This window comes from Calliphora vicina, chromosome 3 (assembly GCF_958450345.1).
Source record: "Calliphora vicina chromosome 3, idCalVici1.1, whole genome shotgun sequence".
NCBI classification, from domain to species: Eukaryota; Metazoa; Arthropoda; class Insecta; order Diptera; family Calliphoridae; genus Calliphora; species Calliphora vicina.
This window is the reverse complement of record NC_088782.1, coordinates 116,608,363-116,752,541: the sequence shown is the minus strand read 5'-3', so window position 1 is coordinate 116,752,541 and position 144,179 is coordinate 116,608,363. Positions and strand designations below refer to the sequence as shown.

Sequence of the window (144,179 nt, the reverse complement as noted above, 5' to 3'; positions counted from 1 at the left end):
TATAGGAAAAAATTGCTGTGGAACAGACAAGTTTTTCTATAGGAAAAAATTGCTGTGGAACAGACAAGTTTTTCTATAGAAAAAAATTGCTGTGGAACAGACAAGTTTTTCTATAGAAAAAAATTGCTGTGAAACAGACAAGTTTTTCTATAGAAAAAAATTGCTGTGGAACAGACAAGTTTTTCTATAGAAAAAAGTTGCTGTGGAACAGACAAGTTTTTCTATAGAAAAAAGTTGCTGTGGAACAGACAAGTTTTTCTATAGAAAAAAGTTGCTGTGGAACAGATAAGTTTTTCTATAGAAAAAAGTTGCTGTGGAACAGACAAGTTTTTCTATAGAAAAAAGTTGCTGTGGAACAGACAAGTTTTTCTATAGAAAAAAGTTGCTGTGGAACAGACAAGTTTTTCTATAGAAAAAAGTTGCTGTGGAACAGACAAGTTTTTCTATAGAAAAAAGTTGCTGTGGAACAGACAAGTTTTTCTATAGAAAAAAGTTGCTGTGGAACAGACAAGTTTTTCTATAGAAAAAAGTTGCTGTGGAACAGACAAGTTTTTCTATAGAAAAAAGTTGCTGTGGAACAGACAAGTTTTTCTATAGAAAAAAGTTGCTGTGGAACAGACAAGTTTTTCTATAGAAAAAAGTTGCTGTGGAACAGACAAGTTTTTCTATAGAAAAAAGTTGCTGTGGAACAGACAAGTTTTTCTATAGAAAAAAGTTGCTGTGGAACAGACAAGTTTTTCTATAGAAAAAAGTTGCTGTGGAACAGACAAGTTTTTCTATAGAAAAAGTTGCTGTGGAACAGACATAGAAAAAGTTGCTCTGGAACAGACAAGTTTTTCTATAGAAAATAATAGCTCTTTTCTAGTTAAGTTTTCTCTTGAAAACGTTACTCTAGGCTACCCAATTATCTTAACTTAATTAAAAGGCCCGTATTTTGAACGTCATCTTTCCAGTCCCTTCCTCTTGGTATTTAAAAAAACTAAAATTTCAAACTGTGTTTTCTTGTTATGTGTGTGTGTATCTATTACTTTTTTGTTTCTTTTCCTGTACTTTGTATTATGTTTTTGTATATATTACTGCATACTTTTAGGCTGCGTGTCTAGCAATTGCTGTCGTCAACACTGACATACAACACAGCTTGATGTCTGAACTTCAACTACAAAATACTGGCAAAGTAGTACTTTGGATTTTAAGTACTAGAAAATTTGTACAATCTTAAAACAAAATACTTGAACAAAAAAAAACACAAATAATAATAATTTTACTTTTTTCTTGTCTTTAACCCTGCTCAACTAGTGAAATTTGTTAAACATTGTGTATATGTGTATATCTATGTATTTGAGGGGATGTGTTTGAAAGTCTGTGAAGTTTTATTACTGGAGTTTGAGTAGAAATTGTACATGTTTTTATAATTTTCCGGGAACTTTATTTAAAAAACTTTGTGTTTTATTAAAAAAAATTAGTTTTTTTTTGTTATTTCTAACGGCAGCATTTAGAATTTTCTAGGAAATTTCTCATAAAGTAAAAGTTTTGGGAAAGGGCTATACATATCTCACACTCTCTCAATTTTCCACACAAAATTTCTTTAAAAACTTTACTTGTTTTTAGTTGTTTTTACTGCAATGCAACTAGCAGTAAAACTTGTTGTTGCTTGCAACTCACTCTCAGCCATTTATATGCAAATCTCACATATATGCTCATTTGAATATCTCTTTTAAAAATCATGTACTCTTTCATTCCTTTAACTGTTTCTCTCGTCAATCTTTCTTCCTTGCTCTATGACTCCTTGTTTTTTATTGAGCATTTGTCAATGTAGTTTTTATTATTGTTGGAATTTGTTGCAGTTGTTGTTATTTAACTTGTTTGTTGTTGTTTTCTTTTGAAACCTGTGTAATTTATGTCTTGTTTTGATTGAAATATTACGCTATAACTTAAGGACTGGTTTAAGAGTGTTGTTTTAGCTACTTTCAAGGTAGTGAATGAAGCATTAAAAGTAGTAGCGTCAAGGCTTTACAAACTAATTTAAATCATGATATTTTATAAGAAATGATTGTGTAGACCAGAGCAAATTTTTTATGGAAAAGTTGTCCAGACCATTTTCTATAGAAAAGTTTTTTCGACTAGAGCAACTTTTTCTATAAAAAACTTGTCTGGTCCAGAGCAACTTTTTCTATAAAAAACTTGTCTGGTCCAGAGCAACTTTTTCTATAAAAAACTTGTCTGGTCCAGAGCAACTTTTTCTATAAAAAACTTGTCTGGTCCAGAGCAAATTTTTTTATAGAAAACTTATCTGGTCCAAGGCAACTTTTTCTATAGAAAACTTATCTGTCAATTTTTTCTATAGAAAACTTGTCTGGTCCAGAGCAACTTTTTCTATAGAAAACTTGCCTGGTCCAGAGCAACCTTTTCTATAGAAAACTTGCCTGGTCCAGAGCAACCTTTTCTATAGAAAACTTGCCTGGTCCAGAGCAACTTTTTCTATAAAAAACTTATCTGGTCCAGAGCAACTTTTTCTATAGAAAACTTGTCTGGTCCAGAGCAACTTTTTCTATAGAAAACTTGTCTGGTCCAGAGCAACTTTTTCTATAGAAAACTTGTCTGTTCCAGAGCAACTTTTTCTGTAGAAAACTTGTCTGTTCCAGAGCAACTTTTTCTATAGAAAACTTGTCTGGTCCAGCGCAACTTTTTCTATAGAAAACTTGTCTGGTCCAGAGCAACTTTTTCTATAAAAAACATGTCTGGTCCAGAGCAACTTTTTCTATAAATAACTTGTCTCGTCCAGAGTAACTTTTTCTATAAAAAACTTGTCTGGTCCAGAGCAATTTTTTCTAGACAAAACTTGTGCAAACCATATAATTTTTTTAGAGATTCAGCCATTCGGCTTTCTTTTAAAATTCCTTCTGTTTCTTTAAAATTTATTCATTATTATTTGCATTACAAAGTTTCATATTTATTTATGTATATCTTACAATTACTTTTCAGCATTTTTTGTTATCATTATTATACTAAATTTAAATATTTTTTTTATCTGATTTAGCCATACACCTGTTTAATTCAAGTTGAATGTTACAATAAAAATACAAAAAAGAAATTATAATTGAAAAGCGTCTCATAAGTTGTAATACAAAACTGAAGAAAAAGCAAAAAGTAATTCAATTCCTGTATATGAATTAAATGAATAAAACTTTTATAAATTGTATATTATTATCAAGTCATTTATAAACAAGAATACGAAACATTTACGTATTTTGTTTTTTGCTTTTGACTTTCTACGATATAACAACAAGGACTAAGTTACTAGTCATCATTATAATAAATGGTGGAAGGCGAAAAGGAAATGTAGACATAATGGTGGCTGTTTTCAACTATTTACCAAACACTATATATAGCCTGTTTTAAGGCAACCTTTCAATATACTGAATTCAAAAGACTTTTAAAAGACACCACCTACTTGATATTTCTATATATTTTTTGTAAAAAAATCTCAAAATATATTGCCACCTCCCTCTGTGGTTTTCTTATTGATTTTCCTGTGAGCATTAATCTGGTGTTTTCCTTAAAATATCACTGATTATGATCTCTATCATAATTTTCCTAACAAAATATTTCTTATTTTATTTTTATGATTATAAATTGTCTGTGATTTATGTGACCGGATGGTCGCTGCGCAACAGCGATGCTACAAATTGTAAATGATGAATTTGCTGGGTTACAGAAAACGACAAAAAAAAACCAACATAAAAAACAATTCAACTTATTGAACTGCAATTGAGATTAAAATACAAAACAGATTGGCTGACATTTTACAGTATTTTGTTGCATAAACAAGTTGTTACATTTTGTGTCACAGCGAGACAAAAAAGCAAAAAGAAAAAAATTAAACAACTGACAAAAAATAATGATGCAGCAATTGACGACGTCTAGTCTAGAAACGTGTAAAAGTATAAAAAAAAGATAAACAACTCAAAGGGAAAGATGACCAAGATGAAATACTAAAGATTCTAAATGGGCAACACTTTCTATAGAAAACCTGAGTCTGGTACAAAACAACATTATTTATAGAAAAGTTTTCTGCTCCAGAGCAAGTTTTTCTATAAAAAACTTGACTGGACCAGGGCAACTTTTTCTATAAAAAACTTGACTGGACCAGAGCAACTTTTTCTATAAAACACTTGTCTGGTCCAGAGCAACTTTTTCTATAGAAAACTTGCCTGGTCCAGAGCATCTTTTTCTATAGAAAACTTATCTGGTCCAGAGAAACTTTTTCTATAGAAAACTTATCTGGCAACTTTTTCTATAGAAAACTTGTCTGGTCCAGAGCAACTTTTTCTATAGAAAACTTGCCTGGTCCAGAGCAACTTTTTCTATAGAAAACTTGCCTGGTACAGAGCAACTTTTTCTATAGAAAACTTATCTGGTCCAAGGCAACTTTTTCTATAGAAAACTTATCTGGCAACTTTTTCTATAGAAAACTTGTCTGGTCCAGAGCAATTTTTCTATAGAAAACTTGCCTGCTCCAGAGCAACTTTTTCTATAGAAAACTTGCCTGGTCCAGAGCAACTTTTTCTATAGAAAACTTGCCTGGTCCAGAGCAACTTTTTCTATAGAAAACTTGCCTGGTCCAGAGCAACTTTTTCTATAGAAAACTTGCCTGGTCCAGAGCAACTTTTTCTATAGAAAACTTGCCTGGTCCAGAGCAACTTTTTCTATAGAAAACTTGCCTGGTCCAGAGCAACTTTTTCTATAGAAAACTTGCCTGGTCCAGAGCAACTTTTTCTATAGAAAACTTGCCTGGTCCAGAGCAACTTTTTCTATAGAAAACTTGCCTGGTCCAGAGCAACTTTTTCTATAGAAAACTTGCCTGGTCCAGAGCAACTTTTTCTATAGAAAACTTGCCTGGTCCAGAGCAACTTTTTCTATAGAAAACTTGCCTGGTCCAGAGCAACTTTTTCTATAGAAAACTTGCCTGGTCCAGAGCAACTTTTTCTATAGAAAACTTGCCTGGTCCAGAGCAACTTTTTCTATAGAAAACTTGCCTGGTCCAGAGCAACTTTTTCTATAGAAAACTTGCCTGGTCCAGAGCAACTTTTTCTATAGAAAACTTGCCTGGTCCAGAGCAACTTTTTCTATAGAAAACTTGCCTGGTCCAGAGCAACTTTTTCTATAGAAAACTTGCCTGGTCCAGAGCAACTTTTCCTATAGAAAACTTGCCTGGTCTAGAGCAACTTTTTCTATAGAAAACTTGCCTGGTCCAGAGCAACTTTTTCTATAGAAAACTTATCTGGTATAGAGAAACTTTTTCTATAGAAAACTTATCTGGTCCAGAGCAACTTTTTCTATAGAAAACTTGTCTGGTCCAGAGCAACTTTTTCTATAGAAAACTTGTCTGGTCCAGAGCAACTTTTTCTATAGAAAACTTGTCGGGTCCAGAGCAACTTTTTCTATAGAAAACTTGTCTGGTCCAGAGCAACTTTTTCTATAGAAAACTTGTCTGGTCCAGAGCAACTTTTTCTATAGAAAACTTGTCTGGTCCAGAGCAACTTTTTCTATAGAAAACTTGTCTGGTCCAGAGCAACTTTTTCTATAGAAAACTTGTCTGGTCCAGAGCAACTTTTTCTATAGAAAACTTGTCTGGTCCAGAGCAACTTTTTCTATAGAAAACTTGTCTGGTCCAGAGCAACTTTTTCTATAGAAAACTTGTCGGGTCCAGAGCAACTTTTTCTATAGAAAACTTGTCTGGTCCAAAGCAACTTTTTCTATAGAAAAACTGGTCTGGTCCAGAGCAACCTTTTCTATAGAAAAACTGGTCTGGTCCAGAGCAACTTTTTCTATAAAAAACTTGTCTGGACTTTTTCTATAGAAAACTTATCTGGTCCAGAGCAACTTTTTCTATAGAAAACTTGTCTGTTCCAGAGCAACTGTTTCTATAGAAACCCTGTACTGTGGCTTCGCTTACCTTCCCCCTTATCAATTTTATATACACTGTATAAATTTCTTTTACTAACTAAAAACCAATGAACACCAAATAAACGCTAGCCACCAAATGCAGACAGATACGAAAATTAAAGTTATCTTGCCATATCCTGCACCAAAACTACAACTCTACCAAAAAAAAAAGAGTAGACACAATTACAAAGTAAACTTTTTCCTTGTCATTTATACAATATTTAAACTGAGATTATAAAGAAATGGAAAGAGATAAGTCTAACAGCCACATTGACTACAGTTTTTGGATGATGCGGTTTATTTCTATATTATCCTTTAAACATTTCATACATTCGTTATCAAAAAAAAAACTATAACTTTTTGACTTCATTTAGCAAATTCTCCAACTCAAGCACACACACACAGCTCAAATTTTAACATGGACAACAACATCCTGTTGTGTAAATGTTTATATTGCAGCAACATACAACTGCTGCTTTAGACATACAGCTACTGCAATATTCCTGTCTTGAGTTTTTTCCTTCGTTTTTTTTTTAGAAAATGTTCTTTTGCTTTTATTTCTCATGCACATCCTTCATAATAATTTGTCAAAACTGAAAATCTTTTGTAAGTTTTACAGCTTCTTTTTCTTAAAGTAAGATATTTTTTTTGTTTGCTATGACTGCGTTTAGTTTACAAAATATTAATTTTCAGTAAAAAACCAAAATTTCTTTTTTATATTTTTCTACAATAAATAAAAGTTTTCGTCAATTTATCAATATTAAACGGATTGCAGTTTTTCTTGTTTCTGTTGTTTCTCTTTCACTCCACCAAGTTTATGTCACTGTCTAGCTACAATATGATTATTTACTTTTTATATTGAAATTATTACTATGATTCATAAAAAATCAAATTAATAATTTAATAAATTGAAATGTAATCAATAGATTATAGAGAGTATGTTGACTTTTTATATTATGGCCGGGGTTAGGGACTTTATCTAAGAAGAAATTATTTCAAGTTCAGTTCTAGTTCAGTTCTAGTTCAGTTCTAGTTCAGTTCTAGTTCAGTTCTAGTTCAGTTCTAGTTCAGTTCTAGTTCAGTTCTAGTTCAGTTCTAGTTCAGTTCTAGTTCAGTTCTAGTTCAGTTCTAGTTCAGTTCTAGTTCAGTTCTAGTTCAGTTCTAGTTCAGTTCTAGTTCAGTTCTAGTTCAGTTCTAGTTCAGTTCTAGTTCAGTTCTAGTTCAGTTCTAGTTCAGTTCTAGTTCAGTTCTAGTTCAGTTCTAGTTCAGTTCTAGTTCAGTTCTAGTTCAGTTCTAGTTCAGTTCTAGTTCAGTTCTAGTTCAGTTCTAGTTCAGTTCTAGTTCAGTTCTAGTTCAGTTCTAGTTCAGTTCTAGTTCAGTTCTAGTTCAGTTCTAGTTCAGTTCTAGTTCAGTTCTAGTTCAGTTCTAGTTCAGTTCTAGTTCAGTTCTAGTTCAGTTCTAGTTCAGTTCTAGTTCAGTTCTAGTTCAGTTCTAGTTCAGTTCTAGTTCAGTTCTAGTTCAGTTCTAGTTCAGTTCTAGTTCAGTTCTAGTTCAGTTCTAGTTCAGTTCTAGTTCAGTTCTAGTTCAGTTCTAGTTCAGTTCTAGTTCAGTTCTAGTTCAGTTCTAGTTCAGTTCTAGTTCAGTTCTAGTTCAGTTCTAGTTCAGTTCTAGTTCAGTTCTAGTTCAGTTCTAGTTCAGTTCTAGTTCAGTTCTAGTTCAGTTCTAGTTCAGTTCTAGTTCAGTTCTAGTTCAGTTCTAGTTCAGTTCTAGTTCAGTTCTAGTTCAGTTCTAGTTCAGTTCTAGTTCAGTTCTAGTTCAGTTCTAGTTCAGTTCTAGTTCAGTTCTAGTTCAGTTCTAGTTCAGTTCTAGTTCAGTTCTAGTTCAGTTCTAGTTCAGTTCTAGTTCAGTTCTAGTTCAGTTCTAGTTCAGTTCTAGTTCAGTTCTAGTTCAGTTCTAGTTCAGTTCTAGTTCAGTTCTAGTTCAGTTCTAGTTCAGTTCTAGTTCAGTTCTAGTTCAGTTCTAGTTCAGTTCTAGTTCAGTTCTAGTTCAGTTCTAGTTCAGTTCTAGTTCAGTTCTAGTTCAGTTCTAGTTCAGTTCTAGTTCAGTTCTAGTTCAGTTCTAGTTCAGTTCTAGTTCAGTTCTAGTTCAGTTCTAGTTCAGTTCTAGTTCAGTTCTAGTTCAGTTCTAGTTCAGTTCTAGTTCAGTTCTAGTTCAGTTCTAGTTCAGTTCTAGTTCAGTTCTAGTTCAGTTCTAGTTCAGTTCTAGTTCAGTTCTAGTTCAGTTCTAGTTCAGTTCTAGTTCAGTTCTAGTTCAGTTCTAGTTCAGTTCTAGTTCAGTTCTAGTTCAGTTCTAGTTCAGTTCTAGTTCAGTTCTAGTTCAGTTCTAGTTCAGTTCTAGTTCAGTTCTAGTTCAGTTCTAGTTCAGTTCTAGTTCAGTTCTAGTTCAGTTCTAGTTCAGTTCTAGTTCAGTTCTAGTTCAGTTCTAGTTCAGTTCTAGTTCAGCTCTAATTCAGAACACACATCTCTCAAAAGTTTTTCCTATAATTTTCAATGTAGGAAAGTTCAAATCGAATGGTCACAAACACTAGTGCCGCTTTCCTCCCTCCCATAACCTATTTTCCTAGTTTCAACACAATGCTATGCATGAGTAGGGGTTATCCCCTGAAAATTTAATAAAGAATAGTAAATTTCCAGAAAACTTTATCAACTTTTTTTGTAGAAAATCTGGCCATTGGAAGATTATCTTTTCTATAGAAATTTGTCTGCTGCAAAGCAATGCTTCTATTGTTTTTCTCTCTTAATATTTCTAAACATTCCTTTTCGCAGATTTAAATATCTAAAATAATTTCACTGGCCCTTCATTATACAACATAATTTTTTTGTTGTCTCTTTTCTTAAATATTTATTACGGTTGTACCTGTAAGTGTTATCGCCTTAAGGCCATGTCTGACACCTTCCTTTTATATTCAAACACACACAGGGTTTTTCTCCTACTCTTATTGTTAATGCTACCGTACTTAGTAAAAATATCATTCCCAGACACAAGTTCTTTTCATATTTTTTTTGCTCTCAGTAATTTTTTGTTTTTCTTATTTTGTTATATTATAAATTGTTACTGTAATCATGTACATAGAATAAAAGTTTTCCATATAAAATAAAAAAAAAACAGACAACAACATTACAATATTTGTTTTTTGTTAAAATACTTTAATTAAATTCAAAGATTTTAAGGCGATTAAAATGAAGTATTAAACTTGTTGGTGAAAAAAAAAATAAATAAACCAACCAACCAACATGAACACGAATCTCGTTTAAATACATTAATATGGCTTTAACCGACAACGAGGAAAAAAAGCGGCTTAGAATTAAGAGAGGTATTTACAGGGCTGTGAAAATGTAAAATATCTTTTTACTTGGTATATAAATGTATAGACACATACACATTTATAAGTCTGGTTAGTAAAATAATGATTAAAAGTTTGAAAAGGTGAGCAGGGAAAGAAATTATGATTAAAAGATTTGTGGTAAAGATTTTGTGTAAAAAAATTATTATATTTTTTGTCTTAGATTAAATTTTAAGTTATTTGTACGTCTATGTCAGGGGTATTATGAAGTGCTTTCATTTTAATTAAATTAACCTTAAAACTTCACTTTTGTTAAATAATCGTTAGACTCTTAACAGCTTTTTCTCTATATAAATAATAGACAAAAGCATCAAGACAATCACTCATATTTAGAATAACATAATCAAATCCATACAGTGACAAACAAAAGTCTACACAAACATACAAATTTCTCAGTTTCTAAACATTCACAGCAAATCTGATGATGATTTTATTTATTATATAGAATCACCACTGCTTACATAATTTGATCACTGATTTTTAGTATAAAGATCAGTGATCTTTAATATATAAACATCAGTGATCTTTAGTATAAAGAACACAGATTTCTAGTGTAAAGAACACTGATCTTTAGTATAAATATCACTGTAGTTTAGCATAAATATCACTGGTGTTTAGTATAATGAGTACAGATCTTTAGTATTAAGATCATTGATCTTTAGTATTAAGATCACTGATCTTTAGTATTAAGATCACTGATCTTTAGTACTAAGATCACTGATCTTTATTATTAAGATCACTGGTCTTTAGTATTAAGATCACTGATCTATAGTATTAAGATCACTGATCTTTAGTATTAAGATCACTGATCTTTAGTATTAAGATCACTGATCTTTAGTATTAAGATCACTGATCTTTAGTATTAAGATCACAGATCTTTAGTATTAAGATCACTGATCTTTAGTATTAAGATCACTGATCTTTAGTATAAAGATCACTGATCTTTAGTATAAAGATCACTGATCTTTAGTATAAAGGTCACTGATCTTTAGTATAAAGGTCACTGATCTTTAGTATAAAGATCACTGATCTTTAGTATAAAGATCACTGATCTTTACTATATAGATCACTGATCTTTAATATAAAGATCACTGATCTTTAATATAAAGATCACTGATCTTTAATATAAAGATCACTGATCTTTAATATGAAGATCACTGATCTTTAATATGAAGATCACTGATCTTTAGTATATAGATCACTGATCTTTAGTATATAGATCACTGATCTTTAGTATATAGATCACTGATCTTTAGTATATAGATCACTGATCTTTAGTATATAGATCACTGATCTTTAGTATATAGATCACTGATCTTTAGTATATAGATCACTGATCTTTAGTATATAGATCACTGATCTTTAGTATATAGATCACTGATCTTTAGTATATAGATCACTGATCTTTAGTATATAGATCACTGATCTTTAGTATATAGATCACTGATCTTTAGTATATAGATCACTGATCTTTAGTATAAAGATCACTGATCTTTAGTATATAGATCACTGATCTTTAGTATATAGATCACTGATCTTTAGTATAAAGATCACTGATCTTTAGTATATAGATCACTGATCTTTAGTATATAGATCACTGATCTTTAGTATATAGATCACTGATCTTTAGTATATAGATCACTGATTTTTAGTAAAAAGATCACCCATCATTAGTATAAATATAATTGAGCACTGATCTTTAGCATAAAGATCACTGATCTTTAGTATAAAGATCACTGATCTTTAGTATAAAGATCACTGATCTTTAGTATAAAGATCACTGATCTTTAGTATAAAGATCACTGATCTTTAGTATAAAGATCACTGATCTTTAGTATAAAGATCACTGATCTTTAGTATAAAGATCACTGATCTTTGTACTAAAGATCAGTGATCTTTAGTATAAAGATCACTGATTTGAATTCTAGAAGCTAATTGACCCCAAATTGTATCTCCTAATACTCAACACAACCAGATACCAGCTACAAAGAGACAGTCCGTAGTTATTTTATATCAAGTTAATTTTTATCTTCAAAATGCTATGAATTTTAGCAGCATCTGACAACTTTTCCCTACCACTGTTGTCTATACAAATACAAATTTATCGATAATACCCCAAAGTATTAAAAACACGTATTTTCTAGTAGACAAAGGATAAAGAAATTGCAAATGAAAAGCAAAAAAAAATATATATCCAACAAAAACACTATAGATTCTTCTACAACAAGAGGTGTATGGCAGGGAGATGTGAGTGAAAATGAAAGATAGAAGAATGAAGAAAATTATTATTATTATTTCATCAGAAGAGTGTAACCATAACAATGAATGTATGAACGAACGTACGAATGAATGGATGAATGTCATAAGAACAATTATGCTATTGACACCAGAACAATAAAACGATGATAAACATACCCAGGAGACACATATATAACACACAAACATAGATACATAATACTAACACAGCAATACCGCACACATACATAGCACATATATAAACTTATACTATAGTAAACTGCAGTTTTACGCGATTAAAAGGAAACCTTGACTCTCATCTCAATACACTTTCATATACATGCTGCTATACTTGTATGATTATGTGGAAAGACATTATTGTGATTCTAATTTATAATGAGGAAAGTAATGAAAATGTATAAAATAATAATGAATGCAAGTGGGGTAAATACATATACACAAATATTTTTAAAACACTTAAACAAAAAATTATTGGTAAATTCAAACAAAAAGATGAAGCTGGCGAAACTTTACTAAGAACTTAAGGAATTTTCCCGAATTAGTGGAATATTGCCAACGTCCAGCCAATTCCCAAAAAAGGCGACCCCAACAAATCGTTCAACTGTGGATAATGGCGTTACTTTCTGAACAGTAGTGTCAATCAATACACCGCATGGGAGAGAGTAAGTTAGTTGCACTCATCATTTTGAAAGCATTTGACCCGGTGAGGCATGATGGACTAGATTCGAAATTGATCTCATTAAGTTTCGGGGTAAAATTTTTTAGTTTTATTTCTACTTTCCATCGTGGACGTACTATAATGGGGTTTGATCCAAGCTCTGGAGTCCTCCCTCTTTTTAATTTTCATGAATGATTTGTTAACAATGCCTTCAAATCCAATTTATTCTTTTGCGGATGACAATAATATCTGACACTCATATTCATTTGACCATAGACCAACTCTTTCTGAGATTAAACTCTCAAGAATGAATACGAATGACTCGATAATTCGTGATATTATAACAGTCTTCAGATAGGATGAATTGAACCGAGTTAATTTCAACGCACTCAAAACTCAGTGCTGCCTATTGACACACAAGCGTCTTGAGATTTCTCCAGAATCAATTATTCGTATGGGTAACGTAACTGTAGATAACCCTTTTATACCGACAAGGGATGATTGAGCCGCGTATTTTGTCCTAACTATAGTACGAAGTGATCTCAATCTACACTGATGGTTTATAGATAGAAGCAGGCACAGGCTCGGGAATTTTCTCAGATCAACTGCAATATTGGTTATCTCTTCGACTGTCCTATACCTATACGCTTTTCCAGATAGAGGTCTATGCCATCGATTCAACCGCGAAAAGAATCCGGGAACTGAATCTCGAATATTCGACAATATATATCTACTTGGACGGACTTGAATCAATAAAGGCTCTCAACTCCAACGTGATCAGGTCGAAATGTCTTCTCAATTGTATCAAATCACTGGCACAACTGACAAAACATCACGTCGAGTTGATATGGGTTTCAGGACACGAGGGCATCCGGGGAAATGAAGTATCTGATGAATGCTCAACCTACGGGTCGTAACTCTTGCACAAAGGGATATTGACACTCCCTTGGTGACCGTATCGAATTTGGTAGATGAATGGGCTTTAAGAGAGCAGGAACTCAGGTGGTCGAATATCCTTACTTGTACAATATCCAGAATGCTCTGTCTCACTTTCAGTCACAAGGAGTCCTTGCCCTGTCCTTTGTCTCTTGGTAGGAATTCGATTAGGATTCTTAAGATTTTAGAAGATGTTTAGATGAAGAGGAGGTTGCATGAGTACAACACCTTCTTTGTGACTGCCCGGTCTTACAAGAGCGTATGGATTTGATAGCGTTCTTTTTCATGATCTGGACTGTCTCAGAGATGTGTCAGTAGTATTATTATAAGTAGCGGTCGGTTTTGACGGAAACCACAAGAATCACATAGCCATCGAAAGGAAAACTATTATCCTTTCATATATGATTCTCAGCATAAGGGGAAAGGTTTATCTAAATGGGCCACAAGACCTCCGACTGAACTAGCTAAATTGCGAGCAACCCACGTAACCTACTATAGAAATTTCTAGAAAATTCACTATAAATAGCAAATTTCCAGAAATTCACTATAAATAGCAAATTTCCAGAAATTTACTATAAATAGCAAAATCTAGATAATTTACTATAAATAGCAAAATCTACTATAAAAAACAAATTCATAGAAAATTTACTATAAAAAGCAAATTCCTAGAAAATTTACTATAAATAGCTAAATCTAGAAAATCTACTATAAATAGCTAAATCTAGAAAATTTACTATAAATAGCAAAATCTACTATAAAAAGCAAATTCCTAGAAAATTTACTATAAAAAGCAAATTCCTAGAAAATTTACTATAAATAGCAAAATCTAGAAAATCTACTATAAATAGCTAAATCTAGAAAATTTACCATAAATAGCAAAATCTACTAAATTTTCCAGAAATTTACTATAAATAGCAAATTTCCAGAAAATTGATTATAAATAGCAAAATCTAGAAAATTTACTATAAATAGCAAAATCTAGAAAATTTACTATAAATAGCAAAATCTAGAATATTTACTATAAATAGCAAAATCTACTATAAAAAGCAAATTCCTAGAAAATTTACTATAAAAAGCAAATTCCTAGAAAATTTACTATAAAATTTGCTTTACTATAAAATGCAAATTCCCAGAAAATTTACTATAAAAAGCAAATTCCCAGAAAATTTACTATTAAAAGCAAATTCCCAGAAAATTTACTATTAAAAGCAAATTCCCAGAAAATTTACTATAAATAGCAAATTTCAGAAAATTTACTATAAATAGCAAATTTCAGAAAATTTACTATAAATAGCAAATTTCAGAAAATTTACTATAAATAGCAAATTTCAGAAAATTTACTATAAATAGCAAATTTCAGAAAATTTACTATAAATAGCAAATTTCAGAAAATTTACTATAAATAGCAAATTTCAGAAAACTTACTATAAATAGCAAATTTCAGAAAATTTACTATAAATAGCAAATTTCAGAAAATTTACTATAAATAGCAAATTTCAGAAAATTTACTATAAATAGCAAATTTCAGAAAATTTTCTATAAATAGCAAATTTCAGCAAATTTACTATAAATAGCAAATTTCAGAAAATTTACAATAAATAGCAAATTTCAGAAAATTTACTATAAATAGCAAATTTCCAGAAAATTGATTATAAATATCAAAATCTAGAAAATTTTCTATAAATAGCAAAATCTACTATGAAAAGCAAATTCCTAGAAAATTTACTACAAAAAGCAAATTCCTAGAAAAAATTCTATAAAAAGCAAATTCCTAGAAAATTTACTATAATTTCCAGAAATTTACTATAAATAGCAAATTTCAGAAAATTTACTATAAATAGCAAATTTCTGAAAACTTACTATAAATAGCAAATTTCAGAAAATTTACTATAAATAGCAAATTTCAGAAAATTTACTATAAATAGCAAATTTCCAGAAATTTGATTATAAAAAGCAAAATCTAGAAAATTTACTATAAATAGCAAATTTCCAAAAATTTACTATAAATAGCAAATTTCCAAAAATTTACTATAAATAGCAAATTTCCAGAAAATTGATTATAAATATCAAGATCTAGAAAATTTACTATAAATAGCAAAATCTAGAAAATTCCTAGAAAATTTACTATAAAAAGCAAATTCCTAGAAAAAATACTATAAAAAGCAAATTCCTAGACAAGTTACTATAAATACCAAAATCTACTATAAAAAGCAAATTCCTAGAAAATTTACTATAATTTCCAGAAATTTACTATAAATAGAAAATTTACTATAAATAGAAAATTTACTATAAATAGCAAATTTCAGAAAGTTTACTATAAATAGCAAATTTCAGAAAATTTACTATAAATAGCAAATTTCAGAAAATTTACTATAAATAGCAAATTTCCAGAAAATTGATTATAAATAGCAAAATCTAGAAAATTTACTATAAATAGCAAAATCTAGAAAATTTACTATAAATAGCAAAATCTACTAAAAAAAGCAAATTTCCAGAAAATTTACTATAAATAGAAAATTTCTAAAAAATTTACTATAAACAGCAAATTTGTAGAAAATTTTCTAAAATAGCAATTTCCAGAAAATTTACTATAGATAATGATAAGAATTTCTCCCAGTGCATGACAAAATGCACAGTATGCTTTTCCACTACCCTATTATGTTCTCTCACACTCCCGTTAAAATATTGATAAATATTAGATATAAGACTGACAATCATATTTGTTCTACCCCATCCCAGGCACCCGTATATAGAGTTGTCTGTGTGTGTGTCTGCATATAGCTGAGCAAGGGTGCCAGGACATCACATCAGACTACTCCTCGTATGTATTAAATACAGTATTCATGTCCATGCATGTGCTTGTATGCGTGTATTAGTCACTTATTGTAGGATTTGGATTAATTCGTTGTATTGCAAACTACAACAGCAATAATAAAAATATTTGATATGTTGCACAAAAATATGAAAAACAAATCCCCAAGGATTTAATGAAACTATCATATATATGGATTTTATATGTATCTTAGTATGTGTATAGTTTTTAAGCTGTCATATGTTACGATTATTAGTTAAATGAAAATAGTGGAGAATTATGAGAAAAGCATAGAGTGGAAAGGAATTAATAAGAAATAGTTGTTAAACAATTTGAAATTATTGTGGATTCTAAACGAATAAATAGGCAGGAGAACAGTTTTAAAGAGAAAATAAATATTTTGGGAAACTTATCCGAAATGCTTTTAGTTTATAAAGCTAGAATTCTAGTTAGTTAACAGAAATTTAAACATGAATTTAAATATTATCTGCATTTCATATCACTTATCACTTTTTTCTGTTTCTGCTGTTGTTTTGCAAAATGCTTTTCATATCACTTATCACTTTTTTCAGTTTCTGCTGTTGTTTTGCAAAATCCTAATAATACGTTATCTATCGTTTGCTATTTGTTTTTTTTTTATTTATTATCAAGGATTAAAATGACATCTGTTAATAACGTAATATTGAACAGTTTATCCTTTTTTTAGTGGCAAGCTTTTTGTATTGGCAGACAACTTAAATACAAATTATTAAAAAAACCGAGTTTAAAATTGAATTCTAGCTAAAAAACAAATCAATATTATACGCAATTACAATTTATCCTTGGTTTATGCTATAAAAAAAAGTGGAAAGGATACTTGTTGGCGCGTTAATACGTACCACAAATACCATCAATACACATTAATTTGTCAATAGCTTGGGGCCATCGAAAAATATTTTGTGTGCCAGTTGTTTATGAACAACCTGCAATTGTGCTTATCTCTGGATTACACTGCAAAGCAGACAAATTGTATTTGTAAGGCAGTACAAATAGACAATTTAGCAGTATTAAATGGAAATTGTGTTCAATAGCAAAAGTCAAACAAGTTGTTTTTAAGGAAAATGCTATAGTAAATTTACTAAGCTAGATATAGTAAATTTATGAAAATTTACTAGTCATATTAAATTTATAAAAATTTACTAGCCATAGTAAATTTTGATCAATTTACTAGCCATAGTAAATTTATGAAAAATTTATTTATGACAATTTACTATGCCATAGTAAATTTATGACAATTTACTATGCCATAGTAAATTTATGACAATTTACTATGCCATAGTAAATTTATGACAATTTACTATGCCATAGTAAATTTATGACAATTTACTATGCCATAGTAAATTTATGACAATTTACTATGCCATAGTAAATTTATGACAATTTACTATGCCATAGTAAATTTATGAAAATTTACTAGACATAGTAAATTTTTTAAAATTTACTAGACATAGTAAATTTTTTAAAATTTACTAGCCATAGTAAATTTTTGAAAATTTACTAGCCATAGTAAATTTATGAAAATTTACTAGCCATAGTGAATTTATAATTTGCTATATTTTCAAGCAGTATTGTTTTAGTTTACCATATTGTACAATAAATACTAGGTTACCATTTAGCAAATCTTAAACATTTTGTTGGCTATAGCTAACAGTTCTTAGTTGGCAACTGAAAACTTCCCTGGCCATTATTTAAACATATGCAACAGAGTACAAAGAGCCAAAAGATTGTTGAAAAATTAAATAGAACATCAAAGAAATATTATAAATAAATACATTCTACTAGTATAATTTTATATAGAGAATATAAGAAATGAGTGCAAGTGGTTAAAGCATTAAGCAAAGAAGTCCTTAAATTACTATTAAAATATCAAAAAATTAATCTATCCTCTAATAAAATTTCCTTTTGAAAAGAATTTCGATATCAACAAAACAGCTCTTTTAAATTACAACTTTTTTATTACTCTAAATCTTCAATTTGTGATTTCACTAAAAATTTATAACTATTGACTGTTGTGGAAATTTCTGAGTAACATTACTTTTACTAATATACCCAATTGCCTTAATTCATCTGTCAATCTAAACCTCCACTTCAAATTCAATTAAGTTAATATAAAAATATAAAATTCATGGCTACAAAACATGATATGTAGCTTGAAATACGCACGTATGTAAATCAAAGCTGCCATTAACAACAGATACTCGTACAGGTAAAGCTGTCATTTGAATGATTTTTATGCGACATGTTTTCTGCAAAACAACTATAATTAAATTTGATTTCATAAATGTTTGATTAGTACAAGTCACTGAAATAAGGATTTTATATATAGGGGTGGGGGTGACAAGGGGCCGATTGCTTACGAAGAATTTAAGTTTTTTTTTTAAAAATAAATGAGCAATCTTGGTTAACAATTAAATTATGTTTTAGTTTCTAGTTCAGTTCTAGTTCAGTTCTAGTTCAGTTCTAGTTCAGTTCTAGTTCAGTTCTAGTTCAGTTCTAGTTCAGTTCTAGTTCAGTTCTAGTTCAGTTCTACTTCAGTTCTAGTTCAGTTCTAGTTCAGTTCTAGTTCAGTTCTAGTTCAGTTCTAGTTCAGTTCTAGTTCAGTTCTAGTTCAGTTCTAGTTCAGTTCTAGTTCAGTTCTAGTTCAGTTCTAGTTCAGTTCTAGTTCAGTTCTAGTTCAGTTCTAGTTCAGTTCTAGTTCAGTTCTAGTTCAGTTCTAGTTCAGTTCTAGTTCAGTTCTAGTTCAGTTCTAGTTCAGTTCTAGTTCAGTTCTAGTTCAGTTCTAGTTCAGTTCTAGTTCAGTTCTAGTTCAGTTCTAGTTCAGTTCTAGTTCAGTTCTAGTTCAGTTCTAGTTCAGTTCTAGTTCAGTTCTAGTTCAGTTCTAGTTCAGTTCTAGTTCAGTTCTAGTTCAGTTCTAGTTCAGTTCTAGTTCAGTTCTAGTTCAGTTCTAGTTCAGTTCTAGTTCAGTTCTAGTTCAGTTCTAGTTCAGTTCTAGTTCAGTTCTAGTTCAGTTCTAGTTCAGTTCTAGTTCAGTTCTAGTTCAGTTCTAGTTCAGTTCTAGTTCAGTTCTAGTTCAGTTCTAGTTCAGTTCTAGTTCAGTTCTAGTTCAGTTCTAGTTCAGTTCTAGTTCAGTTCTAGTTCAGTTCTAGTTCAGTTCTAGTTCAGTTCTAGTTCAGTTCTAGTTCAGTTCTAGTTCAGTTCTAGTTCAGTTCTAGTTCAGTTCTAGTTCAGTTCTAGTTCAGTTCTAGTTCAGTTCTAGTTCAGTTCTAGTTCAGTTCTAGTTCAGTTCTAGTTCAGTTCTAGTTCAGTTCTAGTTCAGTTCTAGTTCAGTTCTAGTTCAGTTCTAGTTCAGTTCTAGTTCAGTTCTAGTTCAGTTCTAGTTCAGTTCTAGTTCAGTTCTAGTTCAGTTCTAGTTCAGTTCTAGTTCAGTTCTAGTTCAGTTCTAGTTCAGTTCTAGTTCAGTTCTAGTTCAGTTCTAGTTCAGTTCTAGTTCAGTTCTAGTTCAGTTCTAGTTCAGTTCTAGTTCAGTTCTAGTTCAGTTCTAGTTCAGTTCTAGTTCAGTTCTAGTTCAGTTCTAGTTCAGTTCTAGTTCAGTTCTAGTTCAGTTCTAGTTCAGTTCTAGTTCAGTTCTAGTTCAGTTCTAGTTCAGTTCTAGTTCAGTTCTAGTTCAGTTCTAGTTCAGTTCTAGTTCAGTTCTAGTTCAGTTCTAGTTCAGTTCTAGTTCAGTTCTAGTTCAGTTCTAGTTCAGTTCTAGTTCAGTTCTAGTTCAGTTCTAGTTCAGTTCTAGTTCAGTTCTAGTTCAGTTCTAGTTCAGTTCTAGTTCAGTTCTAGTTCAGTTCTAGTTCAGTTCTAGTTCAGTTCTAGTTCAGTTCTAGTTCAGTTCTAGTTCAGTTCTAGTTCAGTTCTAGTTCAGTTCTAGTTCAGTTCTAGTTCAGTTCTAGTTCAGTTCTAGTTCAGTTCTAGTTCAGTTCTAGTTCAGTTCTAGTTCAGTTCTAGTTCAGTTCTAGTTCAGTTCTAGTTCAGTTCTAGTTCAGTTCTAGTTCAGTTCTAGTTCAGTTCTAGTTCAGTTCTAGTTCAGTTCTAGTTCAGTTCTAGTTCAGTTCTAGTTCAGTTCTAGTTCAGTTCTAGTTCAGTTCTAGTTCAGTTCTAGTTCAGTTCTAGTTCAGTTCTAGTTCAGTTCTAGTTCAGTTCTAGTTCAGTTCTAGTTCAGTTCTAGTTCAGTTCTAGTTCAGTTCTAGTTCAGTTCTAGTTCAGTTCTAGTTCAGTTCTAGTTCAGTTCTAGTTCAGTTCTAGTTCAGTTCTAGTTCAGTTCTAGTTCAGTTCTAGTTCAGTTCTAGTTCAGTTCTAGTTCAGTTCTAGTTCAGTTCTAGTTCAGTTCTAGTTCAGTTCTAGTTCAGTTCTAGTTCAGTTCTAGTTCAGTTCTAGTTCAGTTCTAGTTCAGTTCTAGTTCAGTTCTAGTTCAGTTCTAGTTCAGTTCTAGTTCAGTTCTAGTTCAGTTCTAGTTCAGTTCTAGTTCAGTTCTAGTTCAGTTCTAGTTCAGTTCTAGTTCAGTTCTAGTTCAGTTCTAGTTCAGTTCTAGTTCAGTTCTAGTTCAGTTCTAGTTCAGTTCTAGTTCAGTTCTAGTTCAGTTCTAGTTCAGTTCTAGTTCAGTTCTAGTTCAGTTCTAGTTCAGTTCTAGTTCAGTTCTAGTTCAGTTCTAGTTCAGTTCTAGTTCAGTTCTAGTTCAGTTCTAGTTCAGTTCTAGTTCAGTTCTAGTTCAGTTCTAGTTCAGTTCTAGTTCAGTTCTAGTTCAGTTCTAGTTCAGTTCTAGTTCAGTTCTAGTTCAGTTCTAGTTCAGTTCTAGTTCAGTTCTAGTTCAGTTCTAGTTCAGTTCTAGTTCAGTTCTAGTTCAGTTCTAGTTCAGTTCTAGTTCAGTTCTAGTTCAGTTCTAGTTCAGTTCTAGTTCAGTTCTAGTTCAGTTCTAGTTCAGTTCTAGTTCAGTTCTAGTTCAGTTCTAGTTCAGTTCTAGTTCAGTTCTAGTTCAGTTCTAGTTCAGTTCTAGTTCAGTTCTAGTTCAGTTCTAGTTCAGTTCTAGTTCAGTTCTAGTTCAGTTCTAGTTCAGTTCTAGTTCAGTTCTAGTTCAGTTCTAGTTCAGTTCTAGTTCAGTTCTAGTTCAGTTCTAGTTCAGTTCTAGTTCAGTTCTAGTTCAGTTCTAGTTCAGTTCTAGTTCAGTTCTAGTTCAGTTCTAGTTCAGTTCTAGTTCAGTTCTAGTTCAGTTCTAGTTCAGTTCTAGTTCAGTTCTAGTTCAGTTCTAGTTCAGTTCTAGTTCAGTTCTAGTTCAGTTCTAGTTCAGTTCTAGTTCAGTTCTAGTTCAGTTCTAGTTCAGTTCTAGTTCAGTTCTAGTTCAGTTCTAGTTCAGTTCTAGTTCAGTTCTAGTTCAGTTCTAGTTCAGTTCTAGTTCAGTTCTAGTTCAGTTCTAGTTCAGTTCTAGTTCAGTTCTAGTTCAGTTCTAGTTCAGTTCTAGTTCAGTTCTAGTTCAGTTCTAGTTCAGTTCTAGTTCAGTTCTAGTTCAGTTCTAGTTCAGTTCTAGTTCAGTTCTAGTTCAGTTCTAGTTCAGTTCTAGTTCAGTTCTAGTTCAGTTCTAGTTCAGTTCTAGTTCAGTTCTAGTTCAGTTCTAGTTCAGTTCTAGTTCAGTTCTAGTTCAGTTCTAGTTCAGTTCTAGTTCAGTTCTAGTTCAGTTCTAGTTCAGTTCTAGTTCAGTTCTAGTTCAGTTCTAGTTCAGTTCTAGTTCAGTTCTAGTTCAGTTCTAGTTCAGTTCTAGTTCAGTTCTAGTTCAGTTCTAGTTCAGTTCTAGTTCAGTTCTAGTTCAGTTCTAGTTCAGTTCTAGTTCAGTTCTAGTTCAGTTCTAGTTCAGTTCTAGTTCAGTTCTAGTTCTAGTTCAGTTCTAGTTCAGTTCTAGTTCAGTTCTAGTTCAGTTCTAGTTCAGTTCTAGTTCTAGTTCAGTTCTAGTTCTAGTTCTAGTTCAGTTCTAGTTCTAGTTCAGTTCTATTTCAGTTCTTGGTTCTAGTTCCAATTATTTTTTAATACTCTGCAGATTGTTACTCTGTAGGAAACAGCTCCTCCTTTGAATTCCTATTCTCTTCATTAATAAATTCGAAATCAAGATAAAACCTAACATCTCAAAAATGTTTTGGAAGCTCATGTATTATTTAATCATGTTAAAATCTTAGGATGACATTAACTTAAACCTGCTCAGAAACATCTTAAAAAGCAAAACAAAACAAACAACACATGTACTTGTCGCTAAAAACAAGCAAACACACTCACGAACATTGAAATCCTTATATGAAAGTGTGTTAGTAAACCAAACATTCATGTAGCCCCAACGGATAAAACAAAAACTTCTACAATCTAAATTATGTCCATACTTCTTAACGGGTCACGAAATTCAGCAGAACGTTTTCGGTTTTAAATAAACAGAAACCAAATGAAACCAAAAAAATCTAAGGTGTGTCACGTGTATGTGTCATATATGTTAAATCTACCCTAAATTCCTCTTCTCAAACATCTTCTGGTCGTCCTCGTCCTCCTCCTGCCCTTGTCTTGTTCTCCTGCACTTACTAATCAAATGCTTACGTCCTTCTTAAAATCCCTCGTTTTAGCTTAAATATGCCACTAAAACATCTACTTAAACTTGCACAAATACGTGTGTGTTTCTATCTGTGTTTGGGTGTGTTTGTATGGGTATTTGTTGTATGACAAAATCTGTGCCTGACACTTTTTTCACCTTGACGTTTTATATTGGTAGGTGTACATGAGTGTTTTCGTATGCGACGCTCTGTGTCATCTTTCCCTTTTGTATGTTTCTTTGGAGTTTACTTTAAGTTTAACCCCCCACTGCTCCCCTCACCAGTGTAGTATAGAAACCTCAATATTTATTTATATATAAATGTCTGTGTGTAGTTAAGTGTTCGTGAATGTGTGTTTAAATTAGTATAAGTTTGTATATGTCAGTGTGCTCCATCAGTTGATGTCGTCGTTAGTCAATTACTTTTGTTTATTTATTTAACTAATGGAATTATTTTTTTTAAGATTTACTTTGACCGTGTTTATTATTAAATGGTTTCTTGCTTAATGTAAAATACAGTGGTACAAATAGAAGAAAATTCTTGCATATTTTTGGAATTACTCAAATAATCCAAAGTAATACAAATTGGTTTTTGTCATAAATTGTTCACAATGCATCGTCTTTTTAATTAATTATTTAAACATATTGTTTTCAATATTTTCAATAAATTATAATTTTTATTCTTTGACACCGCTAAATCACTCCACCACATAAATCTTACTTCAACTCTTCCTATCTTGTGGTTAATGGTGTCTAATATACCAACTTATCTTACCCACTGTAGTACGTGTTATGTTTAATCAATGTTAGTCACACAGTCTATCATGAGTGCATATTAGGGACGCCAAAATAGAAGTTAAGCAACTGAACTTAGAACAGAACTAGAACAGAACTAGAACAGAACTAGAACAGAACTAGAACAGAACAAGAACAGTACTAGAACAGAACTAGAACAGAACTAGAACAGAACTAGAACAGAACAGAACAGAACAGAACAGAACTAGAACAGAACTAGAACAGAACTAGAACAGAACTAGAACTAGAACAGAACTAGAACAGAACTAGAACAGAACTAGAACAGAACTAGAACAGAACTAGAACAGAACTAGAACAGAACTAGAACAGAACTAGAACAGAACTAGAACTAGAACAGAACTAGAACAGAACTAGAACAGAACTAGAACAGAACTAGAACAGAACTAGAACAGAACTAGAACAGAACTAGAACAGAACTAGAACAGAACTAGAACAGAACTAGAACAGAACTAGAACAGAACTAGAACTAGAACAGAACAGAACAGAACTAGAACAGAACTAGAACAGAACTAGAACAGAACTAGAACAGAACTAGAACAGAACTAGAACAGAACTAGAACAGAACTAGAACAGAACTAGAACAGAACTAGAACAGAACTAGAGCAGAACTAGAACAGAACAGAACTAGAACAGAACTAGAACAGAACTAGAACAGAACTAGAACAGAACTAGAACAGAACTAGAACAGAACTAGAACAGAACTAGAACAGAACTAGAACAGAACTAGAACAGAACTAGAACAGAACTAGAACAGAACTAGAACAGAACTAGAACAGAACTAGAACAGAACTAGAACAGAACTAGAACAGAACTAGAACAGAACTAGAACAGAACTAGAACAGAACTAGAACAGAACTAGAACAGAACTAGAACAGAACTAGAACAGAACTAGAACAGAACTAGAACAGAACTAGAACAGAACTAGAACAGAACTAGAACAGAACTAGAACTAGAACAGAACAGAACTAGAACAGAACTAGAACAGAACTAGAACAGAACTAGAACAGAACTAGAACAGAACTAGAACAGAACTAGAACAGAACTAGAACAGAACTAGAACAGAACTAGAACAGAACTAGAACAGAACTAGAACAGAACTAGAACAGAACTAGAACAGAACTAGAACAGAACTAGAACAGAACTAGAACAGAACTAGAACAGAACTAGAACAGAACTAGAACAGAACTAGAACAGAACTAGAACAGAACTAGAACAGAACTAGAACAGAACTAGAACAGAACTAGAACAGAACTAGAACAGAACTAGAACAGAACTAGAACAGAACTAGAACAGAACTAGAACAGAACTAGAACAGAACTAGAACAGAACTAGAACAGAACTAGAACAGAACTAGAACAGAACTAGAACAGAACTAGAACAGAACTAGAACACAACTAGAACACAACTAGAACAGAACATAAACTAGAGAGAACTGATCTTAAACTCGCATTTGTACTGAGATTCCTTGCCTTCTTTTTGGACCACCTTATTGTGTATGTTTTAGCAAGTGCGTTTCAGAGTTGAACTGTATATGTTCGCATGTTAGTGTTGGCTGTATTATGTGTATTTATGCCAAAAACCATGTTGTATTACATGTGCTACGTGTCTTTTGTTCAAAATTTAGCTTTTACTTGGTTTTACTTTTCTTCTTAATTTTTTTGCTTTGTGTTCTTACATTTCATTTCGTTGGTATTTTTTTTTTTTTTTTGTATTTGCCAACATCTTAATTGATTTCAATGTAATTGACAAGATTGTCACAGGGAATGTCACCCAAAAAAAAAAATGTCAGAAAATAATAACAAAAACCAACTAAATCAAGTAAACTAAAGGGAAAAAATAATAAAAGATTACCACACAACAGCAGCAGTTAGACTCGTACTTGTACTCACAATCATAAATAAGAAATGTATGTTTTAACAACTTAAATTAAACGTAACATTATTCAATTATAACATGACAATTTTCATTTAATTTAGTCGTTTTGTGTATTTTAAGAAGTTTTTTGTGTTGGTAGGAGAGTTAAAGGAATTTGTTGTTTTTTTAGAAGGATGAAGAGTTAAGAAGAGAATTTTCGAAAAATGAAATAAGTTTAAAATATGTGACTTACTAACTAAATTCCCTAATGATTTAAACTTTTTTAGTAGCCCTTTTATTTTAATTTTTGTGTGGAATGGTTATTTAAATGGAGGCGTATGATTATTATTAAATGAAATTTAATATTAAATCAAGTATACGTCTGATGTTCTTAGACCTGTTCAATCTTTATACAAAAATAAATTTAAATTAAAAGTAATAATCAATGCTCTTTAATCATTTCCCAAGAAACCTGTCCTGAAAGTTATGTTTTCCACAAAAATATAGCTTAATGAACTTGAGAAATAAAAATATCCACCACACATTTTAAAAGCCTTAAGATTTTCCCTCTGCGGTTATTAAATTTCATGTATTATTTCTGTTATATTTCGTTTGTGTGAGTTTTCGTTTATGAATCCTCTTCATGTTCATTAACATTTTAAATATTATTTCTGTAAATAATAATTGAGTTACGGGCTAAATGAAATTGTCATATAAATTATAAAGCTGCATGAAATAAAGACGAAATAAAAAAGCAGTAAAATTACAAAAAAATAATAATAAAAAAAAAGAGAAAGCTTTGCAAAATATGACGTTTGTGTAAGAGTGCTTGTATCCTTTTACAATTCTGCACAGACAATATTGTACATGGACACAGGATATAAAATGCCAAGTTTTATATATTTTTCTGTTTTTTTTTTTTATTATTATTTATTTATTTATATTTTGTTGTTGGTGGGTTGGTTGCTTGGTTGGCTTGTTTTTTATACAATATCATCATAATTATGAACAATAATAACAACAACAAATAATAATAATAATCATTTTATGTTTGCTGTTGTTTTTTTTGCATCGTGCTTCACTCGTTTTGAAAATGATACGAGTTTAAATGTTGACAAGACCAAGTCAGTTCAAAATATAATTTCTATGCAGGAGGTCAGATTAGACAGTCATTTAAACAAGTAAATTGCAAATCTAGAGATTTGCTATTTATACTAAATTTAGGTGAAATATTTTATTTATTTGAAAGTAAATTTTATTTATAGTAAAATTTTGGGAAATTTGCTATTGATAGTAAATTTTCTGGAAATTTGCTATTTTTAATAAATTTCCCAAAATTTGCTATTTATAGTAAATTTTTGGAAATTAGCTATTTATAGTAAAATTTTGGGAAATTTGCTATTTATAGTAAAATTTTGGGATATTTGCTATTTATAGTAATTTTTTTTGGTTTTTGCTATTTATAGTAATTTTTTGGTGAAATTCGATATTAATAGTAACATTTTGGGAAATTTGCTAGTTATAGTAAATTTTCTGGTAATTTGCTATTTATATTAAGTTTTTGGGAAATTTGATATTAATAGTAAAATTTTGGGAAATTTGCTATTAACAGTCAATTTTCTGTAAATTTGCTATTTATAGTAAGTTTTTGGAAAATTTGCTATTTATAGAAACTGTTCTGGAAATTGGCTATTTATGGTATATTTTCTAGAAATTGACTATTTATAGTAAATATTCTGGAAATTTGCTATTCATAGTAATTTTTTGGGAAATTTGCTATTGATAGTAAATTTTAGGGAAATTAGCTATTTATAGCAAATTTTTGGAAATATGCTATTCGTAGTAATTTTTTGGAAATTTGCTATTCATAGTAATTTTTTTGGAAATTTGCTATTGATATTAAATTTTTTTGAAATTAACTATTTATAGCAAATTTTTGGAAATTTGCTATTCGTAGTAATTTTTTGTAAATTAGCTATTTATAGTAAAATTTTGGGAAATTTGCTATTTATAGTAAAATTTTGGGATATTTGCTATTTATAGTAAATTTTTTTGGTATTTGCTATTTATAGTAATTTTTTTGAGAAATTCGATATTAATAGTAACATTTTGGGAAATTTGCTAGTTATAGTAAATTTTCTGGAAATTTGCTATTTATATTAAGTTTTTGGGAAATTTGATATTAATAGTAAAATTTTGGGAAATTTGCTATTTACAGTAAATTTTCTGGAAATTTGCTATTCATGGTAATTTTTTGGGAAATTTGCTATTGATCGTAAATTTTAGGGAAATTAGCTATTTATAGCAAATTTTTGGAAATTTGCTATTCGTAGTAATTTTTTGGAAATTTGCTATTTATAGTAACTTTTTAGGAAATTTGCATTTTATAATCAATTTTATAGAAACTAGCTATTTGTAGTAAATTTTCTGGAATATTGTTTTGAGAAATTTTTCATTTATAGTAAATTTTCGGAAATTTGCTATTTAGTGTAAAATTTTGGGAAAATTGCTATTTATAGTAAATTTTTTGGTATTTGCTATTTATAGTAAATTTTCGTTAAATTTGCTTTTTGTGAAATTTGCTATTGATAGTAAATTTTAGGGAAATTTGCTATTTAAAGTAAGTTTTTAGAAAATTTGCTATTCATAGTAATTTTTTTGGAAATTTGCTATTGATAGTAATTTTTTTGGAAATTAGCTATTTCTAGCAAATTTTTAGAAATTTGCTATTCGTAGTAATTTTTTGGAAATTTGCTATTTATAGTAAATTTTTAAGAAATTTGCATTTTATAGTCAGTTTTTAAGAAATTTGCATTTTATAGTCAATTTTATAGAAATTAGCTATTTATAGTATTTCTTTGGGAAGTTTTCTATTTATAGTAAATTTTTAAGAAATTTTCATTTATAGTCAATTTTATAGAAATTAGCTATTTGTGGTAAATTTTCTGGAATATTGCAATTTATAGTATTTTTTTGGGAAATTTTCTATTTATAGTAAATTTTTGGAAATTTGCTATTCAGAGTAAAATTTTGGGAAACTTGCTAGTAAATTTTTTGGTATTTGCTATTTATAGTAAATTATCTTTAAATTAGCTTTTTGGGAAATTTTCTATTGCTAGTAAATTTTATGGAAATTTGCTATTTAAAGTAAATTTTTAGAAAATATTCTATTCATAGTAAATTTTTTTTTGAAAATTTGCTATTTATAGTAAATTTTTATGAAATTTGCATTTTATAGTCAATTTTATAGAAATTAGCTATTTGTAGTAAATTTTCTGGAATAATGCTATTTATAGTATTTTAATTGGAAATTTTCTATTTATAGTAAATTTTTGGAAATTTGCTATTCATAGAAAATGTTCAGGAAATTTACTATTTAGAGAAAGAACTAATACACTCTTGGCTTGTGATAGTAGCACGAATTCGAACATGTATATTTACGGCACTGCTTGATTGTAATAATTACTGCAGAAGTTGTTCTGATGAAAAAGATATGAAATCGGTACAAAACATTCTATGGAGTTCTCAAGCTCAAAATAGGTTAGTACCCCCTTTTCTGTAAACCGAATCCGAGAAACGTTTTCATTTTTAAACGAGTTCTTGCCTGAAACTGGCTTGAAATGACTACGTTTACTTGTTGTCATGCTTTTACTTCTCGATCTTACGTAAGATTTCATTTTGTTGCACAGACTTTCCAGCAGACCTTCAGTATAATCAAGCCTTCTCGTACGGTTTTCTGTAACAAGAAAATCGTGTGGAGTTCTGGTAGCCAGTTGTTCTAAGCGGTCTTCACTGATGGAAAAAATTGTTTTCATTTGGTATGGTAGCCGCTGCATCCAAAGTTGTTTTAAAATATCTTCCGATACTTGATATCTTGAGCTTAGGAACGTATTTGACAAATTTGTAGTTTTCTGTCCGATAACTTGAATTTTGTCAAAAGTTTCTTAAGACGCTTTCTTAAGAAAATTAACTAATGTTTTTGTTTTCGAGGTTTTATACATATTAGCAGCCGGAGGGTTGATTATGATGTCTTGGACTTTCTCGAGGATATTGCTATCTATTGATGCCACAATTGTGTGAAATTTCGTTGCTTCTTGTGTAACACGAGTCAACTGCGACTCCATTTTTTTAAACCAATGTAATGAACAGGGCAACCAAAAATATGCAATATCATATTTTTTGCTGTGCGTCGTATAAACATATGAGTTAATTATTTATCAGTTTCAGACATTTTGAAGAATTTTGGCATCGATTTGTTAGTGCATATTTTTGCATATTTTGCTTTTTACTGCATATTTTAGCATATTTTGCGTTTTATATCATATTTTTGCATATTCAACGCATAACTGCATATTTTTGTTGCATATTATCATTTTTTTTTCATTATTTTGTTTTCTTAATATAATTTTATTGTTTGCATTGTAATTTTTCATTTATATATTTTAATATTTTGTTAAGGTCCAGTGATAATTGGCATAATCTACTTAAAGAAAAAATTATAGTATCTATAATCGACTTATCTTCATCGAATTTTCGTTAACTTAAGGCAGCTTAGTTTCCATATATTTGAATTAAACAAATTTTTAGTAAAAAATACGTAAAAAATTAAAAGAAAATTTCAAAATTGTATGTTATTAGGCCAACTTCTTAAAATTTTGGATACATTAAATAAACATAAGGTAGCTTGAGCCAGTTATGGTTGGGCATTAACAATTTACCACTAATATAAAACTAAACAACTATTCAACAAATGTTCAGAATATTAAGATTCATCGAAAACTTCGTGTTCAAAAATTGTAACGAAGATATTAAGAAATCATTAAAAACAATATACATGGATATCGATAGTCGAAACAATGGATGAGCAAGGATCAAACATAGAAATTGTCACGGCATTCTGAGTCCCAATGATAAAACTGCAACAAAATGTTTTTTTTTTAATTACCGCAGTCTTAAATAGAACAAATCATTCCACTATTGTAAGGCTTTTTGATAATTCTATTTAAATTTTGGAAGACGAATTTATTTAGATGTTAATCTACATACACGATAAATGTTCCATTGAAATTTTTTAATAAAAAATTACACATGCTCTCCATAGAGTTTTTGAAACATAATTCAAATGTTAAAAAAGTGGTTTTTACAGCTTTATGTAGAATAAAAACGTATTGAAAAATTTATATGGAACATCCTCTCTCTACTGATCCTATAAATATTATGCTACTAATTACTAAAAAATGTTGGAAAAAATGAGAAAAATCAATTAATTAAGATTAAGTAAACTCATAGTAATCTATTGCTAAATATAATAAAATTAATTGAACCAAACTATTTTCATGTAGTGCCCCAAGTCACCAAAATCGAAATTTAATGCTATAATAACCAATTTTAATTTATGAGCTCAATAATTATTTTACTTCTCATATATTTATAACCTACACCACCATAGTGGGGAGGGTATTATGCATTTGTGCAGATGTTTATAACGCCCAAAAATATTAGTCTAACACCCACCTTAAAGTATACCGATCGACTTAGAATCACTTTCTGAGTCGATTAAGCGATGTCCGTCCGTCCGTCTGGTCGGCTGGCTGGCTGTCCATGTAAACATTGTGCGCAGAGTACAGGTCGCAATTTTGAAAATATTTCGATGAAATTTGATACATATTATTTTTTCGGCTCAACAACCAAGCCTATTGAAACTGGCTGAAATCGGTCCATTATTTCACCTAGCCCCCATACAAATGTCCTCCCGAAATTGGACTTTATCGGTCATAAATGTTTAATTTATATGTGTATCTCCACAAATTCCGCTCCAAATAAGTTTTATATACACAAAATTCATGTCACCAAATTTTGTTACGATCGGTTCATAATTAGTCATAGCTCCCATATAGACCCGCTTCCGAAAATCACTTTATCGTGCATAAATCGCTTAAAAATGTTGGTAAACACACAAAATTCAACATAGTTAACTTTAATATAGACATAAATCACACTACCTAATTTCATGGTGATCGGTCCATAATTGGTCATAGCCCCCATATAACCCCACTTCCGAAAATCAAAATATAAATTATTGAAATTTTAAAAGAAAAATTTTGTTTGCTCTTTTACTTAGTGTAGGGTATTATATGGTCGGGCTTGACCGACCATACTTTCTTACTTGTTTTTAAATATTTTTAGGTAAACAAAAATTGTTTTTTTTAATTGTTGTTCAAAATTTTCTTTTTGTTGAAATTGTTTTTTAATTTTTTTTAAAAAAAATTTTTTTTCAAATTTTTTTTTTAGGGAAAAAAAATGTATGACAAAAAAATTTTTTGATGAAAAAAAATTCGGCTTAAAAAATATTTTTCCCGATTTAGAACCATTGTAGGTCCAACTTACTATAGCCTTATCTACATCGTTGCAATGGACTTTGAAATATCTATCATTAGATATCCATATTGTCTATATTAATGACTTAGTAATCCAGATATAGATCAAAAATAGGTCAAAAATCGAGGTGTCCCGGTTTTTTGCTCATATCTCCGTTATTTATGGACGGATTTTGCTGATTTTAAATAGCAAACTTCTCGAAAGTATGTCTGACAGAATTATTGAAGATTTGGATCCCGAAGATATCTGGGGTCTTCAGAAAATTGATTTCAACAGACAGACAGACAGACAGACAGACAGACATGGCTTAATCGACTCCGCTATCTATAAGGATCCAGAATATATATACTTTATAGGGTCGGAAATGAAAAATGTAGAAATTACAAACGAAATGACAAACTTATATATACCCTTCTCACGAAGGTGAAGGGTATAATAACCAAATCATCCAAATTATTCAAAGAATCCTAAGGATTTAAAGAATCCAGAGGATTCAAAGAAAGAATCCAGAGGGTTGAATGAATCTAGTGGATTCAAAGAATCCAAAGGATTAAAAGAATCCAAGGTAACCAATGCTTCCAAAATATAAGTATCCAAGGAATCCAAAGAATTTAATGTAACCTAAGTATTCAAAGTTTTAAAAGTATCGAAAATCTCTCAAGTGAAAACAATATCCTCACCGATGAAGCATATTTTCACCTTGATGGCTTTGTTAGTCGTAAAAATTTAAGAATTTGAGCTTTTTTGATTGTCGGAAAACAAATACATTAGCAATCATTGAAGCACTCAAAGTTGGAAATGAAGAATACTTAGTCAGTAGGGTAGTTAAAATTGTATGATGCCGAACAAGTGTACAAGTGTGTCATTCCAAGAAAACTTGCGGAAGAAACCATAGCCCAAAAATGAATTTCTAGTCTCTGGATTTCATTATGTGAATGTCAAATATTCGTGTATTTTCAAAGTAATTTCGTAAATTTGTTTAACAGTGTTCATTCTACCTAAATTGGATGATATTTTGCTAAATGTCACACAGCTTGTGAGATAACTCAACTACTGCATGATATATAATTCGCCCTGAATTAAAACAATTGTATCTCTGTTTACAGGGCTATTTGAAGACTAAGGTCCTTGCCAACAAACCCACACAATCCGTGGTTGTTGGCGTTGCATGGACGAAATTCAGTCATATTTTTTGTAAAGTGGAGTAAAATGATTACAAATATTTTGGTAAACAAATTTGGTTGAACAAATTTTTAGGAAAAAAAATAATCAGGTTTTGGAAAACAAATTTAAGATTTTATAAATTTTTTAAAATTTAAACTCGCCCTCGTTATAATATATTTTTATAACCCATTTCTACATAGCTGTTGTTGTTCCTACAGCCTTGTAGTCCTGTTGTAATTATTATTGTTTTTGCTGCTGCTGCTGCAGCTATTATTGTTGTTGTTGCTTAAACCATATTGACATTTATACTCAATATTCTTGTGTTTGCTCATTTTAATCCGCTTTGGTTTAAGTATTATGATTGTTTTTTTGCTATTTTTTTTTCTGTACATTTTGCGTTGTGTTTTTTTTTTGCTCTTGTTTTGTATGGTCTCTTCCTGCTTGTACAAATGTTGGATAATGATGATGACGAGTATGATTGCCGGCCTGTATTGTGTTGTTATTGTCATTGTTCTTAATACTGATTACATTGATCTGTGTTGGCTGTTGAATGAATGACAAAGATATGCCCAAATAGACAGATGGAAAGACAGCGAGAAAGGGTTATTTTGACATCCTAGTTAAATTATGTAGAGTTAATAACGTGTCCTTTACAGCATTAATGGTGGTCCTGGGTGTGTGTGTTTTTATGAGTTGCATTTAATATTTAATAATAATTGATTGATTGGAAGTGACATTAAAGTTATTATTTTTCTTGTTTTTTTTTATTAAGTTATTATTTATAGCAATTTTGTTTGAATTTTTAGTATCAGAGTTAGATATTGTATATAACTCTGCTAGATAAAATACCTAACTCAGTTACTAACAAATAAGAAAGTATGGTCGGGCTTGACCATACACTAAGTAAATGAGCAAAAAATGTTTCTTATCAAAAACATCAAAAATTAATATTCGTGAGTGATTTTCGGAAGTGGGCCTTATATGGGAGCTATGACCAATTATGGACCGATTACCATGAAATTAGGTCGTGTGATTTATATCTATATTAAAGTTATTTATGTTGAATTTTGTGAGTATACCAACATTTTTAAGCGATTTATGCACGTTAAAGTGATTTTCGGATGCGGGTCTATATGGGAGCTATGACTAATTATGGACCGAACGCAACAAAATTTGATGACATGAATTTTGTATATATAAAACTTATTTGGAGCTGAATTTGTGGAGATACATATATTAATTAAACATATATGATCGATAAAGTCCAATTTCGGGAGGACATTTGTATGGGGGCTAGGTGAAATAATGCACCGATTTCAGCCAGTTTCAAAAAACTTGGTCCTTGGGCCGAAAAAGTAATACGTACCAAATTTGATCGAAATATCTTCAAAACTGCAACCTGTACTCTGCGCACAAGGTTTACATGAACAGCCAGCCAACCAGACGGACGGACGGACATCGTTTAATCGACTCAGAAAGTGATTCTAAGTGGATCGGTATACTTTAAGGTGGGTGTTAGACTAATATTTTTAGGCGTTACAAACATCTGCACAAACGCATTATACCTTCCCCACTATGGTGGTGTAGGGTATAAAAAGTTGATAAAATTGCATTTTAAAATTTGTTTGTATCTATATTAGTTTAGAGGACAAAGGATTGCCTAATTTATCCGTTTTTACACCATAAATATTCGAATTTTATCTTATGTGTGGATCTACATAAATACAAAGAGGGGAAAGTATAGTCTACCTTTTAGGCGTTTGAATTGGGCGACTGGATTTACATATAAAGAGGGCAATGTATGGCCTACTTTTAGGCGTTTGGGTTTTGCGATTGGCGACATTACTGTTTTATATATTTAGATATTGTATAAATATTTATCTTTTATTTAGTATATCTCTATTGTCAATCTTTTAACAGACTTTATAAAAACATAAAAATAAATTTTTTATGAATTATTATTTCAACAAAAAGTATAAATAAATAAATTTATTTTATACGACCACTTAAATTTTAATAACACATTGTTGAGTTTGTCTAAAAGGGATTCACATTGTCTTTTTTTTACATTTGTTTTACAAATTATTGCACAAAATTGAAAGTAAATTGTATTTTTTTTACGATTTATAATATTGTTTTATAATATTGTCATATTATTTGTTTTTATTTATTTTTATACCCTTCACCTTCGTGAGAAGGGTATATATAAGTTTGTTATTCCATTTGTAATTTCTACATTTTTCATTTCCAAACCTATAAAGTATATATATTCTGGATCCTAATAGATAGCGGAGTCAATTTTCTAAAGACCCAAGATATCTTTGGGATCCAAATAATTCAATAATTCTGCCAGACATGCTTTCGAGAAGTTTGCTATTTAAAATCAGCAAAATCGTTCCACAAATGGCTGAGATATGAGGAAAAAACCAGGACAACCTCGATTTTTGATCTATATCTGGATTACTAAGTCCTTAATATAGACAATATGGATATCTAATGATAGATATTTCAAGGTCCATTGCAACGATGTAGATAAGGCTATAGTAAGTTGGACCTACAATGGGTCAAAATCGGGAAAAATATTTTTTAACCCGAATTTTTTTTTCATCAAAAAATTTTTTTTTCAAAAAAAAAAAATTTGGAAAAAACTTTTTTCAAAAAAAAAAATAAAAAAAAAAATTTGGAAAAACAATTAAAAAAAAAAATTAAATTTTGTTTACCTAAAAATATTTAAACAAATTTATTTTAAAGTATAATTTGGTGAAGGGTATATAAGATTCGGCACAGCCGAAAATATATAGCTCTCTTACTTGTTTTATTTTGTATTTATTTATATGACGAATATAATTTTTGCTTTTTACCTTCATGTTGCCATCATTGTCGTTGACGCTTTTATTTTTTTTTCTCTCTTCCTTGTTTATATGGCGTCATAAAACTGTCATATTGTCTAGCTGGCAGGTTTTTTTTTAACGGTTTTTCGTTCGTTTCGCAATTTTATGACAGCCCATATATAATTTTGAGTAATGTAACAAATTTTTTATTGTTATCATATGATTGTTAATAATAAAAACTGGAGAACAAACAGAGAGAGAGAGAGAGTGAAACAATACTGTAACGAAAAAAGTTTTATTTACTTAAATGTACATAAATATATGTTTTTTTTTTATTTATTTTATTCTGATTTAAAATCAAACATGAAATGTGTGAATGATGGCAGATATTGCATGATGTATGTAAATATGTATGGATGTAAAAAAAATATTAAAAATATGAGTGCTGAAATTAAAAAACGTTTCAAATAGTAAAACTAAATCCATCATAAGAAGGAAACCAAAGTTTTCCTTCTTTATGGTCATACAAAATTGGGTTGTCTTTTTATAACCTAGTTTCAATATGCCTAAAATTCCTTTTCTTTTGAATTCAGGATATTGAACTAAAAAAATCCCATTGAACAAATGCTATTAGTATCTCAAACAAGAGAGAGCGGCCCTCCCCAAAACATACTTGAAGACTGGTTGAATTCCAGAAATCAAGTAATCGCCAAATTTTCATTTCAATAAGCCACTGATTGAAGCCATCGAAGCCAATGATGTTGAAATTGCATCTCCCCCTGTTAAACGTAATCCATATTTTCAAACAAAAAATCATTGATCATGCAAAGATCTGCATTGACCGTAACCCGAGCTACAGCTTCATTAATGTTATATCCTGTTTTGATGTTTAACCGATTTCTAGTTTTAATATGACATCAAAAATTATTAACTCTGACTAACATTTCTAAAGTTTGTAAGAGTTTCACTTTTTATTTTGCACGCATCTATTAAAAAACAAGTAAGAGTGCTATATTCGGCTGTGCCGAATCTTATATACCCTTCACCAAATTATACTTCAAAATTTTAAATATTTTAAGGTAAATTTAATTTTATTCCAGTTCTTTTTTTAATTTTTTGGAAAAAATTTTTTTTCAATTGTTATTTTAAATTTAATTTTTTTTTTTTAATTTTTTTTTTAATTTTAAAAATTTTTTTTTTGTTTTTTAATTTTTTTTTGTGAAAAAAAAATTCGGGTTAAAAATTTTTTTTTCCGATTTTGACCCATTGTAGGTCCAACTTACTATGGTCTTATATACGTCGTTGCAAATGTCTTTGAAATATCTATCATTAGATATACATATTGTCTATATTAATGTCTTAGTAATCCAGATATAGGTCAAAAATCGAGGTTGTCTTGGTTTTTTCCTCATATCTCAGCCATTTGTGGACCGATTTTGCAGATTTTAAATAGCAAAATTCTCGAAAGCATGTCTGACAGAATTATTGAAGATTTGGACCCCGAAGATATCTGGGGTCTTCAGAAAATTGATTTCAACAGACAGACGGACAGTCAGACAGACAAACGGACATGGCTTAATCGACTCCGCTATCTATAAGGATCCAGAATATATATACTTTATAGGGTCGGAAATGAAAAATGTAGAAATTACAAACGGAATGACAAACTTGTATATACCGTTCTCACGAAGGTGAAGGGTATAATAAAAAAACAAGTAAGAAAGTATCAGAAAGTGATTCTAAGTCGATCGGTATACTTTAAGGTGGGTGTTAGACTAATATCTAATATTTGTGGGCGTTAAAAACAGCTGCACAAACGCATAATACCCTCCCCACTATGGTGGTGTAGGGTATAATAAAAGAATTTCCAACTTTATTTTTATTTAAAGTAAATTTAGAAATTCTGAAAAATTGTTTATGTGAGACAGGACTGTAAATAAATCATTCTTTTTGATTTTAATTCATTATGAATTAGCTAAATTTTTGAATTAATTCTTTTCACAACAAAAAATTATTGAATGAAATTTGAATCAATTCAGACGAATTACAAAGAAATGAATTGCATTTCATTTCCAATTCAAATGAATTTGTTAAGGTGAATTGCAATTCATTTCCTATTCGTTTGAATTGAACTGACTTTGAATTGATTCAAATGAATTAGAACAATGAATTGCATAACAATGGTCCATAATTGGTTATAGCTCCCATATAAGGCCCACTTCTGAAAATCGCTCAAAAATATAAATTATTGAAATTTTAAAAGAAAAATGTGTTTGCTTTTTTACTTAGTGTAAGATATTATATGGTCGGGTTTGACCGACCATACTTTCTTACTTGTTTTCTGTGTGAATAATTCGCGAATTAATTCAAAAATTAATAATTTATTTACAGCTCTGATGTGAACATCGTACCCTTACTATGATTTTGAAATATACTATTTTACAATTTACAATACTATCTCTAAATAAATAGTCATTACTTGTTTATTTTATTTTCTCAAACATATTTATTAAAGATTATGAAAAATAATATTTATTTGCATTCAAACATCATTATTTACTCAAGTCTTCTAATATTATTACAAAATAAATATAAAATAACTGAGACACATCTGTTGGTGTTAAAAAATATCAAATCAAATATTTGAATATTTATTTGTATAAATAATTCAATTATGTTTATAATGTCACCAACATACAATCAAACAAATTCATACATATTAGGGTGACATCATTTGGACTATTGCGATTTGCGATGCTCCCAAGATGTAAAATTCATCATAATCATCTAGCAAGCAAATGCTTATAAGTTGAGAAAAATCGGTCAAAGTAGCATATTTAAAAACCAGTAAGAGTGCTGAATCTTATATACCCTTCTCCAAATTCCAGTTTGAAATAAATTTTTGAAATATTTTTTGGTAAACAAAATTTAAAATTTTTTAAACAAAAAATGACAAAAAAAATTTTTAGAGAAAAAAATTCGGGTTAAAAAATATTTTTCCCGATTTTAATTCATTGCCAGTCCAACTTAATTTAGCCTTATATACATCGTTACAATGCACTTTGAAATATCTATCATTAGATATCCATATTGTCTATATTAATGACTTAGTAATCCAGATATAGTTCAAAAATAGGTCAAAAATCGAAGTTGTCCCGGTTTTTATACCCTGCACCACCATAGTGGGGAGGGTATTATGCGTTTGTGCAGATGTTTCTAACGACCAAAAATATTAGTCTAACACCCACCTTAAAGTATACCGATCGACTTAGAATCACTTTCTGAATCGAGTAAACGATGTCCGTCCGTCTGGTCGGCTGGCTGGCTGTCCATGTAAACCTTGTGCGCAGAGTACAGGTCGCAATTTTGAAGATATTTCGATAAAATTTGGTAAATATTATTTCTTCGGCCCAAGGACCAAGCCTATTAAAACTGGCTGAAATCGGTCCATTATTTCACCTAGCCCCCATACAAATGTCCTTCCAAAATTGGACTTTATCGGTCATAAATGTTTAATTTATAAATGTATCTCCACAAATTGCGCTCCAAATAAGTTTCATATATACAAAATTCATGTCACCAAATTTTGTCACGATCGGTCCACGATTAGTCATAGCTCCCATATAGACCCACTTCCGAAAATCACTTTAACGTGCATAAATCGCTTAAAAGTGTTGGTATAATCACAAAATTCAACATAGTAAACTTTCATATAGACACAAATCACACGACCTAATTTCATGGTGATCGGCCCATAATTGGTCATAGCCCCCATATAAGGCCAACTTCGGAAAATCACTCAAAAATACAAATTATTGAAATTTTAAAAGAAAAATGTTTGTATGTTGACCGACCATACTTTCTTACTTGTTTTCCTTATATCTAATCGATTTGTGGGACGATTTTGTCGATATTAGATAGCAACCGAGCCAGAAGAATACCCGATGTATTGATGTATGAATCATGTATGTAAGTTATTTTTGGGGGCTACGTAAAGTTGATTTCAACATACAGACGGACATGGCTATATCGACTTCGCTATCTATAACGATCCAGAATATATATATACTTTATGGGGTCGCAAATGAAAAATGTAGAAATTACAAACGGAATGACAAACTTGCCACTCATGGTGAAGGGTATAAAATTATTTTTCCCGAAAATATTGAATTTTGTACCAAAAAATCGTCATATGCTGGAAGTTTTGCTTTACTTCTTTAATTTGAGAAAAAGTGCCGCTGAAGCATACCGATTGCTCACCAAAGCTTATGGTGTATGTGTTTCATCGGTTTCAACTTGCGAGAGCTTGTTTGTGCGGTTTCAAAGTGGTGATTTTGACACGGAACAACAAAAGCTTCATCAGCAATTTCGAAATGTTTGCAAGCAGCAGGATTCATCCAAATACAGGGAAATTGCGTACCATATGACTTTAAGACGAGAGACCTTGGAAGGCATACCCGAAATGAGGCTTGAACGCTGTAATAGAAGATAATTTTGAAGCGCAAAAAGGCTCTAGCTATTATGAGCTGTGAACCTTTACCGAACACAACTGATTCGTTTGAAGCGAGCATTGGCTGAAAGACGCCCATAATATGCGGTAAAATTATTCCTACCTTTAGTGTCTAGGCCTTACAATTAAATCTTATAACTAAACAATTATTTTTCTCTCAATGGAGAATCATACTTGCCAAATTAAACTCAAATTAAATGAGTGGTTAATTAGCTCTACGTAGCCATGATCTGTTTTGAGATAGTGCAAGTTGCCATGCGAGCGGATGCGGATAATGGTGTAATTTTGACAATTAAGCTTCAGGAGTTTTTCTAAATTCATCCTTGACCAAAGGCTCTGTGCCATGTAGCTGCCGACATCATTCTAAGAATTTGGAATTGTGCCCTCTGTATGAGATCTAAACTGGTATTGCTTGCTGTTTCCTATAATTGGATTCCGTATGTCCAAATTGGTTTTAAGAGAGTAAATTAGAAGCTTTTGATAACTTGAACCGGACTGTGGGATATTCACGCTGTTTAGTGTCACTGGTGGAAAATTTTCTCTTCTAAGTGAATACGTTATGTGCTTAATTTTGATTTCGTTTACTTGTATTCTCCAAATAGCCTGAGAGAATTATCTATGTTTCTAGATGCCACAAGAGAACTAAGAATTTTAGTGTCATCTGCAAAGGTGGAAATGGTTAATTCTGACTCGTACAAAATAGAGGTGTATACAAAGTACAGGAGCATTGGTCGCATATTCGCTTGCCACATAATCGCCGCACTTTATCCTAAACAAGCGTTCTACTAGACTCTAGTATTTTATGTATACTAGAAGGCAACAGGCATTTTATTTTGCGATTAGTCCTTTATGCCAAACTTTGTCAAAAGCCTGAGAAACATCTTAAAATATACAAACGATTTTCGTATCTCTCCAGTTGGACGTTAACTTGGTCAATTATTCCGCGATGATCACAGAATCCAAATTGATGTTCTGGGATAATGTTTTGACTACTTAAGAATGTTTCCAATCATGGAAGGTGTAATTAAATCATAAGATATGAAACCGTAATATTCCATCACGACAACGCTAGGCCACATATTGCAATACCTGTTAAAAACTATTTAGAATGAAGTCGTTGGAAAGTTCAACTCACCCGATTTATAGTTCAGACCGTGCCCTGTCCCACTACTATTTGTTTCGATCGATGCAGAACGCTCTCTCCGGGATACACTTCACTTTGGAACAGATTATTCGATATTGGCTTGATTCATTGCAAAAATTTTATGATATTTGTTTGGAATCCAATTATAATAATAATAATAATAGACTTCAGAAGATATCTCTATATTTTATATTGTTACGTTTTTACCTTTTAAAAATAGTGGTTTATTTCCCTTAAATAAACCGGATACTTTAAATTGCAAATAAAAGCAGTTTAGGGTCATTATTACAAATTGCCGTTATATTTAAAGTTACCTTAAAGGGTACCTTTTTCTATTACTTAAAGTTACCTTTAACTATAACGGCATGTTATAATAATGGCCCTTAGTAGTTTAAAATTTGTAACAGCTCTTTATATCCTACACCACCATATTGGGGAGGGTATTATGCGTTTGTGCAGATGTTTGTAACGCCCAAAAATATTAGTCTAATACCCACCTTAAAGTATACCGATCGACTTAGAATCACTTTCTGAGTCGATTAAACGATGTCCGTCTGTCCGTCCGTCTGGTTGGCTGGCTGGCTGGCTGTCCATGTAAACCTTGTGCGTAGAGTACAGGTCGCAATTTGGAAGATATTTCATTCAAATTTGGTACATATTACTTTTTCGGCCCAACGACCAAGCCTATTGAAAGTGGCTAAAATCGGTCCATTATTTCACCTAGCCCCCATACAAATGTCCTTCCGAAATTGGACTTTATCGGTCATAAATGTTTAATTTATAAATATATCTCCACAAATTGCGCTCCATATAAGTTTTATATATATAAAATTCATGTCACCAAATTTTGTTACCATCGGTCCATAATTAGTCATAGCTACCATATAGACCCGCTTTCGAAAATCACTTTAACGTGCATAAATCCCTTAAAAATGTTGGTATACTCACAAAATTCAACATAGTAAACTTTCATATAGACATAAATCACACGACCTAATTTCATGGCGATCGGTCCATAATTGGTCATAGCTCCCACTTCCGAAAGTCACTCAAAAATATAAATTATTTAAATTTTAAAAGAGAAATGTTTTTGCTCTCTTACTTAGTGTAGGGTATTGTATGGTCGGGCTTGACCGACCATACTTTATTACTTGTTTTAACTGCTGTTAATCGACCGGTAAACATCATTGTACACAATTAGAAACCTCCGGAAATAGAAATTTTGAGAAACATAAAACCAGCCGTTGTATTTTCATTAAAATACAATTTCGAAACAATTGCCCAATTCACAACTGGTGTTGTAGCGTTGTATCGTTGTATGTCGTAATTTTTTTTATTAATGTTTTGTTTTTGTTTCGAAAAATTAGTTTGAAAAATATTTACGACATACAACGATACAACGCTACAACACCAGTTGTGAATTGGGCAAATATTTAAATATGTATGGGTAAAAAAATTTAATTTTTTCAAAATTTTTCTAGTTTATTCCAAAACTTAAATATTCAAATTTTCAGAATTTGCTTGTTACAATTGTAAGCCTTGGATGTTCCCAAAAAAAGTTCACAATAAGTGCCACCCTAATATACATCTTGTCTAACACAATTAAATAGCTAGACAGACAGTCACTAGCACATGTGCCAAATTAATATTTATCCATATGCAATATATGTAAAATATTTATGAATCGTAGGTATGAATATGAATTTGATTGAAGTGAATGAATGAATGACATTTTTAAGACAGCCGTCGTGTTGTGTATTTGTGTATTTATTGAGAAATTCTGATAATACAAAATAACATACTTTTAGGGGTTTTTCGCACTTCATTTCAAAATTGTAAATAGTTGAGAAATCTTTACACACATTTCGCCATCATGTGTGAGTTATGATTATGATTTTTATGTCACTTGTCAGTATTAGAAATGTTTCAGTTGTAGTTTATTTTTTGTTTGCAGTTACAAACCATATGATGTTGATGATTTTATGATTGCAGATATTTTTACTAAAAAGTTTACAAACACATGCTATCAAATGTATTTAAAAAGGTTAGCAATTTTATATATTAAATATGGAAAAAATGCCCAAAGAATAATAAATTTACCATTCTCAATAATAAAACTAAATATGCAGCAGCTGGTATGAGAAACCAGGACCCAATAACTCCTTGAATTTAAATTACACTGAAAATATAACCATATACGTGATAAAAGACCAAAAAATGCACTTTATTTTTTATGGGCACCCAAATTTCCTCGGTGTCATTTTTGCAAAAAAAGTGATCATTTTCTCAGGCTCATATCTTGCAAACAGTTCGGAATCTTGATTTACTCTCTGAAGCAATGTTGTAACCCTTGTCATAAAGAACAAAAATTGTGAACATATAAAATCAAAAAACCTTCATCTTTAACATCAAAATCACAAAAAACTTTAAAAAATTCGATTTTTTCCACCTGTTTAAAATTCCAAACTGTTTGCAAGAGATGAACCTAAGAAAATTATCACTTTTTTGGTGACGCGTCATGACGTGGCACAGTGCTTTGTTTTCATATAGGCAATGGACAAAAATAGAAGGAGTTATTGCAGACGAATAAAAATTAGTAGAATATTACCTTTTGGTAAGATTAAGAAAAAATATAATTCTTGAAAAAATCCGTGAAAGGACATGGGTACCTGCCATATATTCTGAACATATAATTTTGAATAAAATTCACAGTTATACTCTTAACATTTTAATAAAGTCATTGTTGTTTGTGAAAATTTTTATTACAATCGCAGCAAGGATTCGGGTGGCTGCCATACATCCTTTTCCCTAAAAACCCTATAAACCTGAATAAAATTATTAATTTTCAGAAATTATTGTTCTCTTATAATATCAGATTAATTTAGTTATTAACATTTCAATTCTAGAAAGGATTTACATAACTGCCATATATCCTTTTTCTTAAAAAATACAGAAATATTGCATAAATTTTATAAATTCGGAAGGACGTATGGACGGATATTTTCACATGTTGATAGCCTTATGGTTCAGCTGTAATATTAGAAACTGGATGTTGGATTATACCTCAAGTGTTCCTAATATTAGCAGAACCTCATATTACTATCTCAATCTAAGGATATGTAGGTTATATTCAATTATTGAGTTACTTACATTTACGCTAAAAATGTATTATTTATGGGTGCCATCAAAAACAATTTTTTTTTAAAGTTTTAGTCAAAACGGGCAAATAATGATTTCACATTATAATAAACAAGAGATAGGCATTAGATAAAATTAAAGAAAAATTAAAATTGATTAACATGTTCTTTTTCAAAATTAAATCTAACTTTGGAATTTTTTTGGATTTCAGCAAAAAAACATACAACATCAAGAACCAACTAAAGACCTATTAATACACTTTATGCCATTAAACTATTTTTGTTAAATAAGGCAATATTTCATAGTCATTTAAAAGAAAACACGGTATAATTTTATAAAAAACCAAAAATCTGGAGCTATTTCCCCAAACCATCAAATTGAAAATTTACGAAATGATAATTTATACATTTAAACAAAAACAAAATTTTAATAGTTTTCACACGAAAGAACAACTAATGATTACATTTTCTTATAGATAATACTTAAGGCTATTTAATAGTAAAACATAATCAAAATAGTTTAACATATATTTTACTAATATTCCAACAAAGTTTTAGAATTTCAGGCTTACAATAAAAAAAATGTTAATTATTAAAAATTGCGCAGATTAAACTGTTAAACCTTTTTCGAGAAAACCACTAATTTTCCATAATTCCGCATTCATATTCATTCATTTGCAGCCAATCGCGAGTTTATATCTTTTAAAATGAACTTTTAACAATGATTTTAGTTAACCATAAGAAAAATATATTTTTCACCATAAAATTTATGTTGAAAATGTACTAACTTTAGCGACCTCTAGTGGCGACAAAAAGAGATATTTATAAAAAAATCTTTTTTACACGAATGAGTTATTTAGTTGTCTATTGAAAAATATAAATTTCATTAACATCAAAGACATGATCTTGTTTTGTCCATTGAACAAAGCACTGTGCGTGGTGGCCTCCCAGCTAGCATTTTTTGAAAACTTTAATCAAATTCGAGTAATTTTTGATACTTCAATCAAAAATCATAAATGATACTTTTGTGGGGAGAAAATGGGACCCTATTCGCAATTCGTCTAAATGAGTGTTTTATGAGCCCCTCTTCTGTTCAGTTTCTACTCTTTTTTGAATCTTTTTTGAGTAATATTTAAGTCGAATCACTTTTTCATCATTATTGGGAATCTTTTTTTAAGAGTGCAACTTATTATTCGGTTTTAGGTCATCAAAACTAGTCCAAACAAGTAAGAGAGCTATATTCGGCTGTGCCGAATCTTATATACCCTTCACCAAATTATACTTAAAAATATTTTTATTTAAACAAAATCAACATTTTTTTTTTAATGTTTTAAAATTTTTTAAAAAAAAATTTTTTTTCCAAATTATTTTTTAATTTTTTTTAAAAAGAATTTATGACAAAAAAAAAAATTTTATGAAAAAAAAATTCGGGTTAAAAAATATTTTTTTCCGATTTTGACCCATTGTATGTCCAACTTACTATGGTCTTATATACGTCGTTGCAAAGGTCTTTGAAATATCTATCATTAGATATCCATAGTGTCTATATTAATGACTTAGTAATCCAGATATAGGTCAAAAATCGAGGTTGTATTAGTTTTTTCCTTATATCTCAGCCATTTGTGGGCCGATTTTCTCGATTTTAAATAGCGACCGAGTCGGAAGAATTTCGGAGATATTGATGTATGAATCGTGTATGTAAGTTATTTGGGGGGCTTCGGAAAGTTGATTTCAACACACAGACGGACAGACGGACATGGCTAAATCGATTCCGCTATCTATAACGATCCAGAATATATATACTTTATTGGGTCGCAAATGAAAAATTTGGAAATTACAAACGGAATGACAAACTTATATATACCCTTGCCACTCATGGTGAAGAATATAAAAATGCTGACTGGGCTGTAGCGTCATCTCATTTTTCTACTATACAATCTAGCAGCATTCTCCTAGAAGTAGATTATGTTGTTTTCCAAGTATCCTGGTCTTAGCTAGCTTAGCTTAGGTTATGAAAGCGGCCAGTATTATCCAGCGCATTTGGTTCCATAAATTAGTAACTTTGTGATACCCTAAGGATCATGCTCAGGTCCTCAAGAGGTCCTTCACATGTCAGAATTGGGCTGAGTGCCGAACCAACCTGACGAGCGAATAAACGAATCTATCTTCCTGTTATTCACAGTAAACAGATCCGCTAGGACGTGCAAAAAAGGACTGCGTATTGTAGCAGAACCCCCGATAATGCAGGGCAAAGACAGAGGAGATGTTCAACCATTTCCACCTCGTCTTCATCATGACAACTTCTACAAAAGTCGTTGTATGGAGTGTTCAGTCTCTTAGCATGCGCACCAATCAAGCAGTGCCCAGGAAGCACTGATATCAGAGCTCGCAGCCTAGCCCGTGATAGCCCCGTGAGGGACATTGACCTATGATGGTCTAGAATGGGCCAAGTGAGCTTCGATATCGAGCAATTTGTTAGATTAGACCATCTGAGCCTAACAGACTCAAACAATTTACGCTGCACAGTAGGTCAGAATCGAAATTTTTTGGAAATAAATCTGTCATTTCTAAACGGATTATCCGATCAGGATGAAATTTGACATGAGCGTAGACAAGGAGTATTCAAGTTTAGGTAATTAAAATGGACCCTACAAATGCTCCAGCGGCGGCGCTTTGGGGGCCAAAGGTTGGGTACCTTCGGCATGTACAATTTTTAAACACGTGCCATTTGTTTGTTTCCCATCCGATGTCAAATTTCATCCTGATCGGATAAGCCGTTTAGAAATGCCAGATTTATTTCCAAAAAATTTCGATTCTGCCCCACTGTGCGATGTATGAGTGATTTAAAACAGGATAGCGGTAAACCGACCAGAATATCGAGGCTATTTTATCCAGTTCATCCGCAATAGAATTGCCAAATACAGCAGAGTTACACGGCACCCAGAATAACTCCAGGTTAGAATGTCTCATTAAGAGATACCCGGCATTCATCGATCTTAGCTAAATCCTCTTTTACATTCCTTTACTTTTGCTTCCAATTTTCTACTTAATTTATCTGCTTTTAAAATGTTCCTCATTACCTGGGCAGTAAGTATTTCCTCTATAAACATAAAAATTACAACATTGTTTCCCTTACCAAGCATTAAATAAACAAACATCACAGTTTAAAACCCATCTTTCTGGTTGCTTGTCACGAAATGTAGCAAGAAGAAAAAGAAAAAAAAACAACTAACATCAACTAATTTTTATACTTAAACGCAAGAAGAGGACAAGAAAATGAAAAATCAGGTCATTAGTATAGCAGTGGCGCGGAGTTGCGTGTTGAACGGCCATAAACAATTTATCGGATGTGTCACAATTTATGGCATACTTAAAATACTTTAACACGTATTTTGTCTTAGAGACTAACAACATGAGACTGAATGAAGTTGAAATAAACTGGAAACAAAGTTTAGTATTTAAAACACACCTTAAGCTAAATATAAAACTAACACAAGTACCTACTAAGAAGAGAAATTGTGAAAGAGACTTACGGAAATTAACCAAGAAAACAAAGTTTTTTTTTTTTTTTTGTTTTCTTTAAATAAAACAGCAAAGTGAAAAAAATAATAATAATAAACTTTAACCACACTATAAAAAAAAAACTGACCTAAATACATAAAGGAAGAAAAATTAAATGTCTTAAAAGTAACAAACATTTGCAATGCATTTCCGGTTCCGGCTGCATTTATAGCGGTAAGCAAAACCAACATACGCTTAGTGGCTTTTAAGACAATGAGAGTTTGGGAAAGAGAAGAAACTTTGTACCTAAAAATTCTTTAGAATTATTAAAGTTTTATACAAGTAGCTTAATTTAGATTTTAACTACATTTTTATATATTTTAATAAATAACATTTTTTTTGCATTCAACATTATGGCATTGCTGTTGCAGCTAACTCATTTATTAGTACATTATAGGAGACCTAAATTAAAAATTTACAGTTTGACATAAATATTTGGGGCTTTAGACTCAGAATATATATAAACAATTAATACTGCTTTATTCGACTGTGCCGAATCTTATAAACCCTCCTGCCACCAGGCATCTGTCAGTTGATTTCAGTTAACTTTTGAACAAGTTGCGTCATTAAGTTTGTGTTTGACAGCCATTGATAGCAGACTACCGTGTAACTTGAGAAAAAAACTGAATTTCGTGTGCTCATTAACCCATCAACGTCGAATGGGTAGAAAAATACACAAATAGAGCAATTTTAGAAAAATTCTAGAAAATTCTAGGATAGCGATATCAAAAATCTTTTGAATTGAAGAATTGAACTACTTAAAACAAGTATTATTTATTGCGGAAATAAAACATAACACAAACTAAGGCTAAGCTTGATAAATACTGGGTGTATGACTTTAAAATGCAGGATTTTTTAAAATATTTAGCTTTTATTTTGAAAAATTTGTACAATATAAATATATTCAAAGAATTGACTATTGTTAGTTACGACCTTTTTCCATCTTTCTGGCAACACATGGATTCTGAGCCAAAAGAACTGCTCATCTTTTGAGATCAACAACGAATCAAGCTAATACTCTGTTCTGAAGTGAAGCGTATGCCAGCGAGAGTGTTCTGTATCGATCGAAACAAATAGTCGTCGGACGGGCATGGTCAGGATTATAAATAATATTGCAACATTTGCCCGAGTGTTGTCATGATGGAATATATGGTTTCATATCTGGCGGTATATTCTGGACGTTGTTCCGCAAATGCTCGCTTCAAACGTATCAGTTGCTTTCGGTACATGTTCTATGTGGTGGTCTGGCCGTACTTCAGTAGCTGGCAACAGATAGGACCATTTTGCACTCAAGGTATTTCAAGGTCTCTCGGCTTGAATTCGTAGGCTACCCAATTTCCCTGCTTTTGGATGAATCATGCTGGTCGAAAACATTTTGAAGTTGCTGCATGAGTAGCTCCTAATAATTTTTCAAGCTCTTTTTGAGTTTAACAACAACTTTCATGGAGTAATGCCTCCAATTCTTGGTCTTCAAAATTGTTTGTCTTCCGTGTAAAAATCTCCACTTCTGAACCGCACAAACCATCTTTCGAACGTTGAAAACGATGGAACAGATTCAACATAAGGTTTGGTAATTAATCAGTGTACTTCAGTGGCAATTTTATTTCAATTAAAGAAGCAAAGCAAAACTTCCCGCATTTGACGCTTTGTTGGTACAAAATTCGACATTTACGAAGCGAAACAAAAAACTTTGTTGTTTACACTATATCCAATAACTAAGTGAGACTAAATGACAGATATTTAAAAATAATAAGAGCGTTCAAAAGATACGCCATATAGTTATTTTAAAATTTTAAGTTGTACACCGAATATTATGGGAACTCTGCACCATCAGTTTCAATAGTAAACAAGTAAGAAAGTATGGTCGGTCAAGGCCGACCATATAATACCCTACACTAAGTAAAAGAGCAAAAAAAATTTTTCTTTTAAAATTTCAATAATTTATATTTTTGAGTGATTTTCGGAAGTGGGGTTATATGGGGGCTATGACCAATTATGGACCGATCACCATGAAATTAGGTCGTGTGATTTATGTCTATATTAAAGTTAACTATGTTGAATTTTGTGTGTTTACCAACATTTTTAAGCGATTTATGCACGTTAAAGTGATTTTCGGAAGCGGGTCTATATGGGAGCTATGACTAATTATGGACCGATCGTAACAAAATTTGGTGACATGAATTTTGTGTATATAAAACTTATTTGGAGCGGAATTTGTGGAGATACATATATAAATTAAACATTTATGACCGATAAAGTCCAATTTCGGGAGGACATTTGTATGGGGGCTAGATGAAATAGTGGACCGATTTCAGCCAGTTTCAATAGGCTTGGTCCTTGAGCCGAAAAAATAACATGTACCAAATTTGATCGAAATATCTTCAAAATTGCGACCTGTACTCTGCGCACAAGGTTTACATGGACAGCTAGCCAGCCAGCCAGCCAGCCAGCCAACCAGACGGACGGACGGACGCACGGACGGACGGACATCGCTTAATCGACTCAGAAAGTGATTCCAAGTCGATCGGTATACTTTAAGGTGGGTGTTAGACTAATATTTTTGGGCGTTACAAACATCTGCACAAACGCATAATACCCTCCCCACTATGGTGGTGTAGGGTATAAAAAGTGGTTTAGTGAATTTCCTTGTGTTCGTACAAGCAAGGGAGATACCCAACGTTCTGGACGTCAAGTTGAGGTCTCCACAACTGAAGGAATTGAAAAACTTCAAGGTATTGTTGATGGCCGACAGTAGTACGATAGATTGTGGAAGCCATATGCTCAGTGGTTTCAATTTTGAATGATCACTTTGGTATGAGAAAGCTTTTGCTAAAACAAAATCGTGTGACATCTTCGCAAGAGTGTTTCGCGTTGCAATATGGACTACTTCTTGTGCCGTTTCTTAACCTTGGATCCACCACAACACACCATAGATCATACGGCAGTCAAAACAGTTAGTTTCTCCTGGTAAATCAACTCCAAAAAAGGCCAAGGTGTGTTTGTCAGCCAATAAAGTTATGGCGACCGTTTTTTTGTTTTGGATGTACGCGGTATAATACACATTGACTATCATCAAAAGGGTAAAACAATCAATGGCGAATATTATGTCAACTTATTATGTCGATGTAATGAGGACTAGAAAAAAACGACCGCATTTGACCAAGAAAAAGTTTCTTTTCAGCAGGACAATGAAAGTGTGAACACAAGTGAAGTTTCCATAGCAAAAATTCATGAATTAGGCAACAAATAGCTCCCTCATCCGCCCTATTCTCCGCATTTAGCACGCAGTTACTATTTCAAATACGTATTTCGATGACCTCGACAAATCTAATTTTTTGAAAGGGATAGAAAACTTGAAGAAATATGGGACAAACTGTGTAGAGCTCAAAGGAAACTATGTTGATAAATAAAATGATTTTTTAACAAAAAACATGAATTTTATTCAAAAACTCAAGGAAATTAACCCAACCACGTATTAAAAGCTCTTTTTGTAAAAAAAAATTCTTGATACGGAGGGGATCAGGTCCATTCAAGTAAAATTCAAAGTTAGGGCAAAAATTCTCAAATCGCATAGTCGATATCAAAATAAAGTAACATATTTTAGATGGCCAAATATGTTCTTAATTATTTTGTAAAGAGTTCCGATAACCCCGCTCCTGGTGTGGATATTATAGCAAATAAACTATAAAATCCCATTTTTGGGAATTACGGGATTCCTGATTACAAATTTCAAAATTTGTTTTTATTTTTCAATATCTAATAGAAAAGTCCAAAAAACAATGATTAAATGTAAGTGTAACCAGGGGGTTATCATAAAATTGTTAAAACTTTTTTCTATTTCTAACATAATAATACAGAAATTCCTTCAAACGAGTTAGATATTAGCATTTTTATGCTAACGGCAGGCATTCACCATACAAAATGTATGAACATACCCAGGTATGTTGCTGTTGACGTACGTAAAGCAGTTCTGCTGTTGACATAAAGGTTAAAATTATACTTTAAAATACAAATTTGAAATATTTTTTATTTTTTTTTTCAAAATTGTATTTGAAAATTAAAAAAAAAATGTTTTTTCCAAGACTTTTTTCTCGATGTTTTTTATTTTAAATTTTTTTAAAATTTTTTAGTAAAAAAAGATTTATGACAAAAACAATTTTTGGGTTAAAAAAAAAATTCGGGTTAAAAAATATGTTTCCCGATTATGACCCATTGTAGGTCCGCATTACTATAGCCTTATATACATCTTTGCAATGGAATTTGAAATATAGTAATCCAGTTTGAAATTAGTAATCCAGATATAGATCAAAAATAGGCCAAAAATCGAGATTCTTGTGGGGCCGATTTTCTCGATTTTAAATAGCGATCGAGCCGGAAGAATTCTCGATATATTGATGTATCAATCATATTTGTAAGTTATTTGGGGGATACGGAATGACGAACTTATATATAACCTTGCCACTCATGGTGAAGGGTATAAAAATTGTTAAAAAAAAAAATTTGGTGAAGTTTTGATTTTATTGATCTTAAATAACAACAAGCAGGCCATTATTGACGAGAATATAAGCGAAAAACTGTAAAAATGACCGCTTCATATTTATTGTTTTCACTATATTTTCTATATATTTCCATACTCGACAAAAAATCCTGGAAATCGAGTACTGAAAAATTGGTAAAATTTGAAAAATTTATAAAAATTTAATTTTAATTTTCAAATGCAAATATTTCGTAAACTGTAAGAGATAATATGTAATTATAGCAATGTTTTTTATAGATTTCTTCTGGGTGAATCCATATACATATATAAAATTCATTCCAATCGGAGAAAAAAATTTTTTCATAATTTTTAATTTTTCATATACTCGATAAGCCCCACTCCGCCACTCCCTTTGTCTTTAAAGACCAAATTCAATACTTAAACTCTACTGCACTTCCTCTATAGCCATTAAAAAAGTTCATTAAAGTCGGACTATCCGTTTAGAAGCTACAGCTTTTTTACACTTTTTTTTCAGTTCCACTACTGTCAATTCTGACTCTGCATTTTGCGTATACGTGATATTTAATTAAATAAAACTCATACGCTCCACAGTTCCTTTGTAAACTTGTTATACCCTACACCACCATAGTGGAGAGGGTATAATGCGTTTGTGCAGATGTTTGTAACGCCCAAAAATATTAGTGTAACACCCACCTTAAAGTATACCGATCGACTTAGAATCACTTTCTGAGTCGGGTAAACGATGTCCGTCCGTCCGTCCGTCTGGTCGGCTGGCTGGCTAACCATGTAAACCTTGTGCGCAGAGTACAGGTCGCAATTTTGAAGATATTTCGATCAAATTTGGTACATATTATTTTTTCGGCCCAAGGACCAAGCCTATTCAAACTGGCTGAAATCGGTCCGTTATTTCACCTAGCCCCCATACAAATGTCCTTCCGAAATTGGACTTTATCGCTCATAAATGTTTAATTTATATATGTATCTACACAAATTCCGCTCCAAATAAGTTTTGTATACACAAAATTCATGTCACCAAATTTTCTTACGATCGGTCCATAATTAGTCATAGCTCCCATATAGACCCGCTTCCGAAAATCACTTTAACATGCATAAATCTCTCAAAAATATTAGTATACAAACAAAATTCAACATATTTAACTTGAATATAGACATAAATCAGACGTACTAATTTCATGGTGATCGGTCCATAATTGGCCATAGCTCCCATATAAGGCCCTCTTCCGAAAATCACTTTTAAGTGCATAAATCGCTTAAAAATGTTAGTATACACACAAAATTCAAGATAGCTAACTTTAATATAGACATAAATCACACTACATAAATACATGGTGATCGGTCCATAATTGGTCATAGCTCCCATGTTAGGCCCACCTTCGAAAATCACTCAAAAATATAAATTATTGAAATTTTAAAAGAAAAATGTTTTTGCTCTTTTACTTAGTGTAGGGTATTATATGGTCGGGCTTGACCGACCATACTTTCTTACTTGTTTTTAAATATCTTTAATTTTTTTAATTGAGTGAGCTTCGCTATTATGCAATTCTTCCATTATATTTTTAAGTTCATCGAAATATTTTCCATAGTAGTCAGCCGCATCAAACCAGATACCCCATCTAGTAATTACTGTTTGAGGTGGAAGAGGAATCTCTGAGTACTTTTCTCTAAAATTTGCCCGCACGAGATGGTGCCTTTAAAAACACTTTTTTTCCATTCGAAATTAATAAATCTATATCTTCAAATTGAGATCTAATTTCTTTGGCTACTCGATTTAAACCATGTGCTAATCCAAAACTTATTCATGTTAGTTAGACTATTTGGTGCTATAAAAATATATCCAAAAGAAAATTAAATATGCAATAAAATGGAAAAATATGCTAAGTTATGTATTTAAATGAAAAATATGCATTTATAACAAAATATGCAAAATTATGCAACAACAAAACGATGCCATTTTGTTGCAAATTCTTCGATTCGGAAAGATAAATTGTCAAAATTGATTTTGAGTTATTGACTACAAACATGCATATGCATAGAAATCCTTGCCTTGTAGATGAGTATTTTGCGTATACGTGATATTTAATTAAAAAAAAAAACTCATACGCTCCACAGTTCCTTGCAACATTTCTAGCTAAGTTTTACAAATCAGTGATTTTTGTAAACTTGTTTTTATTATATTTTTTTTTCCTGGAGAAATTATTTAGTACATCATTACTTAGATGTCCTTCTTAATCAGCAATTAATTTGATGTGTCTGTTTACGTTTTCTTTTACAGTCCTTTAGCTGCAATGTGTTGCAATGAAAGTATTGTGACAAATAAACCAGGTCACTGCTATAAATTTGTTAAACGAAAAATTAGAAAACAAACAGCAAGCAGCAACAATGTAAAGTATTAGAAAACCTTAAGGTATTTAAGAATTTATTACAGACATCTACTTAAATTACAGCTGTCATGGAAAAGAAGCTAACATTTTGTGCAAAATACTTGTGAGAGTTTAGATTTAATTACATAAACTTATTTAATTTTAACTATTTGTTGCATTGAGATGACCTTTTTTTCAGAATTTTGTGAGTTGTTTTGGAATTCAATATTCTTTTAACGTATAATCTTTATGGTCACACAAACTTTGTTTTTGAAATAAATTGCGGTCCCCATGAACTGAGCAACGTTGTGCTACGTTCAACTATATAATTTTTGTTTTTAAATTGAAAAACTAACCGAAAGAGAACTTTTTTTTCAAATTAAACTTATTTGAAACAAAAAAGCACACATGCACTTAAAAAAAAAGAGGAGAATTTTTTTCAAACAAAACTAAAATTAAAACCTATGACACCCAGAGCTAAAAGAATAAGAAATTAATGCTAAAAAGGCATAAGAAAGTCCTGGTATTTAAAAAGTATTTCAATTTCAGGCCCTCGTCAATCCTGCCCTCTCATTTTACCCTTCACCATGAGTGGTAAGTTTTTCATTCCATTTGTAATATCTGCATTTTTCACTTGCATAAAGTAATCGATATAGCCATGTCCGTCTGTTGAAATTATCTTCCGAAAGTCCCAAAATAACTTTCATATATGACTGATATTTAAATTTATCCACCATGATCCCGTTTCAGTTGGTATTTAAATTCGATAAAATCGGCCCACAAATAGCTGAGATATACGCATAAAAAGGCGACTACCTTTGTGCTTAGTGGTTACGCTCTTTTGATTAAATATTTGCCATGTGTACCTTTTTAGCTGCTACCTTTAGGCTGCTTTTTGAGAAAGTCCCAAAATACAGACTTACTTATATTGATTCAACTGGCTAAATATACACCTAACTCTTTTGCTTTATTCAATTTATGTGAAGTGTAATGTATGAAACTTTCAAGCAAATACTATAAAGGCGAGGTATACGAGTATAAATAAAGTTTCTTTTCTCATCACTCTCTTTGTATGTTTTTTTTTCTTCTTTTCTATATAGAAAATAAAACTTGTTTCAAATTAATCAAAGTAATTAAAAATTCTTGCAAGGTTTTCCAATGAATTTAATTTTATTGAAGTGCTGCTTTTTTCTCCACATATATAAAACAAATACATACGTAAGTATATTAGGGTAGCCCTAATGTTTCCTTTGTGGGATTCTTGTTACTCCCAAATTCAGTTAATGTTCCGATTTTGCTGGAATTTTCTGCTTTTGGGTTTTAAGTGACGAACCATGGAAAGATCGACAAGCTACAAATCAGGGCCAGCCCAATATACTCGATATAAAATTAACGTTTATATAGAAAAAAACTATGATGCGCACAGTGTTTTTAAGATTCAAGTTCAGGTTATATTTCAGGTTCTAGTTCATGTTCTAGTTCAGGTCATATTTCCGGTTCTATTTCAGCTTATAGTTCAGGTTCTAGATCACGTTCTAGTTCAGGTCCTAGTTCAGGTTCTATTTCAGATTCTATTTTAGGTTCTAGTTCAGGCTCAAGTTCAGATTCTTTTTCAGGTTCTACCGTAGGTTCTATTTCAGGCTCTAGTTCAGATTCTAGTTCAGGTTCTAGTTCAGGTTCTAGTTCAGGTTCTATTTCAGATTCTATTTCAGGTTCTAGTTCAGGTTCAAGTTCAGTTTCTATTTCAGCTTCTAGTGTAAGTTCTACTGTAGGTGCTTGATCAGGTTCTAGTTCACGTTCACGTTCTAGTTCAGGTCCTAGTTCAGGTTCTATTTCAGATTCTATTTCAGGTTCTGGTTCAGATTCTATTTCAGGTTCTAGTTCAGGCTCAAGTTCAGTTTCTATTTCAGGTTCTAGTTCAGATTCTAGTTCAGGTTCTAGTTCAGGTTCTATTTCAGGTTCTAGTTCAGGTTCTGTTCTAGTTCTGTTCTAGTTCTGTTCTAGTTCTGTTCTAGTTCTGTTCTAGTTCTGTTCTAGTTCTGTTCTAGTTCAGTTCCAGTTCTGTTCTAGTTCTGTTCTAGTTCTGTTCTAGTTCTGTTCTAGTTCTGTTCTGTTCTAGTTCTGTTCTAGTTCTGTTCTAGTTCTGTTCTAGTTCTGTTCTAGTTCTGTTCTAGTTCTGTTCTGTTCTGTTCTGTTCTAGTTCTGTTCTAGTTCTGTTCTAGTTCTGTTCTAGTTCTGTTCTAGTTCTGTTCTAGTTCTGTTCTAGTTCTGTTCTAGTTCTGTTCTAGTTCTGTTCTAGTTCTGTTCTAGTTCTGTTCTAGTTCTGTTCTAGTTCTGTTCTAGTTCTGTTCTAGTTCTGTTCTAGTTCTGTTCTAGTTCTGTTCTAGTTCTGTTCTAGTTCTGTTCTAGTTCTGTTCTAGTTCTGTTCTAGTTCTGTTCTAGTTCTGTTCTAGTTCTGTTCTAGTTCTGTTCTAGTTCTGTTCTAGTTCTGTTCTAGTTCTGTTCTAGTTCTGTTCTAGTTCTGTTCTAGTTCTGTTCTAGTTCTGTTCTAGTTCTGTTCTAGTTCTGTTCTAGTTCTGTTCTAGTTCTGTTCTAGTTCTGTTCTAGTTCTGTTCTAGTTCTGTTCTAGTTCTGTTCTAGTTCTGTTCTAGTTCTGTTCTAGTTCTGTTCTAGTTCTGTTCTAGTTCTGTTCTAGTTCTGTTCTAGTTCTGTTCTAGTTCTGTTCTAGTTCTGTTCTAGTTCTGTTCTAGTTCTGTTCTAGTTCTGTTCTAGTTCTGTTCTAGTTCTGTTCTAGTTCTGTTCTAGTTCTGTTCTAGTTCTGTTCTAGTTCTGTTCTAGTTCTGTTCTAGTTCTAGTTCTGTTCTAGTTCTGTTCTAGTTCTGTTCTAGTTCTGTTCTAGTTCTGTTCTAGTTCTGTTCTGTTCTAGTTCTAGTTCTAGTTCTAGTTCTAGTTCTAGTTCTAGTTCTAGTTCTGTTCTAGTTCTGTTCTAGTTCTGTTCTAGTTCTGTTCTAGTTCTGTTCTAGTTCTGTTCTAGTTCTGTTCTAGTTCTGTTCTAGTTCTGTTCTAGTTCTGTTCTAGTTCTGTTCTAGTTCTGTTCTAGTTCTGTTCTAGTTCTGTTCTAGTTCTGTTCTAGTTCTGTTCTAGTTCTGTTCTAGTTCTGTTCTAGTTCTGTTCTAGTTCTGTTCTAGTTCTGTTCTAGTTCTGTTCTAGTTCTGTTCTAGTTCTGTTCTAGTTCTGTTCTAGTTCTGTTCTAGTTCTGTTCTAGTTCTGTTCTAGTTCTGTTCTAGTTCTGTTCTAGTTCTGTTCTAGTTCTGTTCTAGTTCTGTTCTAGTTCTGTTCTAGTTCTGTTCTAGTTCTGTTCTAGTTCTGTTCTAGTTCTGTTCTAGTTCTGTTCTAGTTCTGTTCTAGTTCTGTTCTAGTTCTGTTCTAGTTCTGTTCTAGTTCTGTTCTAGTTCTGTTCTAGTTCTGTTCTAGTTCTGTTCTAGTTCTGTTCTAGTTCTGTTCTAGTTCTGTTCTAGTTCTGTTCTAGTTCTGTTCTAGTTCTGTTCTAGTTCTGTTCTAGTTCTGTTCTAGTTCTGTTCTAGTTCTGTTCTAGTTCTGTTCTAGTTCTGTTCTAGTTCTGTTCTAGTTCTGTTCTAGTTCTGTTCTAGTTCTGTTCTAGTTCTGTTCTAGTTCTGTTCTAGTTCTGTTCTAGTTCTGTTCTAGTTCTGTTCTAGTTCTGTTCTAGTTCTGTTCTAGTTCTGTTCTAGTTCTGTTCTAGTTCTGTTCTAGTTCTGTTCTAGTTCTGTTCTAGTTCTGTTCTAGTTCTGTTCTAGTTCTGTTCTGTTCTAGTTCTGTTCTAGTTCTGTTCTAGTTCTGTTCTAGTTCTGTTCTAGTTCTGTTCTAGTTCTGTTCTAGTTCTGTTCTAGTTCTGTTCTAGTTCTGTTCTAGTTCTGTTCTGGTTCTGTTCTAGTTCTAGTTCTGTTCTAGTTCTGTTCTAGTTCTGTTCTAGTTCTGTTCTGTTCTGTTCTGTTCTAGTTCTGTTCTAGTTCTGTTCTAGTTCTGTTCTAGTTCTGTTCTAGTTCTGTTCTAGTTCTGTTCTAGTTCTGTTCTAGTTCTGTTCTAGTTCTGTTCTAGTTCTGTTCTAGTTCTGTTCTGTTCTGTTCTGTTCTGTTCTAGTTCTGTTCTAGTTCTGTTCTAGTTCTGTTCTAGTTCTGTTCTAGTTCTGTTCTAGTTCTGTTCTAGTTCTGTTCTAGTTCTGTTCTAGTTCTGTTCTAGTTCTGTTCTAGTTCTGTTCTAGTTCTGTTCTAGTTCTGTTCTAGTTCTGTTCTAGTTCTGTTCTAGTTCTGTTCTAGTTCTGTTCTAGTTCTGTTCTAGTTCTGTTCTAGTTCTGTTCTAGTTCTGTTCTAGTTCTGTTCTAGTTCTGTTCTAGTTCTGTTCTAGTTCTGTTCTAGTTCTGTTCTAGTTCTGTTCTAGTTCTGTTCTAGTTCTGTTCTAGTTCTGTTCTAGTTCTGTTCTAGTTCTGTTCTAGTTCTGTTCTAGTTCTGTTCTAGTTCTGTTCTAGTTCTGTTCTAGTTCTGTTCTAGTTCTGTTCTAGTTCTGTTCTAGTTCTGTTCTAGTTCTGTTCTAGTTCTGTTCTAGTTCTGTTCTAGTTCTGTTCTAGTTCTGTTCTAGTTCTGTTCTAGTTCTGTTCTAGTTCTGTTCTAGTTCTGTTCTAGTTCTGTTCTAGTTCTGTTCTAGTTCTGTTCTAGTTCTGTTCTAGTTCTGTTCTAGTTCTGTTCTAGTTCTGTTCTAGTTCTGTTCTAGTTCTGTTCTAGTTCTGTTCTAGTTCTGTTCTAGTTCTGTTCTAGTTCTGTTCTAGTTCTGTTCTAGTTCTGTTCTAGTTCTGTTCTAGTTCTGTTCTAGTTCTAGTTCTAGTTCTGTTCTAGTTCTGTTCTAGTTCTGTTCTAGTTCTGTTCTAGTTCTGTTCTAGTTCTGTTCTAGTTCTGTTCTAGTTCTGTTCTAGTTCTAGTTCTAGTTCTGTTCTAGTTCTGTTCTAGTTCTGTTCTAGTTCTGTTCTAGTTCTGTTCTAGTTCTGTTCTAGTTCTAGTTCTAGTTCTAGTTCTGTTCTAGTTCTGTTCTAGTTCTGTTCTAGTTCTGTTCTAGTTCTGTTCTAGTTCTGTTCTAGTTCTGTTCTAGTTCTGTTCTAGTTCTGTTCTAGTTCTGTTCTAGTTCTGTTCTAGTTCTGTTCTAGTTCTGTTCTAGTTCTGTTCTAGTTCTGTTCTAGTTCTGTTCTAGTTCTGTTCTAGTTCTGTTCTAGTTCTGTTCTAGTTCTGTTCTAGTTCTGTTCTAGTTCTGTTCTAGTTCTGTTCTAGTTCTGTTCTAGTTCTGTTCTAGTTCTGTTCTAGTTCTGTTCTAGTTCTGTTCTAGTTCTGTTCTAGTTCTGTTCTAGTTCTGTTCTAGTTCTGTTCTAGTTCTGTTCTAGTTCTGTTCTAGTTCTGTTCTAGTTCTGTTCTAGTTCTGTTCTAGTTCTGTTCTAGTTCTGTTCTAGTTCTGTTCTAGTTCTGTTCTAGTTCTGTTCTAGTTCTGTTCTAGTTCTGTTCTAGTTCTGTTCTAGTTCTGTTCTAGTTCTGTTCTAGTTCTGTTCTAGTTCTGTTCTAGTTCTGTTCTAGTTCTGTTCTAGTTCTGTTCTAGTTCTGTTCTAGTTCTGTTCTAGTTCTGTTCTAGTTCTGTTCTAGTTCTGTTCTAGTTCTGTTCTAGTTCTGTTCTAGTTCTGTTCTAGTTCTGTTCTAGTTCTGTTCTAGTTCTGTTCTAGTTCTGTTCTAGTTCTGTTCTAGTTCTGTTCTAGTTCTGTTCTAGTTCTGTTCTAGTTCTGTTCTAGTTCTGTTCTAGTTCTGTTCTAGTTCTGTTCTAGTTCTGTTCTAGTTCTGTTCTAGTTCTGTTCTAGTTCTGTTCTAGTTCTGTTCTAGTTCTGTTCTGTTCTAGTTCTAGTTCTAGTTCTAGTTCTAGTTCTAGTTCTAGTTCTAGTTCTAGTTCTAGTTCTAGTTCTGTTCTAGTTCTGTTCTAGTTCTGTTCTAGTTCTGTTCTAGTTCTGTTCTAGTTCTGTTCTAGTTCTGTTCTAGTTCTGTTCTAGTTCTGTTCTAGTTCTGTTCTAGTTCTGTTCTAGTTCTGTTCTAGTTCTGTTCTAGTTCTGTTCTAGTTCTGTTCTAGTTCTGTTCTAGTTCTGTTCTAGTTCTGTTCTAGTTCTGTTCTAGTTCTGTTCTAGTTCTGTTCTAGTTCTGTTCTAGTTCTGTTCTAGTTCTGTTCTAGTTCTGTTCTAGTTCTGTTCTAGTTCTGTTCTAGTTCTGTTCTAGTTCTGTTCTAGTTCTGTTCTAGTTCTGTTCTAGTTCTGTTCTAGTTCTGTTCTAGTTCTGTTCTAGTTCTGTTCTAGTTCTGTTCTAGTTCTGTTCTAGTTCTGTTCTAGTTCTGTTCTAGTTCTGTTCTAGTTCTGTTCTAGTTCTGTTCTAGTTCTGTTCTAGTTCTGTTCTAGTTCTGTTCTAGTTCTGTTCTAGTTCTGTTCTAGTTCTGTTCTAGTTCTGTTCTAGTTCTGTTCTAGTTCTGTTCTAGTTCTGTTCTAGTTCTGTTCTAGTTCTGTTCTAGTTCTGTTCTAGTTCTGTTCTAGTTCTGTTCTAGTTCTGTTCTAGTTCTGTTCTAGTTCTGTTCTAGTTCTGTTCTAGTTCTGTTCTAGTTCTGTTCTAGTTCTGTTCTAGTTCTGTTCTAGTTCTGTTCTAGTTCTGTTCTAGTTCTGTTCTAGTTCTTCTAGTTCTGTTCTAGTTTAGTTTTTTTTCCCAGGATACTTTTTATTTGTTAACCCTATAGCCAGCGTACTTTCTCATGGAAGCTTTTATGTAAAGAATAAAAATGCTCATGTGTTGATGAATATATGGAAGTTTTTGATTACATGTATTAGTGTAAATTCACTCGTTTGAGTGTGTTTGAATGTTTGGAGCCTGATTGTTTAAACAGTTGTAAAAGTTTTTGTATATATTTTTTCAGTTAAAATCATTTAATCTATTTGAAAATGTAACTCATGAAAATATCTGCCAATCTAGAATAGTTTTCAATTTTATGTGAGTTTGTTTTTGCTGCAGAATGAGTAACTCAGTATGCATCACAAAACGAACAAAGTTTTGAATAAACTAAAATCTCTAGATTTTTTTTGAAATATCTTCACTAATACACGTTTGTTTGTTTAAGCATACAATTGCTTACAGCAAACTATGGCTAAAGGGGACATCAAAACTTTCTAGTAAATAATTGAAGATATTTTAAAGCCAAATAAGTTTGCTTACTCTAAATATTGTGCCAGTTTGTTAAACTATTTAAATGGGATTTTATGATTTTTTTATTAAGATTGTGTTCGTTTTTCTAGTATTCTACTGTCTTGTTACATTTCATCACATTTAATGCTTAAAGTAGTGAAGAAAGCCTTAATTTAACCACAAGTTTTAGACAAAAAGAATCAAGAGAAAAGAAACCCTCTTGAAGTAGAGATAAATTTTTACCTCAATTTTCTATTACCATTTCAAATTGTTGATGCTGATGATGTTGGCTGGTTGTTTGGTTGCTGTTTTTATTGTTATTGTTTTGTATGAAGTATCAAAGTTTTTTGCTGCTGTGTGTTGTTTATTTGTTAGTAACAATTTTCACTTTAGATGAAGTTTTCTTCATTATTGTCTTGTTGTTAAAGTTTTCAGCAGGTTTTTCTTTTTACTGTTACAAACTGAACAGTGTCTAGTTAAAGTGTAAAAGGAAAAGAAATGTTGCCAAACAAAATATGAAAATAAACTAGTTGAAGATTTGGTCAACTAAAGTCAGGCTGTTTAGAAATGCTGCTAAATTTAGTTTGAATTTGTGAGAATTTCAAGGATTTCAATCAATTTAGTTTAGAAGTAACAAGAAACCTTAAATTGAAGTCATCAATTCTAGTGCATACTAAGAAATTTCCACTCCACTTTTGCTCTCCACTGTCCCTCAGCAAATAACTGCGTAAATCTGTATGTATGAGCCATCGTAAGCCTTTTTGTTAACACACATACAACAACAACAACAAAAAAAAATACGAAGAAAAATAAATAAACTTTTCTATAAATCTTTGTTAAGGCCAAGACAAATGAAATAAGCCAAAGTTAATGAATAAAATCTCGTTTAGTCAGTGAAATAGTGTGAAAAATATTAAACAACAGCTAGCAATGAATGAAAGGCAACCCATTTTCAAACAAACGCACTCACAAAAAAAACTAACTAAAGTGGAAACTTTCTTCTTTAGGCAGGTAATCATGGCTGAATATTAAAATACGCTGAAAATGTTTTTCACTTTTTTTTTATTGTCGGTTTCTTATTTATTGAAGTGTTGAAGAGAGTTTGGCTTACAACAAGCGTTATAACAGCTAGAGTACACAAATTTATATGGAAAAAGTTTTGAGGAAAAAATATATTTGAGATGAGTAAGATTAAAGCTATAAATTAAGGAATATTTTGTTAAAAGATTTCATAAACGTATCAAACAAAATAATAACATGACAATACTGTTTAACATACTTTCTGATGAACTCTATGTACTCAGGTTATGCTGCCAGTGTTAGCCAGCTTATTTAGGTTCATAAACTGCTGCCTTTGTGATATCCTGGAAGGACCACATATCCGGTCCCCCAATCCGGACTTTTCAATATCAGTTTGTGGTTGAAAACCAAACCAACAAGATGTACGTTTGAACTAATCCATCTTACTTGTCTACAATGTCCTTAGATCCGTCAGATCTTACAGAAATGATCTGCCCAATGTCACGTTCTTCATGTCTGCTAAAGCAGAGACAAGACAGAGGAAGTGTCCCAATAAAAAGAAGATTAAATTTCCTAGCATGCTACTAAAACCTGTAACCTGTAACTCTGATGAGTCTCTCATGGGATCTAGGCATCAAAATATGAGTAGTTCTTTTGGCTCGGAATGAATATGTTCCCATTCCAAAAAGGGCACACATCCATGTAGTATCATATCTCCACTCCTGTGGAATTTAGCTCTAGACTGTCTGCTCTTAAACTTGGATTCCTTGAACTATGAAACTATTGGCGAAAGATATAGAGGTTGCAGTTCAAAGATTTACTTGAACACGATATCACAGAGACTGGAGGTGTTTTTTAGAACGATAAGTGGTTGGAGCATCGCCACCAGGGTATTCCTGACAATTTGCTATCCTGGAAATCAAACACTCTGCCAAAGATATTAAAGGGTATGGAGGCTATGCATGTCTGCAGGAAAGTCATGATATAAGGAATCAGATACAGTCATATGAACTGGCTATTCATTGAGGCTACTAGACCAATATTAGTCCATGGGTTCTTTGTTTGCATGAATATACTAAAGTGGGTATGAAACTGCATTGTCTTTGGGATAGTATTAAGTAGAATGTAAATGCTGATAATACCGTACGACACTTAATATTAGACACGAACCGGATGATATGAAAACTGCGTTTTCAGTTTTTCATTTCGTGATCCTGTTTCCTTTTAAAAGGACTTCAAATTTTCAGAGGAGTACATTTTTAAAAAAATGCTTTAAAATACTTCTGATCATCCTATTATATCAAATTTGGTATCAAATGATCAAGAAGAGTTGTAAAATATTTCGTATTATTTTTATTTTATCCTGCAAGGATCAAAAAATGTCAAAAATGTCCTTTCAAATTTTTATCCTTGAATATCCTTTTAGATTTCCAATAATTTTTTTTGAAAAAAATAGTGAGCTAAAGATCCAAATATTGAATACCACATGCCAAAATTTCATACTTCTATCTTAACTACTTAAGTGTTAAAAAATATTTTAAATTTGAATTATTTGATTTTTATACCCTTCACCTTCGTGAGAAGGGTATATATAAGTTTGTCATTCCGTTTGTAATTTCTACATTTTTCATTTCCGACCCTATAAAGTATATATATTCTGGATCCTTATAGATAGCGGAGTCGATTAAGCCATGTCCGTCTGTCTGTCTGTCTGTCTGTCTGTCTGTCTGTCTGTCTGTCTGTCTGTCTGTCTGTCTGTCTGTCTGTCTGTCTGTCTGTCTGTCTGTCTGTCTGTCTGTCTGTCTGTCTGTCTGTCTGTCTGTCTGTCTGTCTGTCTGTCTGTCTGTCTGTCTGTCTGTCTGTCTGTCTGTCTGTCTGTCTGTCTGTCTGTCTGTCTGTCTGTCTGTCTGTCTGTCTGTCTGTCTGTCTGTCTGTCTGTCTGTCTGTCTGTCTGTCTGTCTGTCTGTCTGTCTGTCTGTCTGTCTGTCTGTCTGTCTGTCTGTCTGTCTGTCTGTCTGTCTGTCTGTCTGTCTGTCTGTCTGTCTGTCTGTCTGTCTGTCTGTCTGTCTGTCTGTCTGTCTGTCTGTCTGTCTGTCTGTCTGTCTGTCTGTCTGTCTGTCTGTCTGTCTGTCTGTCTGTCTGTCTGTCTGTCTGTCTGTCTGTCTGTCTGTCTGTCTGTCTGTCTGTCTGTCTGTCTGTCTGTCTGTCTGTCTGTCTGTCTGTCTGTCTGTCTGTCTGTCTGTCTGTCTGTCTGTCTGTCTGTCTGTCTGTCTGTCTGTCTGTCTGTCTGTCTGTCTGTCTGTCTGTCTGTCTGTCTGTCTGTCTGTCTGTCTGTCTGTCTGTCTGTCTGTCTGTCTGTCTGTCTGTCTGTCTGTCTGTCTGTCTGTCTGTCTGTCTGTCTGTCTGTCTGTCTGTCTGTCTGTCTGTCTGTCTGTCTGTCTGTCTGTCTGTCTGTCTGTCTGTCTGTCTGTCTGTCTGTCTGTCTGTCTGTCTGTCTGTCTGTCTGTCTGTCTGTCTGTCTGTCTGTCTGTCTGTCTGTCTGTCTGTCTGTCTGTCTGTCTGTCTGTCTGTCTGTCTGTCTGTCTGTCTGTCTGTCTGTCTGTCTGTCTGTCTGTCTGTCTGTCTGTCTGTCTGTCTGTCTGTCTGTCTGTCTGTCTGTCTGTCTGTCTGTCTGTCTGTCTGTCTGTCTGTCTGTCTGTCTGTCTGTCTGTCTGTCTGTCTGTCTGTCTGTCTGTCTGTCTGTCTGTCTGTCTGTCTGTCTGTCTGTCTGTCTGTCTGTCTGTCTGTCTGTCTGTCTGTCTGTCTGTCTGTCTGTCCGTCTGTCTGTCTGTCTGTCTGTTGAAATCAGTTTTCTGAAGACCCCAGATATCTTCGGGATCCAAATCTTCAATAATTCTGTCAGACATGCTTTCGAGAATTTTGCTATTTAAAATCAGCAAAATCGGTCCACAAATGGCTGAGATATGAGGAAAAAACCAAGACAACCTCGATTTTTGACCTATTTTTTTACCTATATCTGGATTACTATGACATTAATATAGACAATATGGATATCTAATGATAGATATTTCAAAGACATTTGCAACGACGTATATAAGACCATAGAAAGTTTGACCTATAATGGGTCAAAATCGGGAAAAAAATTTTGAACCAGATTTTTTTTTTTAAAAAAAAAAAAATTAAAAAACAAAAAAAAAATTTTTAAAATTTAAAAAAAAAAAAATTTTTAAATTTAAAAAAAAAAAAAATTTTTTAAATTTAAAAAAAAAAATTTTAAATTTAAAAAAAAAAAAAATTAAAATAACAATCGAAAAATTTTTTTTTTCCAAAAAATTCAAAAAACAACTGGAAAAAAAATTAAATTTTGTTTACCTAAAAATATTTAAAATTTTGAAGTATAATTTGGTGAAGGGTATTTAAGATTCGGCACAGCCGAATATAGCACTCTTACTTGTTTATATTTTTTTTTTAATATTTCATTCGAAAAAAATATAACAAAATCCGTTGTGAAAAGCAACGAAGAAGACTTTTTAATAAACAAGTAAAATGGTATAGTTGGGCAAGGCCGACCTTATGATACCCTACACCAGGTATATGATTATAAAGAGTTTTCTTTTGATATGAAACTTATTTGTGTTGAATCTTATTTGAATACACACATTTTCGTTAGTGGGCCTTATATGGGAGCTATGACTAATTATGGACCAATCATCACAAAATTTGGTGGGATGAATTGCGAATATATGAAACATATTTGTGTTGAATTTTGTTTGGATACTGATATATTTCAGAGATTTATGTATATTAATGATATTTTGGAGAATGTTGCTTATATGGGAGCTATGGAATATTGTTGACCGATCGTCACGAAATTTGGTCGTGAGAGTTTGGCTTACATAAAACTTAATTGTGCTAAATTTGCTTTGAATATGTTTATAATTAAGATATTTATGAGAGCTTAACTATTTTCAAATAGGCCAATTGTATGGGGGCTGGGATAAATTATGAGCCGATTCTAAGCAAATTCAATAGCCTTTGCCCTTGGGGCAATATAAAGGTTTGTGCTAAATTTTGTAGAATTATCTTTAAACCTGCGACCTGTAGTTTGATTACAAGGTTTACATGGATGGACGGACAGACGGACGGACATCGTTTAGTCGACTCAGAAAGTGAGCAGTTTATTATACTTTAAAGTGGGTGTTGGGACAATATTATTGCATGTTGCAAACAACAGCCCTAACCCATTATACCTCCCCCACTGTGGTGGTGTAGTTTATAAACATGCACTTTTCTTAATAAAACTTCTTTGTATACCAATACATATTTTTTATATTTTAATTTGACCTTTATATAAAGGATGAAATTTTGACATTTAGTATAGAATATTTGGGTCTTTAACGCACTATTTTTTTAAAAGGAATTTATTGGCAACCTTAAAGGATATTAAAGGATAAACATTTTTGACATCCTTTGATCCTTACAGGATAAAATAAAGATAATACAAAATATTCTACAACTCTTCTTGTTCTTTTGACATACAATTTGTCATTGTTGGAATAGCAGGAGTATTTTTAAATATTTTTTGAAAAATATACTTCTTTGAAACTTTGAAGTCCTTAAAAAAGGACACATGATCACGAAATGAAAAACTGAAAACACAGTTTTTCTCTATTAAATTTATAGTTTCAGACGTATATTATCCGGTTCGAGTCTAACGAATTTTTTCTATATTTGTCGGACGGTGATATAAGACAATAAGAATTCTCTCAGTTATTAACACACAACATTTTTTTTTTCATTTAGTATAATGGCCCCCCCCTTCGATCGACAAATTAAAACTTTGACCCACTATAAAAAAAAGTCAGACCAGCTGGACTATAAGTTTATTCACAGATTGGTTCCTTTTCCAATTGGAAAGTGAGCACAGATCATCACCCGTTTTACACTTGAACCAAAAAAAATGTTTGTTGTGGCTAAAGCATAATTTCAAAGCTTATTAAAACTTTGACCCACTTTAAAAAAAGTCAGACCAGCTGGACTATAAGTTTATTCACAGATTGAGATTTTTGAGAATTTTTTCAGATTTTTCGGAAGAGGTTTAGAGGTCGCTCAAGTCAAGTTTTTTGCAAAAAATCGGGTTTGACGGCTTTTTTTAAGTTTTCTTCATAACTTTGTGAAGACTCACGATTATCACTACTTTTGAGGACACAGTTTAAAAGAAAAATGTCCATGATTTATTTTTGTGTGCAAACATTTTTAGTTTTTGCAATGAATTGGCTCATTAAGGTGCCCTACATTACAATTTTTCGAAATTTTTCCATAAATTTTGTAAATAAGGCTTTATAACTTTTAAAATTTTTATGAAAATTAAAAAAACTAACATTGCAGTTTGAAAGATCAATTAATTATTAATAATTTAGGGATATTGGTTCAATTTTACTACAATTGGGCTGCGAGCAGCAAGGATTAGTTCATTTTCTATTAAGGAAATGGTTTAAAATTCAAATACTTAAAATTTTTTTGAAAATTTTTAAGCTAAAACTAAATTTAAAATTTTGCTACACAACTCCACATCCTTTCTTACTCACACACTAATTCTAACAATTCCTGTGATCCCTTTTTTAAACCATCAAAAAATTATTCATTAATTCATTAAAACCTTGTTATTACCCTTCATATTTACTATGTGTGTTTTTTGTAGTTTATTTAGTTCAACGCGTAACTCCTAAACGCACAAAATTTAATTGAATTATGTAGCAAATGAAATGTACTTACGTTTGATATATATAAATTTTAGTTTCTAAATCTATGAAAGCGAAAAACTACTATATACTAGTATATACATGTTTTGAATATTATTTTCCATATGCAATCATTTGAGGAAAATTCCCATTATTAAATTAAACTTACTAACATCCATACATCCATACATATATTTTATATTTTGGCATTTTCATTTTAAATGAACATGTATGTATTATTATTATTATTGAATTCAGTGAATAAACGCGTTTTGGATTTGGATTTGGATTTGGATTTTATTTCAATGAACAATTTACGCTCAAAGTAAGCGAAATTATCTAATTAATGCAGCATGTTCAAAAAAGGATTGTGTGGGAAACATCAGCAGTGTTTAGTTGAATTAAATAATTGTGAAATTATTATATTAAATATGGTTGATTTAATTAATAACGTAGAAAAAAAATTAACTATAATTTGATGTACAAAGAATAAAATTGTGGATGTTTTCGCTATAAACACTATGATAGGGATCAGAAATCTTTTTATGTTGTGTAAAATTAACAAATGTGGAATGAAAAGTGAACAAAATCGAAAGAATAGCAGATGTTGTAGTTAGTCGACGATCATGGTTATACTGAGGCACGATTAAATGGTTCCACTTCCGAAACTAGTCAATATTTCTGATATCCAATCCGATTGATCCCACGATATGCCAGAAACCTAGAACGTATATATCCTAGGGCTGTCAGTGACAGTGAAGTTGTACTAAAGAATACGAACTTGTAATTACTGTTAGTTTTATGACCATTGAATCAACCGGAATCCAGTTTTGTGCCATCCATTGTAAAGCTGCATTCGTCAAAGTCATTCGCTGCACATCTGTTACACCGTCCGACAAATAGAGAAAAAATTCATTAGACACGAACCCGATGATATACGTCTGAAACTATAAATTTAATGGAGAGAAACTGTGTTTTCAGTTTTTCATTTCGTGATCCTGTGTCCTTTTTTAAGGACTTCAAAGTTTCAAAGAAGTACATTTTTCAAAAAATATTTAAAAAATACTCCTGCTATTCCAACAATGACAAATTGTATGTCAAAAGAACAAGAAGAGTTGTAAAATATTTTGTATTATCTTTATTTTATCCTGTAAGGATCAAAGGAAGTCAAAAATGTCTTTTAAATGTTTATTCTTTAATATCCTTTAAGATTGCCAATAAATTCCTTTTAAAAAAGCGTTAAAGACCAAAATATTCTATACTAAATGTCAAAATTTCATCCAAACAAAAATTTATTAGTATACAAAATAGTTTTATTAAGAAAAGTGCATGTTTATAAACTACAACACCACAGTGGGGGAGGTATAATGGGTTAGGGCTGTTGTTTACAATATGCAATAATATTGTCCCAACACCCACCTTAAAGTATAATAATCTGCTCAGGATCACTTTCTGAGTCGACTAAGCGATGTCCGTCCGTCTGTCCGTCCATCCATAAACCTTGTAATCAAACTACAGGTCGCAGGTTTAAAGATAATGCTACAAAATTTGACACAAACCTTTATATTGCCCCAAGGGCAAAGGCTATTGAATTTGCTTAGAATCAGCCCATTATTTATCCTAGCCCCCATACAATTGGCCTATTTGAAAATAGTTAAGCTCTCATAAATATCTTAATTATAAACATCTTCAAACCAAATTTAACACAATTAAGTTTTATGTAAGCCGAACTCTCACGACCAAATTTTGTGACGATCGGTCAACAATATTCCATAGCTCCCATATAAGCAACATTCTCGAAAATGTCATTAATATACATAAATCTCTGAAATATATCAGTATCCAAACAAAATTCAACACAAATATGTTTCATATATTCGCAATTCATCCCACCAAATTTTGTGACGATTGGTCCATAATTAGTCATAGCTCCCATATAAGGCCCACTACCGAAAATGTGTGTATTCAAATAAGATTCAACACAAATAAGTTTCATATCAAAAGAAAACTCTTTATAATCATATACCTGGTGTAGGGTATCATAAGGTCGGCCTTGCCCGACTATACCATTTTACTTGTTTATTAAAAAGTCTTCTTCGTTGCTTTTCACAACGGATTTTGTTATATTTTTTTCGAATGAAATATTAAAATAAAATATAAAAAATCAAATAATTCAAATTTAAAATATGTTTTAACACTTAATTAGTTAAGATAGAAGTATGAAATTTTGGCATATGGTATTCAATATTTGGATCCTTAACTTAATAGTTTTTTTAAAAAAAGTATTGGAAATCTAAAAGGATATTCAAGGATAAAAATTTGAAAGGACATTTTTTGATCCTTACAGAATAAAATAAAAATAATACGAAATATTTTACAACTCTTCTTGATCATTTGACACCAAACTTGACATGGTAGAATGATCAGAAGTATTTTAAAGCATTTTTTTTAAAAATGTACTCCTCTGAAAATTTGAAGTCCTTTTAAAAGGAAACAGGATCGCGAAATGAAAAACTGAAAACGCAGTTTTTCTCCATTTAATTTATTGTTTCAGACGTATATCATCCGGTTCGTATCTAAAATTGAGTGTCGTACAGTGTAGTATGAAATTTTATGGGGATCATTTTTTAGCTCCTCTCTTTAGGGGTTAATTTCATCCTTTTTTTTCGAGAAAATCGAAAAAACTCCTTTAAAAAAGGACATTTAAGGATTAAAATATTCTACGAAAATGTTTGACGGAGAATTTCAGTTGGGGTCACCAAAGATACCAAAGTTGTAAATAAAGTTATTTACTTAATTAGCTTAATTAGCAAAATTACACGCCAAAAATCCAATTATAACCCCACTGAAATGAAATTTAAAATATGGACAGTCCTTGAGAAGGTCTATAAAAATAGGTTTACATTTGTAGGTTATCGCTTTTAGTTCAAAAGATATTTAGGTTTAATTTTTGACACTTTTTTTCGAGATAATCAAAAAAAAATACTTTCAGAAGGGACATTTAAGGATTAAAATATTCTACGATACAATTTTGTCGTAAAATTTTAGTGGGGGTCACCAAAGATATCAAAGATAAAGATCTTTAGGCTTAATTAGCAAAATAACATGCCACCTTGGGTTTCACATTTTTTAGAAAAATCGATCCGACTGAAATGACATTTAAAATATAAATAGGCCTTGAGAAGTTCTTCCAAAAATATGCTTACATCTGTAGGTCATCTTTTTTAGTTCGAAAGATATTTTGGTTTAATTTTTGACCCTTTTTTTAGAGAAAATCAAAAAAATTCCTTTAAAAAAGGACATTTAAGGATTAAAATATTCTACGAAAATGTTTGACGGAAAATTTCAGTTGGGGTCACCAAAGATACCAAAGTTGTAGATAGAGATCTTTATTCGTAATTAGCAAAATTAAATGCCACCATGGGTTTCACATTTTTTAGAAAAATCGCCAAAAATCCAAATATGATCCGACTGAAATGAAATTTAAAATATAGATAGTACTTGAGAAGGTCTACTAAAATATGTATACATCTGTAGGTTACCTGTTTTAGTTCAAAAGATATTTAGGTTTAATTTTTTTTTTTTAAATTTTGTTCGATCTTTTTTTTCGTATTTTACATATACGGGCCTGCGAAGAGTAATTTTTTTTTAAATATTACTTATAATTTCGATAAAATTCTAAAGAAAATAAAATCAACCTGATAACAATTATCTTGTTCCTATAAAAAGTTACACGAATCCAAAGTTAAAGCTTATTTTTATATGTTTCAACATTTGATGCTTGTATTTTTGCTTTTATAGAAACAAATTTTCTTCGGGAATATATAACATTTTTAAATGATTTGAAAAGGGTACTTAATGTATAAATCTGTAATGTAAAATTTGGCTCACTTAAGCGAACTGTGTACCTTACAGCCCTATCCAAACTTGAGCAATTTTGAAACAAAATATTAGGTTTGAGAAAAAAAATTTAAAAACACAAAGCACTGATACTCAAAATCGCTTTACATTTATTAAGCCCTATATGTTGTTTTTACACATACAAACCCTTTTTACTATCATTTTGTAATTAAAGTCAAAGTGGTCACTTTTCAAAAAAAAATCGGTTTTTGGAACACATTTTTCCCGTTTTAGGAATTTCGGTATTTGAAAACAAAGAATTTCATCAATATTAATGCCATTGACTTAAGAACATTTCGGTCTATATTACTTTCAAATTTTATTGCGATATCTGTAACCTTTAAAATTTTACATTAATTGAAAGTTTATTTTTTTCTTGCTATAAAATCACCATATTATAATCTTTTTAGGTTTAAAGGAAAATGACGACCGAAAAAACATTAAATTATTTAATTTTACTAAAATATAAATCTTCAAGTCCTAAGGTTTCCCACAATATCAAAAACTTATATAAAAAGCTTATATTTACTCTTCAGAAGCTCCACAAACCTTGCTTAGTTTAAAAAATTTTAACGTTTTTTCATATCTTGCATCAAGCCGATCTAACGTAATCAAGATTGGGTAATGTTATGGGCCAGCATCATACTGATAATGATTTATTCATTCTTCTGTATTGAAGCACAATAAAGAAGTGTACACTTGATAATACTTTCTTAATAAAAATTCTTTGTTGTCGTTTCAAAAAATAGTTAAAAACAAGTAAGAGAGCTATATTCGGCTGTGCCGAATCTTATATACCCTTCACCAAATTAAACTTTAAAATAAATTTTTTTAAATATTTTTAGGTAAACAAAATTTAATTTTTTTATTGTTTTTTAAAATTTTTTTTTGAAAAAAATTGGGTCAAAAAATATTTTTCCCGATTTTGACCCATTGTAGGTCCAACTTACTATAGCCTTATCTACATCGTTGCAATGGACTTTGAAATATCTATCATTAGTTTCCAAAATCCATATTGTCTATATTAATGACTTAGTAATCCATATCGAGCCCTTAGCGCCAAATTATCGTAAGCGATATTTTTAAAATTTTTGTTTTATTGCAGAAATTAAAATTTTATGGACCGACTGATATTTTAGCGTTCTCAGAATATCAAAATTGTTCATAACATCAAAAATATAGGGGGTAAGATTTTATCGTAAGTCAATGTTTATATTTTACAGTAAACAAATTTTATCGTAAGCGACACACAGTGGTATAGAAAAAAAAGAGGGAAATAAACCTGTAACTTCTAAATGGTTAGAAATTTCACACGCACAAAGAAGAAGTGTTGTCGAGTTTAAGTTTTGAACGTGGACCTCATGGGCCCACCAGGGGCGCGACCAAAGGCCCTCAAAGTAGGACACCTCGGGTATGTTACATATTTAAAACGATATTATTTCTTGGTTTGAGTTCCGATTTCAAAAACATTATACATGTAGAATCTTCTCATCGAGCACTACAAAAAATGTCCTTGTCGCTATCAATTATCTATTATAGCTTAGGATATATTCGCATTTGAAAATTAAATTTTCAACATTTTTACCCACCCTACTCCAGTTTTTTTGATAACAGCGTACCCAAATATTTCCATTATTGGACTAACATCCAGTGTTGCCAGGAGCTGGCGAAAAAAGAAGCTATATTGGCTTCAAAAAAAGGCCAGAAAAAGCTAAACCGCTTTAGAAAAAAAATCCAAAAAAAAGCTAAAATATTATAAATTAAGAATTTTGGTTTATATTTATTTTTAAATAAAAAATTAGAAAATATGTTCATAAAATTCATCAGCTTTACTTAAAGGAAGTACTAAAAAGTTAAATACTAGATTAACCATGTCAGAAAATGGACATTGTTGGTTCTATATTTGTCCATTTGTAGTTTAATATATTCTGCCCCTGAGCCTTAAGCTTCGTAATTTTATTAGCACTTTAATTTTTCACTATCAATATGACATAATATATTTTTTTTGGTTTTACTTCTTTATTATCAACGGGGAAAAAATTGATTTTGCGTAGAGTTTTCATATGGTAATCTTTGTCGCAATTGCTCAATTAGTTTAATTTGTCGTATTATTTTTGTCATAATCTTCACTAATTAAAACGTTCTTTATTTTATCTCTCATTCAACAAACTAGTGTGAAAAATGTGTCAAAAACATTAAACAATTTTCAATTGGCGACGATAATGGATCAAATTCCTTGAATTTTAAATCAGAAAACAGCAAATGATTTATTTACTTTTTGTACTTTGTGCAATACTGGTTTTAAAAAAAGATGCTACGCCAAATTATAATCAGTGTATTAATTACTTAAAAGTTTGGCTTTTTAGAATTGCTGGTTTGACGAAATTAAAACAAAATGGGTTTTAACTCGAAGCATAGATCCACAAGACGTTTAACGGCTATTGATCGCCATCGAGTATCACAAGCCTTCAAGAGTTTGTGGGGCTCTTGTCCATTATATAATGATGAATATAATGTGTAATAACAATTTTGTCTTGAAAGAGAATTTGCTAGACATTTAAGCTTTCAGATATAAAATACTCTATTTAATTTTGAACCACTTGATATTGGCAATTGTTATTTGTTCTTTTAATACTGCACAATTCTTGAGTATGTTGAAAAGCTAAATGAAAATCAGTAATGAATTAAAATGAAAATGGTTCACAAATATAAATTTAGCCTTTTTATTTACTCTTTAGTCTAGAAATTTTTAGCCTTTTTTAAATAAAAAAGCCACGAAGCTAAAACCAAAATTTCGAGGCTAAAGAGTAAATAAAAAGGCTAAATTTAGCCTCAAAAAGGCTAAACTGGCAACACTGCTAACAACACATGTATGTGTCAAATGGAAAAAGAATTGTTTAGATATAATGACTAAGTCCAAAGTTATATGCATTTGAATTTAAGAAATTTTTAAAAAGCGATTTTTCGCAAATTTTTTTGGAAAAAAGTACTTTTTTTCTTTTTAAGTTATCGCAAACAATTTTTAAGAGGATGTATAAGGAATTTCAACTTTCTGAAAGCTAAGTTTTCATAAAATATTTTAAAGGAAAACCAATTTCAAAATTGTTGTTACCGAGGGGACCAGGTCCTTTCAAAAAATACCCATTTTTTATGTAAAATAAAATTTTAGGGCAAAAATTCTCAAATCGCGTATCCGATATCAAAATATAGTAATAGATTATAGGTGGCTCAATATGTTTCTAATTATTTTGTAAAGAGTTCCGATATCTCCGACGCTGGTATGGATATTATAGCCAAAAAACTAAAAATTACCATTTTTGGAATTTTTCAACACTTTTTTAGGAATTGCGGGATTGCTGATAACAAATTTCAAATTTGGCTTTTATTTTTCCATTTGAAATAGAAAAATCTACATAACTGTGAAATTTCATTGAAAACTATTTATAAATAAAAATTTAATTTCAATTCGACAAATTTTTATCTATGCAAAAATTCAATAAAAAAACATTTTTTGTCATATTTTTCTATAAAGTATTCCATGAATTTTTAATTGTCAAAAGTTATCAATATTTTTAAAAAATAGACAAATAGCTTGAATGAAATTATATTATATCGCATCATAACATTTTTAATTCTATGTATAAATTTCAAAATAATCAAATAAAACCTTCTCCTGTAAAATTTGTGTTTTGTCGCTTACGATAATTTGGCGCTAAGGGCTCGATATATAGATCAAAAATTTTTCAAAAATCGATGTTGTCCCGGTTTTTTGTTCATATCTCCGTTATTTATGGACGAATTTTGTTGATTTTAAATAGCAAACTTCTCGAAAGTATGTCTGACAGAATTAATGAAGATTTGGATACCGAAGATATCTGGGGTCTTCAGAAAATTGATTTCAACTAACAGATGGACAGACAGACAGACGGAATATATATACTTTATGGGGTCGGAAATGAAAAATTTATTCAGCTTTACCGTAGTTACAACTTTTGTAAATATTGTTGGTGAAAAATGAGAAGTTCCTGGAAGTTATTCTAAAAAAATCGAAAAAAAATGTTTCTTCCTATATTTATTTAAAAAAAAAGTGCACGAAAAATCAATTTTTTGGGAAAAAATGTTAACAAAATTTATATGGCAGACTAGTAGCTATATTATTGCCATATATAGTTAAGTGGTATCACCAAGTCTGAATTAGCTGTTGGCCAAAAATTGATGACACCTTTTTTTGAGGGTCCACTGATTTGCAGAATATTTGGAGGCCCATAAAAAAAACTTGATCACCAAAATGGACAAACTGAATACAGGGTTTGACTACACTTTGGAAGTAGATTCGAACCTCTATCATGAACTTGTGTTTTTCGCACTGTTGAACTGTGTAATTATTTCAAAATAATTTCGAAATTCTGAAAAACTTTAAATTTAAATTTAGCAATGGCAAACATGTATTTCTTTCGTTTCGTCCCTAAGAAATTCTTTCAAATTTGTATGTATTCTTTAACATACTGCTAGCTCCGTTACAAATTCCAACTTGCCTCTAGCCCGCCTTAACAAAAAAAACCCCTACCAGCTCCTTTACTTTTGCCAAAAAAACAAACAACCAGCAAAACAACCATTAAAAAAGCATAATGGTAGCAAATTAAATGCAGACATTATGTTGCAACAAATCAAAAAAAAAAGAAAGAGCCGGCAACTAAATGCACATACTACATATTTATAATTTAACATACAACTTAGGAACTCTTGTTTATTCATAGAAAAACTCCATATAATTTACCTGTCTTAAGGAACCATACATGACTACTATATAAAACACACTCACTCTCCTGCAAACATTTAAAATAAGCAACAAAATAAATTAAAACAAAAGAAAAGTAAAGTAAAAAAAAAAAATATCCTTTAACAAGTGTAAAGTACAACTTTATACCCCTATATCTAAACCCGAACAACAATAAAAATGACAACAGCAACAACTACAACAATAAAACAGCAACCATTAAACAAGACTTAGTCTTAGATATGCAGTGCAACAACAGCAACAACAACAACAATAAAACAGCAAACTGTCATGTATACTGCGATAATAATTCAAATAAGATTTAGAGTCATACATGAAGAAACAAAATATATTTATAACCGCAAAACAACAACAAAAAAAAAATAAGGAGAAAAACAAAGAAACATATAAAACAAATGCTTAACAGCCGCAAAGTATGCAACAATTTATTTTTGTTTTATTTTAATGAATAACTTCATCATCATACACAAAACAAACACACTAACTCTTCAACCCAGCAGTTAAGCTAGTCGCCATTGTATTCCTTATAGACTGTCTGATCACTTGGCTCACTCACTTAGTTACTTTATACATCCCAGGTAATCTAGCCTTAAGACAATTGCCATTTAAGTGTATCTAAGTAATCTAGGGTGTAACCGCTTTAAACTCATCATCAGAAAAGATTGGTTTTGTCATTCCGCTTCAAAAAATTGGTCTTATAAGATTCTAAGACGATCTAGCCATGTCCGTCCGTCTGTCTGTCTATTTAAAACATGATAGGCCCCAAACAAATTGAAATTGTGCAATATCGGTGGATGGGTCCCCATAAGATTCTAAGACGGTCTAGCTATTTCCGTCCGTCTGTCTGTCCGTCCGTATGTCCGTTCGTCTGTCTGTCCGTCCGCCCGTCTGTCTGTTAAAAACATGATAGGAACCAAACGAAAGGAGCTAGCTGGCTGAAATTTTCCACAAATACTCTCTGTTGATAAGGTTTGTTTTGAATTGAAATTGTGCAATATCGGTGGATGGGTCTTATGGGTTCTCATCAGTTTCTAAGACGGTCTAGCTATTTCCGTCCGTCTGTCTGTCTCTTTAAAACATGATAGGGCCCAAACAAAAGCAGCTAGCTAGCTGACACAATTACTCTCTGCTGATATGGTTTGTTTGGTATTGAAAATGGGCAATATCGATTCATGCTTTCACCAAACGCCCATACAAATGCTCCCCCCGAAATGCCATAAATATGTTGATTATGCGGCAATCCTGATAGAATTTTGAACAAATTAGTACTTTACAAAAATACTGTAAAGTATGACGAAAATTGGACAACATTTGTCCCTAGTCCCCATACAAGGTCCCCCTCAGAAAATGACTTGAACATTAATAAGTGTCTTATAAAAACACTGTGCAGCAAATGAAGACTTTTGGAAAAACAAACGATCATGACAGTATAGGTTCGACTCCACCACTAAAGGGTAGTAAAACCTTATACTCAGTTTGTCCATTTTTGTGACCAATTTTTTTTATGGCCCCCAAAGACTGTGAAAATCAGTGGGCCCTCAAAAAAAGGTGTCATCAGTTTTTGGCCAACAACTAATTCAGACTTGATGATATGACTTAGCTTTATAAGGCAATAATATAGCTAAGAGTCCGCCAAACAAATTTTGTTAACAGTTTTTCCCAAAATAATAGCTTTTTCGTGGACTTTTTTGAAAAAATATAGAAAGAGAACAATTTTTTTTTCACTTATTTTAGAATAAATTTCAGGGTCTTCTAATTTTTCACTAACAATATTTAGCAAAGTTATAGCTACTGTAAAGCTGAACAACTCTCTTGAACATATCAATGCAATTTGAACATAAATAGGCACTCTAAATATCTCACAAAGATCACTTTCTACCTTAAAAATTACAGTTTTTATACCCTACACCACCTTAGTGGGGAGGGTATTATGCGTTTGTGCAGATGTTTGTATCGCCCAAAAATATTAGTCTAACACCCATCTTATAGTATACCGATCGACTTAGAATCACTTTCTGAGTCGATTAAACGATGTCCGTCTGTCCGTCTGGTTGGCTGGCTGTCCATGAAAACCTTGTGTGCAGATTACAGGTCGCAATTTTGAAGGTATTTCAATCAAATTTGGTACATATTATTTTTTCGGCCCAAGGACGAAGCCTATTAAAACTGGCTGAAATCGGCCCATTATTTCACCTAGCCCCCATACAAATGTCCTTCCGAAATTGGACTTTATCGGTCATAAATGTTTAATTTATAAATGTATCTCCACAAATTACGCTCCAAATAAGTTTTATATATACAAAACTCATGTCACAAAATTTTGTTACGATCGGTTCATAATTAATCATAGCTCCCATATAGACCCGCTTCCGAAAATCACTTTAACGTGCATAAATCGCTTAAAAATTTTGGTATACTCACAAAATTAAACATAGTAAACTTTCATATAGACATAAATTACACGACCTAATTTCATGGTGATCGGTCCATAATTGGTCATAGCCCCCATATAAAGCCCACTTCCGAAAATCACTCAAAAATATAAATTATTGAAAATTTAAAAGAAAAATGTTTTTGCTCTTTTACTTAGTGTAGGGTATTATATGGTCGGGCTTGACCGACCATACTTTCTTACTTGTTTTTACTATTTTTGGATGCTGAATCAAAGATTTTGTATTAAAAAAGTATGACTTAGTATACTCTTCTCTACTGTCCTGCAATAGCGAAGAATGGGCAAAATATTATCAGCATAATCCGAGCAGAACCCAATCTTGATCACGCAAGATCGGCTTGATACAAAATATGAAAAAACGTCGAAATTCTTGAAAGTAAGCAAGGTTTGTGGAACTATGGAAGAGTAAATATAAGCTTTTTATACAAGTTTTTCATATTGGTGGAAACCTTAGGACTTGAAGATTGATATTTTAGTAAAACAAAATAAGTTAAAGTTTTTTTCGGACGTCATTTACCTTAAAAACTAAAAGGATTGTAATATGGTGATTTTCCAGCAAGAGAAATATAAATTTTGAATTAATGTAAAATTTTAACGGTTACAGACATCACAATAAAATTTGGAAGTAATATAGAACTAAATGTTCTTAAGTCAATGGCATTACAATTGTTGCCATTCTTTGTTTTCAAATACCGAAGTTCCTAAAAAGGGGAAAATGTATTCCAAAAACCGAGTTTCTGAGAAATGTGTCCACTTTTGAGTTTATTTACAGTGTGTTGGTAAAAGTGCTTTTTATGTATATAAACAACATATAGGGCTTTACAAATATGAAGAGTTTTAGAGGATCGCTGCTTTGTGTTTTTAGAATTTTTTACTCAACCCTAATATTTTGTTTCAAAATTGCTCAAGTTTGAATGGGGCTGGAGGGGACCATGTCCGCTTAAGTGAGTCAAATCTTACTTTATACGTTTTTGCATTAAGTTCTCTTTCCAGGTCATATACAAATGTTATATAGCCTCGAAGAAATTTTTTTTATATAAATGATAAAATAAAGCGACTTTTTTGAAAAAAAAACTTAAAAAGTTAAAACATATAAAAATATGCTTCAAATTTGCATGCGTGTAACTTTTTATAGGGACGAGATAATTTGTAACAGGTTAGTTTTATTTCCTTTAGAATTTTATCGCAAATATATATGATATGTAGAAGAAAAATTCCACCCTCCATAGGCCCGTCATATATAAAATATGAAAAAAAAAAATCGAGCAAAATTTAAAAAAAATTAAACATAAATATCTTTTGAACTAAAAGAGATATCTTTTGAACTAAAAGAGATAATGTAGACCTTCTCAAGAACTATCAGCATTTTAAGTTTCAGCTCATTCGGATCATAAATGAATTTTTGGCGATTTTTTTGTTTTTTTTTTTAATTTGAGACTTTGAAAAAATCAATTGACCCCATGATTAGGACATGCACATGTTAAAATAACTAGTCACGTAGCTAGTTCTGTAACTAATTCGAGACATTCTCCTAGGCCTGCTGGGTCTCTTATGCAGACACAAAAGAACAAAAGATAACGTTATTACACATACTTAACGTTAGAGAGACAGCAGCAACAACAAACAAACCAACAAAGCAAAGCAACAGCGAACTTAAAATTGCACAAGAAAATGTTGCATATATTAAGGCATAAGTAGTCGGTGAAACACAATAAAAGCAACGACTAAAATTTATGATACCTGTAGTTGATTATAAGTATTTTATTGCCACAAATGAATATATTTCTTATAGTATTTATAGTTTTGCCTTAGAATTTTGAATATTTATTATATGAATCACAAAAAAAAAAACGAACAAAATTATAAAAATCTTAAAAAACATTTAAATTCTTGCAAAATTTTATATTGTTTAATTAAAATGTTTGTCAAAAATATGAATTTATTTTTATGATTTTTAACAAATGATTTTTTATGAAAAATCTATGCCAGGTTTTTATTTAATTTTTATGGCACAAATGTTTGTTTTTTTTTTAAAGTTACATGTGTTGTACCTTCAACTACAAACACTTACATGTGACAGTTACTTTTTTAATGAAAATCTCTGAACTACAATGCCTGATTGTTGTTAAAACTAGAAAACGTTGCAGTAAAGCGTGTAGCGAAAATAATTTGGTAACATTTTGAAAAAAGGCTAGGCGAAAACGAACTTCTGAAAGCTGTATAATAGACTGAATTATTGCAATCGGGATAGTAGTTTAGAAGATGCAGATTTATTACCACATGTTTCGGTATGGATTGCACTGTGCAACATTAGAAAAAGGTTTCCTTATACATTTGTTTGTGACAGCAGAAAAGAGTACAAAAAATACCGACAACATTTTTACTTGAATGCTTTCGAATTGTGAATTTATCTGGATGTAATGGAGTCTGTAGGTTCTGTTGTGGTTTGGTCTCAATCCATATGCGGCAATTTTGTTTTTTAGCAAACCCGTTAAGCCAAAAATAAGTCAAAATTTTTTTTCTTTAAGGAAAAAGTTTTGGTAATTCACATAGCTAAATTATTGATGGTGGCCTCATTAGAGACCTATGTACGATTTTTTCAGATTTTTTTTAAAAAAAACGTAGCAAATGCCAGTTCCCTACCATAAATACCAGTTGTAGGGAATACCAAACTAAAATGTATCAAAGATTGAAACTATGAATATGAAAAATCGAAACTCAAACTACATACACATATATGTACCCTGCAGTTCATTGAAAAAGTTCAGTCACGTCGAATTAGTTAGCCACTGAGATAAGTTTTATATAAAAAAAATTTTACCTGCTACTCTAGTCGTTGGTAATAATAAGTCTGTATTCGATTTGGCGGACAGAAAGCCATTTTGGAAGGATTATGTAGTAAAGCTTTTCACTAATAATGGAAGATCGGCTTTTGAATCTAATATGGATATCCCAATGACAGGAGCAACAATAACAAGAAACGAAGTGGAATATGCTATCAAATCATTAAAGGACTAAAAGGCAAAAGGTCAAGATGAAATCCCCTCTGAAGTTTTGAAACAAATATACTGCAGTAACGTATAGCTTCTAGTCAAACTATTTGATATTATATACGACACGGGTCTTTATCAAGAAGATTGGCTAAAATCAACATTCATCGCCATACCAAAGAAAGGTAATGCAAAGAAATGCAGTGAATACAGACTAATTAGCCTAATGAGTCTTGCATTAAAAATATTTCTAAAAATTATTCACAAAAGCATTTATATCGAATGCGAAGTTGATATGGGGGAATAGCAAATTAAATTTAGGGAATGTATGGTCATACAAGAAGCGTTATTCTGTGTTCAAATATTAATTCAGAAAGATGTTTTCATGTGGTTTTTCGATTACGAGATAACTTTCGATATGACATGAGAAACTAATGAAAACTCTAACCTCTATTGGAATTCATGAAAAAGAACTATGCTGCATTAAGAACCCATATTGGAGTCAATCGGCACGAAATGATGTCTGTGGAGAAGTAACGAACGAAATTAACATTTCAAGAGGAGTCGGACAAGTTTGCATACTATCCCCAATATTATTCAACATATATTCTGAAAATATAATCGAAGAAACACTTGAAGGATATATAATATATAGGAATAAAAGTAACAGGGAAATACGTCAATAATATAAGATATGTTGATGATACCACACTACTTACTAGCTGGTAGTAATCCGGTCTACAGAAGCTGATGGAAAAACTTATAAGTGAAGTGTATGGATTGAAAATCAATATAAACAAGTAAGAGAGCTATATTCGGCTGTGCCGAATCTTATACTTTAAAACAATTTTTTTTTAAATATTTTTAGGTAAACAAAATTTAATTTTTTTTTTAATTGTTTTTCAAAAATTTTTTTTTTTTTAGTTTTTTAATTTTTTTGAAAAAAAGTTTTTTACAAATTTTTTTAAATTTTTTTTTTTTTTGGAAAAAAATGTGTGACAAAAAAAATTTTTTGATGAAAAAAAAATCGGTTTAAAAAATATTTTTCCCGACTTTGACCCATTGTAGGTCCAACTTACTATATCCTTATTTACATCGTTGCAATGGACTTTGAAATATCTATCATTAGATATCCATTTGTCTATATTAATGACTTAGTAATCCAGATATAGATCAAAAATAGGTCAAAAATCGAGGTTGTCCCGGTTTTTTGCTCATATCTCCGTTATCTATGAACCGATTTTGCTGATTTTAAATTGCAAACTTCTCGAAAGCATGTCTGACAGAATTATTGAAGATTTGGATCCCGAAGATATATGGGGTCCTCAGAAAATTGATTTCAACAGACAGACAGACAGACGGACATGACTTAATGGACTCCGCTATCTATAAGGTTCCAGAATATATATACTTTATAGGGTCGGAAATGAAAAATGTAGAAATTACAAACGGAATGACAAACTTATATATACCCTTCTCACGAAGGTGAAGGGTATAAAAAGACAACATTGAGTATACAAAATGCATAAATCGAGCGAGTACGGAGTTTTAAATATCTGTGAGTCCTAATAAATGACGACTGGGACCCATCAAAGGAAATTAAATGCCGCACAGAGATGACGAGATATGACTTTTTTAAATATAACAAAGTGTTGACCTGTCACAACATCAACGTAGCAACAAAAGTAAGCTTTATGAAATTCTACATTTCGTCTGTGCTATTACATGGGGTAGAATTTTGGACAGTTACATTCTGGAAAGAAAATTGGAGGAATTCGAAATGTGGATATTCCAGCGAGTTCTGAAAATACCATAGATTTTACAATAATGAAGTATTAAGACGGATGAATGTCAACCAACAACTAATATTAAAAATAAAAAAAGATAAACTTCATACTTAAGACACGTATTGAAAAACAAAAAATATAATATTTTAAAGCGAATGCTGAAGGAAGACATAGCCACTAAGAACCGAGAGCTGAACATTTTAGCATAACAATAAAAAATAAAGTGTATACAAATGTTAGTAAACATAGAATTGAACAAAATTTAAAAAAAAAATATTTTTTCAAAATTTTTTAAAAAAACAATTTTTTTTTTAATTTTTTCATTGTTTTTTGTTTTATTTTGTTGGCAAAAAAACTATTTTTTACCGATTTTGACATCGTTGCAATAGACTTTGAAATATCCATCATTAAATATCCATATTGTCCAGATATATGTAGGCCAAAACTCGAGGTTGCCCCAGTTTTTTTCCTTATAGAAGTTGGACCTAAATCGGGAAAAATATTTTTTAAACCGATTTTTTTTTTTCACCAAAAAAAAATTTTATCGCTAGTAAATATAAAAAGAAAAAATTTGATAAACAATTAAAAAAATTTAAAATTTTGAAAAACAATTTAAAATTTTTTTTATTTTTTATATTTTGTTTACCAAAAAATATTTAAAAAATTTATTATACCCTACACCATCATAGTGGGGAGGATATAATGCGTTTGTGCTGATGTTTGTAACGTCCAAAAATATTAGTCTAACACCCACCTTAAAGTGTAATTGGTCCATTATTTCATCTAGGCCCCATACATATGTCCTTCCGAAATTGGAGTTTATCGATCATAAATGTTTAATTTATATATGTATCTCAACAAATTCCGCTCCAAATAAGTTTTATATATACAAGATTTTTGTCATCAAATTTTATTACGATCGGTCCATAATTAGTCATAGCTCCCATATAGACCCGCTTCCGAAAATCACTTGAACGTGCAGAAATCGCTTCAAAATGTTGGTATACACACAAAATTCAACATAGTTAACTTTCATATAGAACTAATTTCATGGTGATCGGTCCATAATTGGTCATAGCTGCCATATAAGCCCACTTCCGAAAATCACTTAAAAATATAAATTATTGAAATTTTAAAAGAAATTTTTTTTTGCTCTTTTACTTAATGTAGGGTATTATATGGTCGTCCTTGATCCACCATACTTTCTTACTTGTTTTAAAGTATAATTAGGTGAAGGGTATATAAGATTCGGCACAGCCTATTATAGCTCTCTTCTTACTTAAATTTATTTTCCAAATTTAACTACCACATTAGCAGCCACAGTGAACTAGTGTTTTGTGTAGTGTATAGTAATATAGCTAGTGTAATGTTTCCAATTGACAGTTTTCAAACTGCTGGGCTAGCAACTACAACTATAGCAACAATATGAGTGTAGTGTTATATTGTTTGGTAACAACATGTTGTAATTGTGCATTTTATAACAAACACTTATGCAATATAACAAACAAATACATAGAAACTCATACAAAATATATATACTATCCTGTAAAAGGACATACATGCAAACATATACACATAAAGAACAATTTAAAAAAATCTACATATATCCCTATACACTAACACGTCTATACTTGGTACAGCATGTATGTGAAAGTGGGTATGAATATAAACATTAGGTTGATTCATATTATTACATTTTTACCTTTTAAAAACGATGGTTTATTTCCTTTAAATTGCAAATAAAAGCAGTTTAGTAGATTAGAAATTGTAACAACTCTTTATTTATTTAAATGTACAATAAAAACATTCTAAATAGTCACAATGTGTTTTTAATTTACACACGTTTATAATGCACAGTTAAATTACACTTTATAAATTACAATAGAGAGTTTACATCAAACTCTAAAAGCTCCTATTATAAACTCACTCACTACTACTACTACCGCAGTCACTATTTATACACACTGCCATCTTCATTCGAGTAGCCTAGATTGTTTTTAACGTTCAAAACTAGTATAATCGTATTCTAGAGGTTCCAATGTTAACCTTTATATCAACGGCAACATACCTGGGTATGTTTTGCATTTTCAAAATGCTTTATCTCTGAATTGGATATTCGCTTCGACTTGAAATTTCTTCATATCCTAGCCAAAACTGTTTTCCGCAACTGTCCAAAGTTTGGTTTAGATAGGATCACCCGTTAGGAAGATAAAGCCCATTTACAAAGTTGCACCCTTACGTCAACAGCATACATACCTGGGTATCCATAGTAAAACGCATGCATATATAATGATAAAATTGAAAAGTATAGTATTTTTTCAACGTTTTTACACCCTACTGCACATTCTTTATAACAGTGGGACCAAATATATCCCGATTGTCTCCATTTTTTCTCCAAACAAAAAAAAGAGTTATTTAGAAATCGTGACAGACTCCAAAGTTATATGTATTTGAATTTAAAAAAAATTAAAAATGCAATTTTTCTCTAGTTTTTGAGAAAAAAAAATACTTTTTTTATTTTAAATTTATCTAAAAAGTTTCAAAAAAGATGTATTAGGAATTTATACTTTTTGAAAAGCTAACTTTACACTAAATATTTTAAATGAAAAAAAAATTTAAAAATTCTTGATACGAATGGGACCAGGTCCTTTCAAATAACGCCTATTTTTTATGTAAAATTAAAATTTAGGGCAAAAATTCTCAAATCGCGTAGTCGATATCAAAATAAGGTAACCTCTTTTTGATGGCCAAATATGTTCTTAATTTTTTTTGGTAAAGGGTTCCGATAACTCCGCTCCTGGTTGTGGATTTTATAGCAAAAAAACTAAAAAAATTGCATTTTTGGGATTTTTCAAAACCTTTTTTGATAATTACGGGATTCCTGATTATAAATTTCAAAATTTGTTTTTATGTTTCTATATCTAATAGAAAATTCTATATAACTATAAAATTTCATTAAAAACTATCTTTTATATATATAAAAATGAAATGGTTCATGTATGTAATGTCATCACCTGAGAACGACTGGAGCGATTTGGCTGATTTTTTTTTATTCGATTAGAAATTTTCAGGAGATGTTTTGTAAAGAAAAAAAAAATCAAAAATTCCGGGTAAAACTCGCAGTCCAGTCAACTTTAATGAAAAAGCTCCCTAACGTATGCAGTACAAATTTAGATATTTTATTTGCAAATAAATAAGAACAGACAGGTGTATGTGGGTTGGATAAACTTAAAGAACTAACATTAGGAAATGCTACCGGGCGAAGCCGGGGTGGTCAACTAGTTAATAAATAAAAAATAAAATTTAATTTAAACAAGTAAGAGAGATATATTAGGCTGTGCCGAATTTTATATACCCTTCACCAAGATATACTTTAAAATAAAAATTTTAAATATTTTTAGGTAAACAAAATTTAATTTTTTTTCGAAATTGTTTTTAAATTTAAAATTTTTTTTAAATTTAATATTTTTTTTTTTAATTCTAAAAAAAATTTTTTTTAGTTTTTAAATTTTTTATTTCAATATTTAGTGAAAAAAAATTTTGGTGAAAAAAAAAAATTTGGGTTAAATAATATTTTTTCCGATTTTGACCCATTGTAGGTCCAACTTGCTATGGTTTTATATACGTCGTTGCACAGGTCTTTGAAATATCTATCATTAGATATCCATATTGTCTATATTAATGATTTAGTAATCCAGATATGGGTCAAAAATAGGTCAAAAATCGAGGTTGTCCTGGTTTTTTCCTTATGTCTCAGCCATTTGTGGACCGATTTTCTCGATTTTAAATAGCAACCGAGCCGGAAGAATTTCGGAGATATTGATGTATCATTCGTGTATGTAGGTTATTTGGGGGCTTCAGAAAGTTGTCAACACACAGACGGACAGACGGACATGGTTATATCGACTCCGCTATCTATAACGATTCAGAATATATATACTTTGTGGGGTTGCAAATGAAAAATGTAGAAATTACAAACGGAATGACTAACTTATATATACACTTGCCACTCATGGTGAAGGGTATAAAAATTTGTATCTTTGCAAAAGCTCAATAAAAAGCATTTTTTGTCATACCTACACAACCACTTTTTTAAAAAAACAATGACTAAATGTAAGTGTAAAAATGGTTATTATAAAGTTTTTGATACTTTTCTCTATTTCTATTTGGATAATTTTTTGGTAATTTGTTGTCAGATATCAGAATTTTATGATTCCGTTATATTAGGCTGATATATTTATTATTTGTTTGGACAGACACGATCGAAGTTCATATATGTTCGCTTGTTTAAAATGGCATGCAAATTTACTGTATATTCAATCTTTTGGTACAATCACAGTAAACTTATCATTTGACTTTGTTGTATATTTTCTTAAATGACAATGAAAATTGGAAAAAGTGCCATATAAAAAATTTCGTAGAACAAAATATAAACAACATCAAAATTTCAATGTTCATCAACTTCAGTGGACTGCATCTTTTTAGCGCTGTAGAGCGCTGTTTAACGAAAGATGTCAAATTAAAGCTTGAAGTCTCAGTTAAAAGTCTCAGCTGCTCCTACCTGCTCCTTTTCAAAAGAAACAGTAAAAACTATAAAGTGAAATAGTGATAAAGTAACAAAACATGAATTTTCGTTCAAGCATGTTGTTGTTGGAGAAATTTATCTCCTTTCCTGGGTGTTTTATTATTTTTTATACTTAAATTATTAAGTAAACCCAAGCCAGTCGATCAACGTCAAAGCTGGGTAATACTTTTTATTTATTTATTTGTTTAAAGGGACAAATCGGACTATAAAAGTCTTAATCTGTCCTTTTTAATATTATTTTTTATTATTTAAAAAAAATTACTTATTCATGTTTTTTCTATGGGAGATGGGCGTAAAAGTGGGCGGATCAGGTACATATTTTCAGGAGCCCATTCTACAATTATAATAGTTATTTTTTGAGTTGATGCATTAAAAATCAAGGGAGTTATTAAACTTTTTCAATACAAGTTGTATGGGAAGTGGGCGTAAAAGTGGGCGGATATTTTTCAAATTTCACACAAATGATTCTGAGTGTTTAAAAATGCTATGTGCCAAAAATCAATGCCGTAGGTCAAAATTTAATTTTCACTTTGTATGGGAGGTGGGCGTAAAAGTGGGCGGATCATTTTGATTTTTAAATTTTTTCTTGATTCAAACTAGAAAATGCATATGTGCCAAGTTTCATTGTCCTTGGACAACTTCTTCTATTTTTAGCCGTTCGTTGTATGAACATGCCATTCATACCCAGGTATGTTGCTGTTGACATGCGTAAAGCAGTTCTGCTGTTAACATAAAGATTAATGTTAGTAGCTTAAATATTTAGTGTTGCCAATACTTACAAACAATGTAATAGTAACTGCATGCTATCAACATTGTTGATAAGTAGAAGCTGCTATTGATGGACATATTTCTAAACATGATGAATGTTGCAAGCAGTCGTTACAGACCGTTAAATTCGAAACGCTAATGCAAATTCGTATTATTATTGTTACGTTTTAACCTTTTCAAAACGTTTGGTTTATTTCCTTTAAATAAACCAGATACTTTTGATTGCAAATAAAAGCCGTTTAGTAGTTTGAAGATGGTAACAACTCTTTATTTATTTAAATGTACAACAACAGAATTAAATAGTCACTCAATGTTTTTTTATACACGTTTGTAAATTCTCAGAAATACAGACACTTTATTTGAAAAACACAACACACTTTAAGGCACTCTGTTGATGTTTATTCGAAAAGCGTCTCAGATAAACTCATAACCATCTAGAAAGCTCTATTTCTACAATGTTGTTTAACTGAATATTCGAATTCGAGTACAGCGTTGCCAACTTACGATCAATGTTCAACTGAAAGCTTTTCTTTAATAATGCCCACAGATATGTTACAGTTTGCTATTACAGCACTGTTATTTGAAAGCATTATGCTACTTTTACTTTAAAATCGTTATATTTGAATTCAAGTACAAGTTCGTAACAATATTTAGCACTTTTTGGATTTGCCTACAATCTCTAAACGTTTTGCGATTTAACTCAAGTTTTCATTATTTGATTTTTAGCATGACGCAGAACAATTTTTAAACTATGGATCTTTGAAAAATTGCAAACTAAGGGCCATCCTAATAATCATGCATGGCTAAGAGTGTATGACTCCATATATGACTGAGTATTAAACTGCTACCTATTTCGATTGTTTTTTTTTTCTCTATTTCCTAGAACTCCTGTGTTTTAATTTTTTTTTATATATGTGGATATATAAAAAACCCGTTGACGCTTTTGCTGTTCGAGTATTTTGTTAAATTTGTAGTTGTTGTTACTGTTACTGTTGCTGCTGTTTTGTTGTTATATTGCTCTGTTTACCGGAAGTTGCACCCGTTGCGCGTATAAATATTGAAATGATTGCAATTTTATAACGCCATCAAGTAAAACAACAGTTGGCAATTATTTTTTCATTGTTTTTTGCTTTCATTTTATTTTGCTGCCATATATATTTACAGTTTTAGTATTGCTACTACCACTACTCTATGTATCATATGCATATGAATATAATAAAAAAAATATATATATAAATTTTTAAGAGAAATTCAAATTGTTTTATAAGTGAAACTACAAAATTTTTATGAATTTTACAACAAAAAAAACCCTCAACAAAACTACAAAAGTGTATTGCAATTAAAGGCAACTAAAATTGAAAACTACTACTGTGTATGCCAATATATGTATATAAAATATTTAATTATTTAAAATTAAATTTAAAAGGAATCATCATCATCATCATCATGTGCTGCTTTTTGTAAAACATTTGTTCGTTGTTAAATGTTTTTGAAACAAAATTGCTTGGAAACCTTTTGATTATGAAGTGTAATCAATATTCATTAGAAAATTCAATTGAATTTAATTCCATGGTTGAAAGAGGAATGATTTGAATAGGAAATAAAACTAAACTTTAAGTTATAAAAATACATACTCTATGAAATCTATTATAGAATAGTAATTGAATAGTAATTTTCAATACTATGAATAGTTATCGATAACAACCTGTTCTATTCAATAGAATAGTTATCGATAATGACAACATTCTGTTCTATTCTCTAGAATAGTTATCGATAACAATATATTCTATTCATAATTTACAAATGTGGGATTTACAATAGATGGCGTATCCTTTGAACGCGGTTTTTGTTTTTAATAACTTATATGTCATTTTAAAGGGTACTATTGAACATTATTTTTTATACCCTACACCACCATAGTGGGGAGGGTATAATGCGTTTGTGCAGATGTTTGTGACTCCCAAAAATATTAGTCTAACACCCACCTTAAAGTATACCGATCCGTCCGTCTGTCCGTCCGTCTGGTCGGCTGGCTGGCTGGCTGGCTGTCCATGTAAACCTTGTGCGCAGAGTACAGGTCGCAATTTTGAAGATATTTCGATGAAATTTGATACATATTATTTTTTCGGCCCAAGGTCCAAGCTTATTGAAACTGGCTGAAATCGGTCCATTATTTCACCTAGCCCCCATACAAATGTCCTCCCAAAATTGGACTTTATCGGTCATAAATGTTTAATTTATCTATGTATCTACACAAATTTCGCTCCAAATAAGTTTTATATATACAAAATTCATGTCACCAAATTTTGCTACGATTGGTCCATAATTAGTCATAGCTCCCATATAGACCCGCTTCCGAAAATCACTTTAACGTGCATAAATCACTTAAAAATGTTGGTATACACACAAAATTCAACATAAATAACTTTCATATAGACATAAATCACACGACCTAATTTCATGGTGATCGGTCCATAATTGGTCATAGCCCCCATATAAGGCCCACTTCCGAAAATCACTCAAAAATATAAATTATTGAAAATTTAAAAGCAAAATGTTTTTGCTCTTTTACTTAGTGTAGGGTATTATATGGTCGGGCTTGACCGACCATACTTTCTTACTTGTTTTTGCTTCAAAAATGTCGAATTTTGTATCAACAATGAAAAAAAATTGCCGCTGAAGCATAACGATTGCTCACCAAAGCTTATGGTGAATGTGCTGCATCGATTTCAATGTGCAAGAGATGGCTTGTGCTGTTCAGAAGTTTTTATTTTGATACGGAAGACAAAGATCGCCCAGGCCAGCCAAAAAAGTTTGAAGACCAATAATTGGAGGCATTACTCAATGAAAATTGTTGTAAAACTCTGCAAGATCTTGCAAAGTCATTGGGAGATACTCAATCAGCAAATTTCAAAACGTTTGCAAGCAGCAGAATTCTTTCAGAAGCAGGGAAATATTGTAGCATACGAACTGATACTGAGATACATTTATAGACGATTTTGTATATTAGAAATGCAGCTTGAACGCTATAAAAGAAAATAATTTTTGCACCGAATCATTAGTTGCGATGAAAAATAGATCCATTACGATAAACCGAAGCGTAAGAGATCGTATGTGAGGCCCGGCTTACCAGCCGAATCGACAGCAAAGTCAAATATCCATGGCGCTAAGGTAATTCTCTGTATTTGGTGGCAGAAATAGGGTCCTATCTGTTATGAGCTGCTGACGCAACTGATTCATTTCAAGCGAGTATTGGCCGAAAAACTCACAAGATATGCGGCCAGACTTGAAACCTTTATAGTCCAGACCTTACACCGTCCGACTACTATTTGTTTCGATTTGCAGAACGATCTCTTTGGTATATGCTTCACTTTGGATTAGAGTATCCGATATTGGCTTGATTCGTTATTAGCCTCAAAAGATGAGCTGTTCTTTTAGCTCAAAATCCATATAATGCAAGAAAGATGGGAAAAAGTTGTATGTTAAACAAATATTTCATAGAACTGCAGATATTCGTAAATAGCCATTTACTTTGTATGATACGTGCCACGCCCACTAATTCAATCCCGACCATTTTCAACTAAACTCCTCACAGTGATAAGTTTAAACACTTTTACGATTATACTAGTTCTTTAGATATTCGAAATTAATATTTACCATTGTATGAGAGGTGTCTTGCCCACCACCAAAACCGCCCATTCTCACCCAAATTATGTTAAAGAAGTAAGAGAGCTGTGCCAAATCTTATATACCCTTCACCAAATTATATTTTAAAATAAAAATTTTATTTATTTTTATTCCAATTTTTTTTTTTAATTTTTTCCAAAAAAAAAAAAATGTTCTAATTGTTTTTTTTTAAATTTAAAATTTTTTTAATTTTTTTTTTTTTTAATATTTAGCGAAAAAGAAACTTTTGGTGAAAAAAAAAATACGGGATAAAAATATTTTTTCCGACTTTGACCCATGGTAGGCCCAACTTATAAGAGCATAATATACGTCGTTGCAAAGGTCTTTGAAATATCTATCATCAGATATAAATTTTTTTTTTAATCTTTTGGAAAAAATTTTTTTTCGAATTGTTTTTTTAAATTTAAATTTTTTTTTTTTTTAATTTAAAATTTTTTTTCAATTTTTTTTTAATATTTAGCGAAAAAGAAACTTTTGGTAAAAAAAAAAAAATACGGGTTAAAAATATTTTTTCCGATTTTGACCCATTGTAGGTCCAACTTATAAGACCATAAGATACGTTGTTGCAAAGGTCTTTGAAATATCTATCATCAGATATACATATTGTCTATATTAATGACTTTGTAATCCAGATATAGCTCAAAAATAGGTCAAAAATCGTGGTTGCCTTGGTTTTCTCCTTATAGCTAAATCATTTGTGGACCGATTTCACTGATTTTAAATAAAACCTGAGCCGAAAGAATTCCGGAGATATTAATGTATGAATCGTGTATGTAAGTTATTTGGGGGCTTCGGAAAGTTGATTTCAACAGACAGACAGGCGGACATGGCTTAATCGACTCCGCTAACTATAAGGATCCAGAATATATGTATATATACTTTATAGGGTAGAAAAAATATATAATGTGCAAATTAAATACAGAATAACAAACTTATATATATCCTTCTCACGAAGCTGAAAGGTATAATTATAAGGATGATATTCGGCAAAATTTGAAGACTTCGATAATTATAGTTTTCCATACATTCGAAAATAACTATTTACTTTGTATGGAAGTTGCCAGACCGCCTGTTCCGATCTGTACCATTTTTTGTTAGACTTCATGCACTGATACTAAATTGGTTCGCATAAGGATTGAAGTTTGTCGCAATTATAGTACAGCAGATATGCGAAAATAACTATGGGTGGTGCCACGCCTATTTATCCAATCATGACTATTTTCTGCCAAGCTGTGCACTACGGTACCAAGGTAAATCCCCCAGATATGCCATAATATATACTATTGTTCTTGTTCCTATTGTTCCTTACAGATGTATAGAAACATGCATTCCATTCCAACCTATTCTATTCCATAGAATATTTGCCCATATTTTATTGAATATTTATCGACTTCTATAACTGTTTCTATTCTATATAATCAGTGTTGCCAGGAGCTGGCGAAAAAAGAAGCTATATTGGCTTCAAAAAAAGGCCAGAAAAAGCTAAACCGATTTAGAAAAAAAACCAAAAAAAAGCTAAAATATTATAAATTAAGAATTTTGGTTTATATTTATTTTTAAATAAAAAATTAGAAAATATGTTCATAAAATTCATCAGCTTTACTTAAAGGAAGTACTAAAAAGTTAAATGCTAGATTAACCATGTCAGAAGATGGACATTGTTGGTTCTATATTTGTCCATTTGTAGTTTAATATATTCTGCCCCTGAGCCTTAAGCTTCGTAATTTTATTAGCACTTTAATTTTTCACTATCAATATGACATAATTTATTTTTTTTGGTTTTACTACTTTATTATCAACAGGAAAAAAATTGATTTTGCGTAGAGTTTTCATATGGTAATCTTTGTCGCAATTGCTCAATTAGTTTAATTTGTCGTATTATTTTTGTCATAATCTTCACTAATTGAAACGTTCTTTATTTTATCTCTCATTCATCAAACTAGTATGAAAAATGTGTCAAAAACATTAAACAATTTTCAATTGGCGACGATAATGGATCAAATTCCTTTAATTTTAAATCAGAAAACAGCAAATGATTTATTTACTTTTTGTACTTTGTGCAATACTGGTTTTAAAAAAAGATGGTACCCCAAATTATAATCAGTGTATTAATTACTTAAAAGTTTGGCTTTTTAGAATTGCTGGTTTGACGAAATTAAAACAAAATGGGTTTTAACTCGAAGCATAGATCCAGAAGTCGTTTAACGGCTATTGATCGCCATCGAGTATCACAAGCCTTCAAGAGTTTGTGGGCTCTTGTCCATTATATAATGATGAATAGGGGGCGGAGTTTCATGCATTTATTATTGGAAAATATGCGCCTAAAATATGCTTCAAAAAAATCAAAATATGACATAAAAATTTAAAAAATATGCACTTATATTTTTGTGCAGAAACATAAAATAATTAAGTATGGAATTCGAAATGTCCAAAAAAGTACACAACACTGTTGCCAGCAGTTAGAACTCTTTAAATTATACCAGGAATTAAACAATTAAAGTTCTAAAACTATTTTTAAAATAATTTTTCTTCTGAAAAAACGATGGACGATATATTAATTGTAATATCTTGGTATGAATACTTGTTTAAAGCCATAATCTTTAGAGCTTCACTATTTTGATCGTGCTGTAAAGTAGCATCCAACCTTAATTTTTATCTCGTAATAACCAAGCAATTAAGCAATTAGTAAATGTATCCCTTATAGAGGGAAATAATATCTGATCACTTGGCTGACTCCAATTTATATATTTTGGGTCATTTGACGTGCTATTTGTAATGCAGAGAGAAGTCAATTGGTTACTTTATACATCCCATGGAATCTAGCATAAAGCAATTATCACTTAAGTGTCTCTATGTAATCTATAGTGTCTCTAAGTTATCCAAAATCACTAGTTTACGACAGTGTCGTAGAAATGACTGTCAGGAGCGCTAACTGTGTATGTGAATCTTTCGATAACGAAATCTCTTATAAATCGAATTTGCAATTAAAACAAATTGAATGTTTTTCGATACATTTAATGAATTTGTGATACTTAAGAAACTAAACTTTTTTGAAGAAAAATGTTTTGAAATGATAATTTTCAATTACTGTTAAAGAAATGAAGAACTTAATGCCAGTTTCTCGATGTCGAAAGAAGTTAGTTAGTAAATGTTATCTACTGCTATTTCTATAATAAATTCGACAAAAAAAAATTGTTGTCGAAACAATGTATTGCTTATTAATGACAAAAAAATATATTTTTATTAAAAATTGGCATAATATGCATATAAATATGCATTTTGAAGTAAAATATAACAAAATATGCATTATAAATAAAATATGCAAAAATATGCACTAACAAAACGATGCCATTTTGCAGCAAAATGTGCGATTCAGATAAATAATTGGTCTACATTGTATTTGGACGTTCGAGAAAAAACATGCATTTGCATATAAATCCGCCCCCTAATGATGAATATAATGTGTAATAACAATTTTGTCTTGAAAGAGAATTTGCTAGACATTTAAGCTTTCAGATATAAAATACTCTATTTCATTTTGAACCACTTGATATTGGCAATTGTTATTTGTTCTTTTAATACTGCACAATTCTTGAGTATGTTGAAAAGCTAAATGAAAATCAGTAATGAATTAAAATGAAAATGGTTCACAAATATAAATTTAGCCTTTTTATTTGCTCTTTAGTCTCGAAATTTTTAGCCTTTTTTAATTTCAAAAAAGGCTATTTTGAAATTAAGAAAAGGCTAGAAAAAAGCCACGAAGCTAAAACCAAAATTTCGAGGCTAAAGAGTAAATAAAAAGGCTAAATTTAGCCTCAAAAAGGCTAAACTGGCAACACTGTATATAATATTAATTGATAACTGATTACAGTCTATAGAAAAAGCTGCAATATTACTGTGTAAAATCCTTCGTTTTTTAGAAATTAATTAGAGAAACTACATATGTATATTCGCGGCTAAAGCTCTACAAACTTTTCCCCACACTCCCTCCCAAATAGCCATCAAAAACTATTTTCTAAAACCCATTTCATAATTTAACAATTCCTTAAATTGCTTTCAAAAACAGCTCTAAATTACATTATACATTATGTCAACTGTTAAATGTATCTCTCACTCTCTCTGTGTGCATTTATCTCGATTGTTTTCTAACGTCTATTCTAAGGGAAAATTTAATTATCTTTATCCTTAATGTTTTATATCTATAATTGTTAAGGAAAAACAATTAAAACCGAATATCGTTTATTAAACCTTAAAAACAATGAATGGCTGTCGCCATAATGCCACTTATGAATAAATTATAGGAAGAAAAGGAGAAAGAAAAAAATACAACAAGAAACACCCGTTGCTGTCAATGCAAAACTACACTTTCATATTGTGAGAGACACACACACACATACTTATGTGTACCCAGCAGTTCTGGGCGACTTTACCAAGGTATAGATTTTTTCTATCATTTAGGATCACCACTGGCGTCAATATTTATTTAACACTGTCTGATAACTGGCCTAAAAGATACAATATAACAGTCCAATAAATGGTTTCTTGTTAAAACAACATCCTACAACACACAGTGGGGCAAAATCGAAATTTTTTGGAAATAAATCTGGCATTTGTAAACGGCTGGTCCGATCGGCATAAAGTTTTACGTGGGCGTAGCCAAGAAGCATTCGAGTTTATGTTATTAAAATGGGCCATACAAATGCTCCAGGGGCGTCGATATGGGGGCTCAACGTAGGGTACCTTTGATATGTAAAATTTTTGAACACGTGCCATTTTTTGGTTTCCCATCCGATTTCAAAGATTTGAATATTTTTGAAAAGCGCTAGGTCTTGTTTCTACCTCACTATGCATCAGTGGAAAAATCTTTCATATGCAAGCTGCAATAGGACAGTCAAATAACCGGTATCATATAGTAAACGAATGGAAATTTATATATTTTTTTTAAACCGACTATTTGAGGTCAATTAGCTTCAAGTAATAACTGGTTACTGGTAGCTAGCGAAGTAACCAATTCTATGCAACCGACATGTGAAACCCATTTGTCGACTACTTTGGATCTGCTATCACACAGCCTCTTTGTAATCTATGTAGGGTCAAAGTAACTAGTGAAGTGAAGCTAATTGTGTAACCAATGGTGACCCAAAATGATCGGTAAAATCACTAGTTGGGGACAGCGAAGCAGTACTGCTGGGTGCTGGATAGAAACACACACACACTCTATTGTACTTATACTTTTGGAAACAAATTACAAAGTCTTGTAGATAAATATTAAATAAGAGATGAGTTACAAAGGACACGGGACACAGCGGTGGTATTGATAATGTTGATGGTGGCATTCTAGTGGTATTTATGCAAGTAAAGGGTTGTATGATATTGGAAATAGTGGGTTTTAAAGGCTTTTCAAAAAAGAGGTGTTACGATGAAGGCTTAAAATAAAAATTTGGGATTTTGAACAAGCAACGTTATCAATGTTGTTTTTGTGACAAAAACCATCCAATTTGTTCAAAGTTGTCTCACATTTAGTTTCATAATTTTTTTAAAACTAAACCGATTTTGTTGATTTTCAATACCAACCTAACTAGCACAATTATAAATATTATAGACGATTTTTAGTGATTTTGGTTTAATATTGAGGACATGAGAGTGATTTACACACACATATCTTAATAAATTGATTTAGAATTTCATAAAATAATCATAAATTCAAGTATGTTTCTAACGCGTGCAGATAAACCACAAACAAGCAACATTATCAATGTTGAAAGTTGTTTTTGTGACAAAAACCATCCAATTTGTTCGAAGTTGTCTCACATTTTGTTTCATATTTTTTTTTTAACTAAACCGATTTTATTGATTTTCAACACCAACCTAACTAGCACAATTATAAATATTATAGAAGATTTTTAGTGATTTTGGTTTAGTATTGAAGACGTGAGAGTGATTTACACACACATATCTTAATAAATTGATTTAGAATTTCACAAAATAATCATAAATTCAAGTATGTTTCTAACGGGTGTAGATATAACAAAAACAAGCAACATTATCAATGTTGAAACTTGTTTTTGTGACAACAACCCTTCAACTTTTCGAAGTTGTCTCACATTTTGCTTCATATTTTTTTTCAATCTAAACCGATTTCGTTGATATTCAATACCAACCTAGTTAGGACAATGATAAATATTATAGAAGATTTTCAGTCATATCGGTTTAGTATTGAGGACGTGAGTGTGATTTACACACACATATCTTAATAAATTGATTAAGAATTTCTTAAAAGAAGCTTAAATTCAAGTATGTTTCTTTTTGTACATATAACAAAAACCAGTAAAATTATCAAAGTTGAAACATGTTTTTGTGACAAAAACCCCTTCAACTTTTTCGAATTTGTCTCACATTTTGGTTCATATTTTTTTTCAAACTAAACCGATTTTGTTGATTTCCAATACTAACCTAACTAGCACAATTATAAATATTATAGAAGATTTTTAGTGATTTTGGTTTAATATTGAGGACATGAGAGTGATTTACACACACATATCTTAATAAATTGATTTAGAATTTCATAAAATAATCATAAATTCAAGTATGTTTCTAACGCGTGCAGATAAACCAAAAACAAGCAACATTATCAATGTTGAAAGTTGTTTTTGTGACAACAACCCTTCAACTTTTCGAAAATGTTTCACATTTTGCTTCATATTTTTTTTCAAACTAAACAGATTTTAATGATTTTCAATAGAAACCTAACTAGGACAATGATAAATATTATAGCAGATTTTCAGTCATTTTGGTTTAGTATTGAAGACGTGAGAGTGATTTACACACACATATCTTAATAAATTGATTTAGAATTTCATAAAATAATCATAAATTCAAGTATGTTTCTAACGCGTGCAGATAAACCAAAAACAAGCAACATTATCAATGTTGAAAGTTGTTTTTGTGACAACAACCCTTCAACTTTTCGAAGTTGTCTCACATTTTGCTTCATATTTTTTTTTTCAAACTAAATAGATTTTGTTGATTTTCAATAGCAACCTAACTAGGACAATGATAAATATTATAGCAGATTTTCAGTAATTTTGGTTAAGTATTGAGGACGTGAGAGTGATTTACACACACATATCTTAATAAATTGATTAAGAATTTCATAAAAGTATCTTAAATTCAAGTATGTTTCTAACGGGTGTAGATATAACAAAAACAAGCAACATTATCAATGTTGAAACATGTTTTTGTGACAAAACCCATTCAACATTTTCGAAGTTGTCTCAAATTTTGGTTCATATTTTTTTTTAAACTAAACCGATTTTATTGTTTTTCAATACCAACCTAACTAGGACAATGATAAATGTTATAGCAGATTTTCAGTAATTTCAGTTTAGTATTGAGGACATGGGAGTGATTTACACACACATATATTAATAAATTTATTTAGAATGTCATAAAATAATCTTAAATTGATGTAGGTTGCTAACGCGTGCAATGTTTATAAGAAATAAACTTTTTAAAAACCGGTTTAATCGAAATTGTTCTTTTTGGAAACCCGGTTTTACGGTTAACCCTTCGATAAAACCGGTTTAACCGGTTAACCGAAATTGAAAGGTTTTTATTTTATTATTTTCCCTAAAAAAACACCTCTTTTTCAAACCACTCCTTGCTTCTGCATGCATGTTGTTGCATGAACAATAAAAAGCAGTTCAACAAGAAATTAAATGAGTAAAGGACAAAGAATGAAAGAAAAATAGTATAGAAACGAAAGGAGTAAATTTTAAAAGACCCATTGTTATTGTGTGATTGTGTTGAAGACTTGACTGGTTTTGTAATTTAACACACACTCACTCTGTTCAAGAATACTGACATTTCTTAAACACAACTAACGCATCCACTTCCTTGCCGCACGATCCGGCCAGTTGAGCTCTGCTCCATTGGTGTTTAGATTATTATATTCTTTAAATATGAAACTTAAGTAGAGGAGGCAGAGTCAGTTTGATTATATCGTTTTGGTTGCTGGTGCAAGTTGTGTACTTGTCCCTGACACAGCCATTGACGCATGAAATAATAATATTTTTCCTTAAAACCAAAAACTAATACACAGACACAACCAGCAAAGCAAAATATCTAACAAAAAAAAAGGATAAGAAATCCAGTTACCAGCAAAAGGAGGAGGGAGAAAAACTATAATAGAAAACTGTTCAACACACACAGGATATCACATCATGCAATATAATCGAAATACAGGGGATAATGCATGTAATCATGATGAATATGATTATGTATCTTGATAACACAGAGCCATAGATGTTCTTAAGTATTAGTTTAGAATACACAAATGTTTAAAATGTTGTTTAAAGTTGCTACCAACTAAAGACGAGGCATGTTAAATAGGAAAAACAATTGTTAAAAAAGTAGTAACAAATGAAGCACAGGATTCTCTATTATACAAAATAGGACCATCCTAGTAGAAGATATCAAACATTTTGGTTCATAATTATTTGTATACTAATCCGATGTTATTGATTTTCAATAACCACCTAACTAGGTTAACCATAAACCTTATAGGTGATTTTCAGTAATTTCGGTTGGTTATTGAGGACGTGAGAGTGATTTACACACACATATCATAATAAATTTAACTAAAACTTCATAAAAGAATATTAAATTGATGCAAACATTTGCTACAACATAATTGTCCATAATTATCAAGAAATTATGAAAAAAAATTACCCAACTTTCCTCAACAACCCTCGTTTTTGTTGTCTCTCTAATAACAGTGTTAAAGCTTTTTACAATGTCACTGTTATTCTTAGTTCATTCACACAAACTCTACTACTAAACACTTTGAAATTCACTATAGCTGACATGCACACTTCCCATTTCAGGCAATTCCCTCCATATCGTATGCAAAAAGAGTTAAGTTTAGTTATTAAATAGATTCTTTGCTTTTTTTCACTGCTTATTTTCTCAACGTTTCATTTTATCGTTTAGAATTCTAAAGGGTTGTAATGGGAACGTGCGTTTATGGGACACCAACCATTGATTGGTTATATGATATACGGACAACAACAATGATAATGATAACAAGAAATTATAATATTATCATTAAAGCGTAAAATATAAAAACATTATGGGAATATTAAATTATTACAAAAAAAAAACAGCAGAAAAGCAAGATATTGTGGGAAAAATTCTATAAATTTTGAATATCAAGATTGAAAGATTTTGTTTTAAAGAAAAATCTTTTGTTGAGACATATTTCGAAAGAAAAGTGTCTTGATGAGACATATTTCGAAAGAAAAGTGTCTTGATGAGACATATTTCGAAAGAAAAGTGTCTTGATGAGACATATTTCGAAAGAAAAGTGTCTTGATGAGACATATTTCGAAAGAAAAGTGTCTTGATGAGACATATTTCGAAAGAAAAGTGTCTTGATGAGACATATTTCGAAAGAAAAGTGTCTTGATGAGACATATTTCGAAAGAAAAGTGTCTTGATGAGACATATTTCGAAAGAAAAGTGTCTTGATGAGACATATTTCGAAAGAAAAGTGTCTTGATGAGACATATTTCGAAAGAAAAGTGTCTTGATGAGACATATTCGAAAGAAAAGTGTCTTGATGAGACATATTTCGAAAGAAAAGTGTCTTGATGAGACATATTTCGAAAGAAAAGTGTCTTGATGAGACATATTTCGAAAGAAAAGTGTCTTGATGAGACATATTTCGAAAGAAAAGTGTCTTGATGAGACACATTTCTATAGAAAAGTGTCTTGTTGAGACACATTTCTATAGAAAAGTGTCTTGTTGAGACACATTTCTATAGAAAAGTGTCTTGTTGAGACACATTTCTATAAAAAAGTGTCTTGTTGAGACACATTTCTATAGAAAAGTGTCTTGTTGAGACACATTTCTATAAAAAAGTGTCTTGTTCTATAGAAAAGTGTCTTGTTGACATTTCTATAGAAAAGTGTCTTGTTGAGACACATTTCTATAGAAAAGTGTCTTGTTGAGACACATTTCTATAGAAAAGTGTCTTGTTGAGACACATTTCTATAAAAAAGTGTCTTGTTGAGACACATTTCTATAGAAAAGTGTCTTGTTGAGACACATTTCTATAAAAAAGTGTCTTGTTGAGACACATTTCTATAGAAAAGTGTCTTGTTGAGACACATTTCTATAGAAAAGTGTCTTGTTGAGACACATTTCTATAGAAAAGTGTCTTGTTAAGACACAAGTGTCTTGTTGAGACACATTTCTATAGAAAAGTGTCTTGTTGAGACACATTTCTATAGAAAAGTGTCTTGTTGAGACACATTTCTATAGAAAAGTGTCTTGTTGAGACACATTTCTATAGAAAAGTGTCTTGTTGAGACACATTTCTATAGAAAAGTGTCTTGTTGAAACAAATTTCTATAGAAGAGTGTCTTGTTGAGACACATTTCTATAGAAAAGTGTCTTGTTGAGACACTTTTCTATAGAAAAGTGTCTTGTTGAGACACATTTAAATGTGTTGATGAGACACATTTCTTGTGCCAATTTTTTAATTCCTCTTGAATTTCATGGAGTCTTTAAATACTTATCTGAAAACTATAAACTATTTATTTGCCAAAGGCAGTCATTCAATTTAATACTTATTTTCCTCTACTAACTACTACTTTACAAGCATTTCATTAGTTTTTTTTTATTTTCTTTAACACATCACTTGATAAATGTCCATTCCTTTTAGACCGGAAATCATGCTCGAAATGTAGCATACAAACGAAAAAAGAACTACTAAATAGAAATATATTTAAAAGAAAAAAAAAAAAAACTAAAAACCCCTTTAACAAATCCACTTGTAATCACAATTCTAATCACAAACTATTTTTAGTCAAATCATTGTCAAGCAATTCGAAAAAATACTAAACCCTCTCCCTCATGTTGTTGAAAACAAACCTAAAGGATAAGCTGGAGAATAAAATACATTTACATACGTTTTCTTTTCATTTTTTTAAATTTTAGATTTAAGATAAAAATGTGGAAAAAAAATCTAAACAAGTGTGTTTTTTTTTCTTCTTGTGTGTTTATGTTTGAGTAGCAAAAAAGAAGGAATGAATGCATCCATCCTGTTGGTTTTGTTAATGCAGTCAATTGGAAATTTATTCAAGCTTAAAAATAGACATTCAATAGAAAACACCAACACCCAAATACTGTTGCAGACACCCAGTTAAAGACAGCACAAGAATGAAGAAAGAAACTTATTTTAAAATCAATTGAGTTATTTAAAGGTATACAAGAAGTTGGCAGAGCAAAAGGGACACTCTAGCCAAGTCAAGATTTAGAGAGAAAGAAATCAAAACATAAACTAAACACATGTAACAGTTTTTATGTTTTCGTTAGAGGAGGGAAAAGAGCGAGAGATATGCATGCATTTACCAGGACAAATGTATAATTTAAGTGTCATTTAAACAGGAACTAGAATACTTAGTAGGAAAGAAGCATTATTAGCAGGGATATATGCCCAAAGGAATGTGATCCTAGCTTTATGAGATTAATTATGAACTTGAACAAAGTTGCTCTCTATGCACATGCAATCAAGTCGATCGTACTCGATCTAGATCTAATTCTAGATCTAATCACTCAATGAGAATAAAGTCCTCAACCTGGTGCCTTGAGGTACCAGAGATGTAGTTATTCCCCAAATTTCATGGCTTAAGAATACTTCTCTCCATATTAACAATATAAAACGATTTAAATTTCCTAAAATTTTTTGAGAGTAGGAGATTTTCAAATTTGTTTTCTTCCTTTAACAAACACAAATCTTTTCTTAATGTACTGGCTACAAGACGGCAAAAGAAAAATCCAACAAATCACAAAAATATTTGCGACACACACAGATTCAAATTGAGAGTGTATGTAGTTGAAATTGAGAGTGTATGTAGCTGTCTGAGCCTGTGTGTGTGTGTGTGTAGTTTTGCATGTGTGTAAGCATTAGATTGGAGTAGAGGGTGCATTAGATGTGTGTCTACTTAAAACATCTGTTTACGGTCACATGTCACGTTGTCATTGCCGACATCATCTTAATGTTGTATGTACTTATTTATGTATACACAGATATACATACAGATGTATATGTAAGTACTTATACATTGTTATTGTGCCTAAAAGCTTTAACAAACTGCATTACATACATTTCCTGTACTCTAGCACCACTGTTTTCTGTTCTGATTTTTTCCAATAGTCTTGACAAAATTTGTATTTTTACGAATTTTTATTTTAGTTTCTTTCTGGCTTCTTTTTGGTAGGTTGTTAGTTAGCCAGTAGAAACATTTGAAATCTTTTTGTTATAACTCTCTGGTGAGTTTGTCTTTTATTGTTTGCTTAACTTTTGCAGAGATGTCTATGTTGTAATGTTATGGTATTTTATGTATATGAGGGTATGAAAACATATACATATAGTGTCATATGCTTAAAGTAGGTAGTCAGTCAGTAGAATTAATGTAGAACCCAGCTAACACTTGGGTACAAGTCTATTGCTATAAAATAAACACGATTGAAGCATAACTAAGACTGTATAGAAACCAATTGTAGCTTAACTAAAACCATATACAGTACCACGATTGCAGCAAAACTACGACCATAATAATTGACTTACGATAAAATCTTATCCCATATATTTTTGATGTTATGAACAATTTTGATATTCTGAGATTGCTAAAATATCAGTCGGTCCATAAAATTTTAATTTCTGCAATAAAACAAAAATTTTAAAAATGTCGCTTACGATAATTTGGCGCTAAGGGCTCGATATAAAGCACTACGATTCAAGCTAAACTAAAACTGCATAAATAATCACGATTGAAGCTAAAATAAGGCTGTATAAAGACCTATGATTTAAGCTAAACTATGACTGTATAAAGATATACAATTAAGGCTAACCTAGAACTGTATTACGAGCTACTATTAAAGCTAAACTAGGACTGTATAAATGCCGACGATTGAATCAAAGGTGAACTATTTAAAGACCTAAAGACTGTATAAAGGCCCATGATTAAAGCTAAACTAGGACTGTATAAAGACCAACGATTGAATCAAACGAGGACTATTTATAGACCTACGATAGAACTTTAGCTAGGACTATATAAAAGCCTACGATTGAAGACAAACTAGGACTGCATAAACATCTACAATTGATGCTAAACTAGGACTGTATAAATGCCGATGATTAAAGCTAAACTATAACTGTTTAAAGCCCTACGATTGAATCAAGGAAGGGCTATTTAAAGACCTATGATTGAAGCCAAACGTGGACTGTATAAAGGCCTAAAATTGAAGCTAAACTAGCGCTATGTAAAGACCTACGATTGAGCCTAAGCCAGTACTGTATAAAGGCCTACGATTAGAGCTAAACTAAGACTGTAGAGATATCTGCAATTAAAGCTAAACTAGGACTGTATAAAGACCTACGATTTAAGCTAAATTATGACAATATAAAGATCTGAAGTTGAGGCTAAACTTGGACTGTCTAAAGACCTACTATTGAAGCTATAATTGGACTGTATAAAGACCTAATATTTAAGATAAACGAGGACTGTATAAAGACCTAAAATTGAAGCTAAACTAGGCCTATAAATAGGCCTACGATTGAAGCAAAACTACGACTGTATAAAGACCTACAAATGAAGACTTTATAAAGACCTGCGATTGAAGCTAAATTTGGACTGTAAATAGGCCTACGATTGAAGCAAAACTAGGACTGTATAAAGACCTACAAATGAGGCTAAACTTTGACTTTATAAAGACCTGCGATTGAAGCTAAATTTGGACTGTAAATATGCCTACGATTGAAGCAAAACTAGGACTGTATAAAGACCTACAAATGAGGCTAAACTTTAACTTTATAAAGACCTGCGATTGAAGCTGAATTTGGACTGTAAATAGTCCTACGATTGAAGCAAAACTAGGACTGTATAAAGACTTTTTAAAGAGCTACAATTGAAGCTTAGCTAAGACAGTAAATAGTCATACAATTGGATCAAAACTAGGACTGTATAAAGACTGTTTAAAGAGCTAAAATTGAAGTTTAACTAGGACAGTAAATAGACCTACAATTGAAGCTTAACTAGGACTGTATAAATACCTACGATTAAAACTAAAATAGGACTGTATAAAGACCTTGAATTGAAGCTAAACTGGGTCTGTATAACAACCGATGATTTAAGCTAAACTAGGAACGTGTAAAGACCTACAATTTAGGCAAATGAAGACTATTTAAAGACCTACAATTGAAGCTAAACTATGACTGTATAAAGACCTACGATTGAAGCTAAACTAGGACTATGACTGAACTTAAACTAGGACGATATAGAGACCTACAATGGAAGCTCAACTAGGATTATATTAAGATCAACAACTGAAGCTACAATAAGATTATATAACGATCTGAAATTTAAGCCATATTAGGACTATACAAAGACATACATTTTAAGCTAAACTGGGACTGTATAAATACTTAGAATTAAGGCTAAACTAGGATTATAAAAAGAAAAGTTTGAAGAGTTTCTTGTCAAACTCAACAATAGATTAAAAAAGCATTGGGAGGTACTCAGCAGCAGCTTCGAAACGCTTGCGAGCAGCAGTAGTTATACAAAATCATGGAAATTGGGTATCATATCAATTGAAGCCGATAGACCTTGAAACAATTTTAAAAGAAGATGGTTTTTGCACCGAATCATTAATTTCTATGAAAAACAGATTCACTATTATAAGCTGAAGCGTAAGATATCGTATAAGAAGGCCGGCCAATTAGCCAAATCTACAACAAAACCCAATATCCATGACGCTAAGGTAAGGCTCTGTATTTGGTGGGTGCAAAAGGGTCCAATATACTATGAGCTGCTGTAATCTGGTCAGACCATCAAATGGAGCCTGTACCGAATGCAGGACTATTATTTATTTCGACCGATGCAGAATGGCCTCTCTGGTAAAAAGTATCCTATTTTGACTTGTTTAATTTTTGGTCTCAAATATAACATAGATAACAATGGCCAATGCTTTGAATAAATTTATACTTTTACTTATTGTAAAAGTGTAACTCTGAGATTTTGTCCAACATTATGAATTTAAAACTTATTTTGAATCCCTTTGTTCACTGGGTTATTCTCTGCTTATATTCAAGTGTTTGAAAGCCTAATTTAATGTTTATATGTATGTGATTTCGTTTTTTTTTTTGCACTAAGTGTTAATTTTGAACATTTTCTCCTGTCTCGTTTAGTATTTCATTTAAATTTTTAGAGTTTCTCCCATTGCTTTCCCATACTTTGAGGGTTTATTGCAGGCTGCCTGGCTATCTGTCTGTCTGTCCCTTAACGTACTTCTAACATTCATCAATTTTACTTTTTTTTTTGTTTTGCATTTAAGCCGATTTACACAAACAATTGATTGACAAGTATTTTAAGAGACACTTATGCGTCAATATTTTATTGAGACATTTCACATGTTTATTTAATCAGTAATGCTGGCAAAATATATTCATTATTGATTAAGTACTCAAAAATTTTTGCATTTAAGGGTAGATATATTTCAACAATTTTGCTGTTTAATATTTTATTAAGTAGATGAAATGAAATGCTTTAAAGAACTTCTGTTGTTGGAAACTCAGGCAAACATACAAATGAATTAGATGACATTACAATTGCATTAAAACTTATGAGGTATATGTTTGTATAATGAACATGGCTATGGTTAAAATTCTGTAAAAATTCTACTTCTTTTTTATTTATTAAACTAATTTAAGTAAAATGTTGTTTATTTAAGACTTAAACTAATTTATTTTCTTTCTCTTTTCATTGCAGGTATGTAATAATTGTTAAAATGTAAAAGTAAATGTAAGTTTAGTCTGCAAATTTTATTCAAATATATATTAAGTTTAACATTCTCACAAAGTTTATAAAAGTATACCTTAAATACTACATGCTTCCACAGAACTTTCAAAATATCTTTACAATCTCCAATTTTATTCAACACTTTCTCTAACTTAACTTCAACTCAATCCCATGTCCTTTAATTTGTATTTCATTTGAAAATATTCAAAATAAAATATTCAGTTATTGTGTGTATGCTGTGCGGTTTGTTATATTACTATCGCAAAACTAACAAATTATAAATTTTTATGACACAATCTCTAATGAATAATCGATATGATTTGGTAACCCTCAATAGACAAACACATCATCCTCACTGGCAATGTATATGAATGAGTATTGATGGTAAAGAATGCACACAGACTGTTAAATACAAAAGACAAACAGATGGACAGACATAGACACTAATATAAAAACAGACTACATTTTTTTTGTAGCAAAAAAAAATAAATAATAAAACAAATGGCAAAAATTATTTTATTGACAAAAAGTCAAACACTGGAGGAAAAGTAGGATTTAAATTATAAAGACCAAAAATTTACTATTTAAAGAGTCACAATTGTATCCAAAAATTTACATATATAGGGCTACAATTGTATCTATAAATCAAATAAATATTCACTCAATAAAGACGCATGATTGTAACCAAAAATTAGTTAGTTTCATACAACTTCTCCGCCAGTTTTGTTTTCCAAAACTTTAAAAATCCATATATGGAGTTCCAAGCATTTTTTAAAAATTTTATTTTTGTTTACGAATCGTGCGATTTATTATTATTTTTTGGAAAACATAAATTTAAAATTTTTCTAAAATTGTTTTTTTTTTTTTGGAAATATAATTAAATGAAAATGTCTTTTTCCCTAAATTACAAAAGTAAAAAAACTAAAAATAAAATTGATCGATTTTAATAATTTTTTTTAAGAAATTCATTATCAAATATATTTTTGCGCTCCGTTTAGAGTAGTATTTTTAATGTTTTGTGTGAATATTTATACATTCAGCATTTTATGTCTGTACAACTTCTCCGCCAGTTTTGTTTTCCTAAACTTTAAAAATCCATATCTAGAGTTCCAAGCATTTATTTTTAAATTTTCTTTTTGTTTGTGAATCGTACAATTTATTGCTATATTTTTGAAAATATAAATTGTAAATTTTTTCTAAAATTTTAAATTTTTTTTTTGGAAATTTGATAAAATAAATATTTCTATTTTCCTAAATTTCAAAACTAAGAAACATAAAATTGATTGATTTTGATAATTTTTTTAAGAAATTCATTATCAAATCTTTTTTTACACACCGTCTATAGTAATGTTTTTGATGTTTTTGTGTGAATATTTATAGTTTCAGCATTTTATTTCTAGAGTGTAAAAAACAACTTCTCCGCCAGTTTTGTTTTCCTAAATTTTAAAAATCCATATCTGAAGTTCCAAGCAATTTTTTCTAAATTTTCTTTTTGTTTAAGAGTCGTACGATTTATTATTATTTTTTGGAAAGTATAAATTTAAAACTTTTTTAAAATTGTAAATTTTTGTCTTTTTGAAATTTGATAAAATCAATATTTCTATTTCCCTAAATTACAAAAGTAAGAAAAACTAAAAAATTATCGATTTTGATACATTTTTTAAGAAATTCATTCTCAAATGTATTTTTACACAGCGTTTAGAGTAGTATTTTTAATGTTTTGTGTGAATATTTAAACTTTCAGCATTTTATGTCTAGAATGTATTAGATACAACTTCTCCGCCAGTTTTGTTTTCCTAAACTTTAAAAATCCATATCTGGAGTTACAAGAATTTTTTTTTAATTTTCTTTTTGATTATGAATCGTCCAAATTATTATTATTTTTTGGAAAATATAAATTTTATATATTTAAAAAATATAAAATTTCTATTTCCCTAAATTTCAAAAATAAACTAAACTATTGATCGATTTTGATAATTCTTTTATGAAATTGCTTACAATATGAACTTATATAAAATTCTAAATAGATTTTCTATTCAAATTTCATAATATTCCAAAATAATAAATTTTATATTTTTTTAATATTTGTGAAAATTTTATTATTTTGTGAAATATTTCCATAAATTTTACAAATTTGTATGAACATTTTATTTTTCTGTGTTATTTTTGGTACGATGAATGAAAATCATTATAGATTTTAGTCCAAATTTTTCTTATTCATTATATTTAACTAAAAAAAATATTATTTTGGCAAATATTTCCTGAAATTTTAAAAATTTGTATGAAAATTTCACTTTTCTTTAATATTTTAGGTACGATGAATGAAATTTATTATAGATTTCAGTTCATAGACATAAACAACGTTCAAACTTATACAAACACTTGAGAGAAAAATAAGCATGGATTTTAAAAATTGACAACACAAAGAGCCACTATTGTTTTGAATCACTTTTGTTTAAAAGTTTTTTGTAAAAACCCCTCCAACAAGCTATTTCTTTCACTGTATTTTACTCTATATATTTCTCTCTAAAACATAATAAAAGGATGTTACACTTTCTTTATGCTTAAATGAATTTTACAATTTTCAACAAATGAATTTTATGTAGTGCTTTTATTTTCAGCATTTTGCTTTTTATATTACACTACTCTATTGCTCTACAGAATGTAGTCTTTTGCGCCATAACGAAAACCAAAAGCAATAGTCCTCAATTTTTATTTGTTTAGTACAAGACTGCAAAGGAATTGAGTGAGCGAACGAACGAACGAGTGAATGTGAATGCGTATGAATGAATGAAAATGTAATAAAATAAAGTGTTAGGGATTTTGAGATGAAATCCCAACCGAAACGAAATACCCAATTTGTTTGATTCTGTTTGGTGTGTTTTTTTTTTTTTTTTTTGGTTTGATGAAAATAAATAAATTTTGTTTATATTGATTGTATGTATTTGTTTCAAAACTCTGGTGTTTTGTGAATAAAAGCTGAGTGCTAGCAAAATTTGAACATTTGAATTTTGAGCGGTGTTTGTGTTTTATTTTATTTTATTTGGTTAACTAACGCAGCAATGTTTTAAAGTGTAAAGGAATTGAATTTAGAAAAATTAGTGTTTAGAAGATCTAGGTCGATTATTAAAAACCCTATAAAGATGCTTCTGAGTTATTTTATTTGAGCAGCCTTAAAGTAGGCAAAAGTTTTTAAAACTATAGCTTTAAAGAAATTGTTATAGGCAGGAAGTTTTACAAGAATTTTATTTCAAAGGTCAGGAAATATTGTGCCATCTTTTTGTACTACGTTTAGCAGGTTTAGCGTTTAAAAAATATATTTGCTTGTTAATTTAATACTTTACTTAAAATTCTTCAACAGCCTCAAGGTAGGCTATGTTTTTTATAGAGTGCATGAAATAACACATATTAATACCAGAGAGAGGTTCCAATAGGTAGCTTCATGAAACCTCCATAACAAAATGTTACAAATTTTCTGATACATTAATACTACAGCTACTTCCCTTTTCCTGACATTTGAAAAAATCCCATGAAATATTTTAACTTATTTGCAGCCGTTTGTTTTTTTTTTGTTTTTATATCAACTTTATTTTATGGTTTTTATATCGTAATATGCAAAAAACATGAAAATCGATTGTAGGAATTGCTTTTTTCTCCCCCTCCCCTCCCCTCTCCTCTTCAAAAAACCGCCATTCCTTTCCAAAAAGCAGGCTACCAAATATAAAAATAACGCATGAAAATAAAGTAATTTGTTATACTGTCTATCTCTCTATAAGTCTGTCCTTCAGTTTGTTGTTGTCTGTCAGTGTGGTTTTTATGCTGTAATATTTTCGTCGGCTTAAGAATTTCGCCTGCTAAAGGCGCTAGCAGTTTAGGGTGGTTGCTTCCCATTTAAAACTGGCAAGTGTTTTATTTCGGTTTAACTGCTGCAAAGATTTTCAAAATTATTTTATTTTTCTTTGCAACTTTTATTTCCCGTTCGTTTTTCAATTTTTACGTATTTTTATGGAGTAATAAATTTATTGTTTTTATTCGTTTCTGTTCACCTCCATGGGTGTGTTGAAAATTTTTTGTTTATCACCACCATAAGGTCAATTTTGAGGAGTGTATATCCTCAAAACTTCTACTGAAGTCTGCTAATTTTGTTGAAATTTTTAAGAAATCAATGTGTTTAGGTCATAAAATACTTGCGAGTGGAAAAAATGTCATAAAAAACTTTTAATTGTTTTTCTTGGGCAAAGTCAGGTGTGCGTGTTTTTATTTAAATTCAATTTATAAACTCCCCCAAACATTATAAAAGTCAGGAAATCTGCTAACCTCATTGTGTGGCAGGACAAATTATGTGGACACTTAAGGCTTTTTTCCAAGGATATTAATTGAAATCAATTAGTCTCGCGTAAAAAATTAAAAGAAATGTTGTATTGCCCAACCTTTTTTTTAAATCCAGAGGAATCAATATAAAATCAATAGTCTAGTTGTTAAAGAAGTAAAAATTGACTATATAAAGAACCGCAATTGTTTCAACAATTTTTATATATAAAGAGCCACGATTGTTTTAAACATTTTTCTATAAAGAAATTGTTTTAAAAAGATGATTGATAATTGTCTTGCTAAGGAAGCAGAATTATAAATATCCCCTTTAAAACAAGTTTCTTCATAAAGCGACAAGAAATTTTCTTTAAAAAACTAATCTTTTAAAGTAACTGGTAGAATACCGAAAATAAAATAAAGTTACTTTTGCTTATAATGTTTGATAAGCCTTGGGGTAGGCTATACTTTTTAAGCTGTGAGCTAATAAAGAATGTATCGAAGAAACAGATTTATAAGATGATCACTTTACCATAATTTCATTAGAAAAGCAAAGTCTTGCATCAGTCCCATCACAAAACTGGCGAACGATGGCTCAAGATCGAGGAATATGGAGAGGAATGGTTGAGGAATCAGTTGTTCATTGAGGACTGTTTTATTAGCAAAGAAAAAGTATAACAATTCTTCTTTAAAGCAAAAAATAGTCCACCTTGTGCAAAGGAATCCTGTTTAAAATACTTGACTTTCGAAATAATTTCTCGAATACTGAAATCAATATACTTTACATTTCATTTCAGCCTTTTGAGTTGATCGTTCTAAAAGGGAGAAGATCGCCTAAGTGCTAAAGTTTTTTCAAAAAATGACAAGAAATTTCCTTTAAAAAACTAGTCTCTGAAAGTTACTGTTGGAATATAGAAAATAAAATAAAGCTACTTTAGTTTACAACATTTAATTAGCCTGGGGGTAGGCTATGCTTTTTAAGTCGTGAGCTAAAAAGAGTTTATGGACGAAACAGATTTATAAGAGAATTAATTTACCATAATTTCATTTAAAAGTAGGAACAAATAGAAGAGCAACTAAACAAGCTTTTGAGAGCAATCCAAATTGCATCAGTCACATCACAAAACTGATGAACGATGGGTCAAGCTCGAGGAATATGGAGAGGAATTTTTTATTAAGAAAAAGTATAAATATTCTACTTTAGTTTACAATTTTTGATTAGCCTTGTGATAGGCTATACTTTTTAAACTGTGAGCAAAAAAGAATATATGGTAGAAACAGATTTAAAACAAGTAAGAGAGCTATATTCGGCTGTGCCGAATCTCATATACCCTTCACCAAATTATACTTTAAAATAATTTTTTTTAAATATTTTTAGGTAAACAAAATAAATTTTTTTTTTAATTGTTTTTCGAAATTTTTTTTTTTGAAATTGTTTTTTAAAAAGTTTTTAAAAATTTATTTTTTTTTAGTTTTTAATTTTTTTTTTGTGGAAAAAAAATGTGTGACAAAAAAAATTTTTGGATGAAAAAAAAATTCGGGTTAAAAAATATTTTTCCCGATTTGGACCCATTGTAGGTCCAACTTACTATAGCCTTATCTACATCGTTGCAATGGACTTTGAAATATCTATCATTAGATATCCATATTGTCTATATTAATGACTTAGTAATCCAGATATAGATCAAAAATAGGTTAAAAATCGGAGTTGTCCCGGTTTTTTGCTCATATCTCCGTTATTTATGGACCGATTTTGCTGATTTTAAATAGCAAACTTCTCGAAAGCATGTCTGACAGAATTATTGCAGATTTGGAAGATATCTGGGGTCTTCAAAAAATTGATTTCAACAGACATACAGACAGACAGACGGACAGACAGACAGACGGACATGGCTTAATCGACTCCGCTATCTATAAGGATCCAGAATATATATACTTTATAGGGTCGGAAATGAAAAATGTAGAAATTACAAACGGAATGACAAACTTATATATACCCCTCACACGAAGGTGAAGGGTATAAAAAGACAACTTTACCATAATTTCATTTAAAATCGGAACAAATAGAAAAGAACTAAACAAGCTTTTGAGACCAATCTCATCACAAACTGAAGAACGAAGCCTCAAGAATCATTGAAGAATTAGTTGTTCATGAGAGACTGTTTTATTAAGTAAGATAAAGTGTAAATATTCCCCTTTAAAACAAGAGTTTATTCACATAATGCAAAGTAATCATATTTAAATAATTTCTAGAATATTGAAAGACCAATATATATAAAATTCTTTACTGTGCTTAATAACCCTTAAGGTAGGCATTACTTTTTGAATTATTAGTTCTAAAGATAATAGGAATATTTTATATGAAGATCGCTTTACCATAAGTGCCATTTGCTTTTAAATGGAAGCGAGTAAAATTTTTCAGTTTTCCTGAAAATAGTTAAGCAAGAAATGTTTCCAAAAAATACGTAAAATATAAATTTTTCTATTAAAGAAAAAAAATATTTTTGGCCGACCCTTAGCTGTCTCCTGTTAAAACCAAACCTTCCCAAATTAGTAATTTCCGGGCAATAAAGTCGATAATGTATCGCTTTTATATAAATTTCAAATATAAGCCAAATTTTCTCCCATCCCATAGCTGTAATACAAAAATTAAAGCCTGTTTTAAATAATTTTGATAATGGAATTTATCGTCGGCTATTAGTATAGTAAACATATCCGACATTCTGAAAAAGTATATTTTTGAGATTTTTGAAAAGTTTTTTTTGGAATTGTGGCAAGGGTACACAGAGAAAACAGATTCGTTATGGCAACCGAATTTGTTCCCAATCGAATGATTCTACCTTAGTGGCCGAATTTTACAGTTGTGGCTACAAAACCAAAATTTTCCTGCAACTGATTTTCTGTTAATAGAACCGAAAAATTCTATATGTGCAACCGACTCATTCGATTGGCAATAAATTCGGTTGCTACTACGAATCAGTTTTCTCTGTGTATATATAAGTATGTCATTCCGTTTGTAATTTCAACAATTTTTCATTTGCGACCCCATAAAGTATATATATTCTGGATCGTTATAGATAGCGAAGTCGATATAGCCATGTCCGTCGGTCTGTCCGTCTGTATGTTGAAATCAACCGTAGCCCCCATATAAATCACAAACATGATTGGTATATCAATATATCGGGAATTCTCCCGGGTCAGTTGCTATTTAAAATCAGGAAAATCGGTCCACAAATGGCTGAGATATAAGGAAAAGACCGGGACAACCTAAATTTTTGTCCCATTTTTGATCTATATCTGGATTACTAAGTCATTAATATAGACAATATGGATATCTGATGATAGATATTTCAAAATCCATTGCAACGATGTATATAAGGCTATAGTAAGTTGGACCTACAATGGGTCAAAATCGGGAAAAATATTTTTTAACCCGAATTTTTTTTTCATAAAAAAATTTTTTGGTCGTAATTTTTTTTTCACTAATAAATTCGAAACAAATATAAAAAAAAACAATTTCAAAAAAAATATTTATTTAACCTTTATGTCAACGGCAACATACCTGGATATGTTTTGCATTTTCAAAATGCTGTATCGCTGAATTAGATATTCGGATCGACTTGAAATTTCTTGATATCCTAGCCAAAACTATTTTCCGCAATTGTCCCAAATGTGGTTAGGATAGGATCACCCGTTTAGAAGATAAAGCCCATTTACAAAGTTACATCCTTACGTCAACAGCATACATACCTGGGTATCCATAGTAAAACGCATGCAAATATAATGATAAAATTGAAAAGTATAGAATTTTTTCAACATTTTTACCCACCCTACTCCACATTTTTGATAACTGCGGGTCCAAATATATCCTGATTTTCTCCATTTTTCTGTTATTAGACTAAGAACAAATGTATATGTCAAACAAAAAAGAAGTTATTTAAAAATTGCGACGGACTCCAAAGTTATATGTATTTTAATTTAAAAAAATTTAAAAAAATTTAAAAAGGCGATTTTTCTCTAGTTTTTGGGAAAAAAGTACTTTTTTTATTTTTAAGTTATCTAAAAATTTTCAAAGATGATGTATTAGGAATTTGTACTTTTTGAAAAGCCAACTTTACTCTAAATGTTTTAAATAAGAAAAAATTTAAAAATTCTTGATACGGAGGGGACCAGGTCCATTCAAATAACGCTTATTTCTTATGTAAAATTCAATTTGAGGGCAAAAATTTTCAAATCGCATAGTCGATATCAAAATAAGGTGGTAACCTATTTTAGTTGGCCAAATATGTTCATAATTATTTTGTAAAGGGTTCCGATAACCCCGTTCCTTGTGTGGATATTATAGCAAAAAAACTAAAAAATCCCATTTTTGGGATTTTTCAAAACTTTTTTGAAAATTACGGGATTCCTGATTATAAATTTCAAATCTTGTTTTTAAATTTCTACATCTAATATTAAAGTCTATATAACTGTAAAATTTCATTAAAAACTATTGATAAAAAAATAATTTTAATTTGAAATATTTGTATCTTTGCAAAAACTCAATAAAAAGCATTTTTTGTCATACCTACACAACCACTTTTTTTAAAAAACAATGACTAAATGTAAGGGTAAAACTGGTTATCATAAAGTGTCTATTTCTAACAAAATAAAAAAAAAATAATACAGAAATTCCAACAAACGAGTTAGATATTAGCAGTTTTATGCTAACGGTCATTCACCACACAAAATGTATGAACATACCCAGGTATGTTGCTGTTGACGTACGTAAAGCAGTTCTGCTGTTGACATAAAGGTTAAAAATTTAAAAAAACAAGAGAGCTATATTCGGCTGTGCCGAATCTTATATACCCTTCACCAAATTATACTTAAAAATGTATTTTTTTTAAATATTTTTATTTAAACAAAATCAAAATTTTTTTTTTTTAAATTTTAAAATTTTTTTAAAACTTTCTTTTTTCCAAATTGTTTTTTTAATTTTTTTTAAAAAAAGTTTTTTCAAAATTTTTTTTTTTAATTTCTTTAATTATTTTTTGTTGGAAAAAAATTTATGACAAAAAAAAAATTTTTGATGAAAAAAAAATTCGGGTTAAAAAATATTTTTTTCCGATTTTGACCCATTGTATGTCCAACTTACTAAGGTCTTATATACGTCGTAAGTTGGACATACATGAAATATCTATCATTAGATATCCATATTGTTTATATTAATGACTTAGTAATCCAAATATAGGTCAAAAATAGGTCAAAAATCGAGGTTGTCCTAGTTTTTCCTTATATCTCAGCCATTTGTTGACCGATTTTGCTGATTTTAAATAGGAAACTTCTCGAAAAGTCTGACAGAATTATTGAAGATATGGATCCCGAAGATATCTGGGGTCTTCTGAATATTGATTTCAACAGACGGGCAGACTAACAGACAGACAGACGGACATGGCTATATCGATTCCGCTATCTATAACGATCCAGAATATATATACTTTATGGGGTCGCAAATGAAAAATGTGGAAATTACAAACGGAATGACAAACTTATATATACCCTTGCCACTCATGGTGAAGGGTATAAAAACATTCAAAAAATTTCAAAAACATTTTTGAAAAAAAAAAAATTTTTTATCAAAAAATTTTGTTCTCATACAGTTTTCACTAATAAATACGAAAAAAAAATATTTTTTTTAAAAAAAAATTTCAAAAACTATTTTGAAAAAATTTGTTTTTTTTAAAGTTTTTTTACCTAACTTGTTTTTTTTACTAGTTTTCTTTCAAATTTATTTTCGTTTCCCAGAAGTGCAAATTTAGTTTGTTTATGTAAAACATTTGTAGAACAATATTTGTAAAATAAATCATTTCCTAAATATTTGGTTTTATCGACTTTCATTCGCTTAAAATAACCTCCTATTTATTGTACCAAAATTCTACCTATTCCCTTAATATGACCTCTACCAACAAAACACGTTTCCATTCCCACAACTTTTTACTACTAAAAACTCCACTTTTTTTATGATTGCATTTAAAAAATTAAATGAAAATTGTACTCTACGAAGCTGATTCAATCTGCTTAACTCAAACAAAATTAAATAAACACTCAAAGAATAATTGTAAATAAAAAACTATAAATGCAAGAAAATAAAAAACAACGAGAAAAAAAATCACCTTTCAATAATTTCACTTAACACTAGGGTATCATTCAAACAGTCAATTGCAACATCAGCAGCAGCAGCAATGGCAACATCCTCTATACAATCGTAAATCACAAGTTGATGCATATAATGCTGAGCGTGTTTTTTTTAAGATTTTTATTAAAGCAAATTGCATAAAACACACTCCCACACAAAGAGTATTGAATGATTTTTCAGTTTATTTTTTTTTTAAAAACAATTTTATTTTTTTAGTATATGTTTGTGTTTGTATTGCAGAGTATTGGTGTTACCATACAATTTTCTTATATAGACATACAAACATATACATTTAGATATTATATGGGTAGAAAGGTAACAAATAAATGCAGAACATGCCCAGCAGTTAAGCAAGTAGTCAATGTCTCCCTTTTAGAAAGTAATTGTCACTAATGTTTGATCACTTGGCTGACTCCAATTGCTATATATTTTTGGGTTATTTGACATGTATGAGCTCTTTGTAGTGCAGAGAGACGTCACTTGGTTACTTTGTACATCCCAGGTAATCTAGAGTGTAGTCAATTGCCACTTAAGTGTCGATAAGTAAACTAGAAAGTAGCTACTTTAAACTTTTGTTATGTATTGCACATTAGAATGTAGTTATTGATATATTTTAGGGTTATTTGACATGCATGAGCTCTTTGTAGTGCAGATAGACGTCAATTGGTTACTTTATACATCCCAGGTAATCTATTGTGAAGTCAATTGTCACTTATGTGTCTCTAAGTAAACTATAAAGTAGTTACTTTAAACTTTTGTTATGTATTGCACTTTAGTATGTAGTTATTGATATATTTTTAGGTTATTTGACATATATTAGCTCTTTGTAGTGCAGAGAGACATCAATTGGTTGCTTTATACATCCCAGGTAATCTAAAGTGAAGTCAATTGTCACTTAAGTGTCCCTAAGTAAACTAGAAAGTAGTTACTTTAGACTTTTGTTTTGTATTGCACTTTCAAATGTAGTTATTAATATATTTTTGGGTTATTTGACAAGCATAAGCTCTTTGTAGTGTAGAGAGACGTCAATTGGTTACTTTATACATCCCAGTTAATCTAGAGTGAAGTGAATTGTCACTTAAGTGTCTCTAAGTAAACTAGAAAGTAGTTACTTTAAACTTGTGTTTGTATTGCACTATAGAAAGTAGTTAGAAGTAAAAACACGATAAAATAACAAGTTATTTATCTGATCAAGTAATCAGTCAGGTAGCTAGTAAGTTAGTAGCATTGACTACTTTGGACCAGCTTTCAGACTGTCTCATTGTAATCAAAAACAGTAGATACTTATGTATTTAGTTTCCATCCTAAGTGATAGGTAAAATCACTAGTTCGGGACAGTCTACTAGAACTGCTAAGTATTTATTTATATGTAGATGGATTTGTGTATCTGTATATATGTTAGAGTGTTGTGTTCATAAGTGTGTGATGTATGAAAAAATAAAAACGTATACACTCTAGAGGAAATTCAAAAACCAACAACCCGTATACATAATCGTTAACAACCATGTTGAATGTTGTATAGTTTTATTTCCCTTTTATTATTTGTTTGTATCCAAATTAACACTATAATTGCCACACTTTCAGAGTTATATAGATGAGCGTTCAAACCTACATAAGTGAATTAGTAGGTTCCATTGTGAGCGAAGAGAATAGGAGCCAGATCACACACTCTCTGTGTTATTAACCCTCCGTTAGTCGCAATCATTTTCAATAGAGACCAGTCGCAATGTATCAAATTGATATCAATAAAAAAAAGGCACGTTTGAAAATAATCTCTTCAGTTTTTATTTCGAAAACATAATAACAATATTAAGTGCAATGTATTTAAAAGAGTAATACAAACAAATTACAGCAAAAATATTATTTTATCAAAAAATAGCTTAAAATTTAGGGTGTTTAAAAAATTTACAATAAAAAAATGCTTGCCTGTATCAACCAGATCCCTTGCGAAAAACGGAGAGTTAAATCGATCGATATCAGCCATTATATCATGGCTTATATAAAAATTTACAGTTATCTGAAATCGGACTACATTCCGTGAGAAGTGAGTAGGGTTAGAACCGTATTTATTCCCAAAGCGTGACAAATCAATCACAATACCGCAAGGAACTATAAATCAATCAATCTGTTTTTATTGAAAGCTCTGGATATACTTGTCAATTTCCCTATCAGGAATATCCTAACTCTTGATAATTTTTGCAGGACACTACATGCATACCTTCATGAAAAATCAATATAAACTGCCTAGCTTGACGTTGTCGGTGCTATCAAGGAAACACAATAGTCGAGCCTCTAATACTCTTAGGAGTATACCAAATATAACCAAACACTAACTAAGGGCTGCCCAAAGCTTAAACTGTAGTTGAATTTGTAAGCGAGAGAGAATAGCTCTGAAAGAAAAGTTTCAAATCCGAAAAAAAATTGTTTACAGAAGTACATTGAGTGGTGAGACCCTGCTAGGCATGTACATTCGTCGCTGCCTCAGTAACGACTAAACAAAAACGAGTACGAATTTGTGAAATTGTGCTACGAAATAGACAAAATTGCTCTAGTTAGACATTAAGAATAAGTTCTATCTTTACTCTTGAGGAATCTGTTTGTTAATAAAATCCTTTTTAGACTCATTGGGACCAATAGCAATATAGTTGCTCCTTTGTAAATAAAATTCTCTTTCAACGATTAGTGATCGCATGGCTTACCCATGCCATACCAGTCTAGAATTTTCGAGGAAATCCATAAACCTTGGCTACTGGGCATCATCCAATTGAAAACTGAATTGGTAATTTTTACTAAAATATATAAAATCCAGGAATTTACTCAGTGGGATGCATCAAAAAGTCAAGAGTATTGAAAAACAAGTAAGTAAGTATGGTCGGTCAAGCCCGACCATATAATACCCTACACCAAGTATATGAGTAAAAATATTTTTCTTTTAAAATATCAATAATTTATATTCGTGAATGATTTTCGGAAGTGGTCCTTATATGGGAGCTATGACCAATTATGGACCGATCACCATAAAATTAGGTCGTGTGATTTATGTCTATATGAAAGTTATTTATGTTGAATTTTGTGTATATACCAACATTTTTAAGTGATTTAAGCACGTTAAAGTGATTTTCGGAAGCGGGTCTATATGGGAGCTATGACTAATTTTAGACCGATCGTAACAAAATTTAGTGACATGAATTTTGTATATATAAAACTTATTTGGAGCGATATTTGTGTAGATACATATATAAATTAAACAGACCTGTACTCTGCGCACAAGGTTTACATGGACAGCCAACCAGCCAACCAGCCAGCCAGACGGACGGACGGACATCGTTTAATCGACTCAGAAAGTGATTATAAGTCGATCGGTATACTTTAAGGTGTGTGTTAGAACCAATATTTTTGAGCGTTACTCATATCTGCACAAACGCATAATACCCTACCCACTATGGTGGTGTAGGGTATAATTACTGTATTGTTCACAGGCCAAACTTGGGGCTGCAGATGCTGTACCTATATGGAATATTTATATAAGACCTATAAGATCAGAATACCCATGCCAAATGATTGAAAATAGCACTGAATTTTGAAGAATGGGCATTCAAAATTATGGAAATGGGCGCAAAAGATTCTCTCAGGAATTTGGGGTCATTATTTATGCCGCGAGAAGAATCCGAGAATTAAATTTTAGCCGTTAATCAAGGCTCTCAACTCCAACATAATTAAGTCATCCTAATTGCGTTTATTTCGATTCCAGATTATGACGCTATTGGTATTCCTGATGGGGAGAATTGCATTTTGTGCGCAGTGCCAACACTAAGTCTTACAAAGTTCCAGATTGCAATTCGGTAAAGAACTTAGAAGACAAAGAACGAGCGAAAAAATTTAAGTAAAATTTTATCATAAAGTACACATGTTGTTTGATGGATGATGAAACTTATGTACTTGCAGACTTTTCATAACTTCCGGGTCAAGATTTTTATGTAGCTAATGGACGAGATAATGTTCAAGAACAATATCGGGCAAAAAAACAAACAAAATCATTTGCAGTTGTGACAAACAAAGACACTCATTTGTGACATCAGGCACGTTAAACCCAGAAATATATATTTCGGAGTGTCTTCAAAAACGACTTTTACCTTTCTTAAAACAGCACAGAGTACCTTCATATTTCTGGATCGTATTAGCATCATGCCACTACGGAAAAAAGGCCCTTGAGTGGTATACAAACAATAATGTCAATTTTGTACAACGGCAGGTAAATCCACTCAATTGTCCAGAACTTCGGCCTGTGGGAAGGTATTGAACTTTTGCAAAAACAGAATTATAGAACACAGGAAAGTTATCCGACGACATGTCGGATGTTAAGCGTTAGTGGACCACCTTATCCAAAAAGGTAACGGAAGCAAATCATTAATGGGATGATACCGAGTAATATGCCAATATTTTTAATGTTTAATGAATTTTTACAATAATGGAGTAAAGTTACAAATTTTTGAGAATTGTTAAAGTTTTGTTTAACTTAATGCAAGTATAGGTTGTTTCTGACTCACACTTTACATCTGAAGGATGTTTATTCCACATACAGACCTAATGGCTAAGTAATGATTTTTCCCTGTTGATAGACCTGTGGCCCGTTTATGACCATCATAGGTCAATGTCCCTCACGGGGCTACCTCGGGCTAGGCTACGAGCTCTGATGTCAGTGCTCACGGGGCATTGCTTGATAGGTGAGCATGCTAGGAGAATGAATACTCCATATAATGACTTCTGTAGAAGTTGCCATGATGAAGACGAGAATGAGACGATTGAACATCTCCTCTGTCTTTGCCCTGCCTTAGCAGGGGTGCGGACTGCGACAATAGGTAGTCCATTTTTGCACGGCCTAGCGGATCTATCTACTCTGGATGTCAGGAGTATGGATTCGTTCATTCGTGCGTCAGGTTGGTTCGGCATTGAACCCAGTTCTGACATGTGAAGGATCTCTTGAGGTCCTGAGCATGATCTTTAGGGTAACACAAAGGGACCAATTTCATGGACCCAAGTGAGCTGGTTGATAACTAGCTGCCTTTATAACCTAACCTAACCTAGACCTGTAGCATCAAAGAACCTCATGAAACGAATTCCAATAATGTATGATCACTGAAAGCTATAATTGAAAGGGTTGCGTGACTGGCTCATGTTGTTGGAACCATTTGTCGTTGATATCAATATCATTAAATTTAGGCAGAAGAAACTATGTTATCATGTCAAAATATAAAGCCCCAGTAACAGCTACTATCTGACCAGTCTCATTGTCAAAGAATTCCATTAATGTATTTAGCCCAAAATCCAAGCCAAGCTTTCATTGTTTTCGAAATATATCTCCACAATACTTCATGTAGACTAAGTCTCAAAGATGTGTCAATGATGGCCTAGTAAAATTTTTAAGTTGTATGGATTGTTCCTCACGGATTAGGAACTAGGTATAGGTAACGATTTTTACAAGGTATCGCAATGCATCCAATGGCCTTCTAGAGCACTCACTAATTCACTAATTGGGAGGGACGGTGCTGAAGATCGCAAAAAAAATTAGACTGGAAATATATGTATGTCAATCAGTAATTTTAAGTATTTACCAAGTTTTTCCCATAAAGCTTGTAATCTCATTAATTTTATAACATTTCATTATACTTTGGCTGTCATAGTGTTAATAAGAGTATATATAACCTTCTCTCTTGAAAACAAACACAAATGCATAAATATATACACATAAACATTTTGATTTATTACTGTGATTCCTGTTACCTTGTGCTACTTTACTTAATGTAATTTACAGTTTACATATAAAAACGTTTTATTGCAACTAACTGCAACAGCAATAATAATAATAGTAACAGCAACAGCAATAGCAACAAGAACAAAACGGGCACTTGCAAGTTTAAGGACCGCTCAAATAGAAACTATAAAATAAATATAACCAATAATAGCAGCAAAAGGTATTAAATGCAGCAAATAATCAAAGCATCAAATTAAAGGGGTAAATCGCATAAAAAACTTTAAATCAAGAAATTTAAAAAAATTATTTTAATAAATATTGAGCTATTACAAATCTTAAATAGTCTCCACACAAATTACAAATTTATAAATATTTTGACCGTGAGTTGTACATACAGATGGACAGACTGACGGACATAGCTGGATCGCCTTAGGTAGGCACAAGGCTAGTTAGAACATATCATCAAAATTTAGCAAGTTTCTATTTAAGAACATTTACATATTTCCATCTGGTTATTGACACAGAAATCGAATTTGTTGCTCTTTAAAAGATTCAGCTTTCATGGTCGATTTTTCGAGTTGCGTAAAATATTTTTTGTTGGTATAAAATATAATATTGCTTCCATCTTAATTCATGTTTAAGAACTGACTTTTTGTTTGTAGAAACGAAAAAATCTTGTTACACATTCTAATTAGAAAATCAGAAACTCTCCTGTCAAAGACCTAACTCAGTTGTCAAAAAACCTAAGTAGTGAGAATAAACAACACTCGTATGTGTGATTATTTTGAGTAATTTTTTCCAATCTTTGTATCTAAAAATTACTCAAAATTGTCTTCCACAAGGACTCTTAATTGCCTTTATATTTTCAAAGACAAATTCTTAAATGAGTTTAGTTTAACTTTGCAATTGTGCGAGTCCTTATTCAAATGAAAATATAAGACTTTATCCATGTCTAGGTTATAGTATTTTGCAATAATAACCATAACAAACTAGAGACTCATAAATAAAAGTTAAAAAATTCTAGTTATAAAAGAAAAAAATAGGATCAAGTTTCAGTTTTTTTTTTTTTTTTCAAATATCTTAAACCAAATAAGTATAAAGAAAACAAGTAAGAGAGCTATATTCGGCTGTGCCGAATCTTATATATCCTTCACCATATTATACTTCAAAATAAAAATTTTAAATATTTTTAGGTAAACAAAATTAATTTTTTTTTCAGTTTTTTGATTTTTTGGAAAAAAAATTTTCGAATTGTTTTTTTAAATTTTTTTTTTTAAATTTTAAAAATTTGTTTTTGTTTTTAATTTTTTTTTTTTTAGTATTTAGCGAAACAAAACTTTTGGTAAAAAAAAAAACAAGTAAGAGAGCTATATTCGGCTGTGCCGAATCTTATATACCCTTCACCAAATTATACTTTAAAATAATTTTTATACCCTACACCACCATAGTGGGGAGGGTATTATGCGTTTGTGCAGATGTTTGTAACGCCCAAAAATATTAGTCTAACACCCACCTTAAAGTATACCGATCGACTTAGAATCACTTTCTGAGTCGATTAAACGATGTCCGTCCGTCCGTCTGGTTGGCTGGCTGGCTGTCCATGTAAACCATGTGCGCAGAGTACAGGTCGCAATTTTGAAGATATTTCGATCAAATTTGGTACATATTACTATTTTGGCCCAAGGACCAAGCCTATTGAAACTGACTGAAATCGGTCCATTATTTCACCTAGCCCCCAAACAAATGTCCCCTCGAAATTGGACTTTATCGGTCATAAATGTTTAATTTATCTATGTATCTACACAAATTTCGCTCCAAATAAGTTTTATATATACGAAATTCATGTCACCAAATTTTGTTACGATCGGTCCATAATTAGTCATAGCTCCCATATAGACTCGCTTCCGAAAATCACTTTAAAGTGCATAAATCGCTTAAAAATGTTGGTATACACACAAAATTCAACATAGTTAACATTAATATAGACATAAATCACACGACCTAATTTTATGGTGATCGGTCCATAATTGGTCATAGCTGCCATATAAGGCCCACTTCCAAAAATCACTCAAAAATATAAATTATTGATATTTTAAAAGAAAAATATTTTTACTCATTTACTTGGTGTAGGGTATTATATGGTCGGGCTTGACCGACCATACTTTCTTACTTGTTTTTAAATATTTTTAGATAAACAAAATTTAATTTTTTTAATTCTTTTTCAAAATTTTTTTTTAAACATTTTTTAAAAATTTTTTTTTTTGTAAAAAAAATGTATGACAAAAAATTTTTTTGATGAAAAAAAAATTCGGGTTAAAAAATATTTTTCCCGATTTTGACCCATTGTAGGTACAACTTTCTATAGCCTTATCTACATCGTTGCAATGGACTTTGAAATATCTATCATTAGATATCCATATTGTCTATATTAATGTCTTAGTAATCCAGATATAGCTCAAAAATAGGTAAAAAATCGAGGTTGTCCTGGTTTTTTCCTCATATCTCAGCCATTTGTGGACCGATTTTGCTGATTTTAAATAGCTTCTCGAAAGCATGTCTGACAGAAATGTTGAAGATTTGGATCCCGAAGATATCAGGGAGTCTTCAGAAAATTGATTTCAACAGACAGACATACGGACATGGCTTAATCGACTCCGCTATCTATAAGGATCCAGAATATATATACTTTATAGGGTCGGAAATGAAAAATGTAGAAATTACAAATGGAATGATAAACTTATATATACCCTTCTCACGAAGGTGAAGGGTATAATAAAACAGTAAGGAAAGGCAACTGCATATGGATTTATAGTTAAATGGTTTAAATTGCAGCCATAACCATATTTAAGTAGCGCTATAAACCAACGGGAAAAGTATGCGGTAAAGGGGCCTTTTAAAGGCCTTTTTTTGCAGTGGCAAGGACAACCAGCTGTATATTTGGGAGCCAAGGACTCGCTTCTGTTACAGTGCTGATAGAAGGACTTCTTCTTAAGCATATTAGAAGGTCTTCCGTTGAAGATCTGTAAGGAAATGCCTCATAGAATGTCTACATAGGAGCCTCTATGAAAAACCCTGAAAATGAAAGACTAATTGAAGGTCTGCTGATGCAAGTCTTTAAAAAAGGTTATTAGGGCAAATATGGGGGGTAGGGTTAATTATGGACAGATCCTCACAAAAGTTGGTAGAAAGATTGGTGTAGCGATTGGTATATTTCCCTATTATTTCTTCTTTATATTTTTGCATAAAAAGTTTAAGGAATTATGTATTTACTCTATATACCAACATAGATCACATAACCCCTTCATCTATACGAAAACTACTGCATATGAATTGCAGCCTGGAAACAGGCTCATCCTCTTGTTGGTTTTTTTCACCAACTACTACATATTTCTAACTGGCATTATTTTATAGACGATTCTTACATGTTTTTATTAAAACCCCACCACTATACATTATGGTGTTGCTGCTATTTTTTTTTTGCTGGTATAGTTTTTGTTCCCGCTTTTCACTTGTGTACCATAAAAAGGATTAGGGTTTAGCATACAAAAGGATGCGCAAAAAAAAACTAGCTATATATTGCCACATACATTGTACAGCCAGCCAGTGGGTAAACTGGGTGCCAACGAAGCAAGTGTGTAATTGCTAGTGGCAGTTTTCTTTCCGTTCTCTAGATTTTTTTTTGTATTTTTGGTTTTTTGTGGCGCTTTGCAGTGTTTATAATCGAGATTTTGTAGTTTTCTTTGGAAGGATTAGACAGAGCGTTAGACAGACAGACAGACATACATATAGAAACATGTATAGTAGTAAATGTGTAATTAAACTGTTGAATTTAAATAATAGTTGTGGAAAAGAATTTTAGAGTAAATTTGAATTTAACTAAACCTTGGTTTTTGATTGTAGTTTATAATTTAAAGGTTTGTTTAAGGTTAAACATGGAATACTATCTGCCCGAATCACTTCAGCACCCTAAATTGTAAAATAACGAAAATTGGAAGTAGTTTTAATGGATTTGCCATCGACATTGCAATTTTTCATTATCCAAGCTCACACAGCATTTCTAGGTCCCAATATATAGGAAATTCAAATAGAAATAGATAGAAAGTGAGGATGATTAGAGCCACTTACTTGTTAAACAGCAGAGAATTGTGTCCCTCTAGACACCAACAAGAAAGCTTCACAAACGTTTTCCAAGAATTTCCCAATAAAACCAAGGCAAAGAGGAGTAGAGACCCAATAGATGCAACATCGAAATGGAAACTCCGATAATACTAAAAAAACCAAAAAAAAGTGCTACAGAAAGTCCAACGACACTTATCTTACAAAACCGAAGAATATATGGATAACTGCTACAGAAAATCCAACCACACTTATGTACCAAAACCGAAAAATATGTGGATGATAGCAGGGAATATGAAAATCGGACACAATGATCATATCAGCTAATGGTGATGTCACAGACGCAGATATTCTAAGGAAGAACTGATAGAGTTAGGAGATGAGGGGAATAAGCTTCGAAGGAGAGCGTTATTATCCTGGAACTAAAATGATCGAGTCAGAGCATCAACAACAAGAAGTTTAACAACAAGAAGTCTCTATAGTTCTGATTAGATAAAAAGCCATAAGGAAGAAACATTAATAGAGTGTAAAGCATTGAAAGGCAACATTTACTATTGCTTTTTACGATTGTATTAGTTATACACTCTCTCCGCTCTCACCACGAATCGTTGTTGCCAGTAAACTTTCGTCTTTTTTCCCCAATTAAAAATGTAAAATCTCATATTGTTCATCATACATCTTTAAAAGTTGGGATATTTTTTTTTCACTGGCAACGCTGATTCTTAAATTGTGCGATAAAAACGATACACAACCTTCTTGTTTTAGTTCTTAAGCTAGACTGATTAAAAGTTGTTTATTTCTCTACAATGCGTGTGCACACGTACGTAAGTGAAGAGTAAATGAAAAACGCGGCGCCCGTGTTTTGCCTTTCCCTGGTGTAAAGACATGGACGGCGATTCTGGACCTGATAAGGCGAATAAGTTTCAAAGGACTCAGAAGGGCGACCTTATCCTGGAACTAAGAAGCACGAGTCAGAGCATCTCCGACAGGTTTAGCAACTAAATGTCTCGACGTTTCTGAGGAGATAAAAAGCCATAAGGAAGAAACCTTAATAGAGTGTAAACACATGAACGACTATTTAGGAAATATGCCTCGCTGTAGAGAAGCGGCGAAAAAAGCTGTAGTAATGGGAAAAATCAATCTTGGTTGTTCTATATGCCAATTAAGGGAGACTATAAGCCTTACCGTGTGCTGCAGATATTTGAAATACAACCATACGGTAAAGTTCTGTTAAACAGAAAGATCACGTCTATGTTGAAGATCCGATGCTGAAGGTCATATATCTAAGAATGTGAAGTCAAACCAAACTGCATGTTGTATAAATCAAAAGGAGACACAAAACTTAAATACAAGGTGGCGCAAAAGTAATCCTCCTATCAGAAAATGCCAAACGGTTACTGTGAATGGTGAGCGCTACAGAGCAATGATCAACGAGTTCTTTTTGCCGCAACTTGATGAATTGGGATTGGAAAACATGTGGTTCCAACAGGACGGTGCAACGGCACACACTGCACGTGCCACAACCGTTATGTTGAAGGATGCATTTCCCGGGCGCCTAATCTCCCGTTTTGGCGATTTGCACTGGCCAGCAAGATCGCCTGATTTGACCGCTCCAGACTTCTTTTTGTGGGGCTTTTTGAAGTCAACAAGCCTCAGACTCTTGCAGCTCTTAAAGACAATATCCGTCAAGAATGTGAGGACCTATCGCCGGAAGTTTTGTCCAAGGTTATGGAAAATACCATAAAACAATCAACTGTGGCGGCGGCCATTTATATGAAATCATATTCTCGACTTGATGTAAAAAAAATTAAAAGACCAAATAAAAATAATCCACAAGAAGAATCAAAGTTTTTCATTTGTTTTTTAATTACAGCCAAAAAACATCGGAAGTTTACTTTTGCGCCACCTTGTATATAGCAGGGAGCTAAAGATGCCCAGTCCTCAAGAAGGCTCTAACTGCCAGATACAAATGAGATACATTCAACTTAATGTTAATCATTGAACATCAGCCCAGGACCTCTTAACACAGACTATCGGTAATCTTGGCTATAATAAGCGAACAATAACGAAACCTCGAGACAAACATATCGGAGAAGGATTCACTGGAATGAGCAGCTGTCTGAGCCTGTGGTAATAAAGCGATTGCGAAGGGAATGAAACCACTTCCGGATGGTTTCCTGAGGATAAAAATTGGTAGGACATATGACAATGACAGATGCAAGCTAGCACAAGTCGATCACTTCAGGTAACTTCAGTGCTGCTGCTGTAGATTGGGATTCTCAGAGTATCCATAATGGAGGACGATTACTCCTGCAAGCTATCTCCTTACTCGACCACTTCCTACTAAATACAGAGAGTGCACAAACCTTAAGGAGAGCTGGATACGGGTCGATAGTCGACATTACATTCTTCAGTTCCCTCAAGCTAAGGATATTCAGTGGCAAGTGAATGAGCACTACACTCAAAGCGACCACCAAGCAATAGTATTTACCATAGACAATGAAGGCTGTACAACTATACCACGGGAAAAGCTACCTTCCAAGGTTAGGCAAACCATAAACTTTATGAAGCTGCCTTTGCAGAATCATTCTCAAACCAAAGCATCGAAGACAAAAGTCCAATGACATGGCGGAAAGATGAGTAAATGTAATGAAAATGGCTTGCGATGCCTGGAAGAAGACATATTAACACATTGACTGCCACGTCGGACACATATGTGTGACACTGAACTATGCGTTTACGCCACGTCGGACACATATGTCCCACACGACTTTTATTCTCTCTAGCCATGTCAGACAATAGTGCTGGATTTTAAGAATTTTTTCGATGTTGTCTGGAAGTTCCTCATCAAAACTGTGATCTTCACATTCTTCATCACTTTCTGAACTTGTGCTGAGTATTTTTTCTAACTCAGTATCCCATAAAAAAATCCTTTTCGCCATTTCGTAACACCCTCTCATTTATAAAAAAAAAAGCTGTTTCTAAGCAGTAAGTATTACTGACAGTAGCCTAAATTCCAATATTGACGTTTTTGAAGAGATTACGCAAAGAAAATGCTGTGGCCCTTAGCATCTTATTTGCTGATAGTGCCTTGGCAGTCAATGTGTTAATAGAAGGAAAAAAATATTGATGGAACGAGGAAATATCAGCACAAAGGAAATAATGTTTAGAAACCAGGCGCCGCTATCAAAAAGGTTGGTCAAGAGGATGAACCGAAAAGAGAGGCATATCATCTGGCTAAGAGAAAATTACAAGAGGCCATAAACGAGGGTCTAAACTCCTTCCATTAATCTTATTTTCCTTATAAATTCTTCTCAATTCCGGATTTGACTTTCCGGTATTTCAATTCCTTTTCAATTTAAATATGTCTGTAATATGAAATGTTTCACCATGGTGCTTAAATATTTTCAAAATAGCCTCTGGCGTTTGATGCCAATACATGGCACACGTTCTATATTTTAGCACCAAAAAATTAAAACATTAATGTTTTATTTACGATTATTAAAACTGCTGCAAGGGCTTCAAAAAGGTCATGTTTGGTTTGTTTAAAAACACATCAACTAATTTTTGCAAAATCATATACTAAATTCATGTGTTACCAGCATTTAGATTCATTAACAAGTGAGATGCAAAACTAATTAGATGTAAGTTGAGTGTAAGCCAACAGTGACTAAAGAAAGTGGTAATGTAAAAAATGTAAATAAAAGGGAAAGTAATAAACACGGGAATCATTAACATATTCTTGAGTAAGGTAAAGTAAAACTTCATCTTCTTAGTGATGTAGCTGGGTCTAAACTTAATGAGCTACTGAGATATCTCACTGCTACAGGTTGGGATGTCAATGACACGACATCTGATGAGAGATGTGTCTTTTCAAAACGGGGTCCATTCGACTCTACTTGACTGTTCGCGCGCAGGTAAAAAACCAACCAACCAACCTCCCAGAATTGTCTCGCACTGTACATCGCAAAAGATATTCCCCTTTGTACAACAGTTAACAGCGAAAAAATCAGGCTAAACTCTACTGTTACAGTTCATGTACGAAAAACATTATAATTGCTGCAGACACATAAATAAGTACCAAAGTGTAACCGATAAAAACTTTGCCCCGATACACAGTCACACACGTAGATACATTCGTAACAGGTTACTTTTTTGGAATTTGTTTTCTTGTACTTGATGTCATGGCCTCATGCAACAAGGCTTTCCAGTTAAATAATACCCGTACGAGGAAATGAAGATGAAGAAGCTGAAGGAGCAACAGTGGTGCAAGTAAAGGGTGTTTTTTTAGACTGACGCTTGAACAACGCCATCAAATTATCCAAATTTACTATGAAAATCAGTCACTGACTACCACAACTTATAGACGACAGTTTTGTCGTGAAATTGTGTTCAGCGATGAAATTCATTATTGACTTTGGGGGTTTGTTAATAAACAAAAGTGCCGCCTATGGAGTGAGACCAATCTACAACAGACCCAACAGCTAAAATTGAACTAGAACTGAAATAGAACTGAACTCGAACTGAACTAGAACTGAACTAGAACTGAACTAGAACTGAACTAGAACTGAACTAGAACTGAACTAGAACTGAACTAGAACTGAACTAGAACTGAACTAGAACTGAACTAGAACTGAACTAGAACTGAACTAGAACTGAACTAGAACTGAACTAGAACTGAACTAGAACTGAACTAGAACTGAACTAGAACTGAACTAGAACTGAACTAGAACTGAACTAGAACTGAACTAGAACTGAACTAGAACTGAACTAGAACTGAACTAGAACTGAACTAGAACTGAACTAGAACTGAACTAGAACTGAACTAGAACTGAACTAGAACTGAACTAGAACTGAACTAGAACTGAACTAGAACTGAACTAGAACTGAACTAGAACTGAACTAGAACTGAACTAGAACTGAACTAGAACTGAACTAGAACTGAACTAGAACTGAACTAGAACTGAACTAGAACTGAACTAGAACTGAACTATAACTGAACTATAACTGAACTAGAACTGAACTAGAACTGAACTAGAACTGAACTAGAACTGAACTAGAACTGAACTAGAACTGAACTAGAACTGAACTAGAACTGAACTAGAACTGAACTAGAACTGAACTAGAACTGAACTAGAACTGAACTAGAACTGAACTAGAACTGAACTAGAACTGAACTAGAACTGAACTAGAACTGAACTAGAACTGAACTAGAACTGAACTAGAACTGAACTAGAACTGAACTAGAACTGAACTAGAACTGAACTAGAACTGAACTAGAACTGAACTAGAACTGAACTAGAACTGAACTAGAACTGAACTAGAACTGAACTAGAACTGAACTAGAACTGAACTAGAACTGAACTAGAACTGAACTAGAACTGAACTAGAACTGAACTAGAACTGAACTAGAACTGAACTAGAACTGAACTAGAACTGAACTAGAACTGAACTAGAACTGAACTAGAACTGAACTAGAACTGAACTAGAACTGAACTAGAACTGAACTAGAACTGAACTAGAACTGAACTAGAACTGAACTAGAACTGAACTAGAACTGAACTAGAACTGAACTAGAACTGAACTAGAACTGAACTAGAACTGAACTAGAACTGAACTAGAACTGAACTAGAACTGAACTAGAACTGAACTAGAACTGAACTAGAACTGAACTAGAACTGAACTAGAACTGAACTAGAACTGAACTAGAACTGAACTAGAACTGAACTAGAACTGAACTAGAACTGAACTAGAACTGAACTAGAACTGAACTAGAACTGAACTAGAACTGAACTAGAACTGAACTACAACTGAACTAGAACTGAACTAGAACTGAACTAGAACTGAACTAGAACTGAACTACAACTGAACTAGAACTGAACTAGAACTGAACTAGAACTGAACTAGAACTGAACTAAAACTGAACTGGAAACAAAATTACTTTAAGTTTGAATATATAGATGTCATTGATCTGGGCAAGATGTGGTTCTCAACAAGATGACGCTGCGTGCCACATGGAGACCGCAGCCATCGATTTATTGCAATCAGAATTTGGCGATATCTCGATTTCGAGAAATAGACCTGCCAATTGGCCTCCAATGTCTTGTGATTTGACAACTGTCGATTATTTTCGGTGGGGCCAAGTGAAGGCCCCACAGATAAGCTAGCAACAATTGACACCTTGGAGGTCAACATTGTTCATGTTATTCGTGACATAAGACTAGAAATGCTGGTAAAAGTGAAGCAAAATTGAACTACCAGAATGCGCTTCGTCAAGAACAGCCGCGAAATATTTTTTAAATTTAAATTTCCTTTATTTTTTATGACTTCAAGTTTTGTGAGGCTTAAAAAATACCCTTTACTTACTGGTGTTAGCAGTTCTATAAATGTATGAGAAATAAATGACTTTAACGTCGAGTGAGATTGGAAATTAGTAGACCAATCTTTTTCATCTTTTAATTTTTTTTCTTTTTTTTTTGTTCACTACTTTTCTAATAAAACGCTTACAACCCCTTTCTTATATGGCTGTGTATTTATGTGCATTAGTGGGCAGAAAAAGGAAATTAGTCTGTGTATGTGTAATGGTTGCACTATTAGGGTGTTAAAATGGTGGAGTTAAACACAACTATTTTCCTATTACAATGCAATTATAACGAGCTGCAGGCAACCATTTAACAAACCAGTCAACCCAACAGACAGACATACAGACAGGCAGTCGGGCAGGTTGAATGCCTGCCACACGTCCTTTTTCATTCGCATAGAATGATAAGTAGAAGAAGGCAGACAGGCAACATCGATTTAACACTGATATTGGCAGCGTTGATGAGGATGTTGATGAGTCTGGCATTGATGACGTCGACACACAACATAGACGATGGTGTGAAAAGGTTTGTTAAGCATGTTCGAACGAACCCTTTCTCCTTCTCTCTTTCGCTCCAGAGCAATTGTCGTACAGCATATTAAAGGATATTTAGTACTTTAGTTGAGTAAAATAGTAATAAAAAGGTGGAAAGTTAACTATTTTCATTCTGGCTATTTATGTTGTACAGTGATTTTTACCTTATAATCTCTGGTGTATGAAAAAAGAAGGGGTGGTTTCCAAGGGGTGGTCGTTTTTGTGAGTGTTGCTGCTGTAGATGGTTTATGTTAGTTTGTCTTTAATAGTTATTGACTGGCATGACCGTGTAAGTAGTTTTTGTAACTTCATCCTTCTTCTTTTTTGTTTCGTTTATTCAATGTTGGCAATCATTTTATTTCTTAACTAGAGTATTTATTCCCACTGACTGTTGAGTTGATTACCGGCATACCAGTTGCATTTAAAGGTTGCAGGTACTTTATGTTTTGCCATGTACAGGTCAATGAACTAAGGAGAAGAGTTTATAGGTTAGTTTTATGCAGCAGTTGAATGCATTAGTATGATAAGCAAAGTAGTGATTACATTATGGATAGTTTACTGATGATGGTAGGCTAACAAAAGATTGATGATATGTAGAATATGAAAGAGGAGTAAAACTTTTATTTGAAACTTGAGAAATGATGTTTTCAATTTTCAAGTATTGGCCATTGTTAGCCAACTTTCTGGTAAAATATGGATTTTGAGCTAAAAGAACTGTTCATCTTTAGAGGCCAAGAAGGAATCAAGCCAATTTCGGATACTCTGTTCCAAAGTCAAGCGTAGCAAAGAGAGAGAGCGTTCTGTTTGGCTGCATATTCTAGGCGTTTTTCGGTCAAAGCTCGCTTCAAACGAATCTGTTGCGTTCAGTAAAGGTACCCTGTGATAGTCTAGTCAGATTTCAGCAGCTCGTAATAAATAGGACCCTTTTGCGCCCACCAGATACAGAGAATTACCTTAGCGTCATGGCTATTTGGTTTTGGTTCCAATTCGGCTGGTTGGCCAGCCTTCACAGACGATTTCTTTCGGAAATGCAAATTCGCTTTTCAAGGTCTCTGAATTCAATCCTTCAGCTCGCAAACGTTTTGAAATTGCTGCCGATTAGCTCCCAATGATTTTGCAAGCTCTAGTTGAGTTTTACAGAAAACTTCATGGCGTAATGCTTCCATTTATTGGTCTTTAAACTTTTTTGGCTGCACTGGGCGAAAATTGACTTCCATAATTGTTTATGGAACACATTCACTATAAGCTTTGGAGAGCAATCGATGTAAAATCAAAACTTCACGCATATGACGATTCGTTGGTACAAAATTCGACATTTTCTTACTCCTAAAAGATTTTTCTGTGTCAATTGTCAATCACCTTTTAAACTAATCTTTTACTAACAATCTTAAAGCTCTTCGAGCAAATCCATTGTTAGTGATGAAGCCCATATTCAACTTGACGGCAGTTAGGCTTCCGATAAGATACATGATATAGGGGAATAAGAAAATCATCAACGTGTCATTGTTAGGTGCGGATTTTGGGCTGGAGGCATAATTTGGTCATACTTCTTCGAAAATGAGGTTGGTCAAGTAGCGAATTGAATAAACAAGATTCAATTCAACCACTTCATGGAACATTTCCCGATCTTGTACTCTCTCGTTTCGATATTTATTATTGTAAGCCAAGATCGTGTGATTTAACAATATTGGATTACTATTTATGGGGTATATTTGAAGTCAGAACTGTAAGCCAGCAAGCCCACAACCAACAACACATTCTGGCACATTGAAGCAAAATGGTCATAGGAAATATAAAACTTATTTGGAGCGGAATTTGTGGAGAAACATATATAAATTAAACATTTATGACCGATAAAGTCCTATTTCGGGATGCCATTTGTATGGGGGCTAGGTGCAATAATGGACCGCTTTCAGCCAGTTTCAATAGGCTTGGTCCTTGGGCCGAACAACTAATATGTACCAAATTTCATCGAAATATCTTCAAAATTGCGACCCGTACTTTGCGCACAAGGTTTACATGGACAGCCAGACGGACGGAAGTCGATCGGTATACTCTAAGGTGGATATTAGACTAGTACTTTTGGGCGTTACGAAGAATACTGTTGACAAGTACAAGGCGATCAACGAAGATATCCTATTCGTCAATGGATGCGGATTCTCGAAATTAATTACAACTTATAAGCAGGTTTACGATTCTTTGATTCCTTGATTGACTTTAGGCAGGGAAAAGCTAATTGTGATTCTTGGATCTAAATCACAATTAGCTGAAGACTGGTATTTCTAAACTGTTCGGAGTTCTATATACAGTTGTGCTGAATAAAACCAGAGCTGAAATAAACTGGGAGGAGGTCTAGCAGTATTTATATACTAGCTGACCCGGTGCGCTTCGCCACCCCAATTAGAAGAAAGAAACAGTACTATCAAGTCTCACTTTGTGAATCTAATTGTAAATGTCTAATTTCATATTTCTGGGTCCATTATTATAGAAACTGCAAAATTTTTAGGTTTATTATTATAAAATATTCAAAAAGTACCATTGCAATAAGGAAATAGTACCATTGATTATCACTTTTAAATTCGCATTCACTAAACCAAAACCCGTCAAGTTTGAATTTTAGATTTGTATATCATTTCATATATTATCAACTAATTTTGTTTCTATAATACTCAATATTTAATAAATTATCACAAAACCGAAACCGATCGGTTTTTAATTTTTTAAAACCGAAACCACTCACTCGGTTCCATATAAGCTTTATTTCATGTTTCTAGGTTCATTGGTGAAGAAATTACAAAAAGTACCAATCGAATAAAGAAAAAGTACCACAAAGTCTCCCCCTAGAATACTCACTTACTTAGGACCATATATGCTTAATTTCATGTTTCTAAGTTCATTGTTATAGAAAATTCAAAAAAGTACCATTAGAATAAAGAAAAAGTACCAAAAAGTCTCCCCCTAAAATTCTCACTCAGCTAGGACCATATATGCTTAATTTCATGTTTCTAAGTCCATAGTTATAGAAAATTCAAAAAAGTACCATTAGAATATAGAAAAGGTACCAAAAAACCCACAGTTGTGGTTTCCCACTCACTCGGTTTATATATAAGCCTTATTTCATGTTTCTAGGTTCATTGGTGAAGAAATTACAAAAAGTACCATTCCAATAAAGAAAAAGTACCAAAAAGTCCCCTCTAGATTTCTCACTCACTTAGGACCATATATGTTTAATTTCATGTTTCTAAGTCCATTGTTATAGAAATTTAAAAAAAGTACAGTTCACACATTTTGGTACCTAAATTTTATCCCCTATTCCTAACACTAACTTCACTCAGATACATATCAACTAACTTTAATGTCGATAACTGAAATAATTTAAAATGTTAAAAAAGTACCATTAGGAGAAAAGTATCAATTTCCCTTTTCTTCCTTGAACACCACTCAAGTTTGAAATTTAAAAATAATCCATTTTGCCAAAATTGTTTATTCTACAGGCATGTCTGAAAATATTAAAATCTGTGTTAATGTGCCCAAGAATAAATATGTTTTAAAAAAGTACCAAACTGTTTACCCGAATTTGGCCCAATATACACCTTGGTACTCGAGTTCCAAATAACACCCTGTTAGTTAATTTTTGTATGAATCCAGGAACCAACGTTAAAAATATTATCAAAATTGACTTAATAATTTCAAATATAATGTATTTTCCCGATGTTATCCCCTTTTTGGTACCTTTTTTATCCCCATTGAGGTGGTACAATTTTATTCAAATAAATTTCTGTGACGTGGTGGGAGTTCATAATAAAATATTCGTATGTCTATGTCAAATTATAGAAAAACATATTTTATGAAAAAGTACCAAAAATAAACACAATTTTTATCCCTTAAGGGTTCGAATTTCCAAAAAGTACCAAACTTATATTTTTTATTTTTTGATAAGTTAAAAATACGATTTAAAATTTGATTCTACGTTTATTGGTTTAAAACATACATAGGGTGCCAAAAAAGTACCAAAATACAGTTTTTACCCGTTTTCTCCCCTAAAAGTTTCGAATTTCGAAAAAGTACGAAACACCTGTCAGATTATTTTTTGAATAGAGTAACATGCAATTTTAAGTTTTTTTGTATCTTTATTAGTTTTTAAGATATAAGGTTACCGAATTTACCCGTTTTTACCCTTTTTTAACCCCTAAACGTTCGTTTGGGCTGTTTGATGATGAATCAGTCAGTTAGTCAGTGAGTCAGTAACGTTACTCTTTTATATATATAGATTTAGATCATTCCCTGTATCTTTTCCAACTCTATTCATTAGCCTTCTTGGTGAAGTAAAGAGCGACTTTCTTATCATGTTTCTTTATTCATTCGATCCATAACATTCAGTTTGACCCAAAAGATCCCAAATGGAAACATCAATGAAACGCCTGCTTCCAATGACATTATTTCAAATTTAAAGTCTTAATTTGCCTGCTCCACATTCTAATTTGTTTCTGTCTCTAACTCTCTAACTCTCTTTATCTATTTTCCTAGATTTAAGTCATTTTTAATTGTCATAGTTATAACACAACATTGCTGGTGTCCTGGCAAAACTGCTAGTCATGCTGCTGGTGCTGCTGGTAATGGTGATGCTGGTTGAAGTGGTTAATGTAAAATATGTTATGAATTATTTGTTCATCCTCTACGTCTATTGTTTTTATACCCTTCAGCTTCGTGAGAAGGGTATATATAAGTTTGTCATTCCGTTTGTAATTTCTACATTTTTCATTTCCGACCCTATAAAGTATATATATTCTGGATCCTTATAGATAGCGGAGTCGATTAAGCCATGTCCGTCTGTCTGTCTGTCTGTCTGTCTGTCTGTCTGTCTGTCTGTCTGTCCGTCTGTCTGTCTGTCTGTCTGTCTGTTGAAATCAGTTTTCTGAAGACCCCAGATATCTTCGGGATCCAAATCTTCAATAATTCGGTCAGACATGCTTTCGAGAATTTTGCTATTTAAAATCAGCAAAATCGGTCCACAAATGGCTGAGATATGAGGAAAAAACCAAGACAACCTCTATTTTTGACCTATTTTTTACCTATATCTGGATTACTAAGACATTAATATAGACAATATGGATATCTAATGATAGATATTTCAAAGACATTTGCAACGACGTATATAAGACCATAGTAAGTTGGACCTACAATGGGTCAAAATCGGGAAAAAAATTTTGAACCCGAATTTTTTTTTTTTTTAAAAAAAATTGAAAAAACAAAAAAAAAAATTTTAAAATTTAAAAAAAAAAAAAATTTTTAAATTTAAAAAAAAAAAATTTTTAAAATTTAAAAAAAAAAAATTTAAATTTAAAAAAAAAAAAAATTAAATTTAAAATAACAATCGAAAAATTTTTTTTTTTCAAAAAATTCAAAAAACAACTGGAAAAAAAATTAAATTTTGTTTACCTAAAAATATTTAAAATTTTGAAGTATAATTTGGTGAAGGGTATATAAGATTCGGCACAGCCGAATATAGCACTCTTACTTGTTTTTTCTTCTTTTCATTCACTGCTCATAAAGCAATTGTTGCTTTTTCCAAGGTTTTTATCGGGTTTTTTTTTTCTTTATTTCAATGGTTTTGTAGCAACATGTGCTGCAAAATTTGGTGTGGTTTTGTTGATAAAATGCAAGAATATAGCAGCAAATAAGTTAAAGCCATTAAAACGTATATTATACATGTGCTAGTTATTTGTTAAAGTTAAATTTTGTAGATTAAGCCATTGCAAATTGTTAGAAACGAAATTTTAGTTTAAAGATTTAAGTGTTTTGATATCAAAAGTGCAGGATTTTATGAGTGACAATAGAATTTTTGTTATTATATTCAGTAGGGTATTTGGTAAGAGTTTAAGTGTAGCTCCAAAGAACATTCAATCTACATTATTGAGCAGAATTAGAAGGACTTGATATGATTGAAGGTGGCTCTTAATATCGTTTGAAGTGATTTAATACCGCTAAGTATAAATAATAGACCAGAGATTTGACGTAGCCCCATCACAATTTCATGTGCCGCTAAAAAATATTGAATAAACCTCTTTTACAGTAAATTGTCCAACGATTTCAAAAATGCTACTCTTATTACAATCAGATTTTTGGTTCAGAAGATATAGCTCTTCAAAGTTGACTGATTTTCAGTTATCAAAAAAACAGAAAATTTTTAGGTAATTTGGTCCGCTTTCAGATATAATCTATCGAAAACTATGTAACTGATCATCATTATTTTTGATTCTTTTGATAGATAAATATATTTATTAGGAAAAGAATAAATAAAAATTGTACTGTTTGCTTTGTATTTGTCCAGGTAAATCGATATTTACCAACTATCCATTTTTTTCAATATTTCTCAACTTTGAAGGGAAATTAAAAAAAACTATTATACCCTACATCACCATAGTGGGGGGGGTATAATGCGTTTGTGCAGATGTTTGTAACGCCCAAAAGTATTAGCCTAACACCCACCTTAAAGTATACCGATCGATTTAGAATCACTTTCTGAGTCGATTAAACGATGTCCGTCCGTCCGTCCGGTCGGCTGGCTGGCTGTTCATGTAAACCTTGTGCGCAGAGTACAGGTCGCAATTTTGAAGATATTTCGATGAAATTTGGTACATAATATTTTTTTCGGCTCAAGGACTAAGCCTATTGAAACTGGCTGAAATCGGTCCATTATTTCACCTAGACCCATACAAATGTCCTCCCGAAATTGGACTTTATCGGTCATAAATGTTTAATTTATATATGTATCTCAGCAAATTCCACTCCAAAGAAGTGGAAAATTCATGTCACCAAATTTTGTTACGATCAATCCACAATTAGTCATACCTCCCATATAGACCCGCTTCCGAAAATCACTTTAACGTGCATAAATCGCTTAAAAATGTTGGTATAGCCACAAAATTCAACATAGTAAACTTTAATATAGACATAAATCACACGACCTAATTTCCATAATTGGTCATAGCCCCCATATAAGGCCCACTTCCGAAAATCACTCAAAAATATAAATTATTGAAATTTTAAAAGAAAAATATTTTTGCTCTTTTACTTAGTGTAGGGTATTATATGGTCGGGCTTGACCGACCATACTTGTTTTCATTTCAATTTCAACTTTGGGCTACATG

General features: G+C 31.5%; 1 protein-coding gene across 1 annotated transcript; it reads right to left on the bottom strand.

Annotated features, from left to right (window-relative positions):
* Nucleotides 1-56,437: 56,437 nt before the first annotated feature.
* On the bottom strand, nt 56,438-123,022 carry LOC135955701 (protein TsetseEP-like). The gene is made up of 2 exons (XM_065506058.1): nt 122,965-123,022; nt 56,438-56,793 (listed from the first exon to the last, which is right to left on the bottom strand). The coding sequence occupies exons 1-2, from the start codon at nt 123,020-123,022 to the stop codon at nt 56,438-56,440; spliced, it is 414 nt and encodes a 137-aa protein (XP_065362130.1).
* Between the last annotated feature and the right edge of the window lie 21,157 nt (nt 123,023-144,179).

Excerpts from the sequence above, each read along its gene's own strand:
- LOC135955701 (XM_065506058.1), bottom strand. The coding sequence starts at position 123,022 with ATGCCCAGTAGCCAAGGTTTATGGATTTCCTCGAAAATTCTAGACTGG. Across the intron at positions 56,794-122,964 it reads TCTAGACTGGTATGGCATGG|AATCTGAACCAGAACCTGAA; the intron begins GTAAGCCATGCG and ends AACCTGAAATAG.